The 144,179-nt window shown below is 46.3% G+C and overlaps 1 protein-coding gene across 1 annotated transcript; it reads left to right on the top strand.

The window, feature by feature from the left end:
• Positions 1 to 36,166: 36,166 nt before the first annotated feature.
• LOC119464897 (transcriptional repressor scratch 2-like) lies at positions 36,167 to 77,279 on the top strand. Its single transcript, XM_037725773.2, has 2 exons — positions 36,167 to 36,520; positions 66,446 to 77,279. Exons 1-2 carry the CDS (start codon positions 36,316 to 36,318, stop codon positions 67,360 to 67,362), a joined length of 1,122 nt encoding a protein of 373 aa, XP_037581701.1. The 5' UTR covers positions 36,167 to 36,315; the 3' UTR covers positions 67,363 to 77,279.
• The last annotated feature ends 66,900 nt before the right edge of the window (positions 77,280 to 144,179 follow it).

The following is a 144,179-nucleotide window of genomic DNA, read 5'->3' as shown; positions in this document are numbered from 1 at the left end:
CCGCTTCTTAGATGCCTGCTTTCGGGTGGCACTGCAGTAGCTGGCCGCAACTCCGGAAGCTAAGGGTTGAAAAAAATTGAATTATGGGGTTTTACGTGCCGAAACCACGATCTGATTATGAGGCACGCCGTAGTGGGGGGACTCTGGAAATTTGGATCACCTGGGGTTCTTTAACGTGCACCTAAATCTAAGTACACGGGTGTTTTCGCATTTCGCCCCCATCGAAATGCGGCCGCCGTGGCTGGGATTCGATCCCGCGACCTCGTGCTCAGCAGCCCAGCACCATAGCCACTGAGCAAACACGGCGGGTAAGCTAAGTTGGCTGTGTGAACGTGTGCGAACGTTTATACAGACAAGGACATGTGGCCGGTCCATCGCGTACGTGTTGCGGTTGCTGCTAGACGCTTCAGCACCTGATATTGGAGTGTCGCGCTTTCAGTGCGCAGCGCATGTCACTAGTGAGGGACTATCATCTCCTTGGCCTGCGGTGTACGACAACAGACGAATGTTTGTACCCAAGTGGTTGTGAGTCTCGACGCCATCAGACTCATCGCGCTCTCTTTACATTTCTAGAAGTAACGAACTTAGGGGCACGTATGTATCCCACAAACTATTTCTTCTATTTTACATTCTTTAGTAGCGTGACCTGCAGTGATGGGCCCTACTGTGTGTTCTACTTTATTCTTTGAGATTTGTCGTCCCTCTCTTTTTTTCCTCTTTCCTCCCCTCCTTCCTATCTTCCATTTCTGTTTGTCTCCTCCTTTCTGAAGAGTAGGCAGGCGTTGTGCCTCTTCCGGTGGCAGTTGCCAGTCTTGCTCCTCGCTTTCCCTTTCCTGTGTATATGTTTACAACTCAAATAATAATAATGATAATAATAGCTGGTTATTGCGACGCGGAGTCTCCTGTTTTCTCGGCGTCTTCCGTCACGTCAGTTTGTTTGGAACAACTTCTATGCACCTTCAAGACAGAAATGATTTCGTTTCATTTCACTCATTTCACCCTCAGTGCCTTACGGCATTAGAAAGGGGGACGGTCAAGCTACACAATACAAATCACTACATACAAGGTACATACTTTTGAAATAAGAAACAACAGACTAGAACAAAAGTTGAAGAAAAGTGCACAATCCGAAAACCAAGGGAAACCAAGAGTGCATAAGCGGAAATAATTCTAAAATTAGGAATAACATCATACAAGCAAGGTTACAATTGTTTGAAACGGGAAATAAAAGAATAAACACACTTCAACAAAGTTGTTAAACCATGAACCATGATCGCCAACAATAGAAAGCCACAAGTAATAATATGGTTACTGAAAACTAGGAATATTTGCTGTACTTTCCCTAAACCTCGATGAACCAGTGATGCTTACGATGTCATTTGTAAGGTCATTCTCTTCGCGGCAAGGCTTCGGTAAAAATTAATTGTGTGCATGGCCAAGTCGCTATGAAACAAAAACCGACGGAACTAGGAGGAAAGAATGAAGATGTTCATTGTCATGGTAAATTTTGTTAAACATATTGAGTCCGACTATGTATCTTGCGGCGGTTAGGAAGTGACGGAAGATTTAGAGATTATTTCACGCACGAGACACTATATATAGCTGTGAGACGATAGTAAATAAAATAAAGCGGATGGAGCATTCTTATGCGGCTTCTATCTCGGCATTTAACGTGATGTTACTTGGGCCCCATACTAATGAAGGATATTCCAAAAGAAGTCGAACCTTCGAGATATACAGCAGTTTCTTTAGTTCTACTGGTGTAAGCTTAAAGTTTCTGCGTATATATCCTAAACTGTGGTGTAATTTCGCAAAAAAACTGAATTTATATTATTATAACTCAAGTTATTACTAATATGCAGTCTAATATATTTGTACGAATGTACAACGTGAAGCACAGAGCTATCAATTAAGTAATCTGGGCATGCATGGCCTTGTACTTTGGCACACTTAATGTCATGCGTCATATACGGCACCAGGACACAGTACTATGTAGAATGGTTTGGAGACAAGCAATGTCCTTAGCCTTAGTTATTATGCCTTCTTTTGATTGGACTAGAAGCATGATTTTGTAATAGGTAATAACAGTTTTGAAAATGTTTTTCCCAAAGCAACAATTTCTTTGTTTTTTTATTGCAATTGCAATTATATGCACAGTCCAGGTGCATTTTTGCCGTCGGTGTCGCCATCGCCGTGACGTTCCGCATAAAGTCCAAGGGCGACAACACCGTCGCCGCGCGCCGTATGCTGTATGTGCGAGTGAAAGCTTGCGAGGGGAGCCGACGATAGCGGCCCAATCTCGCGCGCGCAAGGGAGGAAAGCGGGAAGGAAGCGCGTCGTCTTCCGTCGCGTGCTAGGTTCCGGGGGAGGTGAGGGGGGTGGGCGGCGTTGTACTCCCGCATCAGCTGCGTATTCCACCCCGCGCGCACAGTATCTTGAAAGCGATCTGCGTTGAGGGCAGAGTCTAGGCGCTTCGAAGGCTCATACCTTTGTGCGTGCTGCGTTCTCCCGCTCAGTTCTCGCTGCTGCGTTCTCGCCGCCCAAGTGCCCTAAGCACTTTCCTGTGCAAGAGTCGTATACTGTGATGTTCACTTCAGGACGACGTACGAGCATATTATAGTGTTCTCGCGCCATATAGCTAAAAATGCGGGAGGCTGTACATGTTCCGCTAGAAATAAAGTTTGCCCCCCTGAAGAATTAGTCGTCGCCTAAAGTGGTTTAAGAACCAGCTCGCATATTCAGATGTGCGTGCGAAGACGTATCTCTGAGGCAGCACAGAGGCAACAACCGGAAGACCGGAAGACACGACGAACTTCCGCGCACAACTGGCGATTTCGTGCAAAATGCACCATGGAAAAAAGAAACAAATATGCAAAGCAGATACAGATCGAACACAAAAGAGCAATAAAAAAAGTGCGGCAGTGACACTTAAGACTGCTTATGTGTGGGAATGCCAAAGCATTACAGTCGCTTTTGTGAAACCTTTAGTCAGCCAGATGGCTGCGAGGTGACATGCGCGATCACACATGCACTAGGCACACCTGAGCCATGAGGCCGCCATGGTGTCGGGGAAGCGTACTCGTCTCACACCCCAGAGATCTGGTTCGATTCCCACCCAGACCGAAATGTACCAAATTTTCTTTTCAAAGACATCAATTTGCTTTGTTTACAGGAATCTCCCTGAGAAATTTGTGCCAATCCGAGCGTTTTTGACGTGTTCTTACTCTTTGCGCTAGTCACGCCGCCGACGACGACGCCAGATTTTCGCGTAATGGGGCATATAATGCTTTCCCATTAAAAATTATGTGTTTGCAAATCTCCAACTTTTGTGTCGCACCTTTGCACACGCTGGCGACGGTTTACAAGATAACTAGAATTGCTGAGCACGAGGTCGCGGGATCGAATCCCGGCCACAGCAGCTGCATTTCGATGGGGGCGAAATGCAGAAAACAGCTGTGAACTTAGATTTAGGTGTACTTTAAAGAACCCCAAGTGGTCCAAAATAATGCGGAGTCCCCGACTTCGGCGTGCCTCATAATCAGATGGCGGTTTTTGCACGTAAAACCCCATAACTTAATTTTTAATTTTTAAAGGTAACTGGCATATCAATAGATTATCTAGTTCAACTGTAAATACAGAAACAGGGGTTGTTTTACCGAAAAAAAATGACAGCAGGTGAGAAATAGAAACGAAAATTACAGAAAAAAAGAGCAAGATAAGGCAGGGCAATAGGCGGGGGAAGCCAGGTAGCTAGGTTAAAAAATTAAAACTTTGCCATGGTTGAACGCTCCTAAACCATGTTTGTCGAGCGATAGCATGGTTTTGTTTACTTTGAGAAAGGACACAGACGCTGCTCGGCGCCGTCAGTAACTGCCGCATCTACAATTGCACCGCAAGACAACACACAGACGCTGCTCCGTGCGGCAGCAGTAGCGAACGAATTGATCTTCATGCTGCGTCGCGCTTCAACACGAACTAAGCGTCCAAAGCACAGCGCATACCAAGCTGCCAGCACTCGTCGCACTTTGTCCACATCGCAGATCACTTTCAAGATATAGGCGCCCACGCGGCGTACGCAGCAGCCGCCGGTAGTGGAAGGCTAAGTCCCAGTTTGACCTTGGCTGAGCTTGAAGGTCAAATTTACACAATCAGCCTTTTGCTGGTTTGTACCTGGAGTAGTAGTGCTGTCCCTCTACAATAAAGGCAAACTCAAGCGGGTTTATCTTTATTTCTGAACAACAAAACACCATCAATGCAGAACGACAAGTGGCCTTTGAGATGAGACACCATCGAAGGTGCCGCGAGGGCGAGTTCGTGCTGCCGGTTAAATTTACCTCTACTGCTTTTCACCTGTTTACTGAAGCAATAATTCACAAATCACAAGCCACACGTGCTTATTATTTTACGCAAAATATTGGCGCCTGTTTTGATGCAAGGACTGCGCTAGGCGCCGAAGAAACTTATGCGGGCTGGCGCTTGACGCCGAGAGGGCCTCAGACGGTGGCTCTCAATGCAGCCCGACGCTGCTGCCGCTTGGCAAATCGCAGTGTGCTTATAGTGCGCACACCGTCACCGGATATAGTGCAAACCGAGTCAGCGGAGCAGCAGGCGATGTACGGCTGGTGCTGGCTGCTGCTTTCTTGTGCATTTAGCTGGTCTCAGTGATAACGCACAAACGAGTACCGGATATAGTGCAAACAGAGGCGGCTGAGCACCAGATAATGTACGGCGAGTGGAGGCTGCTGCTTTCTTGCACATTTGGCTCGTCTCAGGTATAATGCACAAACCAGTACCGGACACAGTGCAAACTGAGGCAGCGGAGCAGCAGGTGATGTACGGTGGCTGCCGGCTGCTGCTTTCTTGCACATTTGTCTGTGTCACAAAAGTGCGCGAAATCAAAGCGCGCGCCGCGCATCAGCCAACCCCACAACGGAGCAAGTCTGCCCTGCGGCAGCTTCGACAGAGGGAGAGAGCGCATACGCCACAGACAGCCGACGCGATCAACGGAGACTAGAAGTTTCGACAAGGTACGCGAAGGTTACGGTAACGAGAGAGAGAGAGAGAGACGAAACACTTTCTCACCCGGCGAGCAGAGAGAGAAAGGGAGGACGACAACCCGGCTTGCGCCTACGGATGAGTCACCACCCTTCTCGACGACGCTCCGAAGGCCGCGGTCGAAAACGCGAGAAATGTCTAGAAGATTCCCAGGCTTTGTTCATGCTGCTGGATCACGACTCCGTCCGAAGGTTCGAGAAGCGCCGGCGAAGGTAATAAAAGCATCGTGCGGGAATCAGCAGGGGGATCAGACCACGCCGGTGAAGAGATGCGACGTGAAGACTGACCATCTGCGGAAGAAGGGGATTCCCCGACAAGCTAACCGACTAGTTCCTCGAGCGTTTCCGGAAGAAGTTCCTTCTTCGAGATTTGCCTCGACCTACTCCGAGATCGTCCTGCTCAAGACCAGCACGGGTGAATACGCGTGGACACTTTGTGTTCCTATTCATTCTGTACTTCACGTGTTGGACTCTTAGTGCTTGTCGTTAATTATTTTCCAGTGTTTTGTTAATACCCATCTGAATTGTATTGTGATGTGTCGAGCCGAAGTTTGCACGTGTGTATAACGGCCTTGTTTGAAGAATATATTATTGCGATAGCAATTATATGGACACTTCAACCGGATTTCTGCCGTCACCGTCGTCGTCGCCGTCGCCGTGAGGTTCCCTATAGATAAAATTTTCGCCGCGCGCCGTATGCCCGAGCGGAAGCGTGCGGGGACGCGCGCTATCACGGAGAGCGAACGCACTCAATCACCCACGCGCAAGCAAGGAAGCGGGAAGCCAGCGCTGGAGGGAGCGCAAGGGGGGGGGGGGGCGCACTTCTACTCTGCCAACAACCGCGCTCGTCGCTCGCTCGCGCGCACCGTCTCTTATCTCCACACGGCTCTGACCTTTATGCGCCGTGCATTCGCCGCTCAGTTTCCGTTGAAGCGATAGACCGCACGTACCTTCGCCCGCTGCGCGGCGTATGCGCTCGCTGCCAGCGTTTTGACAGTCGTTGGCTGCAGTCATTCAGTGTGATCTATTCATGTTTGTTTGTGCGCGCTCACACCACGCTTGTTCATTCAGTTAGTAATAGTCGGGCCGCATTTTCCAACGCACGCTACACATGCAATGCTGCCCAGATCGGCAGTGCAGCACTACAGGTGTGTCCCTTCGCACGCGCTGCCCACGGTAAGCGCTTCTCATCAACACCACCATTTCACACGCGCCTTCTCGTGGTCATCAAGTCTCTCTTCATGTCGGTCTACTTACGCCGCAGCACACCGGCTTACTTAATCAGCTCATGTTTACTACAATTCATATTGCTACCAAAGCCGCTCACCTTACTTCGTATGACATTGATGTGTTGCTATCGCATTCATTGCTTCGCCCTTAGGGCGAAACTGTGACATTTTTTTGTTGTGTTTTGACAACTGTGGGCTCTGACTCGGTCTTTGGACCACAACCAGCGTTCGCTGGCGCACCAGAGGGCCCATTATTAATTGTCCTTGCTTTAGCGGGGTTCTTTTCGGAAGCTTATAAGTCGGCTTTGGAATTTGGCCCGGCGTTGGCGCCTTGTTCACGGGGTGTGTGACAGGCTGGTTGGTCTCAGGTATAATGCACAAACCAGTACCGGACATAGTGCAAACAGAGGCGGCGGAGCAGCAGGCGATGTACGGCGGGTGCTCGCTGCGACGTTTTTGCACATTTAGCTGGTTTCAGGTATAATGCACAAACCAGTACTTGACATAGTGCAAACAGAGGCGGTGGAGCAGCAGGTAATGTACGGCGGGTGCAGGCGGCTGCTTTCTTGCCCATTTTGGCTGGTCTTAACTATAATGCACAAACCAGTACCGGATATAGTGCAAACAGAGGCGGTAGAGAGAGGAGGAAGGAAAGGCAGGGAGGTTAACCAGACTTAGTCCAGTTTGCTACCCTGCACGTGGGGAGGTGGATGGGGGAGTGAAAGAAACAGCGAATAAAGACACGAGTCTTGATCGTACGTTCACGTGCACTAAGCTAGGTACAGCATGTCTACAGTCGCGCACTAGTAGCAGGTTATGTATGCGGGTGCTCGCTGCTGCTTTCCGTTCCGTCGTCTTCCCTTTGGCGTTGTCCTTTCGTTGTCGTCATGCCATCGTAATCATGCAGTCGGGTCGTTGCACCTTTTTCATGCCATTGTTCTTCATGCCATCGTTCCTTCGTGGTGACCCCGTTGTCGTCACCCCGTTGTCATCATGCCGTCGTTCCATCGTCATTCTTGTGTCATCGTTCCATTGTCCTTATTCCTTCGTCGACATGCGTGGGAGTGTATGTTGAGGGAGGCAGTTCCCTGTGAAAATGCGTTCAACTTCATCGTGTGCTGTGCATTCGCAAAGGGCCGCTAAAGAGGAGCAGCGTTACTCGCAAACACCAATAAAAGATTCGTTTAAACCGATTTCCACAGCGCGTAGGATCGGCCTAATTTTATAACGCCTATAATCGCGGCAAAGCTTCGAATGCGCGCCTTCCTATGGCAGTTTGTACAATGGTGATGATCACGCCTGTCTGCGCCAACTGCTTGGCCATGGTGAAGACGTGCTCCAACGCAGCACACGAAGGGGAGCGTTGATCGAAAGAGAAGCGCGTACTCAACTGTGTGTTTAGTTAAAGAGAACATTATGGCTGACGAGCGATTACAACGCTTGTCAACGCGTATTAACGCGACAGCGTTAAGAGCCCCGTCTCGCAGAAAATCCGGTGTCGGTGTCGGCGGCGTTGTCCGTCAGAAAGGAATCATCCCGAACCACACAGGCCCTCCACATGGCGCATAGGCGTTACTGAACTAATTGGATTTATCAAAGTAAAATGCGTCAGAAAATTCGTAAAGTACGACTTACAAACAACCTACAGACTTGATACCTCGGATAGTAATTTGAGTATACGAGAAAACATAATTCCTTTGCTGCGGGAACTCAAACACAAACCCCTTTTCACTTGGGATGAGTCACTGCTTGTAGCCTCGGCCTTACGGGGGTATGAGCCATTGCTCTGCCCTGCACTGCCGCCGGAATCGGCCCACCTTCGTGCATAGCGTTCACCGCCAGCGTTCCCCGGTAAACATTACAGTTACATAAGCTTCAGTTGCTGGGAAGCGTGAGCAGTAGTCAGGGATCTTTGAATGCTATCGCGTTCCACTCTTAAATGCGAAGCTTAAGCGCCCTCCTAGTTTATTTTGCAATGAACAAATTTTATTGCGATAGCAATTACATGGACACTTCAGGCGCATTTCTGCCGTCGTCGTCGTCGCCGTGAGGTTCCGTATAAAGACCACGGGTGATGAAATCATCGCAGCGCGCCGTATGCTGTATGTACGAGTGAAAGCATGCGATGGTGAGCCGGCAATCGCGGCTCGCGCACGCAAGGGCAGGAAGCGGGAAGGAAGCGCGCAGTCTTGCAGTCGCGCGCAACGCTCCGGAGGGAGGGTAGGGAGGTGGAAGAGCCGCGTTTTGCTGCGACCGCACGCTCCCACCACGCCGGAAGGCTACGGGGGAAGTGGGGGGCACCTACTGCGCGTGAGCGCCCGTGCGCGCAGCTGTATCTTGAAAGCCATCTGCGGCGGGGGCAGAGTCCGCTCTCCCTGTGTTTTCGCGGCGAAGATCGCGTTGATGCGAACGCCGGCACGAAGTTGAATTCGCTCGCTGCTGCGGCCGCGTTGAGTCACTCTAGTGTTTTGACAGCGAGTTTCCGCGCTCATCGAGTTAGGTGCGTTCATTTTGCTTGTACGCAGGTGACACCATGTTTGTTAATTTAGTTAGTGTGCCTATGTTTACAAGTTTATCTGGCCGATAAAACTACTATCTTTACTCTGTATAGTTGTCCACTAATTTGCTATCGCAATCGATGCTTCGCCATTCGGGCGAAGCTGCGATATTTTTAGACAAGACGGAATTTTAGACAGACTTATTCCTGCCAGACGGTCAATTTCGTGTCAGAAGAATAAAATTAAATACTTAGCGCTAGCTAAACAAAAAGTGGTGGCGTATAATACGTTTGAACAAAAGCGAGTACAGTGCTATGGAATCCATGTCAATGATTTAAAAGCTGTCGATCTGCTTAACCATTGTTTGCTAATACGCAAGATTCGCAACTATGATATCAGATGCATTATTCTAGATGTGATACAGTTCTATATATTGTTGACAATATGCGGCGCGGACGTATTCTGAACTATTAGAGACATGTCTAGCATCTTAACTTTCTCAAACACAGGCTGTAGGGAGCAAACATCTAATGCTTTGCTTGGAAGACAAGGCAATGCAAGGAAGACAGGGCCAGAAATTTCAAGCTCGCTCCACAGGAAAAGCAAAAAAGGTACTTAAAGCGGGTTCAGGTAAAATATAACGGCGGGTATACATGACTACATTACTCAAAAAACAGCTTCCTTAGTCAGAGTATGTACACAATAATGCTTTACCAGACTGTAGTCGAAGGAGGATTACTGCTGGAACTTTCAGTTCTCACTAACTACATGAGCCCCAAGGCTGCTGCCAGGTGGGGGGCTGCTTGGAATAGAAATAAAAGAAAGAGTGATTATTAGCAGACTGACATTATTACCTGCAAGGCAGGGTTCGCACTTTGAGCCACAAACACCAATTGAAAAAAAAAAATAAAGAACATGGGGTACACCTAATGGTTCCTTAAAACGCTTAACATAATCGCCAAGTTATATTTTTAGTTGTTACCAGAAAGAACTGAAAATTTACGCTTTTGAAGTTGTTTTTGGAGACGCCAAAAGAACCGCGTTTAGTTCTCAAGAAGTCAAAAGACGCCATTCACAACATTCGTACTGATCTGTCGAATGGAATGAAAAGGAGGGCTCAATGTCTAAATAAAACAAACTGTGCAGGTCAGTGTGAGTAAAAGTCGTCGGGAGACTTCGCTTTCTGAAATAGCGACCGGAATGGGTGATTTAGGTTGGAAGTTGGTTGCTCGAGTGCCCTGCCCTGGAAACACTGTGTCGCTAAGGGGTGAGTGCGGGCACATTCCTTGACTTCAGCGCACAGCGAGCGTTCGCCGCGACATTCTCGCTGCTAACGCTTTTAGCGAACGTCGCCACGAATGGAGGCCGTCGGTGACGGCCGTGTGCGCGACTCGGGTGGCACTCTCGGGCGGCCCGCTCTTTCTGGGAGCCCGTCGGCGGGCCGGCAGCTGTTGCTGCGGCGGCGGCGGCCGACAGCAAACAAAAGGCGATCGCTAAACAAACTCGAGGCCTCGCTCCAATCGATCCACTCGTCGGCTTTGCCGCTGCCAAGTTACGCTCCTAACAGACTAAAACAATACCATTAAGACGGTCACCTCATCCCCTTTTCTGCTGGGTCCGCCGGCGTTGCCTGCGGGACCGGTCGGCTGGAAGGAGCCAGATAGAGCGAAGAGCCTGTCCAATTTCCGTTTTACCTAGAGAGACTTCCGCTGGCCACTCGCATTGTTCGCGCCGAGATAACTGCCGATACGGGCGCGGGAGCCCGGCGACGTCTCTCCCCTTTTTCTGCGTCCCGCCTAGCTCGGTGGGCGGGAAATAAGAGCTGCGCCAACAACGACGGGGCTCGGCGCAACAGCGCGATCGAGAGCCGCCGCTTGGGCCTCACCCCCTGGGTGATGTCTCCAGCCTGGGGACGTGCCATCGCACCAAGTGTACCGAGGGCAACAATTCGTTTCCGTTGAAAAGCGCAGAGCTCGCGAAGTTTGCGAAGCGGTATACAGTTACGGACAAAAAAAAAAAAAAAAAAAAAAAAACAGCCGAAGGATTTATCTCTCATGACTATCTCCGGGCATGGGATAACATTCAGCGTTATATGGCGCATAATGACGCGGCTCATAAGTTGCCTCAGTTTACTGGGATCAGCTGCATTTTGGGAAAGTCTTATAATTTATGAGCATAACAGCTATCGTAAGCACGGTGTACGCTAAAGTATGGCACATATCTTTGCAGTTTTTAATTTTGTGTTCCACTTGTAAATGCGTTATAAAAAAACAAACAAAAAAAAGCATTCTGTCTTTGCAGCTAGGAAATAAATCTGAGTTGAATACACCCAATTGAGCCCAAGGACGCCTTTATAAAATTTGTGAAACCAGTTCTTTGAAGGGCTGAATATGTCAATGTTAAGCCACCAGTCAGTGAATTTGTCTCTTGTGTTGTTGAAGTACGGAAGCGCTGCGGTCGGGGAGCTACGACTGGTGAACGACCTTGAGCACAATGGAACGCAGTATTCGATTGGGAAGTCTCATCGCGGTTCAGTAGTCATTGTCCAACATGAACTCCCGCACCTTCGAAGCACATGCAGCACGTGTTGCCACTGCCCCTCGCGGTCACCGCCAAATTCACGTTCCCTGCCCGGTCCACCCGTAAAATGGGCTTAAAGTGGACCACTTTGTGGTGTTCTTGTTGTTCCCTTGCGCATTTCGACACATCTTCTCGAATGCCTTATTATTTCTTCTTGGCCACAGTTCCTTGTAGATGGCTATCGTATATAGACTGGGACTGGTCCAATATATTTTTTTGGCTGTTCAGTTGGCATGGTGGCACCGCTCTGCGGCGGCACATCGTTTTTTTCCACTCTGCTAGTTCTTCTGCCGTAGGTGCATTCTTCCTGTTGGATGCCTTGCAACTACTGAGATAGCCTGTCGTGGCACAATTTTATATATCGCACGATGACCTATAACAATCACGCCATGAAACATGCTGAAACAACGCCGCTCTGATGAGGTCGCGACTGTGAGCACATGCCACGCATCTATACCAGACAGATTTTTTCAGGAAAAACTTGCAACACAAAGTAGCATGTAGTCGCCTAATTATACACCGGCACAATTTTCTGTATTTCAATAAAGAGCTTTCTCTCTCTTTTCTCAGAGTAGAGTACGTGCATTAGTATAGATTCTTGAAGAATAAGAAATATGTAAAGGTTACAAAAGGGTATTATTGCAACTTTGATCACGGCGTTCTCTTTGTGGAAGTGGTTCATTTTTTTTTTCAGAATTGTTTCCGTAACCACTTTTGTTACCACGTGCACGCGACTCTTGTGTGCATGTTCGTGAGCGCTGTGTTTGCCACTAACGCAAGAAAAAAAAAGAAATTCTAGGGTTTTACGTGCTAAAACCCCGATATGGTTATCAGGCACGCCGTAAGGGGAGACTGCGGATTAATTTTGACCACCTGGGCTTCTTTAACATGCACCCAATGCACGGTACACGGGTGTTTTCTTGCATTTCGCCCCAATCGAAATGCAGACGCCGTGGCAGGAATTTGACCCCGCAGCTTTGGGCTTAGCAGCACAACAAAGCCACTACGCCCTCATGACGGGTCTCCACCAAAGAGGAGGAGGAGGAGGAGGAGGAGGAGGAGGAAAAGGGGTCTTGCTTGCTGCAGGTGGACGTAGCTTTGCAAAAGTTACAGGCAATCGCTCCTCCTGAACGCCACTTATGAACCGCGATACGATCTGAAACACTTCGCAATACAGCTAACAACACCAGGGCATCAAAAAACAAGTTGGCACAGAGCCGAATACACTGCGCGTTTTTCTAAACCGTGATGACACACATGGCTCACCACTCACTTTCCAATGCTGTATCACGGAGGAACTTCAGCAGGAGGCGAAGCACCACTCTCCTAAATATCTAATGTGCTCGCGGGAACAAAGTATCACTGGCATTTTAGTGTAGTGGCGTCCTTGCGCTTCAGTTATTACGTTCTTCTTCAAATTCAAGACACTAGTATGTAATGTTCAATGTCACCAAGAGCTTGACAATGCATACACGACGATGATGGGCCAAATACTGTCTTTCACCGCCAATCTGGAGTTCGCGCTGACTGTGTACGGATGAGATATAGGAGAGTGGCATCTGTTCTGTTTGGTCCCATAATTGCACAAGGTTGATGCTGCGGAGACCATAACAAACTGAAGTGGGTTAAGGTTCTCTTCCGTCTTCATGTTTCTTTTTGCGTCTTGGGGAGCCTTCTTTAGTTTGACCTGCAGCGCATTACACGCCGGACTGTCAGGGGCCTCGTTGCCTTCTATGCGATTTGGGAAGGTACCCACTCGAACACGACGGTAACTCCGACTTTCTGTAATTCTTTAAAATTATTTAACAGTATGTAATGCACGCTGAATGCCCTTGTCTGTGGAAAAACTGTGCAGCAACAGTTACAGCGCAGCCTTTGCTGCGCTGTAATTGAAAAAGAGAGCAACAGGCGGAGGGGCATTTCGATGGAGGCGAAATGCAAAAACGACCATGTGCCTGCGTTGTATTGCACGTTAAAGAACCCCAGGTGCTCAAAATTAATCCGGAGCCCTCCGCTACGGCGTGGTGCTTCATAATCAGAACTGGTTTTGGCACGTAAAACCCCAGAAAGAAGAAGAAGGCCTATAGGAATTCAGTTTCCGCGAGGCTGCTGCAATGGCGACCGTTTCACATACCGTAGAAGACACGACGCGGTCAAGTCTGGCAGCCCATGACATATTGAGAGTCGGTATCACGTACATCGCTGCACTAGCTCCATTCTCTTTGTCAACAGAGCCGTCCGTGTACAAATGCAGAATGTTGACATTCCGCAATCTCATTCGACCGCAGTGGCTTCTGACGTTCTAATTTTGTAGTAAATTGCAGGTCAGGTACACGAGGCGTGTTGAATGCCACAAAAACGCGAGATTCCGTCCCCCTCCGAAATTTCTGTGGAAGCGCTCTTTCGGCCTGAGTCTCGCTGAGGCGGCACAGCTGCAAGGACAGATGCTGACATGCAAAGATATTTTAAGATGACGACTGTGACGCGTGTAAAACCTTGTAGCTAGCAGCTGTCTTTGGCACCCGATCCGGAGACCTTTCTGATGTGGCGACGCCAATCGATCGTATTGGGATTTTTATGGTAATATTAATGGCAACTGGAAAAGCAAGTGATTCAAGTGTAACTTCAACATCGAAGAAGGATGACTGCTCCAGCATGCCCCGGCCATCCTTCGCACCACGTTCAATCGCGGTTCGAGCGTCTTAACGATGGTGTCTACAGCACGCCTCCAGTACATCCTGGAACCAAGTACTACGCCGAGAAATCTTAACTAATTAGCTTGATGAATTGATGTGCTACCAAGGCTAGCCTTCATGCGCGTTATTCTTCGCCGTAGCCCAGTCATTAGCATAAACCAAGACTTGACTGCTTAGTTGGTTAATCCTACCAATGAAAGGTAGGCTTGTACAGACACTACTGTCCGTTGAGCCATCATTGCCAGGCGCTTGTGCTGGTTTCCGGAAAGCCAAATGCAGAGAGATAGACAGAGAGAAAATGAGAAATGAAAGGCAGGGAGGTTAACCAGGACTGAGCCTGGTTGGCTACCCTACACTGGGGGAAAGGAAAAGAGGAAAGATTGACTAAGAGAAGAATAGAAAGTCTGCTGTGGATATCGCCGACGTAGCAACAGATCTCTGCTCTATCACTGACGGTCACTCAGTCCTGTAGGTTTCAAAAATCGCAGCAGCGCTTTTGTGGCCTTTTGTAGCTGCGATATTCGAGGCCACGGTCCCAAGATCTTGTTCAAGGTGAATGGTTTTTTTTTATCCAGCTGATTTAGAGCTGTGCACAGGTCATGTCTTTCGTTTTCAAATGATTGGCAGTAGCACAGTAGGTGTTCTATGGTCTCCTCGACACCGCAGGCATTGCACTCGGCACTATCAGCCATTCCAATCAAACATGTGTATGCATTGGTGAATGTAACACTCAAGCGTACGCGGCACAGCATTGTTTCCTCACTTCGCGGAAGTCCAGGTAAAAGCCGCAGTTGCATAGATTGCTCGAGAGAATGCAATCGATTCTGGGTGAATTCTGGTGTGTGCCACTTCTCCAATGTCATACGGTGCGCTAGCTTGTTTAGGCGTTGGGCTGCGTCAGTCCTCGATAAATGCACAGAAACAAGGCTTGCTCCTTCGAGTGCTTCCCTAGCAGCTTCGTCGGCGAGGTCGTTGCCGGAGATACCGCAATGAGCTGGCAGCCACTGAAACACGACGTCGTGTCCTTTTGCGATCATATGATGGTGCATTTAAGATTATTCTCGCAGTCTATTTTAACATTCCTTGTATTGTTTAGCGTAACCCTGTTTCTTCCTTCGATGTTTACAATAACCCTTTGGTCTATATCATGATTATGTCTATATTTTATGTCGGATTATGTCTATATCATGATTATATCATGATTATGTCTATATCATGATCACGCAATATTTCAGAGAAGTAGGTAGCGCATGTTCAACAATTGATTTAATTTTTATCAGCAATGACGTATGCATGTACTGTGTGGATGTGGTTGATGGTGCCTCAGACCAAGAGCGATGTGCGTGTCTTTTCCGCTTGGTAATCCAAGATCACCCAAGAAAGCAAGAAAAAATGAATTTTGCTAAGGCTGATGATCATGCGATATTAGACTGTTTATAGGACTTTTATGATAACATGACGGGCAGTGTCACGTCACTCTGGGATGCTCTGAAATTACTGTATTCATTACTGTATTGCTATTACTATTGATTACTGTATTCAAAAGCTTGTTTCCAATAAATGCGTTCGCACGAACAAAAACAGAAGAATGACTTCTGTGGATGACCACAGAAGTCATTAATTTACACCGTAGACTAAAACAAACCGAAAGAGCAGAAGATACCCCCCCCCCCCCCCCTCTAGTGTAATTCCTAATCTAAAAGACAAGCTTGCTTCTAAATTTTCCTATGCCAAAATTAGATACTTCATTGAATCGTTGCCTGCCGTTTTGATAAAAAGGACTTAAAAATTATGGCGATATTTAGACGATACAAACACTGTATCGTGCCAAACAACCGTTGATGGTCGTCTTGTAAATTATGCGTCGAAAATTGCTGAACAGTTTAATCGTTACATCTCCTCCGTATTTACCAATTCCCAGCATGAATCAACGCCTGATAACACTCTCCCAGTACTATCCCCCGATTTTATAACGTACGAGGGGGCATTTTACTTGCTGGAATTAACCTGAAAACCAATTTCTCAGCTCAGCCAGAGAATACGCCGAAAAAATTTTTGCGCAAGTATACCGAACCCTTTGCGCATATTTTGACAGAAGTTTGTTGTCTTTCCTTCGATAGTTCCGTACTTTTCGATGACTGACGTACGGCACGTGTAGTACCAGTGCTTAGAAAAGGCGACCGTTTAAACATTGCAAGCTACAGGCCTATATCTTTAAGTTGCACGTCATGTAAGCTTTTAGAACATGTAGTCACGCATTGTATCAATTCATTTCTTAAAGAAACCAGCTTTTTGTCGCCATTTCCACTTGGCTTTAGGATAAAATTATCAAGAACGGCACAACTGGTCCCAACGATTCATGAGTTTGCTTCGTCGCTTGATAAGGGAAGCCAAACTTATGCCGTTTACTTAGATTTAAAAAAAATGCCTTTGACCTTGCTACGCTCAGCCAATTCCTTTCTATGTCACATAGCATAGGCATTCCCGTTAACCTCATTAGCAGGATTTGCTCTTACCTTTACGACCTCAATCAATACGTTCAAGTAAATGACAGCATGTACGGCCTACTGCCCGTGTCATTGGGAGTCCCTCAGCGCAGTGTTCTGTCATTCTTTTAGTGTATATAAATAATATTGTTCCATCTATAGATACGTCAGAAGTAAACGTAACACTTTTTGTCCCTAAGATGGCTGCATACATTTTAAAACCATTCATACCCGGAACGACCACCAATGCCTGAGTTACCTGACCACCATTACCTGTATGCCAGTGGTGTGAAGATTTAAAAAAAATTATGGGCTTTTACGAGCCAAAACCACGATCCCATTATGAAGCACGCCGTAGTGGGGGACTCGCATTTCGCCCCCATCGAAATGCGGCCGCCGTGGCCAGGATTTGATCCCGCGACCTCGTGCTTAGCAGCCCAACACTATAGCCACTAAGCAACTACGGGGGGTCGATGTGAAGATTGGTCCCCTTAATTATACGTATTCTCTTAACAACTCTCTTTTGACTGAGGTCAATGAATACAAATATTTAGGTACTACAATTGCAAATCGCCTAACATGGTCAAGCCATACTATTAAAATCTGCTCAACTGCCTCTAAAAGGCTCGGCTTCTTTCATCGCAAACTAAAAACAGAACCATCAAATATCAAACCATGGGATTGGAATCGTTCGAGCTCCTTCGTGGTCGGACCATGCAGCCGCCCGCGTCACTGAAGATATTAGCAGCAACGCCAGTGTGTACTGGAAGCGATATAAATATGATGTCATGAACTTTATCAAGAGCTTTATTGTGGTACTTTCTTATATTATGTAACAACTTCTCTTGAGTCATGTGATGTAGAACACATTTCGAGCTCCGAAGAGATGCCTCAAAACCACAAAATATGACCCGTTTACAAGATTGCTCTTGTAGGGCGTATTTTGCAGCACCATGCAAATATTGTTACAATATTTACAGCAAGCTCTGTCTCCGTAGATGTTGTCATATGGGACAATTTCAACTTCATTGAGGTTAGCGTAGCCGGAATGACAACAGCACCTGTGCACTGGCGGATGAAGCTGACCCAGCGTTATATACGTGCATTAGCTCCACATATGTCTCATTAAATATTTAAAGCCCCTGTTACTTTTAAGCCATTCTTGGGTGATCGTTTTTTCTAGGTCACCTGCAGAATATGAACGCGCACTTTAAGCTGTTGGCGTTACCACGAGTGGAAATGAAGGCCCTAGTGCAAGCGTCTATGTTGATGGGACACAATATTGCTTAGTGGCGACTACTTCTGGAGGTGTAGCTCGACATCATTCAAAGGGCAAGAGGGCCAGGTGGTGATGCGGGAAAGATGACGAATGTGCGCCCTCAGACAATGAACACTGATGTATGTCGAAATGGAATGATCTTTGGCGAGCACGATTGTTGCTGTTGTTGAAGCACAGTGAGGAAGTCCAAAACACGTACGCAGGGTCTGACACTAAGCCTGCGCGAGTGAGTAGTTGAATCCCGTCGTAGTGTGAAACTTGAAGTGTGAAACATCCCATACTGAGTTAGGGCTGCCGTAGTATATTATTTTTGTTGTACGAGATTTAGCGTCGTAATATACCAGTAAGAAAATTGGAAGTTTTCGTTGTACGAATTTTGATAGACTGCGAGTAAATGACGTTAAACGAGAAAGAATTGGAGGGGGGGGGGGGGGGGGGTTGATGAACATTGTTTTCTAAAACATCATCAAGAAAATTATTGCCATAATGTTTGGTGCATCTTGACGTCACTGTCAAGAGCACTTACTTCTTGATACACTTGGGCACACTTCGGTAACTAAAAGATAGCTTTTTTTAACATAAGATGGCTGGTCAGGCATGGTTGTGATAGCGCATGCGCGTAATTCATATGTACAACTGGTTCTTATCCGGAAACGATGCTGCAAATATCAAAGTAAACGCGCTCGAGCCTTGTTCAACGCTTCTGAGCGCTCAACGTTCTACGATGCAGGATGAGATAAAGACAAATCACCGCCCATATTAAAGCGGTCGCTTTCTTTGGCTACTTTGTCCACTTTTTATGGTTGTACGATCTGCCACAATAAATAGTGGCACAATTCCCAGTGACCCAAGTTGCTTACTAGCTTGGGCCACTGCATGTGCTGGCTCAGCTGCTGTCTTGCCGAGCAGACAACATGGGCACAGGGTATGCGCCCGAATAGACAATTTACTGCTGGCTACTGTATGGCCTAGTAGACAACTTGCATCACTTGGTATGTGCCGCTGGGTATGTGCCCCAACAGACAACTTCGGCACTGTGTATGCGATGTTGGTGTGCGCTCATTCTTGGCCAATCAACCATAATGGATGTGCCAAGGTGACACAAGGGATACGCAGCCTTAAATATATTAAAGCGACAGCCCCGCAGCAGACACCTCCGTGTCGAGCGTGGCCGCTTGATGGATAGCGATTACAACGAGGAGGCAGCCAGGATACTACAGATACGGTGGGCTGCTATAGAGTTTCAACTGGGGTGCAGTGATTACAAGATATATTGTATCGTGTTATTATTCGGCACTGTGGTTAGCAGCGAGATTGCCACTAGGTGGTACTGCTGATGCGCCCATAAGGTTTCGTGATTCTCAGATCACACGGGGATATGCAGCAGGTTACACAAGAAAGCTATCGCTGACTTTGACAATCATATTCGATGGCTTGTCCATCATCTTCGAGGTTACAATCATCTACGAGATTACGAATTTGTAAAGTTAAATCCTATCCCACCTCTTTATCGAACCTAAATTAGTACACGTAATTTGATGAAACTCTATTCGGTTGTTCGTTGTTGCGTCGTCGGACATACTAGCACAAATGCAACGAAATCTTCTTGCACCAAACACAGCTACTGAATTTGGCAAAACACCGAAAATAGAGAAGTGGTTCAAGATGAACTGCCTCTGCCGGCCACTGTGCTTCTTTTTTTAAATTTCGCTTGCAGCAACAGATCTTGCTATACAATGTAAACACACACAACAATGCTGCCGTATATCGATATGCAGCCTGTTAACACCACCCTTTTTAACCAGCTCAACGCAATGATAAACCGTATATCCAGATGTAGTAATCGCCTATTTCATGCCGGATATAAAGATGAAGTCTCTGCTCTGAACAGATTAACTTCTGGGTTCATCGGTCGTAAAATTAAAAGATATAGCGAAATTTCAGTGAGCGGGTGTGTTCACAGCCACACTTTTGCGCGGTAGATTTCAATAAAAAAAAGGAAAGCTTGCATCTCTTTTGTTTACTTTTGCGATGTATAACGCAGTTCACTTACAACTTATGTGGCAAGTCATGTTTATCAATGTATTCATACATAATACTTTATTGTGGTATATGTCCCAAATACTCCTAAAGACCCGTGGGACAAAGAGTTGCAATACGTATTTTTCGTAACACATAAATCTTCTATGTTGTCTAGTAGGTTATGTTAAATGAAATGCATGTTTTTATTAAATATTTACCTCGCATAAAGCCACGGGAAAAAAACGGGGCTATTTGGTGCATGTGTATATTACCACGTGTACTTATTTATCTTTATCCGGTGACTGCTTTTCACTGACTAACAAATGTTAAACGTTATCGCCCAGCGGAAGACGCGCCTTTCTGTAGCTGAAGTTTCTGAAGTTATCGCTGGTTCTATCCGTTGTCTGTTGTCACCGAACCTTGTGTAATTTGATTGTATGCGCGACGCGAATTGTGTAGTACATTTTGGAAGGAAGGCAGGCGCCAGCGATTACACTGAAACATTCGACGAGTCATGTATAAAAGCCGACGCGCTTGAGCCGCAGCTCAGATTTCCACGATCACCGACTGTGCTCGCCGATATCGTTGTGCCTTGAACGTCACTTGCTTTGGTGGGCACAGGTTCACTCAGTAAAGAAAAGTAAGTTTCGTTATTCACAGTTTTACTACTGTGTCCTTGACCCTCACTACAACGTGATAATATAACTTTTACTTCATGTTAGACGGAAAACAAAACGAAGGTACGTTGGGCTTTTGTTTTCCTTGTAATACGCAGCGCAAGACAACTACAAACGGTGCGTGCACTTTATGCTTCAATTTATTTATTGTTATCGTGCTGTACGAACTGAACGCAGTTGCAGATGCTGCGTCCGAATCTCAGGAGCAGGGCCCCGTCAGGAAGGTAATCAACATAGTTTGTACTACTTCGTGGCCGAGGACAGGAGTTTACTAAAATATTAAATTAAATAAAACAATGAATGAAGAAATCGAACTGTGCCGGTATATTTGGGGTTAATCTCAGACTTAATGCATGTCGCACGATTATTGATGTGGGATTCCATGGAGCAGTACTGTTAGCACGCTTGCTAGGACTGGATGCAACGCCACCTTAAAGCCTAACTCGACGCAAATACGCTGAAGCTTTCTAGTTGCTTCTTCGTCTCTAACAATTGGCACACAATTCCCTTCGCTACTGTTTACATTTAAATTAAGGTTTTATTTTAGAGCGCCGCTCTTCAGCGCACGTTCCTGTGGTGAGCGTCGTCGGCGTAACCGAGCGAACGAGCACAGCGAAAGATGAAAGCGAACGCGGCGCGCAGCGAGGGATGAAAGATGCGAGGAGGAAAGCGGAGAGGAGGGTCCAGTGCAACCAGGAGGCGGAAAGCGGAGGAGGGTATGGCGAAAGGGCGAGGATAAAAGCGGAGTGCCGGCGGCGACCAGGCATGCGGCCAGCGCGGAAACAAAACGCTGGCGCAGGCTTCGGACCCACTGCGCATGCGCTACTTCGCCTGCGGCACCGCCGCCGCAAGAGAATACACTCCGCGCGAACCACGCGTTCCCGTGTTCACACTCTCTTTCCGAACAATGAGCGGCGCAACCGCTGGAAATGCTTGGTCTGCCGCTGCTGTTAAACGAGCTGGCCGAGCGGAGGCTCAGCGCCGCCGCCGAGAGCACCCTGTCGTTCCGAATCAAATTCTTTGTCATTATATATGACGAATTCAAAACACCTAAAAATTAAAAATTAAATTATCGGGTTTTACGTGCCAAAACCAGTTCTGATTATGAGGCACGCCGTAGTGGGGGACTCCGGAAATTTGGACCACGTACACGGATGTTTTCTAAGTACACGGGTGTTTTCGCTTTTCGCCCCCATCGAAATGCGGCCGTATTGTAATCGTCGGTGAATTTTTTTCATGCATAATTCAATATTGATGAGCGCAACTTCTTCAAAGAGAAAATCTAGTGTGAGCACTGCTTACAACTCTCCTCCTCTTAATATGTCCATATAATCACCATGGGTGCGTCATCTTCCTCTCTCTGGAAGGTTCGTGCTAAGAGCGCTGCCTCAGAATAGTTATCCATGGTCTGATGACTTCACCATCTTCAAAGCTGCGCACTCTAACCCAAGGGCCAAACAGAAATGCGATAAAAAAGGGCGCGTTCTTAGACGAGTCCGCGAATAAAATTATCGGCATTTCGAAGGTCCACCCAGATATATCGATATCCCGACATAAATATGATCATTTCCTGTTTTTCAAATATCCTTACAAGTTGACTGTAGTTTTTCGTAAGAAATACTGGTCAGTAATGCGGTACGTTTTCACCAGTGAACCCTTTACCCCAATAAAATCACGTTGAATTGCTGGACGCTGAGGTTAGTTATTAATTATGTTCAAACGACTATGCGCAGATTTTGTGCTTTTTTTTCTGCGGCTCTTCTATATTACAGGCTGTGGTAATATTCCAAGGATATTTGCTTTCAGCTGCGCAGAATCTCTCAGTTTATTTTTTTTTTCGTTCTTCTTTATTTCGTCGGAATGGTTCTATGCAGCCCCATTAGGGCGCTGCCGCAGAAACAACGAAAAAATAGCTAACAAATGTTTCTCCTCAACACTCCCATTTCAACACCAAATAAGCCCGACCTCGTCGTCTAATGGGCAAGGGCTTGGACGTTAAAACAAAGCCAGCGCGCAACACTAACAGCACGACTCGCGAGAGGCCGAACGGGCATGGAAAGAAACGTCATTCGAACTCAATGGCACATGATTCCGCTCTCTCTCTCTTTTTCATTGGAGCACGCGTCGGCCGCGAACAAAAGGCTGCCTCAACCGACGGCCCAACTAAGTCGTAGCTTGGGCGCATCATTAGGTGCTGCTCTTTCTCTTTGTTGCAGGGGACAGCTCGAGCAGCGACAAGACACATGCTTAGAATCCCTGCCGAGAACGCGGATTCCTCGGGAGATCGAGGGAGACACAAACAAGCCACTAAGAAGGGACTGGCGAAAAGTAACAAGAAAAACAAACAAACAAACACGAACCAACGGAGCTAGCATACACTTGGGACAAGGACGCCGCTGAAAGCATCCTGCAGGCGCCTTGTCCTCATTGGCTAAGCTCGCATGCCCGTGCTTCTCGGCCGCAAATGAGCCTGTTTGCATACAACGCTGGCAGCAGCCTTCACCGATGGCACAGGGGGGAGTCACAACGGAAGGCGCAAGTGTCGGTGTGTACATGAGAGCGCGCAATATGTTCTCCCGAAGAGAAATGAATTAATGGCCGTGCTTCCTCTGAGCTCGCGTGAGACATATGCACCTAAGGAGAAAAGCTTAGAGCGCTCTGAAAAAAAAAAGAGAGAGAGAAAGAAATGGGGAAAACAAACTGAGCAAGTTAGGCACGTGGTAAACATCACTTCCGAGAGAAGAAAGGATTAGTGCCTTGACAAGTGTCATTTTCTTTTCTTATCCGAGACTGTCGGGACAGACAGACAGACAGACAGACAGACAGACAGACAGACAGACATGACAGACAGACAGACAGACAGACAGACAGACAGACAGACAGACAGACAGACAGAGGACAGAACAGACAGACAGACAGACAGACAAGACAGACAGAACAGACAGACAGAACAGACAGACAGACAGACAGACAGACAGACAGAACGACAGACAAAGACAGACAGACAGACATACAACAGACAGACAGACAGACAGACAGACAGACAGACAGGACAGACAGACAGACAGACAGACAGACAGACAGACAGACAGACAGACAGACAGACAGACAGACAGACAGACAGACAGACAGAAGACAGACAGACAGACAGACAGACAGACAGACAGACAGACAGACAGACAGACAGACAGACAGACAGACAGACAGACAGACAGACAGACAGACAGACAGACAGACAGACAGACAGACAGACAGACAGACAGACAGACAGACAGAAGACAGACAGACAGACAGACAGACAGACAGACAGACAGACAGACAGACAGACAGACAGACAGACAGACAGACAGACAGACAGACAGACAGACAGACAGACAGACAGACAGACAGACAGACAGACAGACAGACAGACAGACAGACAGACAGGACAGACAGACAGGACAGACAGACAGACAGACAGACAGACAGACAGACAGACAACAGACAGACAGACAGACAGACAGACAGACAGACAGACAGACAGACAGACAGACAGACAGACAGACAGACAGACAGACAGACAGACAGACAGACAGACAGACAGACAGACAGACAGACAGACAGACAGACAGACAGACAGACAGACAGACAGACAGACAGACAGACAGACAGACAGACAGACAGACAGACAGACAGACAGACAGACAGACAGACAGACAGACAGACAGACAGACAGACAGACAGACAGACAGACAGACAGACAGACAGACAGACAGACAGACAGACAGACAGACAGACAGACAGACAGACAGACAGACAGACAGACAGACAGACAGACAGACAGACAAAGGGACAGACAGACAGACAGACAGACAGACAGACAGACAGACAGACAGACAGACAGACAGACAGACAGACAGACAGACAGACAGACAGACAGACAGACAGACAGACAGACAGACAAATGGATAGATACATGGATAAATAAATAAATAAATAAATAAATAAATAAATAAATAAATAAATAAATAAATAACGAACGAACCAACGAAGAAAGAATGTCAAAAACTGTTTAACATGACTTAGCTTAAACGTTACACATTTTTTTCTTCGCTCGTCCTTTTTAATACGCAAAGAACCGAAGGGCTTAATGACGACGCAAAAAAGTAACACGCTGCTCAAGTTTGTAGCCACACAGGCGCAACGCTGAGAGCAAGGAACACGCCCGTTACGAGGAAATAATGAATTAAAACCCTACTTCTAGAGGACTGCGCAGAAGCGCAGAGGTTTTCGGTTCCTCCTCATCAGAGTAAATGACAATTTACCAGACAAAAGAAAAAAACGAGAAAAAAAAACACACACACACAAATGTACACGCTATTTTCCGGCAAAACAAGAACGCGCAAACCTTTCAGCGCGCAGTTTTTTTTTTTTTTGCTTATCTCTCTATTTTTTTGTCGGCTACGCCTTCTCAACAGTAGAAGTAAACCAACAACGAAAGATGTCTACGCATTGAGTCGAGGCAAAAACTGCGCATCAAAGCAAGTGCATAGAAGCGGCAGTGAAGACGAACGGACACGTTCTTCCGTGAAAGATTGAAAGCGAAACGGCAGCGCGGCAAGAACAAAACATCAAAGATGGGGCTAGGAAAAATAGTGACGCAGCTGCGAGCGCAGGAAAACAAAACAAAACGAAGCGAGCTGAAGTTTCAAGCTGCGCAGAATCAAGCCACCGAACAGAGTGATGACTTCGGGGCAGGCAAGGGCGCCGTGTGTGTCGTCTGCGGTGAAGGAAAGGCATCACCCCCTCCCCTGGCCTCCTCGCCATCGTTCCAGTTCGCAACGTCCTCACCGTGTGTTCTTCTTGGACCAAGAATTGCCCAAACAAACAGGGGTGCCACGCTGCTTCCGCTGCCGCCAACGCCAGCCTGCCTAGACAATGTTGGTAGAAGAAGCTCGGTAATTTGTAAAATAATAGCAGCCTGGCTTTTTGTTCCCGCAAAGTACCACCCACTGCCCTTCGCCTTCTCCGACAGACACTGCGTGGAAGTCTCCTCCCTGTTCAAACTTGTTTTAATTGCTTGCTCAGGCCTTGGCTCTCTTTAAGCCGAGCTTATAGGTGCTGCACGAGAATGGGGCCGGAAGAAAAGAAGCAAGGAAGTAATTGACACTGACAAGTGCATAATAGAGCGCTAATGACCCGGGAAAAAAAGGCAACAATAAGCAGTTACAATGTAAAAATAACGCTGGCAACCTAAGAAAGCATGATTCAGCTAAGAATTAAAAAAAATAATAAGCGACGACGCTGAAGCTACCGGTGCATGCGGCAAACCAACGCGGCTCTGGTGTTCGTTCAGACGCGTCTACAGCATGGATGCGAAGCTATTTCTTAGCTTGCCCGACAAAATGGCTGTACTGAAAGAGTAGCTTTGTCTGTGATCGCATAACGCTCGAAAGATTAATGGCTAACCGGGTGTTGTTTTACGAGAACTTTGGTTGATGTCAACCTTGGTTTAGAAGTGTTCTGATCCTAATCACAGCTTCACTATGATGAATACACAAACTCGCCCGCATACAAACGTAATAAACGCTGGAAGAATAAAAATCGAAGAGTTGCGAGGATTCACGCAAAGTGTTCACGCAAACGAATTCACGCAACGGATTCACGCAAACGGACAAATAAATAAATAAATAAATAAATAAATAAATAAATAAATAAATAAATAAATAAATAAATAAATAAATAAATAAATAAATAAATAAATAAATAAATAAATAAAATTTACCCTCTCTTTTCCTGATAAAAAGCTTTCTTGTAGAAATAAAAAAAAATGATTTCGTGCGACCCTACGCACAATATACCTGAACGGGATTTTTCAACGGATAGTTGACATAGCCACTTTTCAAGCGAAGTTTGTATTGCCTCACAAGTGTCGGTGCCCGTTGTAGGTGTGACCGCAAAAACTCTCACTCTCAAGCCGCGCAAAAATTGCTCCTCGGGCTGCGGATTCAAACGACCGACCTACAGATTGCGAGACCACTGCGCGAACCGATTCAGCCACTGTTGGTTCATCATGCAGCCTCTTAAAAGCGGGGTTTTATATGCACAGGTGGTCGGCACACGCTTGTGCTCGGCACCTGCTCGTGCCACTGCTCCCGCGTTCGTCGTCTGCTTCCACTGCTGGCTGCGTTGCCGCTAATCATTCCAGCGTAGAATTTCACTAGAGGCCGCGTTTACGGGGATTGAGCCATTGCTTAAGGGGGTATGAGCAATTCAATGTCTTATGTAACGGACAGATTTAATTTTGAAGAAATTTCATGAAGATCAATCGAGAATGAACGCGCTCGGCAAAGGCCTCGTCGTCGACGTGCCGATTCTATAGCGTGAGGGCCTCCGAAGCCCAGGCGAAACGTCATCGAAGAGCCGCTGACCCCGAGTTGCGGGAGTGCGATGTTGAGGCCAAACGTCAGCGAAGGGCTGCCAACCCTGAGTTGCGGGAACGCTATGCTGAGATGCCATGTCAGCGTCGTCTACCCCTCCAGGGACTCAACATAGGTGTTGCACGCATCGGCAAGCTAGAACCAACTTCCGGCCAAACGGCCAGGTTTCAACGTGAGTTTCTCAACCGGAACTAAGGAGCCGGCTGCAGTGCGTGTGACCGGCTGTGGTTCGAGCACAACGTGGTACTCGTCAGTGCGCTTCGTTCGGAGGAACACCGAAGAAACACACGGCGAGCTTCGCTTACTCCCATTTCCTCGACAGGCGAAGGTGTACTAAGTTTTGTTTATACATACTACAGGCGATCATTTTAAGTTCTACAGAATTTTAAAAATCGCCTGAGACCGATAGCATGATTCTTGTCCTTGAGCTCGTTTATCGATCAGGTGGACATTACGAGCACGAGAAATCAAAACACATATTATTAACACCCACCGTGGTGGCTTTGCAGCTATGGTGTTGCGCTGCTAAGCACGAGGTCGCGGGATCAAATCGCGGCCGAGGCGGCCGCACTTCGATCGGGGCGCAATGCAAAAACGTCCGTGTCCCGTGCATTGGGGACACGCTAAAGGTCCCCTGTCCATGGGCTAAAATTATTCCAGAGTCCCCTTTACGGTGTGCCTCATAATGAAATTGTGGTTTTGGCACGTAAAACTCCAGAATGGATTTATCCAACTAATTAACAAAATCTATTAATTAACTTCCTAATTAATTACTTTACTGCGCATATTATGATTTACGAATTGTAGCCGGTGAGCTTGCAAGAAGTATCCACTTGAAATGAATTTACACGATGACACTAGTTTCAAGATATTATTTCCCCAAGTGTGGGACGAAATACACTCCACTTAAGTTGTGCTTCAATGCATAAAATAGTGGTTAACACAGTAAGTGGAACAACAGTTGCATTTTACGGCGAGTTTGATGGCGCGTATCTCCAAACTGGTGTCACTCTAGAAATTCATTCTAATTGGATACGCCTTGCAAACTTAACGGCTACAATTCGAAAATTGCAATTTGTCATAAAGTGAATACTTGAGAAGGTAGTTAGTCATATTTTGTTAATTAGTGGAATATATGTTTCAATTTCTCGTACAAGTAATGTCCGGCTATCTGAATAATCCAGCTGAGGGACTAGAATTATGTTATCTGCAACACGCGATTTTTTAAAATTTCGTACAGCTTAAAAATGATCACCCTGTATAGTAGTCAGCCGTTTAAGTTAGCGGGGTTTCTCACATGTTCCATAATTAAGAAATAACACAGTGCGACTCCTTATCGAGCACACGAATGTCTGTTGATGGATCTCTGTTCGCTCTGTGTAAGTTGGACACATTGAACGAAATTGGGTGATCATAAAATTTCACGGGGCGCTAATCCAAAAAAGCCAAAGCCGAGGGTCAATAAACTTACGAGCGCAATAGTTGTTCTATCAGTGCACGTGCCATTCTACGAGCACTGCACCGAATCTCCGCTTCAAAAAATTATCCGCGCCGTACGCCGAAGGGATGCGCTAAAAGGGCGAGAAAGAGTGAGATTTTTTTAGAGCTTCTGCATAGCGGCAAGGCGTCAGTCACAAATGTTCGCGGGTAACATATTTTTTGTGCACTCAAGACGTTTCTGAAGTTACCAATTGTTTAAAAAAATAGCATGTGTCTCGAGGTGGTATACTGTTTATCTTAGGGCAAATCCGAGACACAAAGCTGTTATTCTCCGCGAAGCTAGAGAGAGAGAAGGGAGGAAGAAAAGGGAGAGAGGTTAGGTAGACTTTGTCCAGTTTTCTACCCTACACGTGGGGAAGGGGAGGGCGGAGTGACAGAAAGAGAGAGAAAATACACGAGTTTTGATCGCACTTTTACATGCACTAAGACACGTGCAGCATATCTAAAGCCAGGCACTCAAGTCTGTCGCCTTCAGGTGTACTGTAGAGGAACTCATATGGCTTTCTGGGCTGATGAGCTGCGAGGCCAGGCTCCCAAGACCTTTGCTTCGATAAATGGCCGGTCGTCCAGTCTGTTCAAGGCACACTAGAGAGTCTGGCGTTGTTTATCGAAGCGACAACAGTGGCACAGAAGATGATCGATGGTCTCTTCACACTTGAACTTAGCGGACACGGGTGAGTCCGCCACTCCAATGCGATAGTTGCAAGAGTTAGTGAACGCTTCTCCGAGACACAGCCGATACAATAGTGTCGCGTCATGTCGCGAAAGGTTTGTTGGTAATTGCAGTTTTATTCCTGGGTCGAGGCTGTATAATCGACGGTTAGAGTTTTGCGAAGTATTCAAGTGACTCAACGTAATGGTACGCGCGAGATTGCGAAGCTCTCTTGCAGCGTCGACTCTCGAGAAAGGTATAAGAAGTGTCGGTGCTGCAGCCTGGGCATGTCAGGCAACGTCATCGGCGAGGTGATTACCAACGATGCCACAGTGTCCCGGCAGTCAATGAAAGATTGTCATCTCCTCGTTGAGAAACGCAACGAGAAATTTCGTTGATTTGTGATACCAATTGGTCGTAATTTAAACGTCGTAAACTTCACACGCTTTGGAGGGCTGCTTTCGAGTCACAAAATATTGCCCATTTGCAAAGGTGGTTCTTTTTCAGTGTATTTCACAGCAGGCGTGAAAATCGGCGAGTTTGGAACCCGTAGATGTCGTGACATGTGAAGTCCTAAACTTGATGATGACCGATCGAGATGGTATAACATTGGCGCCCGTCGAACTTTCTGAGACCGAACCGCGTCCGTGTAAACATGGATTCGGTTAGCGTACGAACAATGCAAAAGTTGCACTGTGATCTGCTTGAGAGCTGCGGAGGTCAGGCTAGCTTTCTTCAGAATTCCTGGAACAGCAAGGTACACAGGAGGCTTTTTCAAGCTAAGTGACGGCAGTTTAAGGCGGCTGTTTTGGTAGAATATTGCGGCCTGCTCATCTCTTTCTTGCCCGCGAAATATAGCGAGCTGCTTATTTTTTTTTCTTTTTGAGAAGGCTCCAGTGATATCTACTAGTTCCGCTGTTTTTAAACAGCTAAATGATCAAGTGGAGCGTGTTTAAATGACTGACACAAAACAGTGCGCGTGTGAGGAGACCGCTCAAGTACTAATGCAGCTCAAGATTACAACGTGCCAAAGATGAAATATGGGTAGATGTAAAGAGACGAATAAAATGCTGGGCTATTGTACATCCAGATGAGGCAAAAGAAAACGACATGGACCTAATGGAAAGTTACCTAAGTGAAGCAGTGCCATTACATACGTCTCTTTTTTATTTTTCTCATTACTTGCCAAATAAACGCACAGCTTTTTTTTTTTTTTTTTTCACTTCGGGCACGCAAGTACAGGTCACTTGCAAACATGTTTCGAACTTGCACGCAAGTGCACTGCTCTCTGTAGCGTTGCTCACCGATCTGTTCTTAGATCGATTTAGCTGTTGGGAGCGTACGGCAGAGAGGACGTGATGTAGTGAGCGATAGTAACGGTGCACATGTGATGTCTACTCGTTCGCGTCCGAATGCGTTTCGGGTGACCGAGTTCTTGTAGTGTAAATCTAACGCAGAAAGAAGTATTTCTTGGGACTACAGCAGATTTGTGTTAGCATGGCGAAATGGCGGAGAGAAAAAGGGAGGGAAGAAAAGACAGGGATCTAAACTAGAATGGCAGCCGTTTTGCTATCCCACGGAGAAGGAGGGAAACGTGGCTTCATACAGAGGCACAGAAGACACAACGAAAACGTGTGAATTACACAAATTGGAACAGGCGTTGTTGTGGTGGTGGGTGAGATAAAGGCGTTGAAGCACACTATTTCAAAACAAGGAACTTCAAGGATAACTTCAATAACTTTCTTCAATATAAAGATTTTAATCTAGCTGTTGACCAAAGTATTTGTAATTCTTTATTGTCTGTTCGCCCTGATGTTCTAGTGTGCGCACCTTATAGTAATAAGGCGTCTGCAAGTGTTTACCTTACCAAGAGCCGTTACCACTCCAAAATTTATTCCCAGGTTCTGAAGTATAGTCAAGCTTTGCTAAAAAAACAAAACAAAAAAAACTATTTTTCCACATCCCTTCAATTTGTACATCAAGAGAATGAAAATTAAATTTCATTTGATTTGATTTGAACATCAAGAGAAATGGGCGAAAGTCGTTGCAAGCGCAACGTAGCTGAATTAGCGTCAAAGATCTGTGAAAGACCAGAGCTCGCGCAATAAGCCAGTTTGTGAGCGGTGTTCACTCAGACGGTCTCGATGCAAGGCACCTATAACACGCCCCTGATTTCCACTGTGAACTGATAAAGACACTAAGTCATTAGTAATTACTGAGGAACATAGGATGGAGTGGCTGATTAGCTATCTCAAACAAATTGCTGTCCCATTTTCTTTCTTTCTTTTTACCTTATTTTTTTAAGCCTTTGGTGGAAGCGTTTTCAATGCCTTAGGGAGTCGTGGCTCGGCAGCTTGGCTCGTTTCTGTCAAAAACTCAGAAATCCCGACAGCAGCGAGCAAGAAAGTTTTGGTGTCGCTATAAAAGAGCGTCTAAATAAGTTTTGTGAGCTTCCAAGCTTAGACTCCTCTTCTTTCAGAACTCAAGCAATAATGTGTCCAGTCAGTCAGGTACGCCAATGCTTGAAATAAGCGCCAAGGCAAACCAACCTTCATGAACAAATACGCGATAGACTCATGACAACCCCGAGCAACCCCCCTTTCCCTGCCACAGTTCAAGCACATACTTTCGAAGCCCCCTGTGCCTTACTTCCCTACGTACTACGCAGTACCTCAGCAAACACCCTCCTTCGACTTCTTCAGATCTTGTGTACACACCATCGACCCCAAACTCTCAATCGACGTACCCTTCAGAAAAGTCTCGAGGACCTTGAAACTGGATATATGACGCGATTCAGTGAAGCACGCGTTGAAATCTTTGCTTCATTTGTCAGCCTTCATATATCAGTTCTGCTACTACCTCGGTGGACCGTTTCCGATACGCTCTGATCTTTTGACTAGCAGTAGCATGGCGTGCTTAGGCTTTTTCATCATGGGTAAGCTGAAATGAAGCATCCGTTTCGGCTTTATCGGGCTCCACTAAATTCCGCGCTTTGCGTAGATGAATCGCCTTTGCCCTTTTGGCGCCTAGACAGCAGCACACGAGTTGGAGTAGTTGGATGCGAGTTGTACGATTCAGCACGGACTCAGCATAGTCTAGCTCTCCCAATGGCCTGGCTTCATCGCTGCCATGCCTTGAGTGACATCAGCGCCACCACGAGCTAACATTACGAGCGCAAAATCTGCCCTATCTTTTACGTGGCAGCTCGTTTGAGCTGCACCATGTATTTATACCAAGGTATATGTACGCACATTAGCGAAGCTGCCATAGAAGCCCATACGTCCTGCAATGGCGGCTCATGGAGGCACGGCATCACCATCTACGTTTCGCTGGGCCAACTTCTCGGTGGGAAAAAATCATCATTTGCCGTTCGAGGCTTGTTGCGCCAAGTAGTCTACTGCACCAGCTCACATCACATCGCTATGACATCGCATATACAGAGCCCACAACAATACAAATGAAGCATAAGTAAGTGAATATTCGCCACAACATCGCTTCACAATTTTACGTGAATACACCCATCTATATTTATAGGTCTCATTCTATTACGACACGCATTACACTGGTGAGCCTTGAGAGTTTTGCATGAATTCAGAGCAATAGGATCACCCCGATTTTGAACGAAGGAGCACATCCATGTGCCCTTAGTACCAACACACAGGTGTCATTTCGGTGTTAAGATAAAATCAACGTTACATTCAAATGATTCCCAAAAGCCACACTTCAATCTTCCCTAACACAGCACGCGTGCCACCTGTAGTTTTTCTCTGGTACTGAAGACGTAGCTAAACATAGTATTTAGTTAAACGGCAGTTCAAACATAAAGTTACTGATTACATCTTATAATGTTAATACTATATATATATATATATATATATATATATATATATAACCATTACTTTTTATGGCTACGCATAAGAGAGTTTTGACGACATTACAGTGTTGAATAGGATAATACAATGTCGGCATATCTCAGCATGCATCGCCACATGCAAACTTCAGAAAGACTGCACAGTTTCGTAATCATAATTATTCGTAATTATTCTTCAGTATAGCCTGCTACGCGTGTGTTCAGGCAAACACATTCGACATCAATTAAACTTAGAAACTTAGAAAGTTGAGCTGAGATATGCAATGTCACTATATATTACACGACTCAGTAAAGCACGCGTTCAAATCTTTGCTTCATTTGTCAGCCTTGATATATCAGTTCTGCTACCACTTTGGTGGATCCTTGGCATTTCCTCAACACTTTCTGCTAGGTTCTTTCTTGTTCAAACTTATGTCATGAGGTTTTGATTCCGAAGGAAACTTCCGCGTATTGACAAGAAACAAATAAGAATACGTATTTTGTTTATTTATTTATTGTCTCGTGGGTACACTCAACCTAGTGAGAGGAAAAAAAAAAAGCAGGCAAGCGTATAATCTCCCTGCCTTAACACTATGTGCAAAGCGTCTGTCGGAGTAATCCTGAAAAAAAAAAAAGTAAGCTAGTGTTTTCACAAGGAATATTGATGCAGAAGAGGCATGAAGCGATATAATTGTTGACTGAATGGGCGCAATAATCCGCTTACGAATATTTGATTGTCTCACAAATCAACGTGACATAAGTGCGAAGATAGAACCAAAGATTTGTTTCTTCTTTTTTTTTCGTCTTAATGCTAGCGCGTTAATATTTATGCTGGCAGGATGAAAAATCATTTCAGCTGCATGCTCTCCGATCTCTCAGTGGCTTTAGCTCTGTGTAGCTAAGGACGAGGTTGCGGGTACGATATCCATCCGCGGCGGCCGCAATTCACTGGGAGTGAAATGCAAAGGCGCTCGTGTACATACATTTAGGTCTACGTTTAAAGAACTCCAGGTGGTTAAAATTAATCCGGAGCCCTTGCCTACGGTGTCCTGCATAATCCGCTTAGCAGTTCCAGAACGTTAGATCTCACAAAAATAATTTCCTTTCAGCTTTGCCGTCATTATAACTGGCCTCAAAAGCTCGTTGTGCCTCGAGATTTCAGATTTTACATCACGGCGAACTTAATTCAATATGACTGGCGTTTCACAGATAGTGCCTTACTTTCTTATTATTTCGTTGTGGCCCAGGATTTGCCTGTCTCCAGACTGCCGAGTTCAAACCTATTAAATATAAGAATCTAGTACTAAAACTGTAAGTTTGATCAAAGAGATAGTAATGATATGCAGAACTCTTTGCGCCAAGAGGAAAGTTTCGCACCACTGTTTATATATATATATATATATATATATATATATATATATAATAAAGATAGTGTAGTTATAATCAGCTGTTAGATTTTATAACTCCAGCTGAGATCACAGTATTACGAAGAGATTTCCACGGAGTGGTAAGACAGTCCACGGGACGTCACAGTGGTCGCTATGGGAGTACTTGCGATGATGTTAATTATTTGGTTTTGAAGAAGAATGTCACCTGCAATGCGTCTTGTCGTCTTCTCTCCAGGCTACACGTTTTCACTAGCTGAAGTCGCCACCGCGGAAGCTTTTCTCTCATGCGTTTGGCATTCTTCCCCTGATAATATGTTACAACTGTCACTAAGTTATTCAAGCATCATAGCGAATGTTCGGTAACTACGCGTTGTCAGTTACAATCAGGCATCTTATAAGCGGTACCTTAAAAAAAAAAAAAAGGAGGAGCAGCAGAAAATTTTGTGTCATGCGCCATATAAGGGAGGGGAGATAAACTCCTCTTACACTTGCCGTTTTCAATAAACATTGTGTTTCTCTCTCTCTCACGATGTTTAAATGACAGAACAGCGCAAAAACGGCACACAAAACGGAAAGATGCACCCTGTGCTCTCCCTTCCTCCCACTGTTTATACCATGATAGTGAATCATGATTGTGATAGGCAAGATTGCACTCTGTAGCAAATTTTCGTGCTGCCGCCTTTTAGTTATAGAGCAAATTTAGAAGAAATGCCCACAGGAGGAAGAAGCGAGAAACGGAGCCAGCATTATAAGATCACTACTTTTCAACCGCCGTATGCTTGCGCTAGCTTTCTATAATTCACCTATCCAAACGGTGCTCTTTACTCTGAATACGTATCCCACACGGTGCGATTTAACAATGCAAACTGCTTCGATGAAGGGTGCGGCAGCACGATCGCAAAACGTTTTGATCCGCGTGGTCCCCAACTGAACAACAGACAACTCTACGATCGGCAAACTTCTCCCAGCGAAACACATCCCCAGTTGACTCGTGGCCAATCTATTCACATGCAGATACGCCGTCATTTGGCAGAGGTTACGACATGATGGCTTTTTCGGCTCATTTGCGACAACTCCCTCGAAGATATTTGAAAACTATACCATTATTCCGATAACTACAAACGCAAGTGTCAGAGGTCGCATTGTGTCAATCTTGTTCTAACCTATAAGCCTATATTAACTCCCATCTTGCTCTACAGAGAACATATTGCGCAATAAGTGGGCCTCAGGTAGGCGTTAACGGCCCCGTATACTCTCGCGTCCATTGACGTATGACAGGCGCTTTTCCGCGTTATCTAATAACTTCCGTTTTTTTATCGACTGCGTAGACGTTATGAAGAGCCGATTCCACGACCGTGCTAGCTTTCTTCCCCGCTAACTGCCTACATCACTCGGCCACATGTAGGCCTTTTCTCGCTGGGGTAAGATGAATCGGTGAAATACAGAGGCTGATGTTTTGGCTCAAGCAGAAAGAAACACGGCGCAGTTGGCGGCAGTTGCTGCAACTGCGCCGCGGTGAGCGCGGCAGTGGCCCCCTCTCGCCGCCGCGAAGACAGCCGCGCGCGCGGGAAGCGTGGCCGTCCGCTTCCATCTTCTCCCGAGAAGGCCTCCTCCCCCATAGGGATGTTGTCGGGAGAGGGCGGCGCCTCGCGCGGGAAGGAAAGGCATGGGGAAGGCCGAAGGGCGCTCTGCGCATGCGCCCGCCCGATGTTGGTGGAGAGGAGGTCAGCCGGCGGAGGAGGTGGCGGCGAGGGCCCGCTATAAAACAAAGCCCGAGGTGTAAACTCAGGTTTTCCAGTTTGACAAAACCGAGCGCACCGTTTGTTTGGTCGTTTTTTTCCCCGTTTTCCACACACTCCGACGGAGGCCCACGGCAACCCCCCCAGACGCGAGCGGAGCGGCAGCGCTGGCGGACGCTGCTCGGCCCGCGGCATGCACAGGACCCGCAGCTGAGCCAGGCCGCGCGCCGCCCCGGGGCCGGCACCATGCCGCGCTGCTACCTCGTCAAGAAGGCGGCCACCAAGCACCCCGCGGGGCCGGCCTCGTCGGGACGCTGGCCGTACCGCGAGCCCCTCAGCCCCAGCGAGGCCGAGACGGCGCCCTGCGCTCCCCTCTTCGGCGACCAGGTCGCCGACGAGCGGCCCGCAATCGTCACCTCGGCCGCTTTCGGGCGCACCAGCCCCACTGCCGGTGAGTGGACCGCGTGTCACGCCGGCCACGCGCCATACGCACGCACGCCGCCACGCGCCGCCTCCGTGGGACGCTTCCGCCTCAAGGGTGCTGACCGCCGTCACCCTTGACGCTGAAGGGGCCCGCTGCCAACGCGTGCCGACGACGTTGTGCGAGATTTCGCGGGGAGCCCACCACGGCAGATGTCAGAGCGCGTGGTCGGCCGGCGGTGGGAGCACGACGCGCGCGAGTGCCGGCTTGGTGACGCCGACTCTGTCGCGAAAAAACTGCCAGCCGTGTAGCCACCCTAAACGCGGGTATATTTACGCCAGGGTCACGTGTGTCATGCTAGAATTGCAGCGTATTGCGCGTGTGCGATAGGTGAGACTGTCAACCGCGTTCTCATAGCAAAACCGCTAAAAGACCTGCGAGAAGTTAAGCAACTGCGCAATCATGTCGAAGTAACGTTTAAGTGCACGTTAAATGTAACGGAAATGCCTACACGTTGAAGACGTGTGCTGACAATCCCGGCATGACACGAAGGGACGCTTTCACAGTTACCGAATGCATTGTGAAGTTGTCCTTACCACTTTGTTTCTGTTGCACATGTATATTAATTTGTCGAGCTGCAACTGACAGATTCGAGAATTCATTTCCATCAGCTTTAGTATAAGGGCAGTAACTGAGACAGTCCATCTTTCTGTGCATACAACTGCCATTATTTCCGGCACGAAGTTTCGCGTATGCCGGGTACAATTGGACGCATACGAGCAATCTAGGCCTCAATGTGAAACTATTTCGCGTGTTACACCACGTTGTTTCTTCGCAATAAAATGAATTTAATTCTGGTGTTGAACTTTTAAACATATGTCCATTTCTAGAATTTGTCTTCAATTGCGAATCAAGGCCAAAGTAACTTCAAGTCGGGAATAAAACACGAGTAAAAAAAATTGCATTGTTGCATAATTTGCTAGTAAAGGCGCTGTAGCCACAAGGCACAGCAACCGATGATAAATCAATCCAAGCTCACATGCTTCGGTGAACGAGGAAACGCAAATACGAATTTAACTTTCAATCGTTCGCATTCAATTCCCTCACAAAATAAGATGTCTTGTAAGACATTCACAGCTCACTAAGGTGTCCACTCGTTGACTTAAGTTATTATCCGATCATCACGTGTGAAGTTTACTTGCTATGATCTAGTTAAGCCCTTTTGTAATACTGACTATTGAAAAGTGTCAAACATGACGTCACCTTGCCTGGCCCTTTCACCCTGTGTAATTGTTTCGCTTGCGCTCTTTAATCCATCATGAAAGATGAAGTACTTGTGGTTGCGAACTACAACTACCCCGGGCCACTTGTGATACGCTAGAAAGTAAAATCCAGGATTGCAAACGTAAGATTCTGCTGCAGTTGTGATCAAGGCTCCAAGGAAAAGTCTTTGTGTCATGAAGGCAGGGCAGCTCAATAATGTCATTTAAACGTAAAACGAGTGAGCCAATTGAGATCACGCTAATTCAGGCTATGTAGTAATGATTAGAATGAGTTACGCAACGCACTACGCCTAGATTGTGTTAAGGCAAAACAATGCTTATTATTTGTTCTTACCTTTGTAACTTTCTATTTCACTGACACTCCAGCTAGCTAAGGAAGATGCGCTTGGGCAGTTCTGAATGCTTACAGCGGCTAATCAGCAGCCGGTAAGCTTTCGTCACGAGAATTCAGTTTTATGTGGAGACCGGTCAAATCAAACACTAAGAAATGTAGAGTGTCCCAGTAGCTTTGCTCAAAAGCATCGCAGCTTTGTAACTTACGATACTATACGAACAGTCTAGTTGGTTTACAGTGAACGATATGTTCAGGACCCAAACGAAACGAAGGCACGAAGAATGACAAACAACGTCGGGACCAGCACTGGTCCTGTCCTTCTGGGTCATTCTTCATGTCTTGAACCCCCGTTTATTAGGGACCCTCTTGCAGTAAAAAAAGCTTTTAGCAACGACTTCTTAACCACCATTTCTCGTACTACTACTTGTTGCTGAGCTAATTGGCGCATACTTCCTTTTAGAGAAAAAAGGCGCGAAATCATTCGAAAAAGAAGTAATGAACAAACAGGACGGGAGTGCGAGAATATGACGTGTGCTCCTTTTCAGCTTGTTTTTATTTTCTTCCTAAAGTTTCGCGCCTTTTTGTACCCTTTCCTGCGCGAAGTTTTTCCATACAGCGAAGTAAGGCTTTGCCGTTAGAATACTACACTAGTGGCAAAGCACGCTTTACGTAAAAAAACTTTGCATAGATTTTATTCGTATTTGAAGAATATTATTAGATCACAATAATAGCGCAGGTAATTGTTCAATACTTCGGAAGTGACTTCACTGGTGAATCGACTGTCGCGATGTCGTGACGTACTCACTGGAAGCTCGATGTGGCCGGGCGCTTAAGTGAGTGAATATTGTATTTTCATGTACTTTGTACATGATATTAGCGTGGCACAAAGTCTCGGTAGGAAAACAAGGTTCTACAAAGAAATTTGAACACTCCAGAAAACATCGCAGGTGCATTCATTCAGGAATCCAAATTCTGAGGATCCCCTTTGCAGCACAAACTCATCTGGAGACTTCCATAAGACGCCACACGTTGTAATTTACAAGGTATGAGAGAGAGAGAGAGAGGGAGAAAAAAGCATAAAATGTAATCAGAAGACCACACAAAATAGTTTTTTTTTGTAGCTGATGCCTGTTGGCAATTTGACGTAACGCGCTTACAAATTTCACGCTGCAATAGCAAATGGTCTGAAAATGTTTACACACGCTCACACTACGCAAACATGTGTAAACTCAATTTGAGTTTTTTCCTTAAGGAAATTAAGTGAATGAGGGATAAAAATACCAACCTTCATGTGATACGCTACAAAAAAGTGATCTTAGAGTAATAGAGAATAATATGATGTTTTTAAAACAGTAAATGTCACGATAACGAATGCAGTCTAGCACGGGGGTTTGCAGTTGACAAGACAATGTAATCAAATACAACATCACATTATAGCTATTGGAATCCCAAGAAACCTGACTATGAATTCGTCATCCGCAAGGTTACTAAGCTGCAAAGCCATGCAATGAAACTCAGATGTCTGTTTGGCAGCGGGTTACTACGCGTTACATTCAATCTGATGTGGAGCTTGCAGCTGAAATCGTCCTAACTTCGTTAGCTGTTTGCTCGGAGATTACCAACATTACTTCGTCCTTTTCTCCCAGTTAAAGGTTTGAACTCATTTAATGCCACACTGGAATACAGAATAAAAACAGGATCGGTCTACACTCCGGCACTGGGCGTTTAAGGTCGGCCGGGCATCTTTATTGTGTTGCGCTGAGTGTGACGGAGCGGGTGACACGGAACCCTGCCGGCGCTTCCTCGGCATGGCAAGAAGACGCTTTCCTCGCACATGCGCAGAACAGTTAGTTTTCCCCGAAGAAACGCGGGTTGTGCGCGAGGAGGTATCGCGCATGCCTCCGTCGATGAGAGACCGAATTGATGAGAGACTCACGGTGACACATCTTTGACACGGAAAGAGACGCTCAGGCAGAGCAATCACCGGATCACCTTGTCAGACACGCCTCTCTTGTAGCAACACCACCGACGGCAGGGCCACCATCACCACTACCACCACATAAAGTTATTCAATAGTCGTCATAATGTGTGAGCTAGGCGAGTGACAAGAAGTCACGTATCCAAGGTGTAATTTAAAGAAGGAGAATGCAAGACCGAGGCGAGTTGATGGGAACGGTGGGCGAAGCGATGACAATATACACTTTTGAAATATTTTGGTACAAGCAAAGAGACGCTTGAAACTACACAACAATGAAGCTCTAAGGGGATAATGCCTGTGTCTACAGTACTTTCTCGAACTTCAAGGAAATCATATTCGAGCTATTGAGGTTGGTTTCATTAGTAATATTAGAAACTAAAGGGACACTAAAGCGAAACACTAAATTAATTTAGATTAGTAATGTAGTCTTTGAAAACGTTATTCTCGTTAATTTTGCGGTAATACTAGAAAAAACATGAAGGTAAAAGTTCCAGGTTTATGAATTTCGCCCCGAAATTTCAGCGTCGGTGCGTCAGTGTGACGTAACAGATTTCAAAGTACTTATCGTATTTGGGGCGTTCTGGCTAGTAAATCCTTTTTGAAAATTTTCAAGTTCTCCCTATTGTTGTTTTAATGCGCAATATCGTACATGAATACAAATAAAAAAAATAACTAGGCCTGAGCAGACACTATCAAAATCTACGACGTAACTTTGAGCTGGTGTGGGAGGTTCAGAACTTCAAGGCGACGTCGCCCCATGTGTTCTTGTTTTCTTTTTTTGGCGTCCTCTCTGGGGTACAAGCCTCCTCTCACAGCAAGAGTGGCGCTTCTTTTGGTGTCTTAAAAGGGTAATTTACTAATATAGCTATACTTATTTCTCTTTACTCTCCCTTTAAGTCATTCAAGGCATACTCAGGCAGCACTACATATCTGTTCCATTCCAAACATAATGTTCCACACGATGGATGCACACCTTCCAAGCGTCGTTTTGTTTTCTATGTCCGGTACACGAGCATTATTGCTTCTTTCGTTAACTCCAATTCTCTTAATGTAGGTCACGTGAAAACCCTTCTTCAGCGTACTTTCACATCCAAACTGAATGCACTTTGTGCCAGCTTTTGGCGATAAGAATTTAAGTAATGGAAGCGGCAGAAAAAAGTCAGAAGTGGCTGTTCAGTTTCACTCAGAGGTGCCATACCTTTACGGAGTCTGCTATAATCAGGAAGTAATTTGTAGGCTTGAGGCTGTGCCCATGTGAAGTAACGCTTGAAACAAAAAATTATACTTGTAATTCAAAGAAATATAAGTACTAACATTCGCTGCAGTGATATACCGAACTCCTCGCGTGTAGTTCTCCCAGCATTCTCACAGCCGTAATCGCTTAGCCGCTCAGCCTAGTACACAAAGCACCTTCATTTATATCAACAATAAAAATGAACATAAAATTGTGCATAAAAGGACAAAGCGTACGTAGCAATAAGAATAAGAGGAATAGGAACAGAACATGGTCATGCATCAGGCCTAATAAGACAGATAACACTTGAGTAAAAAGTAGCTTAGTGGCCCAGCTGGCACGCGTTTACTGCGGAATGGATTGAGCGAAAGAAGGCGCATTAAAAGTCGAGAATGCGGGCTCCGGGCCTTCGAGTATATGTAGAGAAAGCAGCCTCTACCCGCGGCCTTCCAGTTTTCTTTCTCCGTTCGTGCCTTGTTTTCCTTCCCGAGTTCTTCTATGAATCACGTACATAACTAGAGACAATGTTAAGTGTAAATGTGAAATAAGCTAGATTGCCTTTCTTTTATTTTCGTGTTTACACAAGAAAAAAATTTACGTTCTTGTTTTGTGACGCTGAAAAGTTGTAGAATGCCAACATTTTTGATGGCCCTTGCCTTGTGTTTGTTGTTCTTGCGCAATAGACAAGAAAAATTGCGTTTTTGTAAGTGGTTATTTGAGATCAGCATCTTCTTTACATACACTTTTATTACTATACAGAACACTGCAATACTGTACCTTGGTTGCTTACCAACGCCGAAAGCGAATTTCAAGTTGTCGCAGACCGTTAAGAATAGCCATTTACTTGTGATGGCTAATAACGTCAGAAAATACCTGATGTTTGCATCAAAAGGGAAAGTTAACAATTATCAACTTATCCGCTGTTGCCCGGGAACCAATTTGTACATAAGAGATTGCTAACAGATCTGAACTGCTGCTGGCGTTTTCTATTGAACACGCGACAATAAAATTTTATGGCACACGGGATAAGAAAAGAGAGAAAAAGAAAGGGCTCCGTGCCCTGGTCACGCTGCCACAAATTAGTACCTCCCTGGTTTTGTTCCACACAGAGGTGTAGGCCACACCTTTCCATTACAGAATTCATGCGTCGACAAAAGGGAAAATTAAATTTCAAAAGCCATATCATGCGTTTTTTGCGATCCAGTACACATTAATTGCGGAAGAAAATCAGAGATGCTGTAAATTAAAATTACGTCACCTGGACATTGGGTACCTCTAAGCAATAAGATGATCTAACACATCGCGACGTAGCGTGTGCTGAACTCTGAGTATGGTTGTAACGCGCAGTGGTGGTTTAGTGTCATGACAAATGAGTTCACGTGGAAGTGCTTCCGCAAAACACACGCGGATACACGAATGAATACCGTTTTCAATTCCGAGTCATGACAATGAACTGCATTTTCTTGCTGTTGTTGTTGTTGCCGTAGGGGCCGTTTCGCAGTCTCTTTAGTCCGATAGCAAGGTGATTTGTGGGAAGCAAAAGGCTTGTTGCTCATGGGCTCTACTGAAATGCGGCACCGATGGCCAGCATTGAGCCTGCGTTTTTGAGTATATCAACCAAACACATCTGCGGCTGTGCTGCCAAGGGCGGAAGTCTGCATAGACAAACTACGGTGTGCATCTGCCAGTAGTGAGATACACTGCTCCCAGAAGAAAAACAGGTAGGTGTACGTAGTTTGAAGACAGTGACCTAAGTGAGATGGCGAGGGAAAATGACGTGAAATGTGACGCAAATATGGAGGCTAACTGAAAATATTACGTAGCATTATGAGGAACCTAAACGCGAGGCAACGGCGCATAGTGAAATCATAGATAAAATTTTGTATCAGCAGTAACTACCTGGGACCGATGCGCAAACTATATCACCACCCTTTCTGAAGCAGCAGCGGCTGCAACCATCACTCACGTCCTGTAACAATACACGATTACACTGAGCATCAAAACTGTAAAGGACATCGTATGTATATAGGTATAACATCTGTGCAGCGTCTGTAGGACATAGTGGGGCTGCAGTTCATTCACCTCTCGAGTGGAATTCATGCTTTTTCTTCTGCTGGTATGTTAACCTGACGGATCTCAACCAGACCATAATAAATACAGTATTTGCGAAAAATTAAGTAAATAAATACTTAGTTTTAGAAGCACCGCTATACACACAGTGAAGACTACAGCCTGCATTCTCTTCAGTGAGCACAAGATTGAGTGAAAACATTAAAATATCAAACTCTTATACACTTTTTTAAGTCATCAGTAATCTTAGGAATGCAAAATATTAAGGAATAGCGCAAGGTGATATTTTGTACGCGTTGTCAGGTAGTGCGATCGAAACATCATTTCAAACACGTAGACTAACAGATAAATAATTCACTAATTTATGATAACCACAAATGTTCTCTTTCGAATCGAATGAGCTGATGGTTATTGCCCTGGACTTAATTTGACTGAAAGGTGAAATACTGTATAATTCTGTGAATGCTGGTTAATCTTATCGTAGGAAAGTCTTGAAATTTTCTATAGATAAAGCGAGGCATAACTGTCAAACAAAGTCATCTACTAACTTGACGTTGTAAAGGAATACAAAATGGCACTACAGCACTTATAAGCTTCTACAGCGAGAGCAACACACACACACACAGACACACACACGCGCGCGCACGCACGCACACACGCACACCCACAGGCACACACGTGCACAAGCACACACGCACAAAAGAAACACCAGTAGTGAGGATGGAATCGTTGGTGCGCGACGGGCGTGTGTGCGAGATTTTTACGTTGATAATTCAAGAGCGGCAACAAGGTAGCGTTCTCCGCAATACCGCTCGTAAGCCGATTACCTACAGCCGACCGCAGAACAGAAAAGGGACCCTAGCCGTGGGCCCAAAGCGTTCTCCGCTGCCTCTAGGAATCGGTGCCCGTACCCGGTGCACTTGCCGCGTCATTGCCCTCAAATTGCAGCACGCCAAGAAAACACACATAGACACGCGGAGAAGGCGAAAAAAAAATTCGACTTATTTCTGGGCCATTCAGGGGCGACCTCTCAGCTCTTGAAGCGGTCTGCCTACCTCCCGTTCACGACGCGTGTGCCTAATAGGACGGCTTTGTGGCTTTCTCTCCTGCTTTAATGATGAAGGTGGCTCGCTGACGGGAGGAAAGGCGATTCACCGGCTGAACCCGGGTAACGAGAGCCGCCCGCAGAGCCGGTGTTAAAAGCCCCGATAGGCCTCCTGTTCAGGGTCTCCCGGGAGACCTCCGTGATAAACGCTATAGTCTATGGAGACAAAACGCTGCGACGCTTGCGTTCACAAAGGGCCTCGAGGCGCCGCTGAGACACTGTCGGCTTTGGTAAGGCGCTTCGTACTTGGAGGAAATTGTTTTGTACCCACCTTTAAGTTTAAAGGCGCCGACTCTCAAATGCATAAAGAAATGTTGTCGGGAATAACTTGCTCGACTTGGTCGCAAATGTTTGGACGTGTACACGTGCATGCAGGTGCCTCGATTTAGTATAACGAATGGCCTTAATGTTAGGACAAAGCAAGTCTTGACACAAAACAGTAGCGCCAAGTCATAGCACGTTCAAGACAGATGATGCGTTAAGCATTCGCGTTTCAGCATTCGGACAGATAAGATGCATCGGATAACGTGGCAGTAGTTTTAAACATGCGAACGCAATGCAGAAGACAAATATTCGTTGCTCAACAGCGCTTAACTTGACTCAAGCAGATCGTCCTAGCTGTTGCGTCCGTTCTTCGCCTAAATAAAATTATAGTAATAATTACATAGCTGACGGCAATCTGTTTCTTGAGAGCTCCATTCAGCTGTCAGCAAGCGCCAGTTAGCCAGGAATATCGGTTTTACAATTGTTTAGTATATACAGATACTGATTCACAGCACAAACTCCTCATGTTAAAGGCAACGTCAGATGATGTACTCGTGTAAACTCGCGTGTTAAATTGAAGAAGTGTGCTCCGTATAATCAGATTACGCGGCATAATATCTCAAAACATAAGGAGAGGAGGGTAAAACAGAGTGACTTAGATGTTCAGCTTTCATCAGTCTCTCCCTCGCCATGCGAGATCACACATTATTAGTACATCAACTAAACAAAATTTATGAGAAATACAGAAAGCAGTATGTTTAAGTGTTCTTAAGTTAGGTCGATGATAGTTTTTATTTAAACGGGCAGGTAAGATGCGTTTAGTTAGGCTCCCTGAAGAGCGCACGACAAGCTCGAACCAGGTGAATAGCTCCGGTTTCTTCATTCATAATCTCCTAAAACAAGTACGTTTGCCTACCTTCCGTGCTTGGCTTACTGGGAGTACTGTATAATAGATCTCCCGCAAAGTATTGATGAGAAGCAGAATGTATTGAAACGGACGGTCCTGCTAAGACAGAATGCGTGATTACACACTTTACAGAAAAAATGAAGGCGTCACTGGGTCGTTTTAAGAGAATAAAACGTGTCCGTAAGCTGCCTACTGCAGTTTTATTTTTCATGGGCGATGACAAAATGGAAATTGCTAATGACTGGCTGCATGGATTTAACATTATTAAGCAACACTTGATCTAGTAGAAAGCGTTGACGGCGTTGTTTTCTCGAGCGTGCACTGAAAACTCAATACACTTTGAATCCTTCCTTCACAATCTCGCGAAAACACGTACGCCTCGGCATTTTTGTTTCGAATTATAACTCCACCTGCCAGAAGCCGAACCCACAGAGGTAACATCAGCTGCTGTGCCCAAACGGCAGATCGCAAATGGGTCGGAATCGCAAATGACGCCAGTATTCGTTATGCTTGCTCTTGCGGATGAGACTTACGACTAAGCGATGGTGTTCGTTAGCCGCAATACCTTGTAAACGGCGGCGGGGAATGAACGATGCTAATTTCTGCCGCAAGCGATGATACACGCCTGCACAGAGTATACGTCCTGGACACCTGATTGCGCTGATTTTGCTCCTACACTATCTGCACGTTAGCCTGGCTGCATCATGACGCCTTTGCCGTGCAGGAGCCCTGTCCCATTAGCGTCACAATACGACGTTCCACTTGGTCATGCAGTTTTAACGTTAGAGATGGCGTGAACCACCGTAGAATGAGGAGGAATGTGATAAGCGTCCCACGCGCCATTTGCGCCATGCGCTTCCGTCGAAACGCTGGATGAGTAGAATATTGCTCTTTCTTTTTTCTTGCTTTTTCTTCCCCGCTATTTTTTTGCACTTTCAGAGTAGTCCCGTATTTTTTATTTTTTTAAACATTGCGTAATATATTGCAAAGCGCGCGATAAGGCTAACGCGCGGAAGCAATCAGCATGTGCAGAATAACAATTAAACCGCGGCAAGTTATCGGGAATTGTAGAGTCCAGGTGCCCAATTTACGCGTCGTTTCTCTTTGATGATGAAATCTAGCGAGCAAAGGCCCATCTTTATCTAAAAAAAAAAAAAAAAGAGGTGCGTTCCGACAGTGGCAGTTTGTGCACACATGGTTCGCACTGTTAGCATGTTTTGTAATAGGAAGTTCTCTTATTAAGTTACCCTCGACAATCATTACGCCATGTGGTGTCACCAACCGTCGTGTCAGCAGTAGCTGCACATAATCTTAGCGTGGTGGTCAAACGCGGTGGAGGAATAGGAAACGGCGGCGTAGTTAGCGCATGATTGAGCAAATACTACTGTGATTATACCATGCTGGCAGATTGCTTCATCCGCCTATAAAATTTTACTCATTGATTGATGAGGCTGAATGTTCTAAAAGGAACACTTGTATTGGAAGAGAGAGAGATTCTTTAACGAAAACTGTAGAGGTTTGTCTGGCGGTACGCCTTGCGGTTCCTGACGGTTAGCCTGAGGGCACGACTAGCGTGCTGCTCTAGATGAATGCGATTATAATAGAAATTACGCACACAGAACATACGACACTTAACACACGTAGCACATAACGCAACATGCAGCATTAAAGTATCGCTGCAGCAGTGAGGGCACTGGATTTATTCGGGTTACCTGAAGTCCTTCACCGCTCATCTAAATTTAAGTAGGCCTACATGGGTGCTTTTCCGCACCGGATTCGTGCAGCCTGCACATGGGAATGCCGCAACTCCGAACGGGAATCGAACTCGCCACCTTGCGGTCATCAGTCTATAGAGTGCGCCGCTACTGAGCCAACTAGGCTGATGGGTTCATCATGCGAGGATTAACATTCATTACGTTAGTTTCTGATAGGAATTTTCAGGATTTGCTGAGTTTTCCACAATGAATAAATGTACGATACTAGCCTGTTAAAAAAACGGCTTCCTAATGACATCAGGAATGCTCGGTGTAATTTTGCGGGTAGTGTTTAATCGTGCCTCAACACCCGATTTTTTATCTTGTCCTACTTTCTAAATTATGCAAATACATTTATCACTTAATGTGGCATTGTCGATCACTATACTCTAATGAAACATTCGACTGCCTCTGAGGCACGGCACATTCGAAATTTTTTTAGGACAGTATTCAAGTGTTGCGACGATAAGACGGCGGAGATAAACATGCGTCATTGTAAATATTAGAGCTGATTTAGTCTCGTAGTAAAGCTTAGTCGTTTCCTTACTCGACCTTTGTATTGTTACCGAAATTCTCTGAAACTGCTCGTTGGAGAAGCCTCATAATTACCTAATTGGTGTCTTACCGTGCGCTCTACCAGCGACAATATATGCATGACTGTTCCAAGCGCAGGCTGTCAGCATTAACCCTAAAATCTAGAGATTCAGGCCCAAATTCTGAAATCTCCCTTACCGCCTTCGTTACGCCGCCTTACGTCAATTCTGAACGCTTCCTTGCTCAGGCACTGTTAGTGAAAGCTTCCCCGGTGCTCCCTTACCGTAAGCCAGCCCTGAAGATACCTTCATCCTTCTCTTCCATGATCCTGGCCCAGGACAAGCCCTTCGCGTAACTTCTTGCTTACGTGACGCACGGGTGCGCGTGCAGTTTGTCGCAAGTTGATGGCAGGCACCGAGTCGTGAGCCCGACGTGACGGAACAAATGGCGTTTAACAAAAAATTCAGAGCCCTTCCCCTGACGAGAAAATTGGGCTAAGCGAAGCTCGTGGCAAGACGACGCTGTCTCAGGCGTTCCGCTTCGCTTGCCCTAAACTCAGGGTCAGTGGCTCCCGCATATCGGGGTCTGCGGCTCTTCGCTGACGTTTCGCCTGGGCTTCGGAAGCTCTCACGCTAGAATCGGCACGTCGACGACAGGCCCTTTCCCGAGCGAGTTCGCGGCGCCATTGCTCAAACGCAGCCTGCTCCTCGGCGGAACGCACCACGCACTGCCTTCCATCCGAACGCCGAACCTGATCTGAGGCGAGGGAAGCCCGATGGAGCGCTGCGCCAAACCCATTTTCTTCCCTTTCCCTCCCCGCGACACACCAAACGACCCTGATTGGTCACTCGCGTCACATGATCGGGCAATGCACTCCGTACAAATGGTAAACGAGCGGAGCTGAAATGTGGGGCCCCGGTATGAGCCACATGTGATTTATTTCTTTCTTTCTCTCTTTCTTTCTTGTCCCTGGCTCATACCCGCATATCCTTGGCTCATACCCGCTTATGCAATGCGGGTATGCGCAACACGTGGTTTCATTACCGTTAATCGTAACGCAACTGACGAAAATGTACTATTATTGCTGCCATGACCTATCAATCATGTTAGTCATACATTCGAACCCTCCCATGCCAATTTTGGTATATACCAAGTGAACGAGACGTGAGTTTTCGACAGGTTTTCGATAGGGTTTTAGCGTGACACCACCACCACCACCGCCGACACTTGTGAGGCAATACAAGCTTCGCTTGAAAAAAACTGTTCCAACGTCGATGTGCCTGTGTTGCCAGAATAATTTGCCGTCGTCTGTGGTGATTTTTTACGTAAACAAAACAGCGAGAAAGTATGTGTGCACGCGTCTGTATATTAAAAGTTCAATGTATAGAAAATATATATTTTTTACAAACTTTTTAAAAAAAGTTTTGCTCGTTAAAGGCCTTAGCATGACACTTATGAGGGGTGCCTTTGAACTCAGAAGCGTAATATCCGTTTCTTACCGTACGGAAGCGCTCCTTTTATATGGCCAGGTGAAGATGGCTTTCTGAGTACGGTTGCTTCCCCTGTCGATTAGGTTAGGAAGTGGCCCAAGGGAAAAAAAAAAGTTTCGGAATTTGGCCCTGACAGTACGACAAGTTCCCGGGTCGAGCAGTGGTGGCCAGATTCCTTATTTCATTGCCTAATGACCACGGGACGCCATTTTTACTGAGGCTTGGCTGTAACTACCTGGCTGCCAGAACGCCGAGCTGCTGCAAGCCTTATTATGTGCTATTTTACGGGATAATACGTTGCGGGTAAAATACATAATCTACTGCTAGAGCATATAATTAACACATGTATTTAAATCTTCCCTGACTCTCGAGAACACAGTACATTTTACCAGAGTCGCAACTTTTTAAGGGTCAGACCGATAAGTTTCATCAAAACTATAGACGCATACCATGAGGATTTTCAAATCGCAAAGTCATGTGAATACCGCAGCGGCGGTATCGAAAAGCTTTGTAATGAATAGACCATCTTACTTCATGATGCGCCAAGGATCTTAGCACATGCTGTACCACTAGCATACCACTATCAAGAACGGACGCAGCGAGGGAACTTCAACGAATTGCTCGGGGACATGACGCTTGCTCTTTGAAAGACACCGGAGTATTTCAACCACCGTTTCCTCATGCTTGATCTATCACTGCAACTGCGATCGCCCTCAAACCTCTCCCGATGTGACACTACACTACTGTGCCGGCTAAGATTGGGCGTAGCTTTTATAAACTTTCATCGTTGGAATGGCTGACTCTCCTATATATACAACCACTATAACAGTGAGGACACCCTCGACACCTCCTGTGCCACTGGATCCGCTTTGACGCCCAATGTCAGCCTCTTTGGAGAGCACTCAGCCAACTGGACGGTCGACCCTTTACAGAGACAAAGATTCTGGTTGCTTGGCCACGTCCATCATCAACCCAGAAAGCTACGCATGCTCTCATTACCTTTCTAAAATCAACGGACCTGAACAGTCGCTTGCAGACACCCTACGCCTACAACACTGCGAGCACATTATCTCTCTCTTCGCCTTCTCCTTTCTTCTTTGAATCCCCTCTCCCCCGGTGCAGGGCAGTAAACCGTACGTCCCTCTGGTCTACCTTCTGGCCTCTCCTTGTTTCTCTCTGTCTCTCTCTCTCTCTCTTTCTAGCCCATGCTATTGGGATACTCGCGAGACTACCCTTTGGTAGCGAAAAGTTTAGGAACAACGACGAAAGCAACAGTACCTTCCAGACTCGCCCAACTTGGTTAAGCGGTAGCCAGGCGTTTGCTGTTCAGGAAATGAAGGTATAGTGTGTTCTATTGACAACTGGCCATTCACCATGACAGATGCAGCGCGAAAATTTCGGAAGAAAAAGCAGGGCCGACATCACAGAGCGCTACTCCTTTCTTCTTTCTTCCGATGTTTCGCCCTACTTCCGGCGTGTCTGTTCACCAACTAGCCTAGCAAAGAATTCGGCAGGAACATTCACAAATAGCTGCAGGATTCATTGCTGATTGCGCGTATTTTCGAATTATAACTGAAGCCATCACGCATCGCGCGATTGGAAAGCATTGTAAGATGAGATCGGACAGAAGCGCTAAGAGGAAATATCTAAAAAAAAAAAGAAGTAAGAAGATAAAAAAAAAAGCAGCTGAACAGCTTGCAGCTTGCATTTCGTGCTTTACACACTAACGCGGCCGACATCTGGCTTATGGCGTGGCCACGGCGCTAAATCTTTGTCCCGCAGCAAGCAAAGCGCATGCACACCGCAACGAGCGCAGGCCAAATTAATTGGCCTACTCTAACATCTAAAACAAGAAAAAAAAAAAAGAAAACGTGGAGGGGAACAATTTTGGTAATCGTGTGTTCCGGCCCGAGTTGGCACCCTTGTAATTGAACGCGCGGAAAAAAAGGGCAGCGCTCAATTTTATTACAGTCCTAAACTCATTGAATATTCATTAACGGCTGCTAAAGCATCGCACGCGCGCCGTCCGAGCATCGTGCTTTGCAGCAGAGCGATCAAAAGCGAATAGCGGTAAGGGGAGTGGGCAGAAAGGGGGGGGGGGGGGGGGGGTTGGACTCTCGCAGAGATGCGCAACACTGGCCACGTCGCCGTCCACTCTGTTGTATTCGCCACCGATGCCCGGATACGTGATCCCAATTTATATTCAAACTCTAAAAACTTGAACGCGCTTGAGTGGCTCCGTACGCAGCGGGCCGCCAGCCAGAGAAGAGGGGCCAGCAAGAAGAAAAGCCCTTTTGCTCTAATGAGTCGTCGTCGTCCCCCCCCCCCCCCTCCCCCCCTCCTCCCTCCCACTACTTTTAGCCGTGCGGCATTTGGCCGCCTACGCAGTAACGACGGCCTGCATATAGCGGCCGTGGTCAAAAATGATAACGACTGAGCATTCATCCATAAAGTGCGCGCGTACGCCCGACGCGCAGCGAGGTCAGAGAGAAGTGGGCGGAATCGTCAAGGACCGCGCCTCTGGTGATCAACGTAATCGATCTCCGCGGCTACCACCACCGCGGCCTCAAACGCGTTTTCCCTTAAAAAGCGCAGCTTCACGAAGCGAACATTCCGAGCATGTGCGGCGCCGCAGCTCGCGGAACCCGGCCACGGTGTGCAACGCCAAGCGGATTATGTTCAGGTAACAGGTGATGAATAATTCACGATTAAAATCTCGACACAGATAAAATTATAACGGCAAGCATTCAGCCGGCCTGCCTATCGTGTACTACCCCCCCGCCTCCCCCCGCCTTTTTTTTCTTACCGTTCTTTTTTCTTTTTTGCTGTTATCGCTTTTATTTCTTTCGAAGCAGGAGCAAAAGAAGAAGCTTATAGCGCAGTTGTATTACTTCTACATCGGTAATTTCATGTACGCCCAGAGATGATTTTTTTTTCGTGCTGCAGGAAAAAAGTAAAGACACAAGAGCCATCAGAAAATGCTTGCGGCTTTCATTTTGACGTCGTGCGCTGCTTCGTATCGCTGTGAGCTTCTGCTGGTGCCGGTGCGTCTTGCGAAAGATTAATTTGGTTTTAGCGCTGCTCAATGGAGCCTCCTCATTCCGCGGACTGAAAACTTAATGTGCCATACTCCGAAAGCGCTGATTGTCGCGTAATTAGATCGCCGGCTTCTTCAAAAACACTGCGAGTTTAGCCCCGCTTCCCACCCGATTCTCACTTTGGCGTGCGCGCATAAATTACGCCCGTGTTTACGTTGAACGTCCAGCAGCCCTCGTCGACGTACGGAGCAACGTTTTTGGCCCCTCATTCACATCAATTTTCGAAGGCTAGCTACAACGAGAGCATACGAAAACACAAAAGGGACCACGCGTAACAACGGCGACAAAAAAAAAAAAATTTGCACATAACGCATCTTCACTTTGTTGCCAGGTTCAAACAACAGATATATCGTGCAATGGAGTTGCGCATGGTCTCTGAATTTGAATGACTGACGCGGGTCGGTGCTCATTGCGATTACAATCATTTTCAGATGGCGGTTTTCCCTGTGGTCTCTGCCTTCGCTCGTGACGTCGCTGCTCAAACTTCACTGATGTGTTATTTTGTAGATGCTGGTTATAACATCACCACAACTCCGTCTTATGATATTGTTGCGTTTTTAACTATTTTTAACTTTGGATTGGCAAAGCAAATTCTACCGCAAGGTATTTGCCTTGCCAACAGTGATTCTGTCGGCGACAATCAAGTGGCGGGTTTATCAACGGATGATTCTTCCGAGCTTAGCAGGCCCCTCACACGCCAGCCTCGGGCGCCGATCCCAACATAAAGAAAATGGTTGCGGCGCGGACGGGTTTTCGGCGCAGGCTGAAGACCTAGCAAAGCTTTATCGTCATACCGAGAAATTTTCGACTTCCACGATCGCCCTTTAGGCCAGACGCTCGCTGTCAAGCATCGCATTCACACTGGCGATGCTACGCCTATTCACCGACGACCATATTGAGTTTATGCGTCCGAACGCCTAGTAATTCAAAGTGAAGGGAGCAAAATGCTCGATAAAAATATCATTGAGCCTTCTTAAAGTCCCTGGGCGTCATCTGTGGTGTTGATTAAGAAGAAGGAGGGTACGTGGCGCTTCTGTGTTGACTACCGTCATCTGAACAAAATTACTAAGAAAGACGTCTACCCGCTTACCACGTATAGACGACGCCCTTGACTGCGCCTCTACGGTTCCAGCTATTTCTCTTCTATTGACTTTCGTTCTGGACACTGGCAGATTGCTGTTAACAATATGGTCAGAGATAAGACCGCGTTCATAACACCCGAAGGCCTATACCAACTTAAAGTGATTGATGCTCTTCGGACTATACAATACTCCGGCGACCTTTGAGCATATGATGGACTGCTTGCTCTAAGGTTTTAAATGGTCCAGATGTCTCTACTACTTCGACTACGTCATCGTCTTTCTCACGGCGGCTCGTCTCTTCAGCATCTGTCGATGGTATCGTAATAATATATATTCACGGTCACCATCTGGTCACGCTTCCTACGAAACTTCATGGCGCCTGTTAGTGAGAAACTACTTTGTACATGTCAGTCAATCCCTTTATAATCCCATTTTCACAAGTCTCGTTGATGTCTCCTTCGTCCCAACACTTGGCGACTTTGGCTTGACAGACGAAGAAGGCTATTAAAGTTATGTGAGCACACATGGTTCATACAATTTAAGAGGTAATAATACTCTCAATGGCAGCAAAAGGCGTAGTATATGATCTTGTAAAGTCGATCAAAGAAGGTAAAATAGTTATCTACCTGATGGTACATACTACAGCATAGACCCTCAGCTATAAGCTTTACTTCTGCAAATTTCTTTTTTTTTTTTTTTTCACCGCATGTCACTTTTGTATTTTTAGACTGGTGCAACTGTGAGGAGATGATCGAAGACGTGTTGTGCTTTTGTCATCTTTATGACATCGAACGCGACATTCTTCAGAGCGTGTTAAACCGATTAGACAGCAGACCGTTTTCAAAGACAAAGATTCTTGGACCATGGCCCCACGCGTCTCAGGCTTACAAAGCGACGCGGGCATTATTGCAGTTCATGAAGTCGACTGGCCTCAGTGAACGATTGTGAAGTGTTGGACAACCTCACTTTCTACCCTCCCTCTCCTTTCTTTCTTTTCATCGCTTCGAACCCCTTCCCCCGTGTAGGGTAGCAAACTGGACGTGCGTCTGGTTAACCTCCCTGCCTTTCCTTTCTTCCTTTTCCTCCTCCTCCTAGACACGACTAGCTGCGTTTTCGGTGTGATTCCAATAAAGGTGTTTCCGTTCATTATTACATTTTATACCTGCAACAACCGTATATCTTATTTATTTCTCTTTCGCCGTTACCTCCCGATCCCTTCGAGCATCGCTGAACTAACGACAGAGATTATACGTTAGCGGTAATTTTTTTTTTTTTTTTTGCTTTCTGAACAGTAGGAAAACTAACGACACCATTGATACCAGGTCACATGTTTCAGCCTCAGCGAAACATACTGTGGCCTGCGAAGGTGAAAATGATCGTGGCCAAAGTTTGGCGTTTGTTTGGCCTCTTCTCCACATTCTGGAACCATGCAGCCGTCGGAGTTGACAATCACCGGAATTAGTTCCGTGCATGCCTGGAGGAAAGCATCTGTAATTTTACTTCGTTCTTTATAAAAATATAAAGCTCGAAAGGAAGCGCACTTTTGGCGAATACTTCCGTAAAGGATGTCCCACACTGGCCGCATGATCGCGCTCTGAGACTGTGGGCGTTCGAGTGCCCTCTATGGCCCGCTGTCTTGCGCAAAAGCCCGACACTTCTCAAGTTTCGCAAAGGCAGGCAGCTTACACGCCCTGCGCGAGCTTTCTTCTATGCCTACTGCTTCCCTATTAGCCACCGACGAGCGCACAACGGTGTAACGAGAAGGCAAATAAGACGAACGAGAAGAAGAGGAAAACATCGCGAGTGCGACCGCGCTAGGCCTCGCAGCTCGGAGGAGACCACTTATTAGGGCTGAGTGCTCATAACGGCGAGCCAAAGTAAATATGTCACGCCGAGAACGAGCTGCTCCTTGCGCCTGTTGCTGCGCGAGAAGAAGCCCAGGTGTGTTTTCGTGGCCCAGAATGCCGACGCTGCGGTGCCGGTCGTGTGCGTACAAGGAGATTAGCTACGCGCGAGGCCAGGTTAGCCGCGCGTGCCTCCCCCCTCCACTCTCGCTCCCTTTCCACTGCGCCAAGCATTGGCCCCAGGTCCGCGAGAGCAACGTTCTGCGCTATCCGTCGGTCTGCACCGTTACCCGGGGGAGACGCGGCATTGCTCTCGACCAACCACGCAGCCCTCACTAACTCCCCTCAGCGAGGGGAGGGTTCCCCCCCCCCCCCCCCCCCCGCTCCTGGCTGCGAAAGTGAGACGGCGCAAGTCGCCAGAATCTGGTTATACACGATTTCTGCGGAGCCAGCCGCCCCGCGCGCATCCTTCCTCCTGACGAGACGCATTTGCCTGCAAGACGATCCCGGCGAATCGCCGGCAGGCTAAATTTGATTTTCACAAGCGCTGAAATGTCAACTCGTCTGCCTTCTTCTTCTTCCGGCCACCCCCCCCAACCAACCCTCTTTGCCGTCAGCTTTATTTAGTTTCTCTTTCGATATATCGTAAGTGGCTGCAGTAGTTGTTTTTCTGGATCGTCGGGGGATGCCGGCAACAACCCACCGCCGCTGAGGGATGCCTGCCCCCCAGACGGCATGCCTGACACCGCCGCCGTCACCGCCACCAGCAGCGCGCAAAGCGCGGGTGCGCCCAGTCAGTCACAGCCTCAGCCGATTCAGCACGTGCTGAAAATTCTGCCGCCTTCCTTTCTGCTCCCTTCTCACAATGCCGCTCTTACTTCATTCCTTTTTTTCTCCTTTCCTATTTATTTACAGCCTCTGCAACGCTCGCAATATAATTTATGAAAATGCACATAAATCATAGTGCGATATGGTCTCGTTCTATATTTTGTAAAGGCGTTTTCTTCTTCCTACCTCCAGATATACGCTCAGCGAAAATCGATTTTTAACGACGCGCGTGATCGTTGCTTTTTTTTTTATTCCACTTTGCTTTTCATTCGCCTGCAGCAGTGCGTCCCACAGAAACGCGTAGCGTTGCATGGCGCCACTCCGAAATGACGGCTGAGCCTGAGGGTGGGTGACTGCGTTTTGGGTCCGCGCCATGTAGATGAAAAAAAAAAAGAAGTCGCAAAAATTGTGCCCAATGTCACAACTTAAATTGATGATGCTCACTCCGAAAGTAATAGAATGTCGAACCGCCTTTTTTTCAAGGCCTCCGTTCCACTTTGATTTACTTTTGACTCGCAGAAAAAAGAAAAGAGGCGACCCTCAGGCAAATGACCGCGACAGCTACGCGACGAACTTCAGAACTTGAGGTTCAAATGCAATTTCCTATTCCTGCTTCGAGAAAAATAAGGAAAGCTTGTACCACGAACTGGACACGCGCGGTTAACATTCGTAGCGCACATTTCGAACTGTTTTACGCAGTTTTATTGACTGGTGAAGTTATTTCGCGTAGCAACTATCTCACTCTGCACGAATCATAAACTAGACCGATTTGCATTGCAACGTGCCTCAGCAGTTCTGCCCCTGTTCCCGCTTGAGAATTCAGCACGCTTATGACGTTTGTTAGACGTTCTACATGACTGTCGCTTTGTTCGCGAGCTTCTACTTCTATGCTAACACGAAATACGCTGTGTAGAAATTGTACTGAGCTAAGACGATGCATCTGATCACAATATTCTGAAAATAAAAGTTGCATCTCGTATAAAGGACTGTACTGAAACAGCGGATAAAGCGATTAGCACATTCACTATTGAACGTCGAATGTTCGGAGGTGTTTTACAGGGAATCATATATCCTCAAGACTCAAGCTCCGACGTCCGGCAGATTTTTTTTTCAGACTGCCTGCTGGATGTAATAAAAATGAGTTGCATTGAATGATTTGGCAATCAAGATTACATTCACGAGACATATTTACACATTATTTGAATAGTATTATTCAAATATGCAAATCGGCCAAATTTGAAGCGTCCATAAAAAAGTGCGAACAAGGACGGCAAGGCTACCGTGCGACCATGCACACATACTCTGTACGTTCCTCGGAGGAATATGTCAATATCTTAAATATTTCAGGTTTTCTCAACGTTACATCGTACTCTCTAGGGTCATAATTAACGCCGCGCCAACCTAATGACGATAGAGTCACTCAAACACCAAGAGGGTGTAGCGGGAAAAAAACTCAGGCGCTTCCGCCACACGAAGTGGAGATATAGACCAGCCGAGACCAAATCGCCAAAAGCTGGACAAGCAGCCCGCGTGAGCGACCTTGTTCGGCACCGTGGCGATGTGTATACACAGAATGCGATCATCTAAACAACAAGCGAGTCCGCGCGGCCGGGCTCGCCGGGTTCCTTATAGGCGGGCGATATGACCGTCCGCATACAGATCAAAAGTAAAGTCTCCGGTATACGCGAGCGAGCAGAACAGGCGAAGGGTGAAGCGGCCGGGAAATAAACAGCGGCGTTATCAAGTCGGAGAGGCACGGGGCGGAAACGCCGGCCCGGCGGTCCCGCGAGCGCGCGAGAAGAAAAATTCCTTCGAAAAAAGGAGAGCGCGTAGCGCCGAGGAAAGCGCCAGAAAAGCGGGCCAGTTTATACGACACCGTATTTTCATCCGTCCTTTTCGACCTACCATAGGGAAGCGCTACACCAGCGGCTTCAAAATCTTCGGGGAGGCGCTCGCGCACGCACGGACTCTGGGGGCGCGCGCCCCAAAGAATACCGCAACGCGCGGTGCGGGCGCGCGCCAAGGAGCCTTCCTTAGATATTCGGCGCGCGTCTACGTGTTGCAAGCAAATAAACAAAAAAAAGTTGAGGCGGTGAGGAGGAGGAAAGGGGGGAACAAAGCGCGATTTCAGCTAAACAGATCACGTTTCGGGAATAAATCTTTCAGAAACCCAGCCGTCGGATTCGCGAGCCGCGCCGCTTTCCTTTGCAGCAGCGGCGGCGGCTGCGGCGGCGTTCTTGCCGGCCGGCGCGTGGCAGATCGACTCGCGCTCCCTCTGAGGTGCGCGCTCGAATTAGTCACCGAACGTATCCTATTCCGTTCCACGACATTTCTATTCGCATGCCTATCGTTCGCCACCTTCCTGTTGATCCGATGAGCGGTAATTCTCGTTCGCTTTGATGTTACCGGAAGGACGTGTACGTAGCGCTTCGCCGCGAATCTTTTCCTGAACGAGCCGCTGACGACAATGACCTGCCAGTGGTGGAGGCCGGTGATCTCGATGAATTCAGCTGCCGTTCAAAGGAGACCCATGCGCCTGGCCGGCGTGGGCGAAGACGGAGTCTACGTACGTATATAGAATTGGGTGGGGTTGCAGTAGAGGGCTTTTGAATATTGCGGGTGTACGCATGTGTAAATTGCGCTTGAAGACGCCCCGAAACTGGTTGTTATACGTCTCATAATAGAAACAGTGGACCACGCATGTGACGTCTGCGGTTTTTGCTACCTGAAACAAACGAAAAATGTTATACAGATCGAACGCACATGTCGGTATCTATGGGAAGCGAAGCTATAGTGAATTGGTTAATTAAATGCTCTAAAAAACTGTTCATCATCTGTACCACGTTTCGCAGCATAGCGATTACGAGCGTTTCCGGCAAATCAGCAATACGTGGACGCGCCCACCCCGAGGCTCACGGGATCCACGCGGCCCCGGATTACACTGTCTCCGTGATCGGCCCACTTCACTCGTCAAGAAGGCGAACGAGTAGATGTGCCAAATCCGGGGGAAAAAGGCATAGAAAGTTTCACTTTATTAAATAAAGTATGCGCTTGAAGGCCTATATTTGCTGCACTGAGAATATTTAGGTACCATTTCTTGTTGCAATGCATAATTTCGTAGAGAACAGAACCAGCCATTGACACAACTGTATAGGTATATACGCGTATAGTACCGATGGGGCTACATCTAAGCCGATTTGTTGTACAGTGTGTATTTTTTTTACTTCGTTCATTTATTTTTAAATCCTACAAAATGTGCTCGAATCATGGTACTGCCGATGAATTATCCGCCCAGGCGGACATTTGCAAGAAAAAAAAAAAAAAAAACTCGCACACAACAAAAAACGTGACATATTTTAGTGCTTGCAATTAGGCTCTGTGCCGTATTGCTGCTAATTAAATAAAGAAAAAAGCAAATCCAAAAAAATATGGCAAACTGAGCGACCTTAACAGTTGCATTCACAAAATTCTGGTCGCGCAGTTCGAAGGAGTGTTTTCTTCTTGAGGCAATAGCAGGCTAATTGTGCAGGATTCGCCATCACTGAAGACAGTTGATTTTATTGCTGCACGTTAATTGCATGTCTTACAGATATGTGAGCCTTCAGGTCACCAAGCTGGGTAGTGCATGTAGCACATATATAGTTCGCCATTCCTGAGTGAACATAAGCGCCACAGTTTCCAAACATGCTTTGTGTGTGCAAAACTGGCTGCTTCCGCCTTCAGCGTCATATTTCAGAGAGTGCACAGAAAACCCCAGCAGTTGCACGAAGATGGCACACTCATACATAAAATTTTTACGTTATAAACATTATTTGCGCCTCCAAAAGAGTGCATTTTTAAAAACAGATGTCTAAGTGGTCACATTTTAACGGTCACCATTGAAAAAAAAAAAAAGAATGCTGCATCAGTTGGTAAGGACGTTTTGCCTTCACTAAGTGGTGCTCAATACAGCTCGCTCAGAAATGAAAATGTTAAATAAACGCAAGCTGACTGTGAGACCCGCCGATTGCCGGACAGAGCTCTGCGAGAGATGGCCCCCCGGACGCGTTAATTCTGACGATGGTTGCCGAGTGGTAATCTGGAGTTCCCCGCCGCTCCTTCGCCGTGGTGGAGTGCGCAGAACTGCGACGTGTCATCTCGGCCCTCGGCGGCCAGCGCGGAACAATAACTACTGCTTCGGGACAAAGACCGCCGCCTTGTTTCGCAGGGAGCGCGCCACGCAGAAGCAGGTTTCCCTGGCGGGCAGCAGCAAATCTCGTCATGAGGGGCCTAGCGCGGCCCGACACCGCGCCTGGGGCGAAAGCCTTTCCTTATCCCCAAATTGGCACCCAGGATATTCGGCGAGCAGCTAACGCCCCGAGCGGCCGGGACCGAGAGGCGCCCAGACCTGGAGGAAAAGCTCTTAGGGCCCCTCGCCCTCCCCACCGGTGCCGTTGGAAAACCAAGAATGCCACGCGCACCTACACCGCTCCTCCCCACAACCCTCCGTCCTCGCTCCGCGAGGAGGAGTGAGCAAATAACAATCTCGCTTTTAGTTTGCTTGGCTCCTTGCTCGGCTGTTGTTGGCAGATTTCGCTTATTAGCTGCGGGTCACCTTGTTAGCGGCGAACAGAGCGCTGCCGCCGGGACGCGCCGAACGTGTCGATTCGTTGCGCGCCGCTGGCTCTCCGCAGCAGACTTAGCGGGTCGCGCTGAGTGGGTTCCCGATGTCGTCCCGATGTGCTCTCGACTCGCAGCTCTCCCGGAGAACACGCCAGATGAGGTGGGGGGGGCTCTTCTTTCCAACACCATTTCGAGAGCTGCCTGCGTGGCACTTGCGTCTTGGATGCATCGCGGTAGTATCGTATGTCGCTCGCACTGCAAGCCGCAGCCTTCGGCAGTTCGCCGTGAACGCCGTTTCCACTGCAGTTCGCCAGGTGCTGTTATTTTCAACGCTTGGATGCGGCAAGAGCTTTCCCGTCCGCATACTGGCGGATTTCATGGTACGCGTCGGCACGGACGTGCAACGCAGACCTCATTGCATGTACTTACGGCCTTTCGTTTCAACACACGAGGGAAACGAATGTCTGCGCGTCTCATACTGGGCGTCACCGCGTCGAAATGCAATTACTGCCGCACCGGAGGCGACCAGAGGATTACCGAAAGACACCAATCTAGTTTTCCAAGCTTGCTTTTTCTGCGTCAGGTTAGTTTGCAATAATGCGTAGTTTGTTTCACTTTTATTTGTTCTTGTTTTTTCGTCTTGCGTGTTTCTTAGTAAAAATGTCGAAACATTAAAAAGGCAATAACTCTTTTTTAATGGAACGGGTCTGGTCACAAGACCAGTTTCGAGCACTTTTCGACATCTTGTAGCCATTTAAACATGTATAAACTCCAATAAGTATCCACAAAAGACATTATACTTTAAAAAAGGAACGTGAACTGCTCTGAGCGCTTGACAACATTCATCACATAGCGCAAAACTTTTGCTGTTTCGGGGGGGTTGAATAAAACGCCATAAAAGGATTTTCTACAGAGTCAGGTTATCTGACGCCACGTGTAAGAGGCATGTGGCCACCGCCTTCAGATTGTGCCAAATTGGTAGAGGCCAGACGCGCACACGCACACACACACACACACGCAGGCACACGCACACGCACACCAAAACGTGGCGAGTGCAGAGGATAGAGGTTTGATTTGCAGGGGCGCCGGAAGGTATTCATTTTTTTTCTTAAGTACAGGCCAACAGACATCGTTCACATTCACTCTAACCAGCTACATAAAGGCTATATAGTATGAAAAATTCCCCTCATCCACCCCAAGCGTTACAAATCTTATTCTTTCACTTTTAAATCACGTTAGAATGGGACGACAAGAGTCACTCCACGGAATTCGTGCTATGGCGCTACATGAGAAGCACGCCATTCACTGGGTGAGTGTTTGCCTTTTAACCACGAGTGTCATGCTCCGACGAAAATGGTTGCGTACAAAATGTACTTTTATGAACCACAAAAATGGAGAATATTCACTCTTGGCGCCACGCATCTCCGTCCCTGCAGGCACAAAGTTACCGTCGTTTGTAGCTGACCAATTAAAGAAAAAATAAAGGTGCTCAGAACCGGAGCGAACGAAATAATGAGCTTATATCGTGCGACGTTCAAAGCGTTTCATGCCCGCTTTCAGCGACGGGCAACCAATTGCAGCATGAATTCGTGGACTGATGGTTTTGCCAGTGTTCCCTACTTTTAGACACAATGTCCCTACTTCGTGAGTTGATGCGTCGATCTTTTAGTGACATGACGCTGCTAGAGCTCTCTTAAAAATCCACTGCGTTCCGCTGATAAGCACGAGGTCACTCGTTCAACAAACGGCCGCGGTAACCGCATTCCGATGGAAGCGCTACACAAAAATCAAATTCTACAGAAAAGCACATTCGCAGCTATATTTACTTACACATTGAAAAAAAAAGAAAGAAAAAGGAGAACTAAAGGTGGTCAAAATGATCCGCAGAACCCAACTACGGCGTTTCTTAGAGTCGGCTGCACATCAGTTATCCTTATCATTTACCCGACAGTTCTTTAGAGACCATTTCACTTCATTTTAGAACCAGTTATTTCTTTGTTTAATGTAAGTAATTAAGAAATAACTGAAGTGAATAATTACGTTTTTGAAGAGGAGAAAAGAACGTAAGGAAGCTGCTGTTATTTCTTGGAAGAACCACGCTTCACGCAGAACCATTTTGATACTGTGCGCTTGGTGAAGAGACTTTCATAACTTTTTTTTTTTTACATTTAGTTGCACTTACGCTTTGAAGCAGCATGCAGGCGCCCAACTATATGCGTCTCATCTCTTCATTTAGAACTTCTATGAAAAAGTTTTAGCTGCATCTTGGGTATGAACTTTGTTCATTCCAAGCAGTGCAGTGAGTTTCTATGCTTATCATTCCGTAGCTGGATGGGGTAAGAATAGCTTTCGCAGCCCACCCTAATGCTATGTTTATTGGCATAAAAAGAACTTTTATCGCATGCCGTAGAGGTTCGAAACATTTTACAGAGGATGCAGGTGCACACATACAATAGGTGTGAGTTGGTATTTGAAAAGCAACTGTCGTATGCTCTTGCCTGCGCTTGGGCTGAAGTGTTAAATGACCCAAAAATTTATTTCTCCTTTAATTGATTTCACTTGTTAAATCTTATTGTTATGGTTCATCACTTTTATGCAGGCGCATACGAGTATATTGTTCTGAATGTAATCGTGGTGGCTGGAATCCTTTGGGCAAACGCCATAAGCGCAGATTTTAACGCTCCAACTTTCGGCATAGGACGTTAAGAATATCTGAATATTTACCTCGGTGTGTGTGCCAGCGGGTAACATAACCGTAGCGCAGTGTTTAGACACGTGTTCCGGTCATTTTCTCTCTCGAATTTCACTCCTTATAGAGAGCTCTTCCAAGTTTCAAGTCAGAGGTTCGACGCACACATGCTTCAGGTCGAAATACCGGGCTGTATTCTTTCTTCGTGACGTATAGTAGGTAGCCAGATTCTTTATTAACGTTTTTTTCCCGTCGCTCTCGCGAGTGCCAGTTTTCGAAAAGCATGCGGTTGTAGGCACTGCAGAACGGTGTATGGTGGAAAGACGCTGAGCGACACCGGCACCACGCTGCGAAGGGTCCGCCGCAAGCGAGCCATTTAGGATGCCTGCCTTGGCGACCTCACAAGCGGCAGCGCGCTGCTCCAATCCAATTTTGCGACCTGAAAGCCTCAACTTCGCCGGAGCTTCGGGAACACGCCAAGGACAAAAGAGCGCGCGCCGGCAACGGGCCAGTAGCGCCGATGGGGCCGCGCCATTGCCTGGCGTTTTTGAGCGGGCGTTTGGGGGGGGGTGGCTTTATCTCGGGCCCAGGGAGCCCCGCGCTGCAACAAGCACAAAAGCGCGCGCAACACGCTCATCCCCGCCGCTCGCAAGCTAGCTCCGCTCCTGTGGCAGCAATCGATACCGTCAAAGAGGGGCATTCTTCTCCAGTTGATAACAAGTAGAATCGAACCGCGCCTGTGGAGCCCGTTTAATCCGGCACCGCATCAAAGGCATCCGTCTCCCGCACTAGTCAGCGTTTCACCGCGATGCGCTTCCATCGTTATTTCTGCCCGGATCTGGCGCGCGACGATGCCCCTCAAACCGAACAATTCTTTTCTTGTTGCCGCCGCTAGCTTTGTAAGCGGTATAGGTGGAAACTCTACAGGTACGCTGGAACCTCGCGTGCGACAGCTGTGAGTTGAGACAGCTAACAGCAAACTGAAGCCGTCATCATGGCTCAACTTTTGCGCAACGTATACTGACATCTGCACTTTAACACCACGGTGAGCCGCGAGAAATACGGTGGCAAGGAACGGAAATATTTTAAGCCGTGGGAATCCTAAAATATGCCGGAAAAGACAAAGTAGGGGAATTAGAATTTGTACCCAGTATAAGAGTGTGCTTGTCAGGGCTGTAATGACTAAGTCCGTCGAAGCTCTTCGGAGCATGCCAGCGATCGCCTGTAGCTTGAGCGGATTCCACTGGTATCTGGGAACTGTAGTCTCAGCGGTCTTTGTCAATATAATTTCTCCGAAGACTATGAGGACGCTCTTCTTTTGCCAAAGAAAAGCTCATGCATAGCGTGTTTCATGTCTCTTGCACTTTTCAAAGAGGGCCTGCACCTTACTCAGATCACTTTGCGGTTAGGTTGCAAGACTAGTACGATAAGAATCGACAAAACCACTACTACCAAAACTTCTACAAAAGGACATTTGGAGTCCCCTGAGTGATTAGATTGTCCCTTTTGAAAAAGCAAATGGAAGGCTTTTGCCTGAAGAATGACTTGGTATTCAAGAAAATGGCGTAAATATGAAAAAAAAATTGGTGTGCCTCCTCCCAATTTCGGCATCCGTTCTCTGAGACGTCACAGGTTGTCGCAATGGCTGGTCAAGGCTACCTTTTTCCGATTATTTTAGGAGAACACATATATCATGAAAGGAAATTGAACCGTCAATATTTTGTCCATTCGCCAAGCATCGGGTGAGCTATTCGGCCAGAACGCAGCAGCACCATCCACGGTCAGGGAGCTCCGGGAGGTTTCGCAAGGAAAGCTACGCTTTAATAATTCCCGCAATGCTTTCTCCGGCTTTATTATCAGTTAGCTTCATATCGTTGTGACTAACGAAAATCGGGTCCCTCGGTTCCCCTCCTTATCATTCTTCTGAACAGGAAACGTTCTTGGTATGCTATTGCGGCCTCTTGACGAAAAGACAAGTGGCACGCAGAGAGGATAACTTAGAGAGAGCACGCAGTAAGCATGGACGTTTGGCGCAATAAAGCTAAAGATGTCCTAGGCAACTGTGTGTACACAGTGAATCCCTCGTTTGCTACGTAGATAAATTATTGTTGGCGTAAGGAAATTTTATCTTCAGCGGGCTGTGGTAGACTTTATAGTGTACAGGACTTCCCACGGTTATGAAACACGTGCGTGCGCGAGAAATGAAACCGGTGCCCTTGTTCCTTTTATGCCTCAGGTGGTCCAAATTAATCCAAAGTCCCCCACTACGGCATGCCTCATAATCAGATGGTGGTTTTGGCACGTAAAACGCCATAATTTAATTTTGAAATGTAGAAATGGTTAGGCAATGGCAAGCAAAAATGGACGAAATAAAACAACTTGCCGCCGGTGGGAGCCGAACCCATAACCTCCGCACCAGGCGCTCGATGATCTCACCACACTTGCTCCCACGTCCACATTCTTGGGTATTTATGTATGTGTACAAGATCTGAATCTGGGAGTGTTAGCCGGCAGCACTCGTAGCCATTGCTTCGGAGTTAGCAAATCTTTTTGACCGGTGGTGTTACGTAGTACGCGATCTTTAGAAGTAGGAAGCCGGGCAAGAAATCCTCGTATGCCACCTGAAGGCATCAAAGGAGCGGGAGTTGATCTTGTACCCATACATAAATACCCAAGAATGTGGACGTTGCGTTCATTAGCGATCACTCCGATTAATTCAGTCAAACATGAATTATGACATGCCTCAGCTGCTGAGGCAAGGTGCTCGTTAGATAAAGCTAACAACGCAAATACCGTGATGTGAGGGACTTGACCACCCTGTGGTACCAATGATGATGCCTAAGGTTGCATTCTGCGCAGGTTTCATCCATGACTACTCAACGGGCCAGCTGGCCCTGGGTGCGGAAAGCCTGGTGGCGCCCGAGCGGGCCGCCGCGTACAGCCCACTGCGCGATGAGCCGCGGGTGCTGGACCTGAGCGGACCCGAGTTCTACTCGAGACCTCCGCTGGGCTCGGCACCTCCGCCACTGGCCCCGGTGCAGGCGGCCGAGCCATCGAGCGAAGGAGGGGCACGCAGCAGCAGCCCGGCCTCCTCGTCATGCTCGTCCGCCTCGTTCGGCGCCGCCCGCAGTGGGGCCGTGACCGTGAGTTACACGTACGACGCCTTCTTCATCAGCGATGGCCGATCCCGGCGCCGTACGACTGTCTCGGGCCTGCCGGGCACCACGCGGCGCCCCGCCACCGAGGACCGGCCGCGCTACACGTGCGGCGAGTGCGGCAAACACTACGCGACCTCGTCGAACCTGTCGCGCCACAAGCAGACGCACCGCAGCCCGGACTCGCAGCTGGCCAAGAAGTGCCCGACGTGCGCCAAGGTGTACGTGTCCATGCCGGCGCTGGCCATGCACGTGCTGACGCACAACCTGAGCCACAAGTGCCCCGTGTGCGGCAAGGCGTTCTCGCGGCCCTGGCTCCTGCAGGGCCACATGCGCTCGCACACCGGCGAGAAGCCGTTCGGCTGCGCCCACTGCGGAAAGGCGTTCGCCGACCGCTCCAACCTGCGCGCACACATGCAGACGCACTCGGGCCTCAAGCACTTCCGCTGCGCGCGCTGCCACAAGTCGTTCGCGCTCAAGTCCTACCTCAACAAGCACCTCGAGTCGGCCTGCTTCAAAGACGGCGGCGCGACGCCTTCGCCGCCTTCTCCGGCGCTGCCGCCCGCCGAACACCACCAGCTGGGTCCCGCCATGGCCGCCGTTTTGGGCCTCGCCACCTAAGACCTCTTGGCTCTCCTCCGTGGGGCTCTCCTCCTCCCGCGTTGCCGCCACCTCCTCCGTGGAGCGCTTGTCCTTTTTTTGTTGCTCCGCCCACTGCAAAGCTAATACGAGGTAGGAAACACACACACGCGACACTCGAAAGCATGTTGCACTCACGCCTCGTTAACAATGGCGTCCGTTACCACAGGTATGAAACACGCGCGCGCGCGAGAGAGAAGAAACCGGTGCCCTTGTTCCTTTTATGAGTTTTAAGAAGAAATAATCGCTTTCGCTGAGATAACATTCAATCGCTTCTAAAACGCATGCAAAGTGCACTGCGAAACCCTGTAAACCTACTAAGTTAATCTTGTGCAATTCTTTCACGATCAACGTCTCTGACGGCGACCGTGTGTACATCTCTTGACCAAAATAATGATGCATGCTCGCGAATTAGACGTGTTTTCGTGAGTTACTACTACATGTCCACAAAACAACGATAAATACCTGGCGTTTCTCCAGTAATGTGGTTAGACGTGCTCAGGCATTTCATTCACTTTTGCTGCTATGCAAACGTGTACACAGTGAATCCCTCGTTTGCTACGTAGAGAAATTATTGTTGGCGTAAGGAAATTTTATCTTGCGCGGGCTGCGGTAGACTTCATAGTGTACAGGACTTCCCGGCTATATACAGCCTTCATTTTATAGCGCGGTCTAAAGACTACACGCATTAGGATAGGAACAAAACGTAAAAGTTATATTTTAATTACATGCTGTCAGGAAAATGTGAAACTCGTAGGGGTATGGCGCAGTAAAGCTAAAGCTGCCCTAGGCAACTGAGTAACGTGATAACACAACTACAACGTATTTCTAACATCCAGATTTTCTTCATGCTTTCTGGGGCATTCTATATTCTTAGAATTAATGAACGAGAAATTTCTGAAAAAAAAAATTGGCATCGCCGCCTTTATCCTAACCTTAACTCCACTTGAATTTATCGACGGCGCCTCTCCTGGCGTCTGTTGCGGGCCATCCACTGGTGAGAGGGAAAATTGGCGGCCTAAAGACCACCTCACCCCTTCACCTTTCCTGCACACGGCTATAAGCAGCCCATTGCGCGAGATCCACGGATGTTTTCGTTTCATGGGAGGGGAAAAAAAAAAAAAAAGGTGTGCGCAGGTCAATACACATGTTTCCGCGCAGGTGTTCAGCGACAATCGATGAAGGCAGCATGGCGTAGCTTTTTGAACGCACTATCCGTCCGTACAACACGAGCCCGCTATGCTGTAGAGCGGACAACTTGATTTCTTTGCGTTAGTTGGGTGTCGTTCTCCCTCAACCCGTAGTAGTATACTCCCGTCTTCCCTCTTCAATAGGCTCCTCATGATGTTCTTCCACAGAAGTTAGAATTCATCCCTCCTTACAGTGAAAAAAAAAATAAAGATACTACGTAGTAAGTCTTCCGTTTTTCAAGTCTGAAATGTAACTTCCTATTCTATACTTTCATGCTGTCAGCAAAAAAAGTGCAGAATAGTTACGCGCTCTTTACGAGTTTCAAGGTTCCAACATTTTCCCCGCATCACGTAACCTGTACCATATGCTACGAAATTTTTTTTCGCTTGCTAAAAAGAAAATTGACCATAGTTATCTTCCGTAACATCGTATATAGAAGTGGCAACACTTTTTTTCTTCCCTTCTTTTGTCCCCAACTCCATGACACTGGCCTGTGTGTAGTCGCTCCCGCTTTGATACGCTACATAAGTTCGAGGCGCGATCATTATCCTCGACTCTATTTTGAATACGCAACGCGAACGCAAGTTAGAAGCCACGTGCGCTTCGTTCGCTTCTATGCTCCGACTTCCACGCCGCGTGTCGAGATCACGGGGACAAAATGTAGCTTGTAAATAATGCGAGGTCGTAGATACAGCCGCGTCTAACGCCATATGCGGACCACTTTTGAGCGTTATTCAGTGAAACACGTTTCTTAAGTACGTTGGAACCGACAGCGCTTGATTAAAGCAGGTTACTTTCGAACAGTAATTCCAATTGAAGATTAGGGCATCATATCGGGTAGTGTGTGAGTTATGGAACCAATGGCAGAGGGTTGAGTCAGTGCAGAGCAATCGGTTTAGAAGGGAAATTACAATTATCGTTAGAGAAAACAACAAAAGCAAGGACCATTTTTCAAATGTATGATTGCCTCTAAGCAAATCGAGAAAATGCCAGTTTCTTCATAAAGGGATGCAAAATATCGTGCCACATGTTTTTTTTTTGTATTCCTATTAGCAATGATTCTGACTCAAGTATAATCTCCGGCAAAGAAATAAGCAGCCGGCATAGTAACTATTTTTTAGGTCACAAATGACGCAGTTGACGTGTTAGTCTTCAATGCGTTCTAATATAGACAAGAGTACCTCTTCTTTCCTTGTCCCGAACAGGACAGAAGATAACTCTCAATTTTCAACCCGTATACTCGAGCCCGAAGGAATTAAACTGAAACAAAGTGCGTACTTAGGAAGCACAGCCTAACGACACCCACTAGGCAAGTGGCGACTGAGCCACGTTGCGACTGCTGGCAGGGATTGAATTTCAAAAAAATGTGACAGCTTCTTATGAGCTATCAAAAGTCAGAGGCACAACTGTTGCCACAGCGTCAGGTGTCGAAGTCGCTTGTACATTTGTATATAGAAATGTAGCTAGACTTACCCGTAGAAGCAGTTAACCAGTGAGATCTATCATGAGTAACATTCAAAGAGGTGCAGGCTTACTTACAAGAAGCACTTTGCTTCACTCACTTTTTTCTCCGCTGGAAGATATTTCCCATTCATATAGAATTAGAAGAAACGCTAAGCTTATGTTACTCCAGTTAAGTGGGGAAAATGGCAGGTTGCCGTCGAGCAATGTTCCGTTAGAGCCAACTGATAGGGCTCGCATGATGACTGGTGCTGATGAATGTAAGGAAATAGCGCGATAAGCTGGAGTCTCTTCGGGGGAGAAACATCTGAACGGGAGAGGATTCTATGAGATGAAGTGCCACTCGATTATATTGCGCAGAAGGGATTCGGCTACACCGCTTGCTCTTCGGCAGCCGTATTTCACTCCGAAGAACATGAGCACAGAAGTGCACGCGGTGAAGCTGACTTCACAAGAATTAAGCGGCAGCAATAGGTGTCTGAGCAAAAAAATTGCACGTCTGTAACCCAGTGCCGTTGGCAGTGCTGCATGGAGCAGTTGAAGGCGCGGTGTGGTACCTAAAACTCGTGCTTAGCTCTGGAGAGACGATTAAGCATATTACTCTAAATTTTCGCTGTCGATAAGCTTGAAGAATTATTTCTAATGAGCCTGAAGGCTTATGAAGAGGTCTGCTGCAGACGTCAACTACTATTGTGTCAATAGTAGTTGTGACACTAAACCCAATGTTCAACTGCTTGTGCTCCCTTGTACCGTCCACACCGTAGTTGTACGCTCTTTTAGTTCGAATGTTTCCTAAGGTGAAAAATAAAATAATTGTGATATTTTGATCTCATTTTACGTTTTGTGTATAGACGAGCCTGCTTTATGTACTCATTTTCTGCATACCGGTGTATTTTGTTATTAGAGTTGCTACTTTAGCTTTGTTTATATCTGCTTAAAACCGGTTTCTCAGCAATAAACATTCAGACTCTGTTATGCGATTTGATAACAAACTAAACCGTAATAATGGCTGTTGGGCAACATATTTATTAGTTGCAATCCTTCCCCACGAGAAATGGCAAATCAATAAGAATAATGTGCTATTATGTTCTCTTTTATTTTTCTTAGGTAAGGTAAAAGCGCGTTCGATATGTTTTAGACAATTCATTGCAGTCAGGGCTTTGTACAGATTGAAAAGAATCCTGCGTCGTTACAAGGGTTGATATTTTGTAATTCAGAAAAAAAATCCAATATTGCGCTCAATAAATCTCGGTCCTTGACCGAGCCTCCACGTTTCAAACGAACTACATTGCGTCAGCTATCGGCGTTTTGGTATGTGGCGGAACGCACTATTTGTGGTGTAAAGTAGAGTGTCATTGTTGTGGTTAATAAAGGTGTGCGAATTGCTTCAGTTACCGGACTTATCGGACAATAACATGGATGTAACTTGATAAGACTAGCAATAACTTTTCAAACGAGATTTATATTTACACTGTGGCTGTATGCATGAAAGGTGCACCATCAGCGCATAGCGCAGATTATATTAGCCGCGTCGAGCTGCCTGATAGGAATCAGATCAAATTACACGTCTATAATAATTTACCCTTCTCTGGCTCATCACAACAAAGCACTATCTGCTGGGAGTTGAGGACGCGCGGTCGGTGCTTCTGGAACTGCGCTTCTTTCTTCTATTTTTATAGAATGAGTTGAGCTCAACATTGTTAGTTTTCATTCGCAACATAATAGGGTATAACTTTACGCGATATTTAAAGAATGATCCTGCAGAAGCAGGAATAATAACTTATTGGGACCGAATAACGGGAGACGAAAATCAGTAGACGCAGTAAAGATAACCAGCTTCAAGTCGTGACAGTCGTTGTTCGTCGCTGTATCGTGAAAGTGTATTCTACCAACTCGCTCGAAGCTACACCCTTCTCAAAGATAACGAAGGCGTCATGTAGCCTATGCTAACTCATTTGCGTTATTTTGGGAAAAGTAATCTCGGAAGTTGAACAGAATAGACACAAGTTAACTGAATGAACGCAGATAAAAACTCCGTGAATAAGACCTGTTTTGAACGCTGAAAATCAATGTAGAATACGACTTTTAACGTATTCATCGTTATAGTCAAAACATAGCAAATGTCCAGAGCATACCAGCAGCAGTGCTCAGCCTCAAGCGAAGTGGCAGAGAGCGCAGATGAGTTTCGTGCGAGCACTTCAATACAGGGTCGCCTTTCAACGCGTTAGTGATGGCCCACATTCGCACACCTTTACGTGACCTGCTGTGTTTGCCGTAGTATAGTTCGCATAGCAATAACCTGGCTGAAACGTGCAATCTTCGAGAGCGAAGTGCATTAGCGCTATATAGACATCACGTAGTCTCCTATGCAATCCCGACAAAGAGAGACCGAGCTGTTCCACACGCTACAAAGTCCTCGCTCCCTCGGGGACCGCTCGTATACGCTCGGATCCCTTCCCGGGTTCGACCCGGCTGTGTTCTCCTTTAATTCTGCAACGACCGCTGTCTAGTTTTGGGTGTTACTGATGCTGCATCTGACTTTCTAGCGAAGGCCTTCCCGGTGTTCCGCGATGGAATCTTTGTTTCCGCGGTCCCGTAGTCATTGCCAAGCGCGCTCTTGTATCGAGAAGCTAGGAAATAGTGCTAGGCGTGCCTCACCGTTCCGCAGTAGAGAGCCACCGGAGAGGCTTTTGGTTCGACCCTTCGCCGGGGCGCTGCGCCCCGGCGGCTAGACAGCTTCCCAACTACAGTCGTCTTTGCCTCAAAGCAATCGACATATTCGACCAGCAATAATACATTGTACAGTTTGTCACGCAGTGCGCCCCGTTGCGCATGCGAATAGGTGTAGCCAGGGCGCAGTGGATGCTTGGCTTACAGCATCGCGCGCGGTTGTGTATAGTCCTCGACGCCTGTGCGCCGCTTTCCCAGCAACGATGTATACCGCTGAGACAGCAAGCGGTGTGATAGGATACGCTTTGCTTTCTTTGCCACTGTACAGATGGTTATACAGGCACTACTTTATACTTCAAAGTAGAGACAATCGAAATAGAATTGTGTCCAGTGCCGACGAGAATGTACCGTGTGGCTTCTGCTTTGTACAAATGCTTCGTAAACGTCTGTTTTTTGTATATACGCGCCGGAATGCGAGTGTTTCTCGTTTTGTGCTTGTGCCGGTGTGCTTTCGTGTTACGATTTCTCTCTTCGCTAATGCGGTTCGCCTATGTCAGCTGTAATATACGTAGCTGTCTGGAGTGGTGATTTGAAGTGCATTCACAATCTGCTATACTTGGCTGGCTCTGCTAATGCGTCCTGCTATCACTCCGTCATTCAGTATTCCTTCGCTGTTTATGAGTTAAAAGGCATGACGAGCGTCTTTTGTTACTAAATCTTCCGTTCACTTTCAATAGGGAAACCGGGATCGCAGAACTAATCCGAATCGATGAAAAGGTATCCAGTGCTTCCACTTCATTTTATGAGCAACACATAAGTGGCATTTGCGATGCATTCAAGAAATTTTCTTTTGTAATATCCCAATAAATTGTGCTAACTTCTCGCCGATATCGAGCACTATCAGTGCTAAACGCTGTATCTAAAAAATCATGTGGGTGAGAAGGGGGGAATTACGGTGAAAGCGATCTAGTTGCTTTTGCACAAATAGCCACCGCATTAAACCGAAATCTCCTCAAATAGCCTAAATGTCACAGTTCAAATGCGGGGAACGTAAAAAAAAAATCCACTCGTACATTTTCACTTAGCTTTCAAGCAATGAAGTAAAACGCACAAATTAAGCACTGCCTGCTAATACTTAAATTTGTTGCGTGTGTAACTGTGTTAAAAAAGAAAGAAAAAAAAAACAGGAGCTAATCAGTCGACAATGTTATGCAATAAAGTTTGAAGTTGTGTTGGGCACGATATGTCCCGTATTTGAGCGCAAGTCTGGATGATGGCAACTTACCCATGACAGCAAATGAGACAGTCTCGGAGTTAGGCGTCTTTTATCTAAGCAATATGCATAGACGTCGAGAAAAAAGCCGTATACATGGCTACGTTACTTTTGAATACTGGCCAGTGTAGGGTTGTTGAATGACGTAGCAGGAAAGGGGCAGAAGTCAAGCCAAGTCATTCTGCGCGCTTTAACGTGAACTGACTATATAGAGCGCTTCGCCGCTATGTCGCTAACGTCGTTCTTACTGTTATAGATTTGATGAGCGTATATGAATAGTAGTTACAAAGTGTGTTTGTGAGTGTTACATAGGACATTCTGACTGCGCAATTTTTTTCTTCGCGGAGTTCTCTGGCGGTGGACGTGTCCTGTTGAGGTCAAGCAGCAATGCTTTCAGCTTGATGAAACTTTAAATGTTACGCTCATTCGAGCAGCCTGTCCGTGGCTATAGAGCAAGGAACTGCCAGGTAATTTGATATGCTACATAATCCTGCTTCGAGTGCGTGAACCGATCGTTTGCGGCAGAAACATTATATATCTCGTGCATTAGAGAAATCAGCTATTTCAAATGCCCTAAGCATAACATCTTTCTCGTTCATTTTGCTGCCGAACGTCTTTCGGACCGTTATAAGTCGGCAGAAGGCTTAAGGTTATGTAATAAAGCTGATCGTCTATTTCGCCTAACTACCACTTGGCGAGTGGGTACTTTAGCCCGAATAGGTGGCTTAGTCAACATGAGCCTTCGTTCGTAACCGTTTGTTTGTGTAGCATGAAATTGAGTTCGAAGAGACGTAAGCAATTGTACAGCAGTAGGAGCAGTTCCTGGGCTGTAATAAAGATTTCAGTGGGTATTACTAAGCTCCAAATTATGCACAATCGTATAGTGGTAAAGCATGTGATGTCAATCCTGAAATTTACAGTGACACGCCATGTTGGCTCACACGCATGGAAAAGACATTCTAAGTAAAAGCAGGAATATTACGTGGGAAGATTGAAACATTTTTAATGCTTTCTTATAAGGAAATGGAGAAAGAATAATATTATCAAACATTATTTACTGCATTTCGCAGCTTAAAAAAACTTCTATGTAAAGAAAAAAATGGTGTTAGGCAAAGCCTAGACTGGTAACGATTAAATTTGTTACGTCTGAAAATTAGCGAATTTGAAGTGAGTTTTTGTGATATTGGTCTCACTAAACATTTTTCACGACACCAAAAGCAGCGACAAAATAGCTCGCTGTGCTGTTGACTGTGTAAATAGTGCTGTCCTTTGCGAGTCACCAGCTTGAAGGAAGAAATGCTTGGCAACGGTTAGCAATAACATTTGCGCGCACATAAAAAGATGTATAACTGTTTGTAACCACTTTCAGCCCCGCCTATTTCACAAGATCGCATTCAACCGGTTGTGTAAACACAGTAGTCGCTACGCTGTACATGAAAGCGCAAGCAATAAATGCATAATGCTAAAGTTTACTCGCCAACCCTACGTATCCATGGCGCTTGTACCGTACGCCGCTATCGGCTCCTCACTCTGTTAATCTACACAGTTATGTTTCCCGAGAGCTTCTTGCAATCGCATTGTACAATCGCATTGTACAATCGCATTGTACAATCGCATTGGCAATCGCATCGGCAATCGCATTGGCAATCGCATTGCCTGCGGCATTTGTCGGTAAGCAGCATACAAATCTGGCCGATAACGGCTACAGGAAATTCTGAGTCGATCACGAGCACGAGGTCTTTTTGCAGCAATAAATAATATTTAATGTATTGACAACACCTGTACCTTAAACTAAAGCAATAATTTTACCGCTTGCGGACCTTTGAATAAGCGTATAGGCTATACGAGTTTTGCTAGTTTTTGCTTTCACGCCTGTAAGCTGGCTATGCATGGACGACTATATACTAAGAGGCATGCGTTGGTTATTTTATTAAGGTTAAAGAGAACGTAGGTGATACGAAAAGAGACTAAGCAATAAGGCTGCCTGAATGCTGCCAAAAAGAGCGAATTGTTTTCGTTGTAAGCGTTTCTCTTCTTGTAGTGTACATCTCTCTTCAAGACTGCATGATATTCAATTGTACATCTGCTGTAAGACTCTATTGCATGCGTAGCAGTGCACTGTACAAAAACTAAATTCGTCTAGTTTTTATTGTAGGTGCATGTCTTTGACAAAATGTAACGACCAGGTCGCACTGATTGCGACCTTCGCTTCAGGTTTGACATCAACGAAAGCCCTTTACGTGGAGTTCTGGTGCATGTTGCCGACTGAAGTTAGTCTTCAGACCACGGCTTCTTTGTGTCCATGTCCACGCCAGTATTAAACTAAGTGCTAATAAAAAAAAGTTGGTGTTAGCGTGTTGAGAGTGTTGTTTTCGAGAGTTCCGAAGCAGTGTTCACTGCTGAGGCGCTGTTATTCATATTTCTGTCAATATCAAGCGCCTCAAGCAAGAAAACAATTACTCTTAGAAGACACGAGCTCACATGTTCACAAATGTTTGAAGATACATGTGCTATTAATAAAATTGATAAATGCTGCACTGCAAGACAGGGGCATAGCCAGGAACGTGAATTTGAAGATATTATAGATTCCAGAATTCACGGCAAAGGGGAGTCATAAACAAAACGTCAGGCATATTCTATAAAAATAAGCATAAGAAGTGGCAGTAATAGAAAAAAAATTAGGAGAAATTTACCTTTACCGACCGAAATGTGGTCTTCCACACTCCCCATGACTGGCTTCGTCACTGGTTGTAGAACGTCTTAGAAAATTATGTGGATAACCTTATAAAAATAACGAGGAAAGAAAGATTTTTTTTCTGTTTTATGAACGACGACAGAAAGTACATTAGTTATGATGCGCATTTCAGAAAATCAACATTTTTTGATATTGTTAGTCTGGGATTTCACGTCACTTGGGCGGGTTCTATTCCAAGAAATGCGATAATGTGAAGCCCAGGTAATTCTTACAACTCCCAAAGAGCCTCAACTATTGCTTTATGCCCTGTTTTGTGTGGATTTTATTCATGTTTGAGACCCAAGTTTTTATGTATGTACATGTATGTACGTATATGTATGCATATGTATGTACACGTCAATAAAATTGCTGTTCTCTCTTTTCCGTTCGATGTAATTATACATAATAAAATAAACACTACTATATTGTGTTAGATAAAAATGTGGCAGAGTAATGTTCACTTTTCAGAATATTTATTTTAAAGATAAGATGTCACGGCTATTGTTTTGAAAGTTGTTTTATCAATTGTTTTGTGAACTCCTTGAAAAAAGAGCGAAATAAATAGTCTTTGAACATACTTGTGGTGTGGTCCTGTTGTTCATTTATTATAGCTGTTACGGTGCCCAAATATATTACTATAATAAGGATAACGACTAGAACACTGTAGCTGTTTACGAAAAGAGAGAATCGGGGGCTAAATTCACAAAGCTCTCGTCACTATCAACTGTTTGTCATTAGCCAGCCACCTTTCATTTTACTATATTCGCTATTGAGATTGTCGGACTTCAGTTCTTACGAACTGCTTCAGCGTACGAGCTGACTTGTGAATATTGGCCCCGGTTTCCAGCTGGCAGCTGTATTTTACAAAGCCGTGGCTGCGAAACATCGATAAAGTGCACCGTACATTTACTATCAGCTACAGCATGCCTGTCATTTTGCCCAAAAGCAACCTTTAAAATGTTACCAAGGTACTCATGCGTTTCGCTACTACAGTAATTCTTCTGCATCCGTTCACACAAACAGTCTCGCAAATTACGTAGTGGCATGGCGCCTTCTAATTTGTTGCAGCGCAGGCACACCGACATGGGCATAGACGGCACGTGGTACGACACACAGCGCTCTGTGTTGCCTCGTGTGTCTGCAATATCCGGGTAGTGTGCCTGCGCTTCAACAAATTAGAAGAGGACCTACGAAAAACTCCTTCAGTCATTATCAAAGCAGGGTTATGCTTGTAGCCACTATTCAAAAACTGAAGGAAGGACAGGCCAGTTTTTGCAAGCTGGATAAATGACTTCTTAAAACGCGTAGGATCTAGCGAACTTTTCTTAAAGTTTTGACGTTGTTGGAATATAAAACTCACACAGCCGATGTTCAGGCGAAAAAAGAAAAGAAGAAGGAAAGAAAGAAAATAAGACTGGCGGTTTCTGCTGTCACACTAAATCTACCAAAACGAAACACACATAGGAAACTCTTCTGCGGATGCAAAACAATAAGATGTTAAGCGTAGGCTTGTGAGCGCATATACACAGAAAAGTTCGTATTTTATTTGAATGGTAATACACTTTACTTTCCCACAAGAGAGAAAAGAGAGAAGACAGGGATGTTAACCGGAAAAACGTCGGGGTTGGCTACCCTACGCGAGGGAAGGGAATAGGCGAATATAGAAAAGAGAGAGCGAGAGCAAGGTTGTGAATGTGCGCATGCGCGCAGACTGCAACACGCAGTCAAAAGGGCGCGCACAAGCCAGTCGTTCCCAAAAAGCACAAAAAGACCTTTACTGCCTTCTGGGCCGATGATCGGTGGGGACGGTGTTCCAGTATAGCATATGTGCTATCAGTGGACGATTGTCTGGTCGCCACACTGCTGCATTGGACATCCATCGTCGTCGAATATCAAATCGAGGACAGGGGCACAATAGGTGGTCTATGTTCTGCTCGCAGCCGTGGACATCACATTCAGACCTGTCAGCCATTCCAACTAGTGCTGAATATGCCCTCGTGAAGACAGCTCCCCACCACAACCAACACAGAAGAGATGTCACGCGTCGGTGCAGTCCGAATAAGCGAAACCCGACAGTAGAACGTCTACCTTTAGGACTGAGTAAACAGCCATGGCTGTAGAGAGAGAGCGAGAAATAGAAGAAAGGAAAGGCAGGGAGGTTAACCAGACAGACGTCCGGTTTGCTACGCTGCACTGGGGAAAGGGGGCATAGGGATGAAAAGAGAGAGAGAGGAGACCGAGAGAGCACATTTGCGCGCACACTTGACGGTCCGCACCAAGTCTACACGCGGCCGCCAAGACCTGTCAACTTCAGGTACTTCAACAACGCTTTTATCGCTTTCTGTGCCATGGACGCGAACAGCCATGGTCCAATGAACTTCATTTCGGAAAATGGTCAAGAGTCCAGCCGGTTCAATGCTGTCCGGATCCGAGAGCTTCATACTCGATGTCGTACTGGGGACCGAGACATGAGATATGTTCAATTGTTTCTATAGTTCCACAAGAGTCTCACATGTGTGCATCCCCCATTCCAAAGCGGAAAGAGTATGCCTTTGTAAGTGCCACCCCGAGCCAGAGGCGGCATAATACTGTAGCTTCAGAGCGGGAAACTTTTGATGACACTTGTACCTTTAGGGATGGATCAAGTCTATAAAGATGGCACTTCGGTAGGTTGGGAGAAAACCAATATTTGTGTGTCATATTTTTAGCCACGATATGAAGCTTTCTTGCAGCGTCGGTTCTGGATAAGGGATTGGAACTGTTAGGGCTTGCAGATGGGCAAACCGGGCGAGGAAGTCCTAAACACGTGCGCAATGCTTGGCCCTGTAAGCTCTCCAACAAGCGAACATTTATTTGACTTGCACGTACTGGACAACACTGGAAGGCTGTAGAGTAGATATCCAAGAAATAGAGCTGACACACACCTGCTGACACAGGGGTGTCAGCAGGTGACAACATCCTGAAAAATTGTAGGCCCGCTCGCCTCTGCCAATGCGTTAACCATTGCTCTGCATACTAAAAGGTAATGCTTACAGAGTGGCTACTATTTTATATAAGCAATCCAAGGCTTAGCCTGATGTGGCTTCCCACAGGAACCTGCTATTCAAAATATAATTTCTCCGGAAACACTTGCGCAACTGTCCGACCAAAAATGTGTTCGAAAAAACTGAACACTGTTTTTAACGTGACGCATTAATCATACAGGTTCCTATTTTCTAGCCTTGTTTCAGGACTCTTCAGCAAAGAAATTAAAATCTTTACGAGTTAAAAATAACATAAAAATAAAATAAAACTATATTTAGCGATAGACTTGAACCTCGGTCTCCTAGCACAATAGCCCAATGCTCTATTACGTCACTTTTTTTTCCGCACGTACCCTTCGCTCGTCTCAGGGCCACCAGAGTAGCTGTTTGACATAATTGACGTGTGCTTTACACCGCAGACCACGTGAGAAGAGCGCGCATGGGTGTCGCCAATATACATTAGGCCACAGACGTAGAAATGAAACACACTAATAGTATTTGCGCCTTACCACTGTATTTTACATGCGTCATGTCGCATTGCAACATATTGCTCATAAAAGCGAGAACGTGTCAGTTTCATCGATCGTACCTTCGTGGTAGCTGGCGCTTTGAGACTCTGTGTTAGATGGCATCGCCTTCGAGATCGCCCCCTATTTCCAAGTTCGTTTCTCGTAACCGCTACCGCTACGTAGAATGCGACAGTGTTCGGGATCAGCCTGTCGTAGCGAACAGGTTATAAAGTTTTTTCGTCTAGGTACAAAAATCAGTCCTCGTTCCGTCATAGTCTTGTCATCGCGGTCGTCGACGTATTACTTCTGTCGTCACACAAACGCACACAATTACTCTTCTCACACAAACTTGTTGGTCTATGTGGCAACGCTTTGTAGAACCTTAAACTATGCTGGGTAGCCAGGTGGCTGCAATATGTTTTCCATAATATGTATTACCACAATTCGCGGAATATGTCTTTCTTTCTTTTTCCCCTCGATTGCACAGCTTTATAAACTGTGCGAAGAGAAAGAGAGAAATAAAGGGAAAGGTAGGAATGTTAAGCATATATCGCAATATCTGGCTTGCTACCCTGTGCTGGGAAATTAGAAAAAAAGAAATAAAAAAGAAAAGAAAACACAGAGATTACAAGTAGGGAGAACAGAACGCATGCGCGAAATCAGAAACACGCTGAAGTGTGTAGTCGTTCGCAGAGGCAGTTGTCCGAAAGAAGCGAAATACTCTGTGTAGTGACAATCGGTGAAGCCGATTTTGGATCGTCTCGGCACTAAATAGCTTGTGAAGCATTCCTCTACGCAAGGGATTCCAGCACTTCCCTCAAGTGATCGAGTACATACATTGCGCTTTGAGCATACGTTGTGTGGGGATTGTTTCAGAGTACACGGCTAACGTCCAATAATGAGCGTAATACTGACTGACTTGTCTCTTTGCAACTGGCACCTTATCAGCAGACGTAGATTTTCTTTTCTTTTTTTATTCAGATGATGAAGCATGAGAAGATTGGTTATATCAGAGCCGAGTATCTCAAAATCCCATATTCGTTACGCAAGAAAAATAGAAAAATCAATAAGAAAGAAGAAAATTTCAAGAAACACGATACAGTCACGTACACCAGCGCACAAAGATTATCTCGTCTACGGGCAGCAGCAGCAAAAACACAATCCAGTAACTATAGGATGATCAGAGGAGTGAAGGAGGCCTCACAAGTCTCTTCCGATATACATACAACGACAACACCAGCGCGAGATCAGCTCGTTAAAAAGAACCACAATGTAGAAGACAAAAGAGTGATGTCACATATAGGCAGTCCATGAGATTAGTTCCCACTAAAAATTCGCAAGGGGAACTTACAGCAAGCCTGTGCTTATCAGGGCGTGTCAGAGTAATTGTTCGGCGTGCTGCGACTTGTTTACAATCTGAGCGCACGATAGTGCACGCCATTTTTCTGAACAGTTAGGCTTGCCGTCTTGTCTTCGACGTGCTCTTAACCCCGCATGAGCGCGGCATAATATGTTGTCGAAATAGAATCCTGTGACCTTCTGCGTAAAGAAAAAAAAAGAAAAAAAATGAATGATGAGGCATCAGCGATTGCTCCGAGTGTGAATGCATTTAGTGCGACAGCAGTATGGTCTCAAAGCGGGCACCGCCATTCTTTTCGTGTGCGTGACCTTAAAACATAGCGACGGGGATCGGTCACACGGAACAGTGCACAAAGAAGAAGAGCTAAAAAGAAGAATGCAATAACTGATAATATGATACCGAAAAAATGCGCGAATAAGAAGTAGTTCCTTCTAGTATACGAATAGAAGGAGCTCGAAGGAACTAGCTCTATTCGCGCATTTTAGATAGTCGGCGTGTATTTTTTGGAACACATGACTTGAGACTGCAATGTCAAGCACGTAGCATGTGAACTTACCAATATGTGGGATTAACTTGCGTTAATAGTCACATATTTCCGGTTCATTTAGTTGTTCACTGCAAATTGTTGTATTTACATTTAAATTATTGCCACTCCCTGTGGAGCAAAAAAACATATACTCAGCTACACAAACTATGCCTTTTACTAAAAAAAAAAAAAATGCGGTTGTACTTCCAATACATAGATATCATCCCATATGACCTCTTTCCAACAACCTTTACTTTTGTAAATGTTTATATGTACTCATGTTATATTCACGTTGCCTAAGTCGAAGTTATTGGCATTACGTAAAAAACAAAAAAAAAACAATAAATTTTCTGGTTCAACTAGGCGTTTTCAAACTGAAATACACAGTACATTGCACAAGGACTGGATTTCTTGGAAGGCTTCATTTCGCACAACATGATAAGAGTAGCAAATGTTAAAATATCAGCTGCCAGAAATGCTCAATTTTTGGCCATCACTATTTCTCTCTACAAAATGTCGCCAAGAAAGCTTTGTGTGCTTTCTTCTGATAAACAACAATTATTGTACGAATTTCATTTTGTATCAGATACATCTTTTTTTTCAATTAATAAGATACACACATAAGGATCAGATACATTTTCCTCCTATTTTTGCTGGTTGCTTTGCTCTGTCGCTTTGCTACTGAGCAAAGAATTTTTCTCAAGTGTTTGTTTTCGTTATTTGTGTTACCGTGCGAATAATTGTTCTTAGGTGATGGGTTTAGCTACGTCTGTATTTCTTGAAATGCAGAAAGTGAATGTATGCTGATGTTTTGAGGCGAACACATGGAAGGGACGTGCTGAGGGGACATGCCTGCTCTTAAAGATTTTCCGCCTTGTCTCGCCTATCATCCCCGATATAGAAGATAGTCCTTCTTATATTATTATTTTTTGTTATTATTCTTATTATTACGTTTTTTTAACTTCACTGTCGCATCTACGCTATCAAAGTTGTGAAATTAAATTGTGAAACAATGTGTTCTTTCGAGATTACGAATGTGCTTACGTTCTCTTAGCGCGCCCTATACGCTCATGTTGCGCACCACTAAGACTGACATGGCCAAGTATTTGTGTATTTGCTGCACTGTCCATTGGGAGAACAAGGGTGCAAATCGCAAAGCCAACTTACGAACAAATTCTGGCGTAAGAAAAATTTTACGAAAATGCGTATTCATGAAGCTAAAACATTCGTAAGATCAGCAAGCTAACGATGCCTGCCGCTGTAAAAACCAGAGCTGTAGTCGACAATCGGCATGTATATGCACTGGTATCCCAGATTCGAACTTCCGCACTTGAACCTAAAGAAAGCGTAAGTCCATTCACAAAGCCTAAGCCGCCTTGGCAGCTGCTGACGTAAGAAGGAAGTGTTACGATAAGGGGGTAGTAGTCCTACGAACATAATTACACCAATCTGCACCCCTCGAGCTACCGCTGTTAAGCGGTGGAACGTGCTCTTGCAGCCAATCGACCAGAAACCACAACTGACAGCCGAAGATGGTGGGTGCTTTCTTCTTAATACGCGCTCTGATTGCTCATCTCAAAGTATATTGACCCACCGTGGTGGCGTAGTGGCTTTGGCATTGCGCTGCTAAGCCCGAGGGCGTGGCATCAAATTCCGGCCGTGGTGGCCGCATTTTGGTGGGGGCTAAATGCAAGAACCGTGCATTGGGTGCACGTTAACGAACCCGAGGTGGCCAAAATTAATCCGGAGTCCCCCACTGCGGCGTGCCTCATAATCATATCGTGGTTCTGACACGTAAAACCCCAGAGCTTAACTTATTTGAAGTGTATTGAGCAGTTTTATGGCATAATTGTATTGAGCGTGGGCATCTGTGGGAGGCAGCATCATTCCTGCAGTGCTGCGAACTTGCGCTCATTGTCTTACAGGTTGTGTCAGTCTGTACGCACAATAGCTTGACATTTAATATTCGCCAAGAAACTATAGACGTGTAGTGTCCGCCCATGAAAACTGTCAAGTTTGTCACTGATGTGTTTGAAATGCTTCTATATATATATATATATATATATATATATATATATATGAGATTGAGCTCGCCCGCGCTGATATACACAATTTTCAGACGCTTTTGAGGCTCTGGTTTTCCATGTGAAATGAAACAACAAAACACCTAAACGTGTCTAAGTTGTTAGTTGGACAATTCACTGTCTTCCTGCTTGCTGTTAGCCTCAGCTTTCTAATATATTCATAATGGTATCGCGCTTAATATTACACTGACGGAAGAACTAAAGAACCAACATAAAAGAACAAAAAGTGAATGTACGTGGTCCAAGCTTGTGGTGTTGTTGAATACTTATCCTTGACCTCTACAAGATGCCACTTGGGCTATGACGGACACCCTAGTTAGAGGCTCCAGACCTCGACATCACGAACCACCTATGATTTATTACCGCACTTCGAGATTGCAGTGTAAGCGCCTTTGTGCATTCCGTCTGCGTACGAATCTACAAAACTAACTCTTGACTTCGTGCGAAGCGTCATCGTCACGCCGTTTTATCAGCTGTGGAGAAACGAAGGAGAAGCGACGAACACTGATACGACGTCAAAGTGTGATATTCCGCGAAACGTGCGCGTGCGGATATTACCGTAGAAATGCTATCTGTTATAAATTTGGCAAAGTCGATAGATACCGCTTCTTTAGCATTTGTCTTTCGTGGACGCCTTCATAAGGCTGCGTACCCTCGACAGCGATCCTCCGTGAAGATAGCTCGCCTTTAGCTGTGGATTCGCGCTCAACGAAATCGTCGAACAGCAGCTTAAAAGGGTACCAGCTGCCTAGGGAGCATATATTGAGCTTATGCACGGCATTAGAACTGCACCTCCAACCGCGTACAGCCCGGTCACATGACATGACGTGCAGATGCCGCCTGCCTTGCCTTGAGGTCATGTGAACTGTTTATTATGCAGTTCTCTCGTTTTCATTTTTTTCCTTTTGCTTAATTAGTATCGAAATAAGGATGTTCAGTCTCCTTGTAATGTAGATACTGCCATTGTTTTGACGATGCGGTGAACAAGCGAGGGCGGTCACACTTGTCGGCGCTGTAGGAGATGCCGGAAACGGAAGCTGTCAAGAAGAAGTGTGCAGTGATTTGCCGTGAGAACATAGCCTCAAATTCAGATCCATAAAGTGCAATCATGCTATCAGTTGATGGAATTATTTCTTTCCTTGTCGTTTAATACGAGCTTTATTTCCATCTCACTCTCATACTAAGCAGTAAGGTGAGTGCGCTGCCACTTCGGTTGCACTGCGTCAGAGCTTTTTGGCTAAGAATTTTACGTACCAGTGTGGATCCGCTGGGATGAACAATGGAAGGTAACTCGGAACCGGCTTTCTTGCAAAGAATCAACTCAACCCCGGCTGCTGTTGCGGTTGACACCTGTTCGGCTCGGAAAGCACTAAAAATTTTAAGCTGATTGTTGATGCAATATTCTTTATAGTTATCATATAACGTACATTTTGTGTACTAAACTTAAGTTTGCTACCCCTTGCTATACTTTCAACTTTATTGCCGCTTAAATTGAGTGAAGAGGTGCCCCTGACAGTTGTTGATTTTTGTGACCTCCAACTGTATTAATAATACTGTACCCTCTCTGCAAACGGTAACTAAATAAACGTGAACGTGAACTTGGACAAAAAAAAATATGTCAGTTTTTCTTGCCAACACGATGTGTCGACAGGCGCAATGCGGCTACCCTTTAAGAGCAAATGCTCCGGCAAAGCTGACTTGTGATTCAAAGCCTGTCAAACTGAAAGAAAGAGACTGCAAGTATAAGGGCTAGAATTACCTGTCGGTACCGGCAATGGCCGAGACAGAGACAGCAAGTAGTCGACAAACAAGGCAGGGACCGGTTGGCCCCCGAACTTGTCCCGCAGGGAGCCGCAGATTTTCGGATGCGCAGTGGGGGCTGCGGAAGGTGCACCTTGTTGCTAGTGGCTCCTCGACTACTCGCTGCCGTCGGTCCAAGGAATAAATGTGAGCGGCTATTAGACGGCAGCAGAAAGAAGTGCTGGTAGGGGAAAAAAGAAAGAAAGAAAGAAAGGCTCTGCGTAGGAAACGCAATCTGTTGCCGTGTCCTCCGCACTCGGCCTGAATTGGATATAAAATCGATAAATCGCCTCAGGTATTAATTACAGGTTTTGACGCCCAACAGCGGCGCGCTGCCTCCTTTGGCCCGTCCGCCCACTCCCTATTCAGTGGCAGCAAGTGAGCGCACGCGCCTGTTTCCCAGAGGCCCCTCCGCCATCCCACAGCGCCTGCACTTTGGCGCAAAATTAAATCGCAGGAGAAAGCTCCCTTTTCATAATTTCCTTGCTTCGGTGGCCGAGAGCCTGGGGAGCGTAGAAAAAAAAAGGAATGAAGAAGACGCACAAAGGGAAGTGAGGACTCCAGAAATCAATGGCCGCTCCTTCTTACTTTTCTTCCCTGAGGCGCTAATTAAAACAAGCTTGTAACTACACAGGCTTCGTATAGACTCGTCTGCATGGTACTCAAGGTGCAAAGGCTCAAAGAATTCAACTTTTGAGGAGTTTCCCCTTTCGTTCTCTTTGCCCCCACGAGCAAGGACGCCATCTCCGCCTCGGATACCCACTCCTTCAAGGTACGACGCGCACAAAGGCACCGCGGCTGAAGAGCGTCGATTTGACCTGCGCCCAAATACATCATCAGAGAACCCGCGCGCGGGTCTCCAAAGGAGAAACGTGTAGCAACATGTGGCGGTCGACATCCGAGTTTGTGTTAATTGTTACACCTTTATGATCCCGTATGTATAGCCTCAATTTGCCTACACGCGCTCCACTCGCTTTATAGGAATTCGCTATTAACCTTGTCCGGCTCATCGGTGACGCTCTAACAGGCGTCAGAAATTACTATTTCGGAAGGCGAGGCATTCTTTTTATTGTCGCAAATCAGCACTGAGACATATATGAATGTTGTCACTCATTTCGTATTTCTTATACACCTTTCATCAGCTGCCGTTGTTACACATTTTCGTTACGCGTGGCGGTAAACGGGCCCGGGCCATCGCATCAGACGTGCGTGGGGAGGCCTCCGGTATATAGTTTTGCAGGTGTTTCAATAAAATCAGGTTGATCAGGAATGAGGGAAGACGCTTTAAAATACGGGCGTAATGTAAGTGAGGCTATTCGGTCCGACGACCGCTGCTGGTGCCTGCCGCCGCGTTGTTCCTCAGTTTCTCTTTTACGTGCGAAGCACCTTATGCGCTCGGGATGTCGGCGTCTCCTGTCTTCGTCGTCACGGTAAAGCAAGCGGCTCGTGCTCACGCTCGTCACGCGCTCGTGCCACTGCTCCCGTGTTCGTTGTCGACTTCGTCTTCCAAAGCAAGCGGCTCGTGCGCGCGCTCGGCACGCGCTCTTGCCACTGGTGCCGCGTTCGTCGTCGTCGTCGTCTTCCACAGCTGGCTGCTCATCACTCTAGCGAAGAATTTCACTTCTCTTCTGTCGTCGTAATGTGGAGGCTGCGTTTACGGGGTTATGAGCCATTGCTTAAGGCAGTATGAGCCCATTAGCGGTGCATCACTTCGCACCTCCCCAGGTTTCACGTTAGTGGAGCTGCATTTCGCTCAATGGGTCATTTGACACTTACGCATAAAATTTAATTCAGCGCTCAAACCGAGCCTACGATTTAACTCGTGCTAACTGTAATAACTAATAAGAACTAAAACAGTAAGAAAGGCGTCCATAATGGCCAAATTGCTGAGGGAGTTAAAGAAAACAGTGATGGTTTTGCAAATACTTCATGGTAAGAGACATCATCAAGCTTGTCCTAAAATAATACTACTGACGGCTTGGCCGCACGGTGAGCTTTTTTTTTTCGGCTATCATTCTTGTTTCTTGCTTATTTTCTTTTTATTCGCAAAATTGTGCAACGCGGATGCGGGGCTCCCAATGCCTGTTGTATATATAGTTGGAGCTGCTTGACATCAATTTCGCCTCCACTTCTTTAGTGTTCAGTGACAAGACCATTCGGCGCGATATCGTGCGAGTATAATTGTCACTTCCTATGCGCAAACGCGGCTGTATGAATCTGGGGTCAGAATGCGCTATCCATGATGTTAACAGAGTAATGATGATACCAATAAATAATATGACGATAATGACCACGATGATCACTGAAAAGTTCAGCGACTCGGTTTTAGAGAGCCTGTTGCTTTCGTCTAGCTCTCTGTAGTTTTTTTATACTTTTTATTTATTTCGCGAGCCCAACGAGCTGCCAGTATAGCGTGAGCACCAACACCTGTCCGCTGGCTCATGGCGAACAAAAAGCAGCGAGGCAGGACAGAAGGCACACGGAAGGAACAAGTGAGCGTTGGCAGGGAGGGATCCAGCCCAGAAAGCTGACGTGAGCTTCTGGAGACAGCGCTCGCCTTCGCACGCTGCGGCCGCGGTCGCGATCACGCAAGCTCACGTCACAACACCTATACGTGTACGACTACGCTCGTGGCGCCCGCCATCTCAGACCCGACGCCGCGACATTCTGCCGCCGCCGTTCAATACCAGTGTTGGCTGTGTGCCACGCTGTCAGCGCCCCATACTAGGACCGACACACGTCGAAGACGAATTTTGAGTTCTTACTCCTAAACACGGTTCCGGCACGGCCGAGCGGGTCCGACGAACAGGATTTGCCATACAACTCCGTGAGCGTCTAACCAGTCTGATAACAATAGAAAGCAAAGGGAAAAGTGAAGGGAGAGATGACAAGGGAAGCAAACGATAAACGAGCCCGATAGCACGTACTAAAACTTGACTATTCTCAGTCGGGTGCAACTTCTAAAGTACAAAGGGAGGTCCACTTTTACAAATCTGCCTGTTATTGTTAACTGTATGAGGACAAGACGATAATGTTCGCTATCATAGAAGTAGCGGCTTTAAAGACTTATCGCTATGGAATCGGCCGTGCACTTCAATACAAAAAATACCTCGAACTTTAAAAACCTTGACTAAAAAAGTCACAGGCTTGCACGGCAGACGCAGCACAGTCACAGCGTAAGCTGGTGGAGCGACTTAAGAGTAGCTCCAATTTCGGCACCACGCAGAACAGGGTCTTCGCGGCAAAGTCTCTTCGCCTCATTTTGACGAGAACGATCTGAACTGTCCACCCGACGTCGACAGCGATCTGCAGCTTGTAATGCTCTCTGCACAGCAGTCTGCTGAGCCCGATGATGCCTGGTTGTAGCCGCGCACGTAGCTCTACGATTCGCTTCTTCAGCAGCGGTTCGTACCTTGAGAGGAAACGCCATAACGTATACCAAAGAGGTATCCAGAGTACCAGGTACAGTTACATGCAGCATGCAACTGCTATATGCAACTTACATGTCGGGCACAATGCATTTGCAGGCGCCTTAACTAGATGGCTCTACCATACTGGCGGAGGCTCGGGATCGCCTTGATTGCGCGCCTCGTCTGAACCGCATCTCGTCGTCTGCGCCTCCGCGCCTGCCTAGGGAGCGTTTATAGGACATTTTTCCACTGCCTAATAGCTCAGTGGTAGAGTATATGACTCCCAGGCAGTGGGCGTGGGTTCGATCCCGGCGGGAACCGGGTTCATTTTTTCGCATTTCCGGCGATAGCGGTTACGGTCACAGGCGGCAGCGGCGGAATCGGCGTCGGCGGACACCATCGCGAACCGAAACGGCTATTGGAATGAGCCCATAACAGCTTACTCTGTAAAAAGCACAAGACGATCGCAGCATGAAAGTGCCAGAATGCTAATAAATGTTTCCTGCAGTTAAATAAAAAATTGGGCTGTTAAGGAGAAACAGAAATTTAAGAAAATCACCAGCTTTTCCCATGTCATGAAAATGGGGGTAAGCGAAGCTTGTCGTGTGTGTATCTGACCTTCGTGGTGATTTTCTCTCTCCCTCTTTCTTTTTTGTCCCTGGTATGTGCTATTGAGCTTGGACCCTTTCTGCACTATCGCCAGAATCATCCCACTTTTCAGCGTGACGCCACCATCACCATCACCACCACCATTACCACCGCCGCAGACACTTGTGAGCCTAGAAAGTTTCGCTTAAAAACCCGTCCGAGCGAGCGCAAGCCATGCACAGACATACAGGGTGTAAATACGGACATACAGGGACAAACAGCTCATGCATAACAACTGTTCTCTATAAAAAGCGAAATGCGAAATGTTGTTCTAACCATTGCTTTCGGGCAGCAATAGAGAAAAACAATGGCAGCGCAAAAGTATCTTTGGTTAAGGGATGCGTAGTCGAACGTTACTGTGCTTCTTCAAAGTAAATAAAATAGTTTCGCCGCCCTAAAAGGCGAAACGGGCACGCATGGCCACTAAGCGGTCCTCAACTCTTTCGCCGGATTACTGCAGCTATCAAGTTATCGCTCGACGCAAGACGCGTTACTGTATCCGACATTTCTTATATGTTGTCGTCGATTGTACGTGAGCGCCAGCGACGGTGACACACGTATAAATAGCGAATGTACTGACTCATGAGGTTCAGATTCGACGACAGATGGCTGTGCTCTCCGTTATCATCGTGCTTTCATTGTTGCCTATCGCCTAGCCACAAGTTCCCTCCAGAGTTGAATTACGAACTCACACTTGGAAGTTTAATTCTTCACCGTTACTACAACGTGAAATCTGGTGGAAGTGTTACTTCGTTGTGTGTGCACCAGAGACTACCGTCACCACTGGACACCACCGCCTTTATTAGGTCAAAACAGACTTGGGTGCCAAAAGCCTCGTGCTGGCGACACGTGAACTCTGTATGATCCGTCTTCCACAAAGCGAGGCACGCCACACCTAGTAAAGGAAGTCCATGTGAACATTCACGGTCGAAGACAGCGATTTGCGAAAAAAGCTATATAAAATTTCCGCTTTGCTTCCTATGAGTGCGAAGGTAGCGTTTAATTCCCCGGACACAGTCTCTTTGACGAAATAACAGTCAATAGACTGCATGCGACTGACTTATTCATGGGGATCAGCGTCCCGAAGCAACAATGGAATGATTAGACACGCCGTATAGTAGCGCTCCCGTATAATATCGGCCACCTGGAGTTCCTTAAATTACACCTAAATCTAAGTACACAGGCACTTTTCCATTTCAACACCATCGAAGTGAGGCCGCCGCGGCCTGGAATCGAACTCGCGACCTCATGCTCAGCAGCAGAATGCCATAGCCACTTAGCCCCCACGGCGACGAAGTGCCGCGTTATTACCAGTGAGAGTTAAAAGAGGGGAAAGGCAAGGCGCTTAACCAGATGAAAGTTTCTCCCCTGCACCGAGGCTGGGGAAATAGTGGTTGAAAAGATGGCTAAGCGCCACAGAGAGAAAACAAAAGAAGCGGAAAGGGCGTTACCATTAGAGGTGGTCACCTAGGTCGGTAACGCAAGAAGCGCAGTAGCGCTTGCACGGCCTTCTGATGCGACGATAAGTACCGTCAATGCTGTACAGCTCTTTCTTCCAACAGAGGCCGGTCGTCCAACTGGTTGAATACGACATAGAGCGATGGTCTCTCTTCAGTGTACTGCGGGCACTGGCACAGAGCATCACGTATTGTTTCCTCGTCAACGCAGTGACCGCAGGCTGCGCTGTCGGCCATCCCTACACGGAACGCGTAGACATTGGTGAACGCGACGCCCAACCATAGCGTGCACAAAAGGCACGCGTCTCTCCGAGGATGTCGTGATGGACAACCTAGGTTTAACGAAGGATCCAGAGAATATAATCCGGCGTGCCTGAAGGGCGATTCATTATAATCAGATGCGGTGCATTGGCTGGCAAGTATGCGGAGCTTCCTTGCAGCGTCTGTCCTTAAAAGCAGGATTGATAGGTGGCGGTCTTCTGCTTTGGCTAAACTAGCAGCCTCGTCGGCACGTCCATTGGCGATCATACAACAGCGACTTGGTAGCCACTGAAAAAAAAATGAGTTGGTGTTCTTTTTTTCAGTCAGGCGGTGTATGGTCTAACTTCTAACTTTTAACACCAGCTGTTCATGCAGACCGGGCCGCAAGGCTGACAATAAACACTGCCGTGCCATCTTCGAGTCGCAGAAAATTGATCACTTGCCGTTATTAACAAAGCGCAGTTCCACACGAAGCACTGAAAGTTCTCCTGCCGTCGATGATTTTGGGTGCGAAGTTTTGAAATCGACATTGACGAATTTTGCTTGGATGACGACAGCTGTGTTAAAACTGTTTGGCAGGACCTACATTACCTGATAACTACCTATTCACACAAGCTGTTTCATGTGCAGAATTATGGCACCGACATGGTAACGTACCCTTGCGTTTTATTCAGAGAAATACGTTCAAAACTTTCACCAAAACTCATACAACCTCGAGTAACGTTAAAAAACGCAAGCCATGCTTCTTTCGTGTTTATTTTTCTTGTTCCTCAACGCTACTAATAGTAACGATATAAGACGGCATCACAACGATTGCCAACAAGGTTGCAAAGTGTTCAACGTTTTACATGCATGATCTTAACTACATAAGTCTTCTCCGAAAAGCCCAAGCGAGAGTACATACATAACTGAAGTATAGAGCGTAATTTAGTGCACGCATTCCACTTTATTCGCCGTATTCCCAAACCAACCTTGAATGTATTGCCATACGCTGCAGTAGCGCTTATCTTGCATTTACTTTTGTAAGTGTGCGAGGAAAGTGCTATTGCAACAAATGGCCACTAAACATTTCACAAACGCCTCCTATGACACCACAAGGCAGCATTCTGAAAGCCCATTCTAGCCACATAAATACAGGACATGACAGTTACGAGAGAAGCAATTAAGTCAGACAGTATCGCCTTCAGGGGTGCATATAAGAAGGGTTATTACGTAGTTTGCAATAACAGTAAGGAGCACTTGCCAGTTATCTCGACTCCTTATTTTTCTTTCATTTTTTTACGCCTGGCACTTATACATTATTACTTATACAATTACTTAAACAAAGCCGAATATAAGACTTTAATACAGATGAAATGAACTGTGATGAAGCCACCGCGCACCCAAATAAGCCTCTAGAATCCTCTGTTCTCCTTAATGAACTAATTCATAAGAATTAATTGACGTTTTTGTGGTATATTTATGGTCGCCTATAATCAATACAAATGTTTAGGGCACATCTGAAGACAGCCGTGTAACTTTGCAGCACTATCTTCTCCATAGGTATCTTTTTTCTATAGAGTTCGTAATTGAAGAACCATCACAGGCATGGCCAATCTTCTCCGACTCCAAGGCCGTTCTCAAGTGCATTATGTGGCCATTCCGTCATGGACCGAATGAACAATTAGTCGCTTACACAAGACTCCTTCATCACCACGCAATAGAGAAAAAACACAACATCAGTAGATTCCCGGGCCATTGCGATATCTACGGAACCGACCATTCAGATGAGGCCGCCCGATCTGCTCATGACGGTCTCCACTGTGTAGCTATACCGTTAGCCAGAACAGAAGCAGCTACAGGACTTCCTTCGCTCGCAGTTGAACTTACACTTGCACAGTGGAACTCAACGGAATTCACCAACACTGGTCTCCACAACTTGGATCCGAATCTACAGCTCCATCTTCCGTCAGGAATATCTACAGCTGAGGAGACGCTTCTGTGCCGCTTGTGACTTGGCGTGGCCTACACGAATGCTTACTCATTTCGTATCGGAATGGCCAACAGCCCTACACGCGATAAGTGTCGCTGCGAGGAAACAATCGCCCACCTTCTCTGTGAGTGTCCACGCTTCAGTGCGCCCAGGAAAGAACTTTCAATAGTTTTAGATAGACTTGACAAACGCCCTTTGTCGGAGGAAAGGGTCCTGGGACAGTGGCTGAGAGCGTCCTCAGCACAGAAGGCTTTTAAAGCGTTGTTGAGCTTCTTGCGGAGAACTGGTCTTGGAGACAGCCTATAAGCAGTGTCGTATTCTCGTTTCCTTTTTCTCTTCTTGTTTGCTCTTCTTGCCTTTTTTTGTAACATCTCTTTTCTATTATCTTTTATTCCCCTTACCCCCTACACGGTAGCCAGCCGGTCTGAGAACTGGCTAACCTCCCTGTCCTTCCGTCTATTCCTCCTTCCTTGCTTTTATTTCCGCTCTAAAACAAGAGCCCGCGAAGTTTCAAAAAGCCGACCTCCGTAATGCGAACCGCATCGGTACTGCTCTCAAACACACCGCGAATGTCTGACGTAAGCACTGGCGATGGATCTTTCCGCGTGTCCAGGCACATGCGTACTCAGTGATTCTTTGGTCATCGATAGCAATGCGAATTCATCGATATCGAAGCAGCGTTTCTTTCAGTACGCCATGCGCGATACAAGAAAGCCTCAGAAAGCCACAGGTGCCTAAACGGATTGTACATTTTCGAAGCCCCGTGGCTGAGAAATGCGCGGGGTTATAAGGTTTCTGTCGATAAGTTGGGAAAGACGAAACTTAACGCTAAGGTTCATTTGTCAATACAGCCATGCTCATTTATTTGACGAAATGAGACTACTGGCCGAACGTGGTTTAAATTCAATGTCTTCGCTAATGAATCGAACGGAATATTTTACATGTGCGAACAAATAGAACTGTTCCCTGCGGTGGGCTCTGCGGGATGTAAAGTGGGAGCGAATGTGTCCAGCGTCAATGTTCCGCGGTGTAAAGGACACTACGAGTAAAACCGCTCTGTTAGAGAACGTGCAAAATAGGCCATACTAGTTAAGTGTTCGTCGAATTTCCAATGAGAAAGTTATACGTCACCTCTTCCGCTTGTCATTGCAGTAGATGCCTTCGACCCACTATGCTGTCGCGACCGCTGGATAACGCTAAAGGCGCCACAACAACAACAACAACAACAACAACAACAACAACAACAACAACAACAACAACAACAACAACAACAACAACAACAACAACAACAACAACAACAACAACAACAACAACAACATCCAAACAAAAGAAACGAGAAAAAAAAAGAATTGCTAACAAAAATTAACAAACGCGCTCATAAAGGTCGGCTGACTTCGATGGTCGTTAAGAGTTTGGCTTTAATTGCGTCGATTTTTGCTGAATCGATTTTAATTAAAGCTGCAACGCTTGGAAGCACTACGGGAAAGAGAGAGAATACCCTGATGGAGCACCGAACGGCCCTGCAGCCTCCGAGAAAAAGGACGGGCGCGCGTGCGGTAGCGGTCGGGTCCCGGAAGAGTCGAAAAAAAAAATCGAAAAAAAAAAAGACAGAGGAAAACAGAACAAACCAAGGCAAAGCGGTGAAGGCAGGCGGATATAGAAGGTAGTAGCAGTTCAGGTCGCTCTTATTAAACGGCCCGCTGGTCGGGCTTCGGGGCTGCTTGAGCTGCGCCACTATTTCCAATTCCGGCGCGCACCAGGAATTACGGCCTCGCTTTGGTAAAGCGACGCGCGTTCCCCCGTTTTAATGGCCGTTCCGACTTCATAGCTGCTTGCCTTTCCTCTGTTCGTTCTTGCGCCCTGTCTTTCCTTCTATCTCTTCGTCTCTCTCTTTTTCTCTTCGGAAAAGCGTGGCGGTTGTCGGCGCGTACGTGGGCGCTTGCTACGATGTGGCAAAAGTATTAATGTTTTCCTTTTTGCCTTTCTCGTGTCATCAGCGCGTTGGGGGAACGGGCTTGCACGTGGAAGTTTTGCGCATTTTCCGGAGCGGGGCGCTTTTTTTTTATTTTTTTCACGCGCTTTCGCGCGGTCCTCTTACTCATAAAACGCTTTATGCGCGCATTGCAGCGCTGTAAATGCGTTTTAATGCACTTATTGCGTGTTTGGGCTCCTGAAACGCCTTCACGATCACGCGCCCGTCGGATCTGAGAATAATTTTTGTTATGCGTGGAAGTCTTGCGCGGATGTAAGCGCTCTTAAGTGTACAAGTTTTATTCAATCGGTTTTACATTTCCTCGCGCACTTGCGCTGTGACTTGAGAACAGGAGGCTGTCACGATTTCAACGTGACAGCCTCCTGTTCGATTTCAACGTGACCGCGTATAGGCGATCTCGTATGGCTGTTGATAAAAAAGAAAGTGAAAGCCTTATTACTAATTCCAAGCCTACTGGCGATAATAAAGTTATTACGAGCCATTCCCTTCTGAAGAAACCCAGGAAGCAAATTTCATTTTTTATTCCAAGGAGGAAAGTAAATCAGTTTTAATTTTCACCTAGTGCATAACACTGGTTCTACCTTCTGAATTCGATACTAATGGAGGAGGAGAGAAAGAGAGAAGGCAGGGATGTTAACCAGAAATGCGTCTGGTTGGCTATCCTACTCTGGGGGACGGGAAAGAGGGAATAGAAAGATGAGATAGAGAGAGGAGGCGGGAGGAGGAAGGACACGGTGAGCTCGCGCACCCACGCGGATAGCCCGAGCAAGTCAAAGGCGTTACCATAGGCCTGTGGCCCTCAAGAAAGACAACAGTGCCTTCACAGCTTTGTGGGCCGACGAGCGATGGGGACGGTCTTCAAGTAGCGCACGGACAACGGCCGATCGTCCAGTCATCGCAATGCGTTAGATAATGTTTGTCTTTCCCACTGAAATCGATCGCAGTGACACAACAAATGCTCGATGTTCTCTTCGCCGCCGCAGACGTCGCACGCAGCACTGTCGGTCATTCCAATCAAAGTAGTGTACGCCTTTGTGAAAGCTAGTCCCAACCACAGCCGGTATAGAAGCGATGTCTCACGTCGGTGAAGCCCGGGTGGAGGTTGGAGTTGGAGCGAAGGGTTCAGTTCGTGTAGTGGTGCGCCTTATATTTGGGGCGTTCCACTCTGTTAAAGAGAGCTTGCGTGCCAGGTGACGAAGCTGCCTTGCAGCGTCTGTCCTGGAAAGAGAAATGGGAATGCTGTGTTGCTCTTGATATGACTCTCGGGCAGCTTTGTTTGCGTGATAGATAGATAGATAGATAGATAGATAGATAGATAGATAGATAGATAGATAGATAGATAGATAGTAGATAGATAGATAGAAGATAGATAGATAGATAGATAGATAGATAGATAGATAGATAGATAGATAGATAGATAGATAGATAGATAGATAGATAGATAGATAGATTTTATTGATAGGAAAGACACAGAGGTAGACCTGAGCTAGTGTGCTCTAGTCTGCTATTCTGTACTGGGGAGGAGGGAAGGGAGGTGAAAGAACTGTGGTGGATTATGAAGATAAGAGGAGTGATGAGTGCTTATGTATATTAGACGGTGGCCCTATAGAGCCGCTCGTCTAGCTTCGTGTCCTGCAGAAACTTAAATAGCGCTTTAGTTGCCCGCATTGAAGTTGCAGATTCAGGCCATTGGCCGAAAATAGCGTCCTCCGATAGTAGTTGCCTGCCGACGCCGGCTAGGGAACCTTTCAACGTCCTTCTCTCCAGCGTATATGCTGGGTGATCGCACAATATGTGTTCCAGAGTTTCAGGCGTCTGGGAGTGCTGACAATCAGGGCTGGTTGATTGGCCGATGAGGTGTGCGTAGCGGCGGGTGAAAGCAACGCCCAGCCTAATTCTGTGTAGCAATGACGCTTTGCTCCGCGTGACCTTCGGGTGCAAACAGAATTTACCGTCTGGGTCGATCATATTTAGGCGTCTGTGGATGTTGTCAGCATGGGCTCTGTATGCCTTCGTAAAGAAGAGAATGCCGATCTTGCCTCACTGTCCATGAGTGACCAGGCACCCATTGAAAAGTGATCACGTGGCCACCTAGCTCGGCACTGTGATGGAGTTCAGCGATTTCTAGCATGAGCAGGTAATATGGTCCTTTCTTTAAAAAGCATTTTAGCGCTTGTAGCGCTGATTTGGCATCGCAGAATACCGTCCATTCATGAGGTGTCTGCGCTATCATAAAACGGACAGCCTCCCGTATTGCTCGCAAGTTCCGCAGCCGTAAATGTCAATTTGTGGTCCAATTGAAATCTCTGACGAATTCCAAGTTGCGGTATAACAAATGTTGCCGTTGTGGCAGATGGTGTGACCGAACCATCGGTATATACTTGTACAGTCCCACTATACAATGTAAATATATGGGGTAGGGTGATCTGCTTAAAACCAATGGTATAAACGTGGGACTTCTTCGTAATTCCAGGTATTTGAAGCCTCACTAGTGGTCTCGGTAATGTCCAGGGAGGTGTCTCGGGGATGTTGGTGGCCTAGAACCTTGCAGGTATAATGCTTGCGTGGCATGCAATTGCTTTAGAAAAAACACAGTCAGGGTTGGTTCTTGGAAGTGTTGACAGAGGATGGCGCGAGTGTCTAGTCAGCAGGCGAAGATAGGTTCGCACAGGTTCACAAGACCTGTAGACGTCGATTGGGCAAGCCCGTGCTTCCGCTATTGTGCCCTTAGTTGACGTGCAGCGTGGCAAGCCAAGGCATATATGCAGTGATTGTGCATGAAGGCTCTCCAGCGTGCGCATACATGACCCCATGTTAGATAGCACAGGCATGCTATAGCGTATGTAGCCCACAAAAAGTGCCTGGCCCCATCTCAGTCTAGATATAACCCGAAGAACGTGTATGAAGTTTGTCAGTTTAGCCCTAAGCGCAGCAACATGTTTTGTCCAAGAAAGATTGCGGTCGTTATCACACCAAGAAATCTGTGGCGGGTGACTAAAGAGAGCGCCGATCCGTCGACAACGATGGGATATCGTGACATTGATTTGCGCGTCAATGCCAGGCTGCACACTTAGTTGCTGAGAATTGCAGGCCTCTATGGCGCAAGTACTTCGCCGTGATGGTAGCCGCACGTTGAAGCCTTGCACGCACATGTGGACGTCTGACCCCAGATGACCAGATACAAATGTCATCCGCGTACGTGCTTATATGCGTTGTGTCAGGTAGCTCGTCTGCAAGGCCCATCAGTATAACATTGAACAATATAGGGCTAAGGACGGAATCGTTTCCACTGATCCCGCAATGGCCAAGCAGCTGCTGGAAAATAATTTTTAGGCCTTTCTGTTTGACGTCGTGGTGAAGTTTGACAATTTCGTACGTTAGCTGTTCGTGAGCTCCACATCGGAGAACTGACTGCATACTATGTAAAGCTGGTCTCGAGTGGGGTAACACGGCCCATGTACCAGGACTCTCTGCGTCAATAAATTGAAGTGCACTACGCAGATCCGTGAGCTCTGCAGCCATGGACGTCGTGACATGTGATGTCTTGAATCGCAGTGTTACTCCTCTCGTCGGTATAAACACAGAACCGCCAGAACTGGTCGATGTAGTCTATCCGTCCGTAACGTGCATGTGACTACTGTATCTCTCGTACAACAGGAGTAAACTCAATTGTTTTAGTGCAGGCGGTGATAGATCTGACTTTTTCTGAAGTCCTGGAATTCTGAGTTGTACTTCAGGACGGCACGAACACCATGGAGGAGACACCGGCCAGGCCGCAGATGCGTACCCCGATGTTATCGACGCACGATATGCACTGACAGTTGTGCTATATGACGTGCGAGATCTTTCCACGGTGAGGAGGTGGCCGGGTTCCGGGCAATGTGTCTGACATGTGCACGCATTGTCTCGACGGCGATGTGCGTCGTGATTGAATAATCTTGAGCAATGGCGATAGTTTCAGCCGTTGACGCACTGGGTGGTACTCCAAGGCATATCCTAAGAGCTTGCGCCTGAATGCTCTGAATTGTACGCAAATTAGTTTTGCAGGTGTTGTATATAACAGGTAGGCTGTGTCGGTGGAACCCAACAAACAACACCCTCTACAACTGTAACATCGATTGTGTGGACGCCTCCCAGTTCTTTCCTGCAAGGAACTTGAACAGATGACAAATAGCCATGAGGCGCTTTTTCACGTGGTTGACGTGAGGAGCCCAGGAGAGGTCTCTGTCAATCACAAATCCCAAGAACCTGTGACTCCTGCTGAACGATATCATTTGTCGGTTGAATGATATGCCATATGCAGACATTGGCTTCCGCGTAAATGCCACCACTGCACACTTTTCCCACGTCACCTCCAGTCCTTGTTTACGAAGGTAGCATGATGTCGATGAGGCTGCCTTCTGAAGCCGAGCGCGAAGCTGAAGCCGTGTCACCCCCGACATCCAGATACAGATGTCGTCGGCGTAGATAGAGAGTCGAACAGTGCTTGGCATGTTCTCGATTAGTCCAATAAGGGCTACAATAAAGCGCGTTGGGCTTAGTACTCCGCCTTGAGGGACTCCGCGGCTACTGTAATACTGGGGTGTCGGGCCATCCCCGGTGAGCACGTAGAATGATCGCATCTGTAGGTAGCTGCGAACCCAGAGATGTGTCTTGCCACCAAGTCCTATTACTTCTAGCGCTTTAAGGATGGCTTCATGGGTGACGTTGTCGTGAGCCCCTTTAACGTCTAGAAACAAGGCAGCAGAAAATGGGAAGGCGTTTTGCGAGATAGAGAGAGACACAGGACAAGGAAAAGCAGGGAAAATAATTGAGATTGCAGTTGGTTCATGCCTGACCCTGTGGCAGGGAAAAGGCGACAGTGAGGGCAAGGGCAGGAAATAGAATTGCAAGTGTGAACACTCACACGCATACACGCTCATGCACGCACTATTATTATTATTATTATTATTATTATTATTATTATTATTATTATTATTATTATTATTATTATTATTATTATTATTATTATTATTATTATTATTATTATTATTTGAATACATATATACATTTGACATGAAAGTTAAAGCGAGGAGCAGGCTGGCAACTGCCACCGGAAGGGCAGTTGCCAGCCTTTAGAAAAGAGAAGGCAGAAACCGAGAAATTGAAGATAGGAAGGAGGGGAGGAAAGAGCAAAGAAAGAGCAAGATGACAAATCTCAAAGAATAAAGCGGAACACACACAGTACAGGTCACGCACAGTAGAGCCGGTCACTGCAGGTCAAGCTACTAAAAAATGGTAATATAGAAGAAATAGTGTCATAGGTCTTGTCATCTGAAAACAGAAATAATCTACAAACGTGAACCTAGGTTAGTTACTTCTAGAAAAGTAAGGAGGTCGCGATGAGGCTGACCGCGTAGAGACGCACAACAACTGGGGTACAAACATGCGTCTAGTGTCGTGCACCGCAGGCCAAGAAGATGATAACTCCTCACTAGCGTCACTAGCGACGTGCGCTGCGCAATGAAAGCGGGACACTCCAGTATGAGGTGGTTAAGTTACACTATTCAGCACCATTCTATCACTAAAGTTGCTCATACCTTGTCATACATTCTTAGCAAAGTTATTCCTCGGAATTTTGAAAATGACAGCCCACAAACAAATGCCATGAAACAAAACACCAACAGCGCATGCCTTTTGTGTTAAATCTTTTGAGACTGAAATATTAAAAGTGCGACCCAATAACAGAAACCTGAAATATGATGTAATTTTTTTATTTTTTTTTGGCACGACTGTGGACAATCTCCGGGATCGGCCCACGCAAGAGGCCGCGTTTCTACACGAAAGCTAACCTTCGTGCATAGAGGACGCTTAAGCGTCCTCCAATTTTTTTTCTTTCCAACGCCGGTTCCATCTCTGCCTCAATATGCACCAACCAGTCTAAATTGTCACTTTTACAAAGAAAGGTTTTATGTATGTGGTCATAAGTCCCTGAAGGATAAAGGCTTGAAAACTGTTCACGACGTGCTTTTACAGTCGCACTGCCTGAACACTGCTATTGAATTAAAGTGGGGCGATTTACGTGCCAAAACCACGATTTGATTGTGAGGCACGCCGTAGTGGGGGACTCCGGAATAATTTTGCCCACCGGGGGACTATTAACGTGCCCCCAATGCACGGGACACGGGTGTTTTTGCATTTCGCCCCCATCGAAACGCTGCCGCCGCGGCCGGGATTCGATAGCGCGACCTTGTGCTTAGCAGCGCAACATCTTAGCCGCTAAGCCACTGCGGCGGGTGAACAACTTGCGTTAAACTGTCCGAAACCTCCGATCACTGTATGCCGCATGTTGCCCCTAATCCTTCTCTATGCTATTCCTATCTGCTACAGCGGTTTTCCGTGCGCGCTGCATGCACGCTTGCATGAAGACGCAACAGTTTCCGATCCCACTTCCTTAGCTGCGCTACTGATGACCCGTGCTCGATAGCTGACCCCGCGCCTTTCGACAGGAGGGTGTGGGAGGGTGTCAGAAATAGCCCTGCCAAGTGCTGCCCGTCGATCAATCTGAGAAGAAACTAACTGCACACGCTAGCCTTCTGATAGTGCGCAAAAAGCGCTGATCCAACGTGCAGGAGAGAAGGTCGTTCCCTCGCAATGAGTAGCTGTTTTTTTTATTTGTTTCTGCGCTCATCTGCCTTTTTTTTTCCTTCTTTTTTCTTCTGAATCTCTCTCTCTCTCTCTTTAGACAGGACGGATGTACTCAACAAGCTCTACAAAGCACCCAGGAGTTCTCTTCAGAAGTGTCGACTGAGCGTCTCTTATTGGTAACGATGTTTTCCTTTTCGATTATCCCCGTTTCCTTCTTATCCTCTTCTTTTTTCCCCCTCCCCCCCTTTTTTTTTCTTCTATTTTTCCCTTTAATCCGTATTCTTTACATTGTTCCGGGGTGAAAACGAAACTGGTTTTCTGACAGAAATAAAAAAGACAGAGTCATTGTGGGGAGCTAGTGCTCTCCGAGGGCTTCTTTCTTCTTTTTCTTCTTCTCTTTCTCGGAGTTTTCACCTCAGACCCCGATAGAGCTGAGAGACATGAAAACAAAGCTTACTTTATTGGGATGTATTTCAAAGCGTAGCTTGTTGTTTCTGCGGCCAATGTACGCGTTCTTGAGAAATCCACCATAACCATCTCTCTTTATGCGTAGTAATTTATGTGCTTTAAAGAGAAACAAGCCAGGCAATTCACTTTCGCTCGCTCTTCGCATCGTCATCCTGTGTTGTCGTGCGCGCGCAACAGCAGCAACGGCGGCACAAAAGCGAAGGGCTCGCGCAGTCACGTGCTCTTGTTTTATTTGTATCTGCGTATGTGTTCAGAAAACACATACTGGAACCAATTTTAGGCAACTTGAGACCGTTGTCCCACGGCGTCCCACGCGATGTGGCCACGACGTGTAAGAGAAAAAGGCAGAAAGTCTAAATTGAAAAGTAAAAGTAAAAAAGAAAAGCTGTACGTGAGTGCAAAAGAAAAAAAAATGATTTAAAAAAACGTATCGAAGGAGACAATCAACCTTTCCAAGTTCAGATCGAGGTTCGGTTTCCAAACGGAGACTTCCTGGATTTAGCGCTCCAGATCTGTGCGCTGCCTTGAAGGCGCGCCGTTCTGTCGCCTTGGTACGTTCGCCAACCCGTCTCCTTGCCGTAGCCGTTCGGTTTTAGAGCGCGATGCTGTTATTGGCACGCGCGAGCCCCTGATTCGATCCGTCAAAGGCAGTAAATTGGTGTAACGCCTGCGGGACCGGCTTGCAGTTCCCGGTCTCCCGGGCATTCTCCCGTGCGACTCCAAACTCCTCTTCCTGGACCTCCTTACTACGTTCTTCCTTTTTTTCGTCCTGGCGCTCCGCTTCCTCTTGGCTTGATCGTGCTTCTTCTCTGCCCCTGCTCCCGTTCTCTGGAGTACTTTAATCTTTTCGTTTGGTTGCGCACGCGCCGTTCTTTTCGGCTTGCGTACTTTGAAAATTCGCCACAGAAATCGCGGGGCACCCCGCGCACCCCAGGGAGCTCACGTGGGTATGTATGCATATACAAGCGCGAGTAGTGAGGGGAAGAGAACGCGGCCTTGCACGGACTCAATCGAGTTGCAGGCTTCGGAATGGTTGTTCCGGTATTCATGCGTTAAGATGATTCTCTTGTGGCCTAGCGGTGCGCGTCTCGGAATGAGCTTCGCTGGCCGCGAGCCCCGGCATACGGGATGACCCACGGCGGAGGCCCAGGGCTGCCACCGCAAGGAGCCCGGCATCGCCGTCATCTCGGCCCTGTATGATTGTGGCCGCCCCTTTCCCGCGTAATTCTGGGCCAAGCTGGAGATCATGCGTACGCCAAGAAAAGAAGAAAAAAAGTAAAGATAAAAAGAGAAAGAAGCGGTGCATCTGCCTTTAGTTACTTCATCTTGGAGATAGTCGGTTGTCAAGCATGATAATATGGATGGAAGGTGCATGGTGGAATGGTGGTTCTGGGTACACAGTCACTATGAGCGGTGGAATCGACGACGTAATGTTGTTTCGTCCGCCTCTGTTTCAGGTTTTTCACAGGACAGATATGGCGTACCAGACAAAATAAATTAGACACCTCGCATGGGTATTAGCCAGCCAAGAAGCCAAGAAGTACATGGATGTCCTTACTCTATAAATGATAACCCCATAACTACAATAAAGGAGCACTAGTACGTCGGACTAATAATAACTCACGGCTTCCTTGGATAGTACTCGCAGGTAATTTACGTCACTTTCACTGCATTAAAGGGACGGTTTTCACCTAATACGCACCTTCGTCGATCTCCACCAGTCAGATCAGTGCTAGAAGAATGCACAATGGCTGCTCGGTGTTTATTCGCCAACAAACTGATTAAGGAAATATAACATGGCGCAAAAGGAAGTGCTGAGATTCATCTTCGGTAAGTGCGAACTTATAAACTCTCCAGCAGAATTACTGTCAAGAGCTGGTATACTCACAGTCCAAAACCATGCCACACTGGCACGACTCAAATCGCGTACGAGTGTGGCACGCCCTACTCCCTCAGCTAATCTATAACTAATAAAAACTTATTATTAAAGCATGTTGCTATCACATACTCAGGTATAGCACATTAGAAGTATTAGAACACTTTAAAAGGAGACCATTTTTGCACCGATTGCTTATATTTTCTTTTTTTTTTCTTTTTTCCCGCAAGCAATAAGACAACAGATCAGCTTACGTTCCACTATAACGAATGCCCTGTCAGTATGCTCGCAAGTGTTTGTATTTATTTGAAAATTACTTTCTAGCTTCAGAGTAATGAATCGGAACCATTGACTATTCTTTTTGTTCGAAGTTGCGGCATCTATTGTTTGTTTTTATCGTAGTGCTGTACAAGCTACTCGAGTTGTCTCTCTTCAACTATAATGTCAAACTCCAATGATAATATTGCTTATACTATGCCAACCTCGTATCAATGTATAGTTCATTTATTCCCAATAAATACGTAAATAAATGCATAGATTAATAAGTAAATCAATACCGACTGTTGCTTGCAGCTACCGTGTAGAGTCGCTATCATTCTTCAGCTCCAAAATCATATTTTCACATAAAGAGTATATTTTCTAAGGTTTTATTATTTGTATGAGGCACGTGACACTGAAGGCTAACACTGTGCACATGCAATCACTTAACAAGAACGCGTAAGCTTCTCAGTACCTTTCTTTCCTTTCTTTTTTCTTTTTTTTTTTTTTTCATCGTAATTGTTGTTTCATACTAATGTGCTAAGTCACATCCGTCTAGAACGATCATGCTGGAGATCTTCAAACCCTTCACGCGCAGGCCGCATGTGCGCCGTCGATACACATTCGTGGCTCCACCGCAGCGGCAACGCCAACGGAACAAGCGCGCCTCGAGTGTCTGTGTAATTGTTATTGCTATAGAAACTGAAAATGCCTTTTCTAGAAGAAATAGGCCTAAGGAACACTAGGAAGACTTAAATTTACGTTGTGCATTTCAACTTGCTTTCAAAACAAGAGTAATCAGTACCGCGATGATAAAAGCAGAAAAGTGGAAATACGTGATATACAGAAAGCACGAAATATGTATTTTTAAATATATAAAAAATGCCCTTAAAAACGTAGACACACAACACGCGTATGCACACACGCGCCGTTCACGTACACACAAATATCACACCTGAGTTTCTTGGAAGACGTCAATAATTTGTCATTGGTCTTCACGCCATCAAGAACACAATGAAATTAGTACATTGACACTGCCAAAAGCAGGAAACTTCCGCATGCATTGCAGAATGTCATGTTCCCACTGGTATCGTTCGTCATCAATTACAGGATTTCACAACAGGTTTGAAGGATTTCCAGCAACATATTTCGAGATTATTTCTTTACGGGAGAAATAACGACTTTTTATATGAATCGGTAGCTATTTTATCAGCTCACGTTCGTGCAAAGCAATCATACGCAGAAGTGGCGATCGTATGGGGTTGGCGTATTCTGTTTGAAGTTGCCATCACGAAGCAGCGCAGATAGCCAACACAACAACAGTTCCCAACCCACAGTGCTTGTTTCGTCTCGCTTCTGTGTGTGACATCCAAAATGCACCCTTTCGATCTGTCACGGACTTACATCTCATTTTTAAATAGCATAAATAGTTTTAGTGTTCTTTAGGGGACAACACGTCTCTTTCCTTATTTCCTTTTTTGAGCCATAAACATACGCTGTTACACGAGGTTGGACACCTTCTGCTTCACTTACAACGAGCTCGGTTGTTCTTGCATGAGCCGCAACTCTGCGACAAGCTCGCTGGCGGTACGCACATCAGTCCGAGGTTCCAGCAGCTGTGAAGCCGCGGCAGATGCTAGGGAAATGCGTGAAAGTTCAATGTGCAACAGTGAATGCTACCGAAGCCATCTCCCGTCGTGCTATACGTCAGTGTGAGATCTTGACGGCAGATAGAGGGATGGCGGCTGGTTGCAAATCCCACGAAAGAACCGGCAGCAGGAGGGAGGCGAGTGGAGACTACGGAGCCAGAGTTGCTCAGCGGCTCCTCAAGGCGGCCGTGTAATCTGCATAGGGCGGCTGCCACACCTCTCGAAGTGCGGCTAAAGTTGGGCCGCTCAGTGCGCTGCTGTATACACCGACGCTCCGGACGGAAGGATGCAGGAAGATACCAACGCCAGGGCAATTACTCTCAAGGGAAGCTGCTCCTGGGTCTCCCTTTTCCGACAAATAGCCGCGCTTTCAATTTCACAGAGGCTCTTGCTACCTCCATCGTATCTGGCTCGAGCGGAGAAGTACGCAAAAGTGAAACGGAACGAACTACGCACGCACGCACGCACACACACACACACACACACACACACACACACACACACACACACACACACACACACACACACACACACACACACACACACACACACATATATATATATATATATATATATATATATATATATATATATATATATATAAAACACCAGGCATCCACCTGGCAGTTTCCTGGGCCAGCACGGGACCGGCCCGAGTGGGGTGGCTCGGAGGGAACATTTCTCAGGCGGCCGCGCTCTCCTCACCCTTTCCGGAGTCGGCCGTGTGTCTCAGCGGCACGAGAGCCCGTAGAACAAAGGTATGGCGCGAGCGTGGCCTCGGCGGCTGAGCTGCCAATCTCCATATTCGCTGTCCCGCCGCTGCTGAATCAGCCAGAATAAGAAGGACGACTCCCACGTTTGAGAAAATTGCTTCGTTTGCATCCCTTTTGTTGCCGCCGTGTTCTTCCTTCGGCGCGTGCGGCTCTATCGCCTCCCCGCCGACTTTTCTCCATCGTCCGAACACCGCCATCTTTCTCCCCGCCCGCGCTGGCGCGAGGCAAGTTGAAGCGAGTTCCAGAACGAGAGCGCAGCCCTTCTCTTTTGACCCGTGGCTGTTATGCCGCGGCTCGAGCTTCAAATGCTTCAGGTCAAAACGTTCTCCGGAGCCTGCTTCACTCCATTTTTCTCTGGCGCGAATGTAAGCGCAGATGTACGTGTTCTGTAGAGTAGTTGGTTGAGGCGCGAAAACAAGACAAATGGTAGTTGATGGGATTTCTTCGCTTCTTCGCCGCAAGCCGCTTTGTGTGAAAGCACGCTCTTTTCGTATAGCCTGTAAGAATTGCCCTTGATAGACGCGGTGCGTTCCCTATCTGACCGTTCACTACCAAAATTTCTCGGCGCCCGCGCAAGGGAACTGTACGCACTCACAAAAGAAATTTGTCAAGAAGCTTGTTCTGCAAGTAATCGGCTAGATTGTTATCAATGTTATGGAAAACGAAAACAGATGTAAACTTCTTCCTATCAATAACACAACATCTTGTCTGCCGCACTTTATTCAGACACTCACTGGTTCAAGCCTGGATTTCTCGTTCGATAATTTTTACTGGGAGAACGATTGCAACGTTACCACGCAACGTCTAGGGCATAATAAAAGCTGATATTGTGAAGTGGCATAATGAAGTTCGTTGACGCATTTGCTTCATAAAAATGCTCAAGCTAGCATATATTCGAGACAAGCGCGTTGCGGTCGTGCGACAACATGGGTTCAAAAAAAAAAAGAAAAAAAAGCATGATGTCATTCGCCAGACTCCTTTTCTTTTTCTTCTTTTTTTTTGTCGCCGTTTCAGCCGCTAATTGACACATAGAAGAGTACGAAGACTTCTAGTAATCCAAGGAGAAATTACTTGTCAAGCTCTGGCCCTTGTCTCAAATGTCTTGAAATAAGGGAAAAGCTCGAAAAAAGAACGCGCTGTCGCAGTTCACGCTTTGACGTATTATGACATCCCGTTATTTCGCTTCACATAAGCTGGAATCGTGCTTCTGGTAGCTAGACGCAAAAACATGCTGTCATGTAGGATTAGTTTCCTAACAAAGGTGCCACGCAGGAAGTCAAAATCGCGTTTATTCTGAGACGGATGTAATTGAAGAGCAGATTGAAGAGCACGAGCGTAACGCTAGGAAAGAGTCCGAGTCAGCTCCGCATCGTAGGTGTAAATATAAAGATTCCTTCATGATTCAGCAGGCGAAGCAAGGACGAGAAAGAATGAGCTAGAGACCACAGAGCCCCCTTGAATAGGACAACCGTACCTGGCATACCATAGGCTCCTTGTCCAAAAACACCAGCGTACACAGATGGTTCTTCTCAAACAAATTCTTCGACGGCCGCTTTTGTCGTTTCTGAATAGAACCGAATACAGACATTTATTCTGTCTCACACGACATGATCACCTGCAGCAGAAATTTTTGCAATAATGTACCTGTTACGATACAGAATTTCAGTACAAGAAGGGAGAAAATAAGTCATTCTACGTGATTCACAGGCAGCTTTATTGTCACTCCATGAATAGTGACGGAAGCGATTCGGAAAACATGGCTTTCGTTTACGAAAATCTGAAGAAACTCGCACAAGCAAGTGAGGAGAACCGCACAATAATTCTCCAATGAATACCTAGCCCCTACAATATTCCTGGGTAGGTTGCAGCAAACGAGGCAGCTGGACAAGCGCACGTGAACAACGTCACAACTGGACTTCCTATAACACAAGACGATACGCTTTGTATACTAAGACAGATTTCAGCCCGTGGTTGAAAAGTGACATAGTTCGACCAGAAATCAATATATTCATATTTATGTTACATTGACCATTCGCTTGAAATAGACGTAGCGTAAACAACGGACACGAATAGATCCTTTGAAACACTGGTTCACAATCTGCTGTTTGGTACCGTGCACACAAAACATTCACTTTCTGCCCAAAATTTTAGGAGATGATAGTCCGCAATGCACTTGTGGTCACGTGGATAAGTATATACATCTGCTCCTAACATGTCCGTGACACGACAAACAAAGGCAACGTTTAATATTTGACTTAATGGCACTGGACCGCAGGCGCTCCAGCCTCAAGATCTCAGGCCCATGGCCAACATATTCATTGGAAAGTTGAGTGTTAATGGTGCTCTAGAGATTTCTGGAATCGAGCGACATTCTAGGAAAATATTGAGTAGATTTTGTTCCATTCTGTGTCTAGATTGATGTGTCTTCGTGTGAACTTATTTCGTGTTTCCTTAAGCGCCCTAACTTTAGTGTAGTTATGTGACTGAACTTTCTGTTTCTGTGTTCTGTTCTTATGACTGCTTTATTGCTAGTTATTTTTTGTAAGGCATTTCTTTAAGGCTGACTGTTTCACTCATTTACATAAGTTTACCTTAAGTTTGAGTGTGATGTTGAGCAGTCTTTTCATGTGTCTAGCCTTCATTATTTCCATTTATATGTGAAAAAAAGTAAGCGGCGCCAATGAAAGGTGGGAACATTTCCTAGGCATTATATATTAAAAAACACCCACAGACTTGATGCTCATGTGCAGAATATATATATATATATATATATATATATATATACCACGTTGCTGGACAGAACCAAGATCATGTTTCCTGTCGCTTGGAGATACTCAGTTTTTTTTTTTTGCATTCCGCCTAATTACATCATTAGTTTTAATTCATTCATCAACTTCTCACATATTATTATCAAAAGGGTCAGTGAGAAAATTACAGAGCAACATGAAAAACTCCCGATACAGCTTTCTGTTGCTCAATACGTGCTACATTACATAGAAGTGTTTTTCCGAGCGTTAAAGAAATTCGCAAATACACGCCAAGTGCCTCGAGCGGCCAGTCGCGCGGCAATTTTGCGTGGATTCCACAGTGAAGTCAAACCAACTAGCCCGTCTTTCCGTCTTATTGTAATTATAATATCTGAAGTTGATTAGCTAATTAAGACTAATTACGTAATTAGGCGGAATGCAAAAAACAGTCTGAGTATCTCCAAGCGACGGCAAACAACGTTACCTTGGGTGAGTCCAGCTACGTGGTATTTGCATATTTTTAAATCTTGGTGCATGATAGTTGGGACACCATGTACAGTAGTGCACGCGCTACATGTCTGTCTCTCTTTGTCTCGCGTTTTCACTTCAGCTGTCCATACTCGTCTTAGCTACGAACCAACTAGCTTAGTTGAATACTATTCGTGTGATGTCTGTTCATGCATGTATACTATCGCGCTTAGTATGAGTTGCAACATTCTGCTCCACAACGGCGTCGACATGCGAAAAATTGCTGAAGGAAATACCCGCAATTGCAACGGTGTTTGCCAATTTTTCGTGCAGTGGTGCCGCCATGCAGTTTTCAGGGCCCATTTGGACCACATGCACCATGAACTCATGCTGAGTGCGATGTTACTCACTGCGCGATATAATCGTTTGCACTGTGGTATTCAGCACAGAAGTTATTTTCAGCGTTTCTCTCCCAACGACGTCATTTCGCTGTCTTCAGCGCCCCCTAAAAGCGCCGTCGTGATGCTGCCGCAATCGTCGTTGTTGTTCTTGACATGGTCAGCACCATGCAATCGTCGCAATCATTGTCATTGCTTTTGTCCTGTCGTTATCATCGGTGTTGTCGTAAATAAACCTCTACGGACGGGAGACATTGCACATAGTTGTAGGAGAGAATAAACCTTTATTTAAGTCAATACGAGTAGTGCGTCTTCCTTCGGGTGGAGCACACTGTTCAGGGCCGCATTGCCAGTGACCACACGTCGAGCTCACAGTATTCGCGCTACCGATGGCTCCTGCTACTCATCGCTGACTGCTAGGAGGTAGACGTGGTGTTGGGAAAGGCTGAGACGCCCGGAGATTGTGGCCATTGCCATGTACACTTATACACCGCCGGGAAAGCGCAAAAGTGCGGACAGTACGAGTGGTACAAGGTACAAGATGTGCAGGCACGGAGATGAGTTAGTTGACGGTAGGAAACGGCGGCTTCCCGGTCGAGGGAGGGTGACTTGAATGAGTGTTAGGAGAGTACCTCCTGTAGAAGTAAAAGCGCTCCGAGCCAGGTAAATGGCGGAAGACTGCATATTGTTACTTCTATACACAACTTCTCCTGGTTGATTAGAATTTATGCGGGCCTTTTAAAGCATACTTCAAGCAAGCTTAGTTAGAATTTACTATAAATGTACGCTTTCTCTTAGAACTTTCCATAATCCTGTCCATTCTTTCTAGGTTAGCCTTCAGTCATGTGATATTTTCGCAGTGGCAAGTTGAATGACAATAGCATAGCGCTCTATAGGGGATCGCATCACCACTTGCCACTTTTAAATGGAATGTACACTCCACGAAAATGGGTATAGTAACCGCTTCGCAGACATACTGAACGTTAATCTAGCTTAAGAAGACAGTTCCGGTAATAAGGTAATTTGATTGCAGCATCTACCAAAAAAAAAAGAAATGAAGAAAAAAAAATGAAGAAAAGCCGTGATAAAAGTATTTGACCATTTATAGTTTCTAGAAGAGTGTAGCAGAATTACTTTTATGTTTCTATATGAAGACCCCAGGAAGATACACACCTTGGCTCTGCCGCCGTTTATGGCTCTCACGGTCACCGCTCTCGTTTTATCTAGCGGCAACATTGTCGCCACTTCCACTGTTACGACACCACGATTATGGCCGGTAAATGAGTACCATGGACAAAGAAGGCACGAAGCGCACGAACCCAAAGCCTTGTGCTCGTCTACTTTGTGAATTCTTTGGCCACGTGTCGTGTGCTTTTTGTCTTCCTTGCTTCGTATTAGTCGTCTGCGGGTAGTGCTGGCAGAATTATGAACCATTAGTTGAAGTTGAAGTTTCCGTATGAAAGAAACTAGGATATTTGGTGCTCAACTGGGTGTCGCAATTGTGAACAGCAACCACGGCGGCTCTACTGGAGCAGAGACTTGGACTTGTGTTACTCAGGCTGGCTTGTCTTCTATATCCTGTTGTTATATTCACCTCCGCCAAAGTCTCGATAGACCAAAATTCTAATATACTGAATATATTAGCTCAATGTGAGCGTAAGAAATGCCTTTATTTTACTGAGTAAAGACACACTCAACGCACAATAATGTTCTAATGTGTTCAGCGCCCAAACGGACGACGATTATACCGAGTGTTCAAAATTAAGCTTTACGTAATTTTTTAAATCGCCTGGGGCAGGTAGCATAATTCTTGTCGTTGATCGTTGAGCTGGGTTATCTGTCACGAGCCCAGGGTTTTCTCCGCAGCTGAGCACTATGACAATTAGAGAAGAAAGTTGGGCTAGATGGTGCGTCCACGTCCTAGACACATTTAACTACCCCCCAGAAAACGTTGGGCGAGATCGACAAGCACACAGGACACGACGGCAGCTTCGTGTCTTTCTAGCAGCGTGTCCTGTGGCCTTCTCGATCACGTCGCACGTCTTTTTAGCGCTAGTTAAATATGACTCAAGTCTCAGCACAGTGGTCTAAGTTTACACAAAGATATGTATATTTCACATGTATTTCACGTCCCCGATTCCAGTGCACGTTGACTCCTGACTTTATCTCCTTCACCTTTTCGCTCCTTTCTCCTTCCCCCAGAGGAGGGTAGCCAACCGGGCTCAGTCTTGGTTGACAACCTCTCTGCATTTCATTTATCATTTTCTCTCTCTCTCTCTCTGTTGACAAAGGACAGCAGAGACTCTTATACTTCAAAATTCGCACAATTTCATGCAAAATCCCTTTTCAAACTGAGAACAAATTTCCGGCCGCCAAATACAGTACCGCTGATGTTGCTTCTTGAGATACGCATAGAATCAACTTCCTTCGAACATATGTGATAGATATCCTCCGTAATCAGTTTAATGCAAAAAAAAAATGCCGCCTGTTCATGGAAACCGCGCCATTTTCAAGCTCGCGGCCGCAACGGGTTCTGGAAAGTGGCGCGGTGTCCGTAACCCCTTAGTTTGCTGTAGAGTCTCTGGGCTTGCTGCATAATACAGGCGCTCTGGTAATCTAACTGCGACAGACTCAGTTTTCTCTGTCCGTAAATCCGTTCATGCCGTTAAGCAGTCGTTATCGTGTCGTCGTCGGGCCACCTCCTCATCATCAGCTTCGCCCCCGCCAGATGGAGTAGAACGAAACTTCGTCCACCCCTGACACTGGAAACCGAACTCATGTCCCTGCAGCAAGGTCAAGTTAGAGTCAACCGGATTCACCGCAGAGCTGTAGCGCAGCGTTCGCGTATGGCAAATTGTGGGGAGATTTGTGCGCCACGTAGACTCTGACGGCTGGCACCTCTGGGCACGTGTTTCGAAGGGCACAGCAAGCGACACTGTAACGGACAAAGACGACGTTAAGGACATCGCAAAGGAGCTGTTTCAGATGAGACAGAGATATAGTCAGTCATTACTGAGCAAGAAATTGAAATTAAGCTCGCCGACAGAAATCGCTGCCTTTCAATAAAGATAATCTCTCTCTCTGTTTCACAGTGTCCACTGTGAGTGTATGCTAATATTGCAGTAAATGAGTTCAGAGCTCTGCTGTTCTTTACGCATATATCCCTAATTGATATGCTTGACCACCCTAGTTACAAGCCTGCGATGTGGATAATAGAATGGTTGTGCAGAATAGGATCACATTCCTGCCACTCAGTACTTTCTTGTTTGTAGTTTCTGAATGCGACAACAATGAAGCTGAAGCTGCAATGTGTCACGAGAGTACGAACTTATCGGATGGATAATTTAATGTTTAGGTTAGGTGTTATATAGGTTTCCTATAGGTTAGGTGTCATATGTTGAGTTGGTATGCCCTCCGCGGAGGCTATGTGGCTATAACAATCGGCTTCTCAGCAAGAAGTCTTGTGTTCAACTCCTAGCCGCGGAGGCCGCTTTCTGACGAAAGCGGCATGGAAGAGACTTTGTCTACCAGAGCTTTGGGTACCTCAGGCGTTCAAATTATATTTGGAACTCTCTAATATGGCGTCCTTCGTAGCCACTCTGTTGCTTTGGGACGTTAAACCGCATCAATCAATCATCAAAGACGGGGACTTATAAGTACTCACGGTGGCCAGAGCGCTGTGTGCGTATCGCTCTCTCGTGTCCCTGTCTTTTTTGCGCTGTGCTTTTTCCAATGAATCACCAACACGCCCAAGCTTCCATGCTGAATCAACTTCCTTCGAACATATGTGATAGATGATCCTCCGTAATCATTTAATTGAAAAAAAAAGGAATTCCATAACAAAGGAGGAACTAGTCACAAGGTGGAAACTATAATAGAGCGTGAGCAGGTGTTCATTGTATTTTTGCATGAAATGAAGCTCGCTAACTTTGACCAATAAATCGAGTACTGTCATTTCTGAGGACATTCCAATTCCCTTGGTTATTTTGCACACTAGGTACCATCTCTAGTTACGTTCGTGAGTTATCGAAAGCAATTATACGACCGGGGTTTCACTTAGCAAGGAACGTAACAGGTTTAGCTCTCTATCAGTTATTTTCTGCCCTTTAAATTTTGTGCTTTTCGCATTGATTTCATTTAAGCGCTGTGTACGTGCCTAATAATTTCAGCATGCTGCCTAGTCCATATTCATTAGCCCAATAAAAAGTTTCCTGCCGGTTAAAAAGGCGAAAGTCTCATTATTTTTTACTACCCCAAAAAGCGAAATGAAAGATGTAACGTCATCTGGCGGGAAACGTGATCTGCTTATGTGAAAACCTGACTGAAAGCAACAAATTAGGAACGCCGGAGTTGCTCTGGGGGCGATGTTAGATGGTGACTAAAAATATATATTTCCTACACTTTACAGTTCCCTGAAGTTAAGAGGGTAGAAAAAATTAACTTGAGCTTGGTATTTTTTTCTCTTCACGTGGTCTTTTTTTGATGGCACACGATATTTTTCATTGTTACTTCTTTGTTCTCGCTAATCTCCCATTTCTCCAGAAGCTCGCTCTCGCGCTCACGGTAATCAGGAGCCTTAAAACATAATTGACTTAAATCCAACTTTTGATTCATTTGCCCAATGCGATTATTCCTTATAATCCAGCTCGCTATGAAGTTCCGATCTCGTTACGGTTTGCCAGTCGTGCGTATGACGTCGGCGGCGTGAAACTCGACTGCTGTAATGAGATGGGCGCTCTGCTCGTCTGCAGTCCTCTTCATGCTGAAGGAACGAGGAGATTTGGTCAGCTCATCACATTTCACTTCCAAAAGAGAACCAGACTGTCTCGTTTTAGCCGCAATACACTCATGAAGAGCGTAATGCGGGCGTGCGCGCCCATTATGACATGAACGGCTGCAGCAGTTCTTTGTGGAGGAAACTTTCTAAGCACACACTGTTCAACTATCAGAGAGCTACACCTGAGTCTGGGCTATGAGAAACTCTGTTGTGCTGGGGGGAGGTGAAAGATTGAGTTTTGAGCACTTGTGTTAATTTATACTTGCAGCAAAGTATCCACGAACGTACGATTTTGGCACGCCGCCCAGATCGGAATGCCACCGCTGCGCCCGAGTGTCAAGCATGCAATCTTGCACTCAAACGCAGGACGCCATAGCAGCTGAGCCACCACATTGGAGGCACCATTCTGTGAGGCGCAGGACTAATCTTTGGGACTTCGCTGTAGTTACGCAATTTGGTCAGCACGTAGCCACATGTTAGGGCTAAGGACCTAAACGTGGCAGCTTGAAGCGCGCAGGCTTCGTTACATTGTGCTACTCCCAGTTTGTTTCCTACGTGTCTGCCTGTGAACACTGCAATGATAACTCCCCATATTTATGGAACTTATTTCGAGCCAACTCGCACCAATTTATGATTTGTTCTCACTCCCGCTAAGGACACAATAAAGCTCGTGACCAGTAGAATATGGAAAGGGACGATAGGAAGCTTTCTAGAAAAAAAAAAAAAAGCCTTTGATGTGGAAACCATCTCAACAATAACGATGCTATTTTGCTTATTACGGGAACACCAATGCATGAGTAGCTCATAGGCACTCATGCACTTTATCTTCTTAATTACGTGTATGGAGGCTGGATCAATTTGAAATAAAATGCAGAAATGTGTCTACGCATACGTATAGACATAAAGTTCAGTCGTCGACAGAAACTGCCTTGCATGAAAGCAAAAGTCATATAACTTGTAAAGATGACTATTTTGGTCGTTACTCTGCTCGCTTGGCCAGAAATGGACGGCAGTTTTATGTATATATACTCTGAACTCTAGGCATTACCTGACTGAAGTCGCACAATGCTGCAGACGCAGACGATTGCTTCAGCTTACTAGCAGTTATTTGGAATTAATAATTATTCTTGGTTGGACGGCGCCTTGGCTATCGTACAAATGACTGTCGTTATTGTGCGCTCGACCTTAACGGATCGGCTATGCTTGCAAGCAGCTCCGCCAGTACCGAATCTGAAAAGTTTGGGGCCGTGGGGACGCCATTATCAGCTTTTTCAACATGCCATGTTTCGGGCAAAAAGGAATGGTCTCGCCATTCCTCCAGTCTGCTAAAAGTGTCAGTTAGAACTTAAAGAAGAGAGCACTGTGAACATTCAGAAAGAAAGGTAGGGAAGCTGTTGCTAGCTGCAGGCAGACTTAGCCTTGCAAATAGTGTCGGCAACTGCTCCGTTCGAGCATCACTTATAAAATTTAGTTCATTCTGAGCACTCGTCGAATATATAACTGAGGTTGGCAAGGAATCACCGAAGCCCTTCACAAGACACACAGGCACAACTAACGGCGAGGTATAGGCTGTGTAACATCAATACAGCCACACCCCGCTAACCCACCCCATGACTCGCCATTCACTCTCCAGTTCTGAATTACGCAAACATTTGAGGAGGAAGCGAAACACCACTCTCACAAATACCTAATGCAGTCGCGGGAACACAATATCACTCGCGCTTGTCTGCGACCAGAGCAGACGGAAATAGTTTAAAATAATTCGTTCCAAGACTATTTCTGCGTTTCAAAGAGCCCTCTTTGTTGGACTGAATTTCAATGCAACGCGTGAAAGACTCAACAGCTTGGTTGCTTGCAACGCCGGTATGAGACTGCAGCCATGAGAAAATGGGAGAAGGAAAGTACATCCAATGCTACGTAATTTTTTAACCATGTGTAATGAATTCTGAGTGCACTTGTGAAACAGCAACCCTCGTATCTTCCTGCCGCGCAGCCTTGCTGTCTGAAAATAGAACAGGTTGCGGCCGGTGAGAGTTAATTTTCCGCAAGGCTGCTTCAATGGCAACATTTTGACACACCGTAAGGAAAACGACGTCTGTCAGGCGGTTGTTAGCCGCCAAGTCTGACAGTCAAGACAGACCGATCGAGCAGTCCTTTCAACTATCACTGCCAGGCGCTTATACTGGGACTATATTAGCCAAAGGCAACTTTCCTAGTTGCCGGAGAAACAAGTAAATTAAGAAGTCTGGGGTCACCAATGAATACAAAATGAATACAATGAATACGAAATGCACTATCACTGATCTGTGGGCTCAGTCACGCACTATCTAGCCTTCCCGTAACGCTAGATGTTTCACGGGTGCACGAAGAAGCTCCTCTCTCTGCAATTGGTCAAATAGTCACTCAAACAACAGTAGTATCAAATGTAGCGATCTGCGTTACCCACATCGCTGCGGTTGAGCATCAATTGCAAAGCATTTCAGGGAATTCCAAGATGGCCCTCCCCCCTCCGTATAATGTGGCTATAGTTGCACCTTCGATAGGTCAATACACTTCGAACCACTAGTGATTTCAATAAATAGTATCCACGCCACCGTGGAGCTCTATTCCACAGCTTCCTCCGCACGGCTGGAAATACGCGGATAGGGATAGCATACCCCTTAGAGCCGCGATACCACAAGATGGCGGCCGCCACACAGGGTATACTTTTCAGAGGCACGTCACATGGTTCATATCTTCTATCAGTGCATGTATTCCCTGTATGCTTATGTTATGGGTGGATTCCTTTCTAGGTACGCTCTATGATAAGGCTATTTTTGCTTAGACCAGTTATCAAGCGATGTTCTTAAAAATTTGTGACTCTTTCTATATTAGCCTGCAAGCCCTTCCTAACCCCCTCCCCCGCATCCTACTCTCTTTATTTCCACATGCAAGAACAACGCGTAACTCACCTTGTGACTGCTCTCCACAAATTCTAATTCATAGCTAAACTCCAAATCAATAATAAAATATTGCCTAATTGCGTTGCTGAATTATTCATGAAAAATATTTTTTTCTTATGCTGAATTTTTTTGAAGTTAGTTTAGCAAATGCTTACAAGAGACAGCTAATTTTATTTGCGTAGAGTCCTCCGTTGTAATATATAGTGCTGACATTTATCTAGGATGGTCGGTATAAGATTTACCCGGCTAAACATCAGCAATATATTCAGCAATATCTCAATGTCATCAGAAGAACCCACTCGCTGAAATACTGCTTACTGCACGGTACGTCAAATGACGAAGTCAGACCCGACGAAGTGGGGGACTTAGCTGCAATTTGTTCATTTTCTTGTTCGGAGTACTGCTTCATCACTTAAAGTAACTGAACGATCCGGAAATATTACCAGGCACAAGGTATCGCTGCAATATTCAAAAAATATTATCACACAAGTCGGGACATAAAGCGCCATGTTAGATCAGACCTGCAGCTGGCTCTGAAGTTATTATGCTTCCCATTTACACTGCATAAACATATGGCGAACTCCAAATCTCCCCTCCCCCCATTTTTTTTTCTGTATGTCCCAGCGTATTACTGCTTTCAGCAGGAGCACCCAAAAGCCTTTTTTTCATGGCGCTGCTTTATGTACAGGGGTTACCGAAGTAGCGAATCCCGCGAAATTACGGCACGAAATTCGTTTCAATAACGGTGCAGCGAAACCTTCAGCGCAAATTCTCAAAAAATTAAGTCAATAAAAACAGAGAGAGCAGCCCTGAAAAAGCATAGCGTAAAATATGCAGCAGGCGAGGCAGCTTTCCCCAGAACAGGACAAAATAATCCAGAAGCTTTTCTGGTCGTGTTAAAGGAGCAATGAAGCCGCCTTGTTCCAACCAACGTCTTCATAACTAAAATATGTATCCTGTCAGCCCCTCGGAGACATATAGTTCAACGCAATTACTGAGACACCCTCTTCCTTTTCTTCATTTTCGGGGCGTATGGCCTGCGCCCTATTGCAGAAATTCAGGCAGCCGCAAGTGAATAAAAAAAAAGCAACGAAAAAAAGAGAATGGGAATCGCGTATGCCTCGCGCGGGTATGCAAATGAAAGCAAGGACCCGGCGCGTCGCTGCGTCTAGACGTACAACGCGGGCAGAAGGCCCGGGGAGGCTGCGGGGCGCGGCTCGCGCCGCCACACTGCCATCGGCAGAATTATAGTTCGCTATTGTTCGCTCCGAGTCCTAGCGCGCCGTCGCTCTCGAGAGGAAACTCCCGCGGAGACCGCAATTTCGACTAACGAAGCTGTTGCTTCGCTCCCCGCACCCCCTTCGCATCTCGCCCCCCCCCCCCCTCCCCCCTCCACCCGTATTAAATTCTCTCGAGGCGCATTCCAAAGAGCATGCAGCCTGCCGCCCCTCTGAGGAGCAACAAGTTCAAGTGGGCGCCCCTTTCTCATCTCGGAGAGGGAGGGCACTGGCAGTGAAGTGACGAACACGGGAGAAGGGGTGAAGGGAAGAGATGAATGAAGGAAAAAAAAAAAAGTAACAATGCCCGGACTGCCGCCCTGTGCACTCATTCGAGCAGGGGAAGGAGGTGGAGGAAAGGGGAGCTTTCGAGAACGAGTTGCAGGCTGGCTTTTTCTGTATCTCTACGCACACATTCGCCGCCGAGCCGAGTTATATCACACGGAGGGCGATTCTTGGGCGGCGGGTGCCAGAGTGGAAGGCTCCGTGGAGAAGGCAAACACAAGGGAAAACGCGCGCGCAGAGAGAGAGCTAGGTTAGTTTTTATGCGCGTTCCACCAGCCTCTGGCCCTTTTCCTCATTCTCCGGTTCTTCTGCTTCGATGCTTGTATCTTCATTTCTATCTCGATATTTTGGCTTTCTCGCTTTCCTCTTTTGTTCTGCGCCTAGCGCACGCTCGTCTTGCCGGACAATATATCTTGCCTTTCGTCGGGTATTCAGCCTTAATCATAACAAAAGCCTTAACCTCCTCGCCTTTTCTCGTTTTTCTTTATCTGACTTCATTACTCGGTCACCGCAGCAGACCGAAGGGAGCCAGTGAGGGCGAGAAAAAGAAGCTGAGAAATAAAAAAAGGAAGAAAAAAAAAAAACGAGAGAGGCTCGCAGCCCGGCTCCTCGGGAGCGCTTTCTTTCGCTCGCACGCGCGTCTCTCCTGCCTGCCGCCTTATCCCCTTCGTTCTGAGCGCTTGTCGCGTTATTGTTGCCGCCTCGCAGGTTTCGCTGCGCGGTCGTCCTTCGGTGCGCGTTTTTACTGCTTCCAGTTGGCGGTTGCCGTTTCACCCCGCCTCCTTCTTTATGGGCCTCCGTGCGAAGTGTACTCTATCACGACTCATATGGGCAGAGTAAAGCCACGCTCTTTATCTCACCGCGTTCTTGTGCGCGCGCGCACCGGCTGTTCCCGTCTCTCTCTTGTTTTTTCATTGTTGCTTCTCCATTTTTTTTTCCGTTTTTTTTTTTGTTTTTTTACGAACGCGAAAGGGTCGTGACTGCCAACGGGCAAACGAGGCAGCACAGGAAGACTGAGAGCGTCGAATGAGGGGAAGCGGCGTTTTGTTGGATAGCGCCGCCTCTCGTGCAGTAGCCGACCAAGAGCAAGAAAAAAAAAAAAAGATGTTCACTTCAGTAATGGGAAGATATGCCCAGATCGGGAAAGAAAAGACAGAGGTGCTGAAAAATCGTTGATCGCCGAGTGAAAAATTTCGTTGCGCTTTGGTGCACTTCTTGCATCATATCTCCTCTTAGTTCTGTTCCCATGGCACGAAATGAAACTTCGCGTTTCAACTTTGGCTTTCCTTCAACGCGTAACGATTCGCACATTAAGTGCGAAATGAAGCGGCAACCTAACGAAGGCCCAGGGTAACATCTACAATTCGTGCAAAAAATTGTCACGCTGTGCTCGAATATGATGATAATTTATATCTCTCGCGTCTAGTTAACACCGTACCAGCGCTAAACTGCTACTACGAAACCACTGCATTTTCACTGTTTCTGAACTGATCATATCGTTGCTCTCAATTTTATTTCTCGGGCAATTAAGACACCGTCTTCTATATTTAGGAATTCGAACAGTCTTTAGTTAATAAGTATTCTCATAACATCGCTACTTTTCGATTTGTGACTTGACTCCTTCCTTATCTTCTCGATTTTAACTCTACCCATAAAACGTGAGCTAGTTGTACAAAAAATAAAATAAAAATAAGCTTATGCCTCTCCTTATCTGTTGAGTGACCGTCTGTGACAAGCGCTGAGAATTGTCATTACGTCGGTGACTCCAGTGCACATACTAGCTCTTCACATTTTCTCCTCCACTAAATATTTTCCCCTCCTTTCTCGTTCTCCTGGTGAATGATAGCCACCGGGGCTCAGTCTATGCTAACTCCCCGGCCTTTCACTTATCATTTTCGTTCTCTTTATCAGCATCCAATACCGTGATGCAGGTAAGCACACGCTGGAGGGTACGGTATGTCGCGTTGAACTGCTGAACCAAGGCAATTGTAGCCGTTCTTTCAATTCTATTTTCCTCCATTCGCATCACGAATCATGAATGTTTTCTGATCTAGGTAATAGCGGAGCTCAGCAATACACAATACAAGGACGGAGGACTATTTAGTGAGACATCGATTCGAGCAGAATGGTGACATTATTCATCTTCAAGTATTAGTGTAGTACATAAACGGAGCGCTTGCAACAATCAATAAATCAATCGGTCAGTCAATCAATCAATCAATGATATATGGTGCCCAGGAAGAAGATCTGAGTGCTGGTGCGCAGAGAAACTAAGAAAATGTAGAAATGTAAAACAACCGAAACCAGAGGTTATCGGACAAAAAAGATTAGAAAGAACGACAATAAAGAACGGGATAAACAGCTACATAATGGAGCAACAATAGAGCCATAAAGCACAATGAGAGACGGAGTATACATATAAGAAGAGAGAAACTATGAGAAGACAGGAGAAGAGTGAAGCTATAGAAGGAATGCTCATGACAAAGTACGAATCTTATTTAAAATATTAATTACTGCAATTTTGTTAATTAGTCCATTCCGCAGTTTCAATTCTGGTGAAAAAAATGTTCGTCACTTCAAGTTATCTAGTTTAGTGATTAGAATTGTGCTATCTGCCAAGGCAATCTTTTAACATTCTGTATAATCTAAAAAAAAAACGAAAAAAAAACACGGGGTTATAACACGGGATCGATTCCGATCAGCACCGGAGAAATTTTAACGGACTTTCTTTCCACATTGAAGAGTGGTACACGCCCAGTGACCTAAGTTGGCGTCAAAGAAAAGCGGTTAGATACCGGAATAAATACTGGAAAGTGCATGAAGTATTATAAGACTGTTAACAACAACAACAACAACAACAACAACAACAACAACAACAACAACAACAACAACAACAACAACAACAATCGTAGCAAGCTTTTCGTCATAGTTTGAGATCCTTTCTGATGACACAAGAGTGATTCCTTTTGTTTAAGTGATAACTTTATTTTGACAGGCCCCCACTTTACTGAGAAATAAAACTCGAACACTCTCTACAAAGGCAGCGAAACCGCGAGCGCCGGCGTTTACCATTAAACCAGTTGCCAGCCAAGTTTATACCACCTGCTTATTTTGTTGTCATCGCTGTCGTCGTCATCGCTGTTGTTGTTTATTTGCTTGCTTGCTTGTTTGCATTTTCTTCCGCCGAAAGGATTCCGCCTCTTCGAGTGCATTTGCATGACACATCGCTCACTATATGCAATTAGCTAATAAAAAAAGTTCTAAAATTAACTCGGTAATTATTCGCTTTGGAGCACATGCTGCTATTCCGGTATTGAAGCCAGCTGGTAATGAATTAACATCGATTTAGCAGATATTCTAGGGTCAGCGCTAGTGTCTCAATATCCGTACCCAGATTGTGCTATGAAATACAGGGTCGTCACACTTAGTTTGGTCTCACTGTGAATATCTACCAAGTGGAGCTAGTAAGAAGTTTTCTGCTTAATAGACATCTCTTCAACCCTGCCCGGCTTCGATTTCACCTCTTCAACACGTGGCCTTGTGCGATATATTAGAAAGCGAGTTTAGTAAAATTTTGAATGAGTGCTGGAGCTTAACGTCCAAAAGGAACGCAGGGAATATAGGAGACGTGCCGTATCAAAAGGCTGTGATTTAATTTTGACCATATCAGACTTAACTTGTCCCAGAAACTGAAACTGAAGGTTCAAAGCACCACTAGCGTCACTGAAAACAGGTGTCAATGATCTGCCTGTTGACTTCATTTCACCAGCGCTGCTAAACCACGTCCCTGTTGTATTTGTTTATTTATCATGTGGTCCATTTCCATCTAACCATGGCCGTAACCAAGAAGGCGCGAATGCCAGGTGTTGCGAATCCTCGTCATAGGGAAAATCCAGGCATTGTACGGTTAAAGCCACATTCTATAGAGGTGAACGAGAACAGAGTTAATTTTATCTTTTTGACCAGTCTCATCTCCTACACCAGTGGAGATGAGACTGAAGTTGCGAAAAAACGTGAACTTGCACGTGCTCGACCACAGCATAGTTGTTTCGATGCGCACTCGCCTCGCATGCTGATTACTGTGCGAAAGTGGCGATAGACAGTTTGCCAAAACGAACCCGTAAATTCTGCGTGGTAATGTGGAGCCGACGATTACTCGGTATGTCTCGCGAATCCGCAACAATGAGCATTAAGGGGTTAATATTCTTTCTACCGACCTCTTTAGTCGATGGCGCATTTGACACTTTGCGCACTACTTGGAGCATCTGAAAAGAGGCGCGCATTCGCTACGTTTTTCTGCCTGCCTGTCTTTTTTTTTTTTAGCTAGGTTCCTGTGCACTTTAATTTTATAGCACACCCTATGCGCCCGCTGAACAGAATCCGCTGAAATACCTTGCACGGTGCTCACGCAACATGATTTCACGTTCGCGGTCATTGTGGCGTCCGGGAATCACCAGGTTGTCCAAAGTAATCCGGAGCCCTCCCCTAAAAATTAAATTGTTGGCTTTTACGTGGCAAAACCACGGTCTGATTACAGGGCACGCCGTAGTGAGGGGACTACGAATTAATTTGAACTACCTTGGATTCTTTAAGCGAGAGAGAGAGAAAGCAAGGAAGGCAGGGAGGTGTAAAATACGCCTAAATCCAAGTACACGAGTGCTTTTTGCATTTCCCCCCCATCGAAATGCGACTGCCGGGCCCGGGATCGAACTGGTGACCTCGAGCTCAGCAGCGCAACGCCATATACACTGGGATACCGTGGCGGGTGCCCCTCCGCTGCCGCGTCCCCCGTAACCCACTGTGTTGTTCCGGGACGTTAAACCCTACAATTAAATTTTATTTCTCAGGAGCTCAAATGGAAACAAGGCCTTGGCATAGTTAATTGTTGCCTCAGGACGAAAGTGTCCATGATTCAATCTCACTTACTAAGCATACTTATTTCGATAAGTCGGAGCGTGTATATATATATATATATATATATATATATATATATATATATATATATATATATATATATATATTGTGTGTGTGTGTGTGTGGGAGCAGATATATTGTGGGCGCATGTGGTTATTTGGGTGTGCTTATGTGCGTGCATGCACCTGTCCCTCATTAAAAGCTGGGGATTCGACCCAGAATAATATCACTAGTGTTTCAATGCAGACTTGTTGGTGTGCCATCTTGGAATACTAGTGTTGCTCAAACAAGACAACGACACAAGAAGAGCACATGCACACGTAGTTTTCATGTGCCGTGTAGCGCCGTGTCTGTGTATTCGTGGGCTGTTGTCGTGTCCTCGTCTTGTTTACACCAGTATTCCAAGAATAATTTTGCTGACCCAGCTTCGTAGCGGAGGTTAACATCATACTTTTCGCGATAATGGTCAATGCAATCATTCGTTACAAATGTTACTAATCAACATTATTATAACGACTTTAGGAGTGATGCTATGATTGAAAAAAGTGAAATAAACGATGAACTGAAGGAACACCTCCTGCTAGAAACTCTCCGACTTACACAAGCTTCGGGAAATATGAAATCAAAAACGTGCGGTGAAATGCATCGCTTTTCCCGTTAATATATTCTGGTTGCGCATTTTTCCGCAGTGCGGAATCATATTCAATGAAACAGCACTGCATATCGCTGCAGAGATTGAGTGAGAATTTTTCGAATTTGCTGCAAAGCACAGAGCTTCCAGAAGAGGGTCATGCTTTGAGCTCTGGCTGGCTTCAATTTTGCAGCTGTACGCCCACTAATATCATTAACTGAAAACCTATTTAGTGAAGTTGAGTTGGTAACCGTACTGGCGATTATTCCGCAATTTCGGTTGTTCGCCAGCGCCATAAAGGTTTGGTCCGAGAAAATTATCTTCTTCTCCCAAATCACGCATTTTTCAATAATCAAACAGTCAGGTTGCTGAAAAAAAGACAGAATTGGCACGTAACTGTATTGACTGTGTCACGGCCATACGCAAGCGTGGCATAGTTAGTTACGTTTACCGGGTGCGATGACACACAAGCTTGTACTATATACAACGGAAGTGTCCTCCCGTCATACAGATGGTGTTAGCGTCCAGGAGCCGCCACGCTATGAAAGTATGGGCTTTTATTAAAGCTTCGCTATCATGTGTGCATAATATGCCATTGCAGGCCTTTTTGGTTGCGTCCTCACGTTACACGCTTGCATACGCCTCGACGAAAAATACTTTATAATAAAGCCAAGAACAAAAGGCAAAAGAAAAAGCCGACATGAATGTAAATAGATTTGTGATTATTGCACATGTCAGGTGGAAAATTGCGTTTTTACAGTGAATTACATCGTCTTTGCATGCATGAGCGCTGAGCTTGACAACGGTAGGAAAAAAATCGGGCACATGCCTCGCGACGGTGGCTGAGCATTTCAAGCCACCACCGACGACCAATTGGCTACGCTCGACATATTCAGCAAGTGAGCAATAGCCGCGATAGCATATACGATACGCTCCGACACTAATGGCACTTTAGTGCGGCAGTAGTGCCCCTGAGAAGCACTGAATGCCTGAGTGTCGAAATAGCATATGCCGGTAAAACCAGAACTCACGCACACTAGGCCAGAGCGTACGTGTTTCTGGGGGCGCCGTTACGTATGACGCTGATTGGACCGAAAGTTGCGCTCACCACTGTTCACATTTCGATGTTGGCTGGTAGCACAACTTATTTAGGTGCCCATACTTAGAAATACAAGATTTCGGAGCTTTCTATTTAATTAAAAGAGAAAGAAGATGTTTGTGCACGGTATGTATATTACAAAGTTCAAAAGATGTAGCAGATTTTTAGGACAAAATAAAACATTTCAATCAGCTTAGAACTATCGAAAAAAAAACACATTTACGTGATTGAACCTATTCGAGGTATTATGCCACTCACGGCTCCAAACGGTAGAGGCAAGTAATACAGCAGCAGGAAACATTTCCGCAGCATTTTCGTCAACCAGGAACCAGTTACCACACTGTGCCGCAAAGTGATAGAGATTAACTTCCGCAGCCGCAACACTTATTTTGCAAACCGAGAGGCTACATCCTTTCCTTCCTGTCCGCCTGCTTCCGTTCTTTCAGCGGCAAACAAACAAACAAACCAGCGGCCGTTCTGCCGCGAACACGCGCTTGTTTACTGCTCAGTCGCGCTTTCAATCTGCTCTGCAGCCGAAACGTCAGCGGCAGCCCATCGCGGGGTCGGCGCCAACTACCGCGGACTCGAGCTGGCGTGTGTGTGCGTGCGTGCGCGGGCAGCGGGCGCATTCACCTGCGCATCGGTCGGGGGGCTTCCGTAATAAAAGGACACTTCTGGGGCCATCCGTCCGACGGGATCTGCGCTGGACAAACATCGCCTGGGCGACGCCATAAATTCCGGCCCCGGTGCGCGGCTAGCGCGCGAGTCGCCCAAGGAACGGCCTCCCGACACAAGTATCCCCATAAATTCTCGTTTTCTTTGGGAGCTTCTCTTTGTGTTTGCAGTAGGGGGACGACAACGGTATGGCCGCAATTTATCCGCGCCTCTAAGCCGGCCCCTGAGGCTTCCCAGCCGTTTGTCGGCTCACCCTACTGTGTTGATCGTTGTTGCCAATTTGGCATTCCGCGCTCCTCACTCGGCTGGGCATAAAAGCGCAGCCGAAGGGCGCGTGCTGCCAAAGCGGCTGCGTTAAAAGTCGAGCACGCACGCCACGCAGCACGCGAACTGTAGGCATCGGCCCAGTGCGGCTGCCGTAGCACTGCACACGGTTCTGTGACGAAAGAAAAGGGCGCGGCTGACAGTTGTTTTTGTTGTTAATATTATTGTTATTATTATAAAAAACGGAGGGAGTAGAATGCAAAATTTGTTAACGTCGAACGTGCTAAAACTGAGTTTGTTCGCCGCATACGATTCGTGCGCTTATGGAGCAGCACGTGTGCATTGGGGAAAGGTTTCAGTAGCCGCCACTTCCAACTCAAAGCGCAGGTGAAAATGTTTTCATGCTGAGTTTCTAGGCATTATTATTTACGCTTTTCGGTACCTTGAGAGAACCAAACGCAATAAACTGCAGAAGTTTATATAAAATTCAAAATAAGCATTTCAGGTCGTTTCCTTTCTGTACTTGTATCCGAGTGCTTTTCTATTTTTGCATTCCGCCATTGGAAGCTTGTGGGGGCTGCAGCTCCCAATTGAACCCGTGGCCTCACGCTCTACAGTACAATGCAATAGGCGCTTAAACACTGCGGATAGCGTAACATTCACTAAACGTTGAACTGCCGCGAACTGAATAACATATCACTTTGTATTCTCTGATGCTAAGCGCTATTCATTAACATAGGAAGCACGCTTTACAGAACTCCTCACCAAAATAGGACATCGAAAATCAAACCGGCGGATAGATCTTTCAATAGGTATGCAAAATATTACGCACATTTCATGTGCAATAGAACTGGAGAAAATTGAAGCGAAAGCCAGTGGGATTTACCCTCAAGATGGCCAGTTTCCTCGGCAGCAATGACATCGCGGGTCTCGAAACGCTGCACTTTGTATACTCTGTTGCTAAGCAATTAGTCCTTAGCAGAAAAGCACGCTTTACAGGACACGTCACAAGCAGATATCGGAGACAAGCAAACGCGCTGGCTACATGTTGCGGTGACAACATTGTCTGCAAAATATTATACACATTCCATTCGCCAGTAGTACCAGTGAAAATTCAAGCGAAAGCCAGCGCGCTTTTATGCTCAGAGTAGACAGTCTCGTCGACAAGCAAGAACAGCATCACTGGTGTTGAAACGCAGCATTTTGTATACTCTGTTGCAAAGCACTGTTCATTAACAGAAAAGCACGCTTTACAGGACGTGTTACGAAGATTAGGCATCGAAGACAAACACTTTATCCACAGAACAGCCAGTCTCCCCGGCCGCAAAAATGACATCACAATCCTCCTAACCACGTCGCAGGTGTTGCCCGCAAAATTAGGGCTCAGGACACGCTGCAGCTTACAAATAGCCAGCTGCAACGCTAACACCGGTGTTCTTGTGAAACGTAGAACACGCAACAGCGCCACTGGAAATTTGCTGCGCAGCAAGAGAAGAAAATATACATATAAAAAGGAGGCATGGCTCATGACGTAAACATGATGTAGGCTCTCATCTCCCATATTGGAGTAGGCAGGAGAGAAATGGCCTTACGGACGCAGTTAGAAGCAATGGGAGATATCTTCCGCTGAAAAGAGCGTAGTTGTCCCTTTTGCTCTGTCATCTCAACAGATTTTTTCTGTATACGTTATAACTAAGCCCTTCAGAAAAATTCTCGCAATGCAGAACGCTCCCTGAATGGCGCTTTGTAGATTTCAGTTAACATTTTCATATGTGCTTTTCATCATCATTAATTTTTTTAATACAGTGTGGCGTCTAACAAAGCAGGAAACTGTGTTCTTTCGGTGGGAAGAAGTTAGTTTAGAACCAAGCAATACTTTTCGATTCCGAGTCGCAGTGCCATACACTCTTGCGAATAAAAATATCAGGACAACATATATAACCATTTCTCTTCCCTCGGAATGCTATCCTCTCAGAAAAAATCGCACAGGCTAAAACACTGTAATAGACCTTTTGATTGACATCGTGCAACACACTTTGACGCAATGTTATTAATATATCACGCATTTCATTGCCTAATGCAAGTAAATAGCGCCAACTGTATAGCGGTGCCGAGGCCTCGGCATACAACAGCCATTTGCTTCGGTGCCCTTTTTTATTGGAAAGAAACAGAAATTTCGCTTCAAATTAAGCCCAACAACTGGACCTACACTTTTGAATAACTGTAGAATCGGTCAGCATAATGTGCTATTCGGTGAACGTCGTTCGTAACGGCTGCGTGACGGTACTGAAAGCGCAACGATAGTCAACATTACATGGCCGTGTCATCTGACGTTCTCAAAAAGGAACCCCAACCATTGTGCTACTACCAAGCTAGCAGAAAGCAGACGAGCACTAAATTTTATTTTCACAGCAGTCATTAGCGACACTTATGATTAAATATATGCAGTTTAATATCTTTCTCCAAGGGTTCAATGCTGTGCGAGTGGTGGTTACTGCAAGGAATGACACTGAATAAAAAAAATGTACCAGGACAAAGTGCTGTCGCTCCATGGCAATCCGCAAGGAGAAAAGAGAAGACAGGACGTTCGTTGTCGTGCATTTCGTGTTAATATTTCACCCCTCTCACTCCTTCCTCGCCGCAGGCAAGGCGAACTTGGTCGAGGCCGGCGAAGATGTAGTGCGCAAAAGAAATTGCTCCGCGCCGTGCTCTCGCACGTTACAAACAACCAAGCGACGGCAGGCGAGGATCAACCATCATGTTCCGGCCCCTAATTATCTACATCCGGCCGCTTTGCGCGGCAAGCAGCTCGGAATAGCCCATTCGCGAGGGGTGCATCATATCAATTAAAAGAAGATACAATCCATTTAGGTGGAGTTAAGTGCAGCGCGCAACTTGGCGACACTTTGGCTCGGAAGTCTCGCCATCCAAGCTGGCGACGTTCCAAGCGGAGAACGCCAGAGGCTGCGTGCGATAGGAGCCGAAACAAAAGCACAAATCTGGCAGGCGCGCTTGGAAGAAAAAAAATTATCGCGAAGAGCCCCAGCCGCTCCTAATTATATTTCATTTCTCGCACGTGATTCTTGAAAACGATTGCTTATCCTCGTCAACTTTCTTGAAGTTGTTGACGCCGAGCCCATTCCGACGTTGTTTTGTTCGTGCCCGTCCACTTTGCGCTTGGTTTGTTGCGCGCGCCTGAGAAGGTTCGCCCGTACCGTAATTGCGTGCGGGGCGAGGAAGAAGGGGACCTTTCCGACACTCTGACACAAGGCGGACATTTCACAAATTGCCACTTTGCGGATATTCAGATGCATCCGGACTAGCGCCTCGTTCAGCCGAGTTTTTGCTTAGAGCAGCAAGAGGCAGCGTGCCATGGTGGCACTCCGCGCTTTGGGGCAGAGAATGATGAGGACGACAGCGTCACAAATCTTGAAGTAGCGCTCACCCAAGCCGGCGTTCTAACGCGTGACAGAAAAATCTGAGCGAATGCAGCTCGAGACAAGGCACATTCGCTTGTTTCAAGACGCTGGAGCTGCCTCGAGGCGCGTTTCTGCAGTTTACGCGCTTTTTCAACGGGCTTGTTCTAAGTCTGAAGTACTCTGCACTAAGGCGCCACTGCTGTGTGACTGGTTTGAATTAGCGCGATGGTCGTAAATACTATTCACCATACTGTTTTCCGCTCGGGAGGAAGTCGTTTACAGCACGGTGTCACGATTTCTAGACTCGCAGTACGTACGGCGCGAGACTAGAACTTACGGCATGACGTAGAAGTATTTGGCTGTTATAAAAGCAAAGAAAAAAAAATACCCAGTGCTCTATATATTAATGGGTTCGGCGACAGTGCAACTGATGAAGAAGCGCGGCCTCTCGAAGTGCCATCACTTCGAGAGTCACTAGATGAGGAAGGAAGCTTGAAGCAGACACACGAGATCATTACCCACAGTCCCCTTCAGGTGTTTCCTAAACAGAAGTTTTACAAGCGAAGCTTATCTATGTCTAGCCTGAACGTCCGTGTCTGTTCACAGAAACTATCATCATCAGCAATGGCTCGAGCGTCGTGGTCTTGTTCCATGGCTGGAACATTGGCGCCCCTCGGCGCAACCACGCGAACGCGCTCGTGCCATTGCTCCCGCGTTCGTCGTCGTCGTCGTCGTCTTCCACAGTTGGCTCCGTTGGCACTCATCATTCCAGCGTAGAATTTCACTTCTCTTTTGTCGTAATGGGCAGGCCGCGTTTACGAGGATATGAGCCAGTGCGTTGTTGTGATGGTGATAAGCTCCGCTTATCATGCATCTTCACGGAGTGGAAGGGCCGACGATTTTTTTTTTAAGCGAAGCTTCATTGGCTAACAAGTTTCGATGGTGGTGGTGGTGTCATGCTGAAAAGTGGGCCGATCCTGGTGATAGTACAGAAAGGGTCCGAGCTGAGTGGCACATACCAAGGACAAAAAAGAAAGAGAGAGAGAGAGAAAGAAGGAGAGAAAGAAAGAATAACAGAGAGCGAGAGATAAAGAAATAAAGAGAGAGACAAGGAAAGAAAGAGAGAAAGAAAGACAGAGAGAGAAAGAAAGGGAGAGAGAGCGAGATAAAGAAAGAAAGAGAGAGAGAGAAAAGAAATAGAGAGATAAAGAGAGAGAGAAAGAGAGAGAAAGAAAATCAGCAGCCCTTCCCCTGTCGAGAAAATGGGGGTAAGCGAAGCTTGCCGTGTGTGTATTGACCTACTACTTTCCCTTCTCTTTCCTACTACTTTTCGTTCCGTTTCTTTCTACTTTGTTTCCCTTTCGTGCAACTTTTCCTTCCGTCGCGTTGTACGTTTCCTTGCTTCGATGTATACATTAATTAAACGTTTATAATTTATTGCCGTGACATGTCTTAACTTTACGTTACCCTGACGAAGGTCAGATACACACACGACAAGCTTCGCTTACCCCCATTTTCTCGACAGGGGAAGGGCTGGTGATTTTTTTTTTTTCGTATTCGTACTCAGATGGGCATTTGGCAAATCTGAATAAAAACTCGTAAGTACTCCGAAACAGTATTTTTTCTTCCTAATTGAGCGTATTAGAGCGGCGCTTCCTTTGGCTAGCCAACCATGGTTCCGCGTCCTTCCCTTGGTCTCTCAGTCGGTATCTCTCCTGATATGACCTACAGCCTTACATAGCACGGAATTGACCCAAAAAATAGTGGGAGTTAGCCAACCTATGCTTTTCTCTGTAAAATATTAAAGCAGATAAAATATGTTGGTATAATGTCGGCTAGCAGTAATCTCTATAAAGCACACAGATCACTTCATAGAATAGCGAATGATGTTGAACGCCCTTTTTTATTTTTCTTTATTTGGGCAACTCTTGGGCAACTGGGTATGTGTCACGGAGAGTTCTTGCTTACATAGTACAGAATGTCGATCAACAAAGTAGTGTAAGTGAGCGCACCTCCGTTTTGCGCAATCAAACAATAAATCGCGAACAAAACCTGCACTTATAATGTCCGCTTATAGGTATCCCTAAAGCACACAGACATCTTAGCTGAAAAGAACTCTGTATTGTAATATGTTATATTTGGCCTACCACATTCTTGAACCACTGTTGAGCCATCCTTGGCCAATCCCCGATAATGAGCACGTCCCAGTGTAACACAAGAGGCAAGGAATCGTTAGATGTAGCGAAATATGTGTTGTACTGGTCTCTGTATACACCTCTGCATACTTTTGAAGTGAAGGCTGCATTTCGGCATAGCTTGGGAATGGCCGATTGCATACAGATAGTATGACAATAAAGTTCTTACATGTGCGTGCATAACATAAACATGGCATAAGACTACATGCCGTATAGGAAGAAAATGAAAAAAAATTGTACACATTCCGATGAGTATTATAGCATTTATTTGCCAATTTTCGCTTCATGTGAGTTGGATCTGCAGCATTTATTTTCTTTATATTTGTCTCCAACATACAAACAGAAAGAGCGCCTTTTTCTGAACGCTAAGAGAAGGAGTGCGCATTCTTGACGCGTGTCAGCGATTTAATGTTGTTGGCGAATAAATATAAGGAAGTGCACAATGTGACAATGGACGATCAGTATTGATTACACAACATCAAATATGCCGTACGTAAAGAGCTTTTGTTGTTTGGCCGCAGGGCTCCTACCACGCAATGTTTCAGTTATCATTGTCAGGGAAGTCGCAACCTTGTTGATGCAGAACATGGAAAGAAAAAAGCGTGAAATGCGTGAAACGGGGAAAGAAGGAAAAGGGTGAAACCAACGCAGTAGTAGCGACAACGGCTGTCCATTTGGCAATTTCATCAACTTTTTGTCTTCTCGAAGTCATTTGACATTTACATGACTTGAAATAGCCAAGACATACAGGACGTTATGGATAAAGTACTAGCTTAATGCGATTTTCACTGGCGAACCCGCATGAATTAATCAAAAAAGCCGCAACTTGGCTAGCAGGTGTAGCATTTAACAGCGTTAGCAAGTATTCAACAATTACACGAAGCGAAACTGGTAGTCTTAATGGCAGTGTAAGTTGCTGTAAATGTTCGCTTATTAATTAAACCCACGTGGTGTCACGCACCGAAATACGTAGATGAACAGATTTTACTCTATTCGTGGTCACAACGCTGGCGTGAGGAGGAGCGCCGGAAGTGAGGAGCGGACTTGCTTGTCCTACAGCGAGCGCCCTGTGCTGTTTCATCATTTTAAATGTGCTGCGCCTGCAAAACTTTGCCGATCACGTGACCTCCAATAATGGTCGCGCAGGAAGACAGCGCGCATCAAGCCAGTAGTTTTCTCAACTCGCCCTCGCATGCTCAGCTTTGCACGTATATCAGATCACGTGACCTCCAAACCCTGCTGCGTGGGCCAAGCAGCAGGCTAGCTGGCTGGGTCGAACACGCCGTGCATGTGCAACCGGGACAGCACGGCGACGGCGAAAACACAACTCAAGTGTCCGTAAATTGCTGTCGCAATAAAATCAAAATATAACATATCACTGGCCATTCATTTCCGAAAGAGCCTTAGTCAGATCACCCTGTTCACCTTTGGCTTTTGATGTTAGATTTCTATTCTGCTGGTTATCTAGTAGCGTCATTTTCAAATATTGCCCGTATTGCGCCTCCTTCCGAGAAAAAATCACAAATGGGCTTAACGCATGAGTAATTTGTTTGATAACCATAAAACAGCGTACAATGCAGTAAAGCGCCTGAAAAAAAATGGTACATACCTCTATCGAAAACGACTTATTACTATAGCGGTTATGCGGATTCTCGAGGTGCATTCACACCGTGACCATGATGTCCCGGTATCGACGGCGCATTCGCGGCCAGCGCGCTGAGAGTTTCAGGTCACGTGACCTGTTGCGAGGGCGAGTGTAAGGGAGAGAACTTAAGGTGAGTAGGCTGGTGCTTTGTTTCATGAGCACGTTAGAAGGTCTCCGAGACGCGAGCAACGTACAGTCTGTTTGGGTGCAAAAACGACAAAGCCAAGTGAACCCATCGTCACGCTTAGATAATTAAACGCGCGCAAATAAGCACACTCGCCACCGCGCACTAGATACTTCCACCACATACAGCCCGTCTGGGTGTGCAGGAGTGTGCGTGGTTGCGAGTGGGCCTATTTGCGCTCTTTTAATTGTCTAAGATGCGTTACCGACTAGCCCAACTGCAAGTTCTTTTAGAATACACAATACTTCCTTACGCCGCTTCCGCTGCTGGCATGAGGGTCGTGCGCACGGGCACTAGCGTTCCTGCTGAGCAGCTGTGTGCAAACACTGGCCTGAGTGGTACGTACAGTAAACGTTAAGTCAAAATTATAACCTTTTCATCGGATGCTGATAAACGCCGAAGGGTTTTCCATTGGTAAAATCTAGCGCACCATCGCGACGAAACCCCTGCAACGCCGCTGGCGGCGCTGCTCATCACGCAATCATTATGGGGCACCTGGGGCAGCGGGGTGAATATTCTTATACCTCCCATTCGTTCTCCTATAGCAGACGCTCAGTCGATGCTAGCGCCAAGGCGCACTTCAGTTAGACCCTAGCGGATGGATGACGGTACTATACGGTGGCGAAAAAAAAGAAAGAAAATAAGAAAAGCGGCGCGATTTTTTTTTAGCCTCCGGGCCCCTTTTGCTGTAGCACTTTTTTCTTCCTTTTGTTATTATAACGTTGTTCTGCTCGTTTACCATTTCCCTCTTGACTTTTCTATCCCTCTCCCATGCCTCGCCTGACCCTCCCCTCGTGCCTCGCGCAATGCTCTTTTTTTTATTTCTTAAGCTGTCCGCGGCGCTCTCTCTCTCTCTCTCTTTTCTTTTCTTTTCTTTCTTTTCTTTTCTTTCTTTTCTTTTTTTTTTTTTTTTTTTTTTTGTCGCGTGCGTTATCAGACGCACCGCCGGACCGAAGCGCGCTCCGCGCTCCTCTCCTGTACAGCCGTGCCATTCGTGCTGCGTGCTTGTGCGCAGTGGATTCTATTTGCGTTTTCAAGCACGCAGTCACGTTCATTATTACCATCAAGCACGCATGTGCCCCAAATTGAATTAAAAATAATTGCACTTACAACACAACAGTTCTTTGGACTCACTTTATTGTGTTCGTTTGCGAAAACCAGAATTGGAGCATACAGTGCAACACACTGCAACAATGCAACAAAACGCGGATGGTGTTTCATGTACGCACATGTAAAAAAAAAAACATTTATTGTAATTGCTCTAATGAGCAATGCGCCGAATAGCTTCTCACGGCCTGCTTCTCGCTCGGTCCATAAAATTCACCTCCGTGAAGTGCGCCGAGCATATTCTGCAGTTGTTGACCTTGTCTCTGGGCAAACCCATTAGGTCCTTCCTTCCAGCGTAGGTTGAAAACGCTTCCATCCTGAAGAACAGTGAAGATCCTAAATTATAACATCGCGGTTGGAACATACAAAACTGAGCTCGTTTCGCGTCGCGGCAGAGTACTAGTTGTGATATGTCAAACTTAATTCTCAGAAACGCATTTTTAAGCGATGGCGACCAATTGGCTAGAAATAAGTGCACAGCGCACACCTACACACGTGTTCCTTGGGATACGCACAGGTGGTACTATATTTATAAGGAGCTTTATGTTCGCTGCTCGTTGACATAACGATTTACTGTATCGTTGTGGTGTTTTCAAATCAGCTAGCTGCTGCCTCACCACCGGACAGCCATGTACGACTGCGCACAATTACTATCACAAATAAAAACCGGGAAGTAAATTGCACAGTGCTCACCTGTTGTCTTTAGCGATGTGGTAGAATTTCACGTCGCATGGCTCACCTCGTCTTGATGTGTTCGTACACCATTGAACCCCACACGAACAGCGACAGCTGCGAGACATTGCGGGGAAAAGCCGACAAACGTGCAACGGTAGGGTACCACACGGGCCACACTGCTAGCGCGGAAGGCGAAAACCGCAAAACTGACCGCATAATGCCAGAAAAAAAAAATGCTGCCGTTTTGGCCGTTATCAGCACGGCCGACGACGAGCGCGGACCTCGCCGCCGATAGTTGAAGGCGAGAGAGAAACGACAAAGTTGAGAGAGGGTTGACAAGAAAAAAAAAAGAAAAAGCGATTTTGGTTTCGCATCCATCTCATGGATGGCGCTGCAATTCGCGTGGACAAAAAACCAGCGGAGTTTCCGAGGCCTGCCTGGGGTTCTATAACGTAAAGCTATTCCAATCCGTTTTTATTACAATCTCCTGATGTGAAATTTACGTAACCGCTAACGCAAGCATCGCGCGGTGACTCGCCGCGTTGATAGGAGCTCACTTTTGTTTGCTTTCAAAGCGAATAGCATTGCCTACCTTGACAGGTTTTTGTCATCGAATTCACTGTCAAGAGGCGAGAAGAACGCAGAAGCGGAGAGGGTTTTGGCGGGGTCAACCTAGTGCGGTGAAAGTAGATAACTAGATGGAGAGGGTGGTGCCATCGTCTACAATTAGCCCGCTTCCCCTTGCCTATAGCTTGCGGTGACTGATCGAAAATCGTGGTGGCGTGCAACGTAAGGTTAACAGTGCCCCTAAAACGGTTCCTCATCGAAGACGAATTGGCAAAGCGATGTCGTATACGTGCCGGAATGGCTCGACAACGTTTAACTGGGGCGTAAAAATTTTATTATCCGCAAATAAATCCGTTCTTCCCTGCAGCACCAAGTAGCCAGTGCCAGAGCGATCGTGGCTAGACATCTTCTATTCCTTTCAGAACGGGGTGGTCTCCGGCTATTCCGGACAAGAAATCAGCTTTGTTCGGCATATTAATGCATCTTTAATGCATACGCATCGCTTTGACGTGGTGAGTTTTGTGAAGCCGCGTGAAAGAAAGGTGAAGTGGACGCAGCCCTATAACTTTTGACCAATAGGGGAGTGCTAATGGCGAAAAGCTGTGGAATCGGAAATAATTATTTTCCTTTTGTTCGGTGTAATCATGCGTAATCAGTGTGTACACTTCATATCACATGGGGAGTTCTCGCGGTTTTCGTGACGTCGCGTGTCAGACGGGCGAAGCGGGGGTAGCGCGACAAATCTTTGACTAATCGTGGACGGCTGATTGCAGAAATGGAATAGAAACAGTTTGGAATAGCTTTACATTATAGCGCCCCTGGTGGCTACCAGAATTATCTTTCTGCTAAACAGCAGCCGTAACGTTGCGTGCTGCGTCACACCGACACGTCGCATCTGCGAACTGTCAGAACGCCGTCCGAGGAGCTCCAGCGCGATACTACAAACTTGCTACTGATGTTAAGGCTTCGCCCTTTTAGGATAAACTGCCACTTTTAAAGCCTTTATATGGCTAGGCGAAACGAAAAAGCGTCTGTTCGTCGCCTGTACACAGAAAACTATCATCATCAGCATTGGCTCGAGCGTCGTCGTCTACTTCCGCAGCTGGCTCGTTGGCGCCCCTCGAGTTGCGCTCGTGCTCGTGTTTGGCATGCGCTGCTGCCACTGCTCCCGCGTTCGTCGTCGTCATCTGCTTCCACAGCTGGCTGCGTTGCCGCTATACATTCCAGCGTAGAATTTCACTTCTCTTCTGTCGTCGTAATGAATAGGACGCGTTTACGGGGGTATGAGCCATTGCTTAAGGGGGTATAAGCCATTCATTGCCTTACGTAACGGACAGATTTAATTTTGAAGCAATTTATATTTCGAAGAATCGCAAGAGGCAATGGCGGGCGAATGCTGCTAACCACGCCGCCGAGCAAACTCGAGACATCGAACGCAGGCGACAACGGCGGACTGCGGGCATACCGTAAGTGACGTCGTTCTCTTCGTCGTAGCCGAACGTGTGTGTAACCTCATTAAGAAACACAAAGACGTAATCAATAATTGAGAAATACTTTAATTAACGGTCGGAATTAACCCAGTCATAAACACCGGGGCCGCACGTTTCAGCTTCGCTGGTTAATCATCTGTACTTGGGCGGTGATTTATCTCTCGCGAGGAAATGATCTCCACAGTTTTTCGGGAACCTCGTAAGCTGAACATGTAATAAGACAGCCAAAACATTCTACAGCATTGCATTCGTCTGAGTACATAAGATTATATAAGTCGCGAATTAAACCTTTGCTGCAGCATTACAAAACACTGCACCGATATTTGTATAATAGAGAGAAAATAAATATAGAACTTAAGAGTTCCTTTCCCATACGCATCCTGCTTCTTCTTCAATACTACCAATGCTTTCCGACGCTGTCTGAATTCCCCTTGTTCAGAACAAGCTCACTCACTCGTGATAATTATTTACACGGTTTGCAAACATGAGTGCGCGAAGCGAATGTTCGAAGCATGTTAATTCTGAACGAACAATAGGAGAATGCAACTAACAGGTATGCTTTTAGTGAATAATTTGAAACGCCACGGCCAGTAATTTCTTCTTCTTTCTGGGGTTTTACGTGCCGAAACCAGTTCTGATTATGAGGCACGCCGTAGTGGAGGTCTCCGGATTAATTATGACCACCTGGGATTCTTTAACGTGCTCTACAACGCAAGCACATGGGCGTTTTTGCATTTCGCATCCATCGAAATGCGGCCGCCCGCGACCGGGATTCGATCCCGCGATCTCGTGCTCAGCAGCGCAACGCCTTAGCTGACTGAGCCACCCCGGCGGGTACGGCCAGTAATTTAATTTAGTTCTGCGTAGTTACCTCCTGTAATTTCTTATACGTCTTTGCAATATCAATAAGCTGCGGTCGTTCAAATATTTGTAGACGCAAGAAAAGCTCCCTTACACAGATTTTTCTGCCACAGAAAGAAGTATACCACGGGAAAAAAATTGCATAGAGAGAAGCTCGGTAATGTGTTCGCGAGCAGCACATTAGCGTGTAAACAAAGCAGCGACAAGAATGCATAGTTTGTGCAATTGCCTGAAATAAGTTATAAGCATAGCGGAAAGAATCATGATTTAGGTACCATACTCGCAGGCATAACCTACGAAAACCACACTTGAGTGTAGCAATAAGCTTTTGCTGAACTCTAAAACAAAACAAATAATTATAGAATTGGAGGAGGCATACTTATCATTCAAAATAATTGAACCGTTGTTCATTTTCCACGAACGGCATGCACAAATCTGCCTTTGTTATTTGGAGAGCAAACAATGAGCCACACAATGTGTCAAATGTACACCGGTTTTGTTTCGCAGGGTATTAGTATTAAGAAATAAAACCCCTTTGAAATTCACAACTATTTCGAAGTATCTACCTGTGCTACCATATGGCCGACTACGGCAAATGTATTATGTTTACGTGAACGTACGAGGTTTGACTAGGTTGCAAATCTTCAGGTCAGCATACTCGGCTTTGCCTTGTATTTTGCATGCGCAATAACACTCCCCTCGTTAGGACCAGAAGACAGATTCTGTAACATTATACTGCTACCATTTAGAATACAAACTAAATCATGGCCTGATACCGGCGACCGGTTCTAACTAAAAATGGGTGTGCTTTCTCATGCGCACTAGCTCCGCCGCGTAGCGTGGTTGCCTTACTGACGAGCACCCTTTACAAAGTTAATGAAATTGAAGGCGAATGCTTCTTTGGTGAAATTTTGTCAACAAAGTAGATCTGCACTGAAACTGAAGCATGTACTACGGGAGAAACATAAAAAGCTGCTGAAAGCAGTCGAAACTGCGTACGCATTTCAAAAAGGAAGATATAAAAATGCACCCCCCCCCTCCCTCCCCTAAAACAACCGAAAACAAGTTTATTCTCAAGCCAATCATCCGTCACCGGCTCAGAAGCAACTGACGCTCCTATTACTGCACCAGGCATATCATGACCGCATATGTATATATGCGGCCAGCTCAACAGCCGCATTCGTCGTTCCAGCTAAGCATCTTACAGTTCAATTCAAATGGTCACACCTGACTACATCTACATCGGGAGAACTTGGAGCCCTCCATGCCGCTATGACATACGTCACCGAAGAGCCTGCACAAAATGGGTCATATTTTGTGACTCTAAAGCAGTTCTTCCCAGTGTCGAGTCTGCCTTAAGTCGCAGAACTTACTAGCACGTTAAATCCGACATCAGGGAAGTACACCACCTTGCTCTGGAAACAGGGCACAATATAATCTTTCAGTCGATTCCTGCTGACTGTGGCATCGTCGGAAACGACTGTGCTGACAGAGCTGCCCGGTCTGCCCACGAAGACACCCAGACGCGTCCAATACCTTTGGCGAGGACGGACACTGCCAGGGAACTTCGTCTGCTTGCACGCAAAAAGTCACAAGCTTTATGGAGTTCAAGTGCCTTCAATTACCGATTGCATAAGCTCGACTCTTTGCTACGGCTACAACTGCCATCTAGCCTTTCCCGCGGCGAAACAACCTTGCTATGCCGCTTGTGGAGAGGAGTGGCGTTCACGAACGCTTACTCATATCGTATGGGAATGGCTGTCTGCCCGATGTGCGACTCCTGCAGGTGCGAGGAACCCATCGAGCACCTATTATGTACCTGTCCTCGCTACGACGCACAACGCCTTTCTCTCAGGACAACTTTAAACCGACTGGACTCGATACCATTGTCTGAATCAAAGATACTCGGACCATGGCTACACCCGTCACTGGCACAAAAAGCGATTCGTGCACTGGTAGACAACTTGAAGTGCACCGGTTTAAGAGACCGCTTATAGTGTCCCTGTGCATCATCCCCCGTGCACTAAGTACTCACTCTCTCACTCTTTTATTCTTTATAATCCCGATTTTCCTTAAACCCGATGTAGGGTAGCAAACCAGACGCTCGTCTGGTTGACCTCCTTGCCTTTCCTCTCCGTGCTCTCTGTCTCTCTCTTTCTCTTTGGGCTGCACCTTGGGCTTCTACTACGCAATACAACCTGCATAAGATACACGTGCTGGAAAAACGGTTTCTGAGAGTGGTTGAAAATGGGCCGTTTTACTACTGCACATACGAGTTGTTTCTTAAGTATAACGTAATGCCAATAGCAAAGATTTATGATTATAGCCTCTACAATCTATATAAACTAGAAGTAAAAAAATAATACCTATATACTACTAAAAGTGGCAAACTTAAAGTGCCATGTACCTGAATATAACAACGTAAATTTCAAGCCTTGGAAAGTGGAAAAATGTCTCGCATGTTATGGGCTTACACGTGATAAATACAGGCTACCAAGGTTGTTAAACAGATTACAAAATATGAGTCCTGAAGCTATAGGTTTAAAGAAGTATGGATGTATTTCATCTCGTGTTAATGCGCCATATAGCAGCTACCACATTCAACTTGTCATATGACAGCTGAAATAATTCCACCGCAAATAATGCGTTTATAAATAATTGCTGTTACTTGTGTTTTATTTTTACGGCTTTTTTTTTTCTATGGAAACTGTCTCAAGCGTGCCTGGGTATTTTTAAAATTTATTTTATCACTTATGTTATCCTGCTTGCATTTCTGTATATGAACACAACTTATCAAAGATTGTACTGACCGGATCCACGCATGTTCTGTAAGCGTCAAAGCTTTGTTTGCCGAATGTGGCCTATTGATTTACTGTCGCTGCAAGTAGGCAGGTGGGTCGAAGTAGTCGAAGCGCAACCTATGCTAGTGCGCTTCGTGAGCTAACACCGGATGATTTTATATGTTAGCATTTCTAGCGGCCATTCTCAGCCCTGCGGTGTGATTAATCTATTGATTTACAGCATTGAAAGCCGCAAAACTACACTTGAAAGGCGAGGGGCGCGGAATTTTATTTGCCACCGCAGTACACAGCTGCCTTTGCGTTCCACCCGCATCGAAATCTGGCCGCCATGGTCAGGCGTTGAAGAGACGACATCCTGCTGAGTAGCAGCCTGCCGTACCCGGTGATCCAGCGCCGTCGCTTCGCGTCTCGGCAGCACGCTGATGGTGCGTTAAAGGGAGGCCTCGCCGGGCAGCGCAAAGCCCTGAAGGCACATGAGCGTATTGTAATGCTTTCCGTTTCACACTTTTCATCTATGCCAGACATGCCTGCGTGCATGTGCGTGCATGTGCGTACATGTGCGTGCGTGTGTGTGCGTGCGTGCGTGTGTGTGTGTGTGCGTGTGCGTGCGTGTGCGTGTGCGTGTGCGTGTGCGTGCGTGCGTGCGTGCGTGCCTGCGTGTGTGTGTGTGTGTGGGGGGGGGGGGGTGCGTGTGTGTGTGTGTGTGTGTGTGTGTGTGTGTGTGTGTGTGTGTGTGTGTGTGTGTGTGTGTGTGTGTGTGTGCGCGCGCGTATGCGCGTGTAAAAGAGCCCTTTATTTTTTTTCGTATTCACAACGTGTGCACGTGTGCCTGTGTGCGTGCCCTTTTGTTTCTCGCCGGGTGGCATGTTTTGTTAAGCTGATATTTTCATGTTTCGTACAGTTATAATATATGCGAACTTGTTTCCCACTGGACGTGTGAATTCTGAGCATTAGATACGGAAACGCTAGCCCGCAAAATATAACCACCACAAAAACATTTTGACTACAATAAACGTTTCTGGAAAAGCAGGAATTTCACGCGAAAAAGTCCCAATATTCGCGGTTCATTAGGCCGACGCGTCAGTTCCGCGCGTTGCCCTAAAAAAGTGCTCCGCAAGGGACCGCTGGCGCAAACAAGTCCAAGCAAGCATAGAGATGTCCCAATCACAGTGGTGGCCGCGTAGACAACGACAACAATAATCATGCAAGAAGGGCCGGGGAGGGTGGGGGGCAAGCGAAAAGTCAGCCTACCGAAACGAACGCCATTTCCAAAATCACGGCCGCAGCGGACGAGGATGTTTCAAGCGTGCGAAGAGGAGCACGCCGTGTATCCAGGAGAAGCGAAAACGAATGAA

This window comes from Dermacentor silvarum, chromosome 1 (genome assembly GCF_013339745.2).
Source record: "Dermacentor silvarum isolate Dsil-2018 chromosome 1, BIME_Dsil_1.4, whole genome shotgun sequence".
NCBI lineage: Eukaryota > Metazoa > Arthropoda > Arachnida > Ixodida > Ixodidae > Dermacentor > Dermacentor silvarum.
The sequence above is the reverse complement of the archived record's forward strand: the minus strand, read 5'-3'. Positions and strand labels throughout refer to the sequence as shown.

What these genes read in the sequence shown, in the direction of transcription:
- LOC119464897 (XM_037725773.2), top strand. Translation starts at nt 36,316, where the DNA reads ATGCCGCGCTGCTACCTCGTCAAGAAGGCGGCCACCAAGCACCCCGCG. An exon ending in GCGCACCAGCCCCACTGCCG is followed by an intron (nt 36,521 to 66,445) that starts GTGAGTGGACCG and finishes CATTCTGCGCAG; the next exon opens with GTTTCATCCATGACTACTCA.